This window comes from Trichomycterus rosablanca, chromosome 8 (assembly GCF_030014385.1).
Source record: "Trichomycterus rosablanca isolate fTriRos1 chromosome 8, fTriRos1.hap1, whole genome shotgun sequence".
Lineage (NCBI taxonomy): Eukaryota > Metazoa > Chordata > Actinopteri > Siluriformes > Trichomycteridae > Trichomycterus > Trichomycterus rosablanca.
Window position 1 is genome coordinate 17085094 of NC_085995.1, and position 144179 is coordinate 17229272.

Below are 144179 nucleotides of genomic sequence, written 5' to 3' on the forward strand. Positions count from 1 at the left end.
TGAAAATTTTAGCTGTGGCAGCAATTATCAATGATATACCAACTCAATTTACTCTTAAACACAACAAGGCAAATACCACTTAACTGTCCCAAAACAAGGTCAAGAGTTACGGTTAGGACGATAGCAAATTCTAATTAAAGCTCGTGCAAATGTCATCGTAAAGAAAATTGCATCAACTGAAAATGGCGTACCTTTTTCACCAGTGCGCGCACACCACAGTGTGGCGAAATGATTCTTGAGGCTGTTTTAGTCACGTTTAACATTGTACTTTATTTGTAAGCACAGGTATGATGAAGCTATCTAAGAAAAACGTAACTGCTATCAACACCACCAATCTCCAAGACTCTGTTTCTAGAACGATCCTATACACCACATGGCTTGATGACACCACTATGCGCCACAAGTCGGACCCCATAATAGAAGAGAATATAAATCGCCTGGGTAAAATAACGTTAAAATAACTCTTAAAATCGATAAACAATGACATTTATTTTCAAATAAGAAAACAAATATTTTTAAACGGATAAATAGATTAATCTTTTAGCAAAGATATGATGTTTTTGTAATAAAGAACAATTAAGTTGAACGGCAAATCAACAGATCTCAAGTACTGTAAACAAGTCAAGGTCGACTAAGAAAGGTCCCCTAAAAAGGGTCAGTGAAAGATCTTAAAAGAATGGTAAAGCCTAATTACGTAATAGTAACAAATAAAATGTCAAGTTGATGTTGAAAACTACATTGATCACACTGATTGTGAGTTTAATGCATTTAATGCAACTAATATATAGCATTGCTTTAGTAATGTCAAAATACAATTTAGAAGAAGAGTTGATTAACATTACATTTATTATCCTTATATCACTAAAATATGCAATGAGGTCACTTAAAACAAACCAGTGACAAATAGTCTTAAGGCTTTGGGCAAAAATTAAATGGATGTAATCAAAAAAATGGATAAAGGATTCATCTAATGTTTTACCTTGCTAACTATACTTTCATGACAGGACAGGTAATCACTGGTTACACAAGATTCATCATTTCAAGTTTTTTAATCTTACAGACAATTTTGTATCTCCAATTCACCTCACTTGCATGTCTTTGGACTGTGGGGTAGCTCCCGGAGGAAACACGCAGACACAGGGAGAACATGCAAACCCCACACAGAAAGGATCTGGCCTGTTCCACTTGGGAATCCAACCCAGGACCTTTTTGATGTGAGGCGACAGTGCTACTCACCAAGCCACCATGTCGCCCCCAATGGTGAATGTGTTGCCATGTGGAGACATCTATTTTATTTTTGTATGTGCAGTCTCACTGCATAAAACTTGCGTAAGCCACATAAAACAATATAGAGCAGGCCTTAAGAGGATGAATGGGACAAACATTTTTATGACCTTCTCAAGAAAAAGATTAGGCCTTTACACAGAAAAGAGACATGCATCAGAGTATAAGAAAGATATTCCACTTAACGTTACTAAGCATGAATATAATAAAGGATTTCTAAATTATCAATCCATCAGTACCCAAGCACCATTGTTTTACCATATGAAACATTAAGAAAAAAGGCTTAAAATCAAGTGTGTAGGAAGATGTGGGGGCCTGCCAATTAATTGTAAAAGTCTGAAGCAGTGCAATTAAAATTATGTTACCAATAAAACTGTTTTTAGTGTTATATTCTACCTGACATTTTGGCATTCTGCTGTGTTGCTTATCTGATATGAAGCAGAATATACAGTTAGTTTAATACAGCACTGGATCTAGGCTCCACTGTAAATATGCAAGTGAACTCAACAAATTAGTCTAAATCAAATTATTTAAAAAAAGATTTTTACAAGGTCCTTAAAATAGCCGAAATATGCTGTATTAGGGTGTACATGGAGTACAGAGGACTCTGCTTTAGCAGGCAAGCCGGAGGGGTGTGTTTCAAATTGCACACAATATTTTATACACTGTGCTCAAAATAGTAGTCTCGCCATTGGTTGAAATCTTATTCGGTATACAGGATAGAATTTTTGCCCTGTTTTAACCCTAAAAAAGATGATTTGAAATGTGGCAAAGAAACCATGTACAACATTTGAACTACTTCAGGCTTAACTTGAGACAGCTGAAGTTTCAACCTGTACCATGCACCACACACTGAACAAACAGGGCTCTATGGCAGAAGACCAAGGATTACGTCAGTGCTTAAAGAAAGGCATAAAAAAGAGATCTTTGCCAAAACATAGAGGACACAAACCACAGTCTCTTTGAGAAAATGTTCTATGGACAGATGTAACCAAACTAAGTTTTTTGACAATGCAAACCAGCATTATGTTTATAGACAATAAAATTTGGCCTATAAAGAAAAGTTGATCCTACTAACAGTCAAATATGGTGGAGTATCCATAATCATGTGGGGCTGCTTTGCTGCCTCTGGGGCTGAGGGCCTTTAACAGTAATAATGAAATCAGAGGATTATCAGAACATTTTAGAGCAAAACATGATTCCAAGTACAACCCCAAATCAGAAAAAAGTTGGGACAGTATGGAAAATGCAAATAGAATAAAAAAAATAAAAATGCAGTGACAGTTTGAACCTAAGATATAACATGTTTTGTCTGCTCAACTTCATTTCATTTAATAATAAAAATCCATTCTTCCATTTCAGGCCTGCAACACATTCCAAAAAAAGTTGAGACAGGGGCAATTTAGGGCTAGTAATGAGGTGAAAAAACCAAATAATTATGTGATTCCAAACTGGTGAACCATGTCCAGAAGTGGCGTCGACTTTTCTGGGCTCGGAGGCATCTAGGATGGACCATCACACAATGGAAACATGTATTGTGGTCAGATAAATCAGCATTTCAGGTTCTTTTTTAGAAAAAAAAAAGCACGCCTTGTGCTCTGGGCCAAAGATGAAAAGGACCATCCAGACAACAAGTCCAAAAGCCTGGGTCTGTCATGGTATGGGGCTGTGCCAGTGCCCTTGGCAAAGGTAATTTACACTTCTGTGATGGCAGCATTAATGCAGAAAAGGGCATTACTCACCTCAGGAAAGCGGGATAATCTGATGTTGTTTTCCGTCCTCCCAAGACAGGCAACAAGCGAGGCCCATATCACCAAAATGGACAGCCAGGCTATGTCCATCACTTAACCACAAATGCAACATACAGAAGTTGAAGGGCCTGCTAGTAATGTTTTGCTACCCAGATACCACAGAACTCCTTCAGAATTGGGTGTTAATAATGTTTTGGTTCATCATTTAGTGTATAGTGTCTACTGTACTTGCACAGTGTGAAGCTGACCTTAAGCACATGTTGGAAAGAATGAATACTTTCAGAACCCATTGTAAATGTAGGAGCCTTTTACTATTATTTTCATTTTTTATTATTAACAATAATATGGATAATAATATCATCTTTATTAATGGGGCACCAGTCCTAAAATCTTTCCAGATAAAGATCAAATAGATATGAAATAGTAAAAATTGCCCAAATATTTAAAGGACATTTGATTGCTCAAATATATTAAATCCTTTGTTAGTTTGTAAAAGTATTTTGTGACTAGGGAAAAATACACACAAGCAAAAACACAGTTTAATAATACAACCCCAAATCAGAAAAAGTAATAAAAGTTTTTAATAAAAAACACAGTTTCTCACATTTACTTTGACTTTTGTTTTATTGCAGACAGTATGAACCTGAGATATTTCATGTTTTTTCTGGTCAACTTCATTGTATTTATTAATAAACATCCATTCTTGCATTTTAGGCCTGCACTTACAATCTGTTTTGGCACTAAGGATACCAATTTACCGATTTAGTGTTTCAGGTTTTATTTTGTCCCGTTCTTCCTGCAAACATGTCTTAAGATGCACAACAGTACGGGGTTGTCATTGTCGCATTTTTTGTTTCAAAATTCTCCACACATTCTCTATTGGGGACAGGTCAGGATGGCAGACAGGCCAGTCCAGTACCTGTACCCTCTTCTTCCACAGCCATGCCTTTGTAATGTGTGCAGCATGTGGTTGTGCATTGTCTTGTTGAAAAATGCATGGACGTCTCTGGAAAAGATGAAGGCGGCATATGTTGCTCCAAGATCTCAATGTACCTTTCTGCATTGATGCTTTCATCACAGAAGTGTATATGGCCTTTGCCAAAGGCACTGACACAGCCCCATACCATGACAGACCCTGGCTTTTGGACTTGTTGCTGATAACAGTCTGGATGGTCTTTTTCGACTTTGGTCTGGAGCACACGGCATCAATTTTTTTCCAAAAAATTATCTAAATTATCTGACCACAATACATGTTTTCACTGTGTGAAGGTCCATCCTAGATGCCTCAGAGTCCAGAAAAGTCGACGCCACTTCTGGACATGGTTAACATAAGGCTTCTTTTTTGCACAGTAAAGTTTTAAGTGGCATTTGTGCATGTAGCTCCATATTGTCATGCTTGACAAAGATTTGCCAAAGTAATCCCTTGCCCATGTGGTTATATCAGCTATTGTTGAGTGGCAGTTTTTGATGCGGTGCCGTCTGAGGGATCGAAGATCACAGGCATTCAGTCTAAACTTGTGCTCTTTTACGCACTGAAATTCCTCCCGATTCCTTGAATTGTTTAATGATATTATGCACTGTAGAGGGAGAAATATGCAAATCCCTCCCAATCTTTCTTTGAGGTACATTGTTTTTAAACATTTCAATAATTTTCTCACATATTTCTTGACAAACTGGAGATTCTCTGGTCATCTTTGCTAATCAAAGACTCAGCCTTTTCTGTATGCTGCTTTTGTACCAAACCATTATTACAATGACCTGTTGACATCACCTGTTTGGAATCACATAATTATTTAGTTTTTTCATCTCATTACTAGCCCTGAATTGCCCCTCTCCCAACTTTTTTTGGAATGTGTTGAAATGCAGGAATGGAGGTATATTAACAAATAAAATTAAGTTGAGCAGACAAAACATGAAATATTTTGGGGTTAAACTGTCTGTAATCAAATAAAAGTCGAAGTAAATGTAAGGAACACTGCATTTTTATTTTATTTGCATTTTCCATACTGTCCCAACTTTTTCTCATTTTGGGTTGTAATAAAAAGACAAGCAGGATAAAATTTCATTTTACTTTCATGTTTTACCACTGCTTTATCCTGGAATCATTGTACACAATGCAACAACACACCATGGAAAAGACAACAATCTATCAAAAGCCTTGGCCTTGCCCTATCTCAGACATAGCCAATCATGCCTGTATGTATGCCCGAGCACCCGCAGGGTAAAATACATACCGAATACATAAGCATAGAAACCAAATAATGATATACTTAATTTACTGTATACACTGTTCAGCCATAAGATTGACTCGTAAAGTGAAACACATTGATTACCAGAGCAATAATCTAACCTTGAAGTAATAAACAGATGGATACATTATTAACAAAGTATATTTCTTATTTAAGCAATACTACGAAAATGAAAAAAAGAGAAGAATTAATCAACTGTGACTCCAAAGTGTTTCATATTTTGTTATACCAAGCCTGGTTTATTTCTAATTTTATGATCCTGCCAGGTATGACATGTACCTGTTTTTGATTTTTGTCTATCTAGAATATCCTTGTGTCTCTTTGATGTCATGTATTTTGACCATTGCTATTGACTTAAATGTTCATCATTGGACAAACCCAAACAAAGCACTCACTAAGACATTGTACTTATGTCTTGCCTTATCTCATTCTGCATTACAAAACACTTTTCAAAATAAGAACACTAATTTGAATGAATCAGTAATCTAGGATCCACATATGTTTGATTACTGCCAGCCTTGTTGAATTAAACTGTTACTAATAACAAGCTTTTCCAGCATTGCAATCAGGTAGGTCTAAGGGAAGAAAGGGTCCCATATTTGCAGTGAGGGGATGTGAGGAAAGTATGCTTAAAATGTAATTTTAAAAAATCCACAAATACAAACCAAGCAAACATCTTGCTGACCTCTAATTAATTCCATAATTAGAAAAAGACCTGGCAAATCCTGAGGAAAAATGTTTGGTTGTTAGTCTGTAATATGCATATTGTTTAAGACATCTATCCAACACACAAGTGCAAGTCTACCTCCAAATAGTTTAAAATAACCAAAACTAGGATTTTGGAATGGCCTTATAAAAGTCCTTAAACTTTGTTGAGATGTTGTGGCTGCACATAAAGCAGGCTTTTATGCACAAAAGCCCTGTAATGTGGCTAAATTAAAACAAATCTGCAATGAGTTGGCCAAAATGTATCCACAAAGATGGAACAGTCTGATCCATGTGTTTGATGGCTGGTTATGATGCTTATGGTGGCATAACCATCTTTTTTGTGTGTGTGGCTTTTCACACAAGGCTAATTGGTATTTAATTGATTTAAAAAAACTGTACAGTTTTTAAAATTTGGCTTAAAAGTGTAACATTCAAAGACAGAGGAAATCAGAAAGTATGTTTTTACTTTTTATGGCCATGCTTGTATATAGCTACTTTTGTAAATACGTATATCGTAGAATACAGTCATAACATGTTTTCCATACATGTGTCAATTTTGGAGATCATTTTATAGTGTTTTCCACTTTTTTCACAGTTTAAATGAAATCTTTCACAATAAAATATGTTCATTTTGTGTTTTTGCACTTTATATTGTAATACAATTTAACATAATTAAATAAAGTATTAATGAATGTAGTGTTTGATGTTTGACAATTATTTATTTATTTTATATAATTTATTTTATATTGTATAAAAATATATGGGCTATAATGATACGGGTCATTTCAACTTGTATACTTTTCACTTCTAAATAATGTTCCAAACAGTGATTAGAGCAACAGTTAAAGCCTCTGAAATTTTATATCTGTCTACTGACTAAATCAGCTTTTTCTTAGCACCTTTTCAACCATGGTTAATTCTTTGTGGCACCACTGGTAGTAGTGTCATCAAGTACCAGCTAACAGTTTATGTTAGCCCACACGTGTACACATTTATAAAATAAAAAATGAATGAAAACTACTTTCATTAAAAAAAACATTTTTTTTGTGAGAAAAGTTGTAATGCAATGAAAGCTGGCATTGCCTTTACAGGTGAGGAAGCACACCAGAATATAGTTCAGAATAAGGCATCTCGGAACACAGCATTTTAAGGCATCTAAGAGTTTAGACAGCCTTTTTCTCAGGGGTCTCTTGTAGGATGACAAAATGCTGTCTATGTAGAGAGCTTACTAGGTGATTTTTTTTTTTTTTTTTTTTTACTAGGTGATCCCGTGTCAACAGATCCCGTGTCAACACCTTGTACAACAGCTGCCTGCTTTTATTGTCTACCAACACCCCTTTTTTCTTAAGTATTTATTCTTGCTAATTCCCAAATAAAGTTAGAAGATATTTGGTACTGGCCATGTCTGTCTCTGTGCCATCGTCTTCTCCTGAGCTCAACAACAGAACCAAGCTCAGTAAAGACACCAATAGGAATAGATTCCATCAAAAGCTAAAATCTATCAACTGGTGGAGAATGCTACGGCTCCTTTAACAGGTGAGTAAGTTTTTAAATAAATTTACTTGTCTGTAAAGGTTGATCTGTGTTATAACAAAATTGTAAAATTTTGGCATTGGCTGAACCTGCTGAGAGTAAGGAAAATTGTTGTTTTATAGCAATATTTGTCCTAAGCTCTAGGGAATAAGGAGATTGTTGTTATTTAACAACTTTCTGCCCTGTGTTCAGTTTTAGAGAATTTTGAGTCAGTTTGTGAATTTTATGTATTCCTGATTCAATTAGTCTCTGTTATCTGTTTTAGAGAATTTTGAGTCAGTTTGTGAATTGTATGTATTCCTGATTCAACTTGTCTCTGTTATCTGTTTTTGGAAATTTTGAGTTAGTTTGTGAATTTTTTGTTTTCCTGATTCAATTTGTCTCTGTTTTACGTTTGTCTAGTTTGTTTTAAGCAGGAACCAAGCCCATAATCTGATTTTACTGTGAAGTATTGTTTTCACTTTTGGCTATTTGGAATATACTCCTCTTGGTTTCTTGCATTTTGGAGTTGGTTTATTTTAGATATTTTGTCTTAATTCAGTATGGGTGCCAAAAATTCAAAAACCAAAGACACATGTCCTAAACCTGGTGACACACCAGTTTCATGGCTAGAGAGTTTAGGTTTCAGCACATATACAGGAATGTGGGTGGACAATCTACATGTGGCCATTATGTGTATTGTGGATGGTGCCGGCGGTCCTAATTGGAACTATGATTATTTGAAAAAGTAGTTTGGGATAAGTTTCTGTCTAAATGTAAAAATAGGAAGGTTCAGCACAGTTTTAAAACAAAGCGCTATAACATTAATTCTGTGATGGTTTCCTGTACTGCTTCAGGCAGTAACTTTGTTTTTTCTAATAATGTGATTGTGTCTAAGGCTGGCTGTGATACTGTTTTAGAGCCCAAAAGCGTAAAATCTTCCGCTATGACCAACAAATTTTACCCGTCACTGTCCGAGCCCGACTCTGACTTGTATGCTAAAACCATAAAAAAGCTCTGAGCTAACGCAGCCTTTCTGTTTCACGCAAAGACTGACGCTAGAGAGGATTGTAGTTATAAAATGGTTCCACTTTTCATTAATGACTTAAAATCTGTAATTGAGTTTCTACCTTCACCAAAGAAACCCTTACAGTTGGTGGACTCTTTAAAATCCATAACTGCACATATGCAACTATGTGGCATTGATTACCACACAATACTTCTAAACGTATTGAAAAATACCATAACAGAGGATAACCTAGTTCGCGAGGTTCCATCATTGGACCCCAAGAAGGATACTCCAAAGAAAATTACGAAAACGGTTAAAATCCAACCGCCTCAGTCAGAGGACGGGGGATTCCAAAACCAAATCCAATACTCATACTTACGACGTATCCTACTTTTTGTGGGCTGACCCAAAATTTGTTAAAGGATTTTTTGAGCAACTTTTGAGGTTTTTGAAAACTCAAAACAGCAAATTCACGGACCTGTCTATAGCCATTAACTGTAAAGGGCAAGACAGGCTTAAATAATATAAATAAAGCCGATGCACAAATCTTGCGAATGCAGCCAGACATTTTCGATATGGATAATAATGATTTTTGTAAACGCATTCGTGAACTCGAAGCGGTTGGCGTTCTGCCAGTAAAAAGGACAAATTCCACCACTGTCAGTGTCTTGTGCACAACATTTTAATTCTCGTTCCAATACTAGAAAAGGAAAATGTGGCTATTGTGGTAAGCAAGGCCACTGGGTTCGTGATTGCGACAAAAAGCAGCGTGACGAGGGCAATGGCAGTGAACAAGAGCAGAAACGTCCAAGTCCAAAGACATTTAAGAATGGAGGGAAGAAAGGTTCCACAAACCAGCGGAACCAAACTCTTCCCCAAGCTCCTCCCCCTACAAACCCACATTGGACAGCCATGCCTGCGATGGTTTTCCAAGAACCGCCCTCAGCTCCTGTGCTCAACCCTGATACACAAGCTCAACCCAATAACCAATAGGGCTACATGCAGACTGATGGCCCAAAGGCTTCACGCTGTACAACTACCTTGTCTAACAAATTTTCTAGCTATGATATCTCTACAGGTTAACGGTCACACTTATGATTTTCTTGTAGACACAGGAGCGACCTGCTCTTCTCTAAGTGGTCTACAATAAGATGGTCCAGTCTCAAACAGCTCTGTGCGGTCGGTAGGAATTGAAGGGATTTTGACAGATTGTCCTTTGACTCAACCTCTCAGTGTGATCAGGGTTTTAGAACCTGTTATGTCCTTTGTTCATCATTTTGTGGTTATACCATAAAGCCCTTTTTTGCCTTCTTGGGAGAGATTTAATGTTCAAGTTAGGCATTTATATTTCTTTCAATTATGACTGTTGTGTGTTTTCTGTTACAGACAATCACAGAGCCTTACATGAGGTGGGCAACATCACTGACTGTCACTCTTTTCCTTTCTGTACTATCCCTGACCGCCTGTCCTCAGTTCCAATTTCATTGTGGGCATCCCACAAAAACGAAGTAGGCCTTATTCCTTGCAATCCTTATCAAGCTCATTTGAAGACAAGGGAGCCAGTGTTTGTAAAACAATACCTATTGTCTGCTGATAAGGAATGGGGAATACAACCTGTAATTTCATCTCTATTAGATCAGGGAGTCATAAAGCCAACAGTTTCACCATATAACACACCGGTGAATCCAGTAGTCAAGCCTGATGGCTCTTATCGTTTCACATAGGATCTTAGAAAAATTAAAGAGCATATTATTCCTATTGCACCTGTAGTCCCTGATGTAGTGACTATTCTCCCAGCCATTCCTGCTAACTACTCGTGGTACACTGTAGTTGACATTTGTTCTGCTTTCTTTTCTATCCCTGTGCTTCCAGACACCCAGCCCATTTTTGCCTTTACCTACAAAGGCAAAAATCTGCAGTTTACTTGGGAGAGATTGCCACAAGGGTTCATTGATTCACCTGCTGTATTTTCAGCCATGGTTAGACATACTGTGAAGGGTCTGATCTTACCAGAGCGCTCTACGCTCATCACATACGTGGACGACCTGTTAATGGCTGCCCAGGATGAAGCCACATGCAAGGAGGCCTCTCTGGAGTTGCTACATCATCTAGCAGTTAGTGGTTTCAAGTTATCACTACCCAAGTTGCAGTATTGCAAGCCGACAGTACAGTATCTAGGTTTTATCCTATCCAGGGGTCAGCGAAGCCGGTCTGCTGCCAGAAAGACTGTTATCAGCAACATGCCTAAACCAAAGACTGTCAAAGCCATGCTGAGTTTACTTGGAGTGGTAAACTACTGTTGCCAATGGATTCCCGATGTTTCTTACTATGACATACAACAGCAAACGCTAAACATGATGCTCTTCCTGTTCCAGACCAGCCTTTCACACACCTACAGGTAGATTTCACACACATGCCCCCGTGCGGTAAGCTGAAATACATGCTAGTGGTAGTAGATCGATTCTCCAAGTGGGTAGAGGCATTCCCTACAGCCAATGAGAAGGCTGGACGCGGTAAAGATTTACCACAATGCTAGCAAAACTAACCACTTACACTTCTCTGGTGATTTGGAGATGCTAACATCTGATTATACGGTGAAACTTGTTGATAAGGTTGTTAAAATACAATCTACAGTGTCTCTGTCTCTTCCATACCTGCAGAGCTCCCTACACATCTGTTTGAGCCCGGTGAGACAGTTCTGGTGAAATCTCTAAAACCCAGGAAGGTTAGCGTATGGACCCCCGACTACTGTCCTGGCTGTCACCCACACGGGCATCCTCACGGATTCCCAGCCACACTGGATTCATGCCTCACGAGTCAAGAAGTGCCCAAAACAACAGTAACCAGTGGTGTTCCAACTCCCCTTCTGGTTTAGAGAGAAGCATGAGGGGAACCAAAAAAAAAATAGAGAAAACCTGTGTGATTGTACAGCCCCAAATCAGAAAAAGTTGGGACGGCAATGAAAATGCAAATAATTTTAAAAAAAACGCACATTTACTTGGACTTTTATTTGATTGCAGACAGTATTGTTGAGTATGTCTGCTCAACTCCTTCCTGCAACACATTCCAAAAAAAGTTGGGACAGTAAAGCATTTACCACTTTGTAATGTTGCCATTCCTTTTCACCACACTTAAAAGACGTTATGGCATCGACGATACCAAGCGATTTAGTATTTCAGCTTTGTAATGTGTGCAGCAAGTGGTTTTACATTGTCTTGCTGAAAAATGCATGGACGTCCCTGGAAAAGACGACGTCTTGAAGGCAGCATATGTTGCTCTAAGACAGGGGTGTCAAACTCATTTTCACCGAGGGCCACATCAGCATTATGGTGGCCCTCAAAGGGCCGATTGTAACGTATCCTGCTGTGATTGCAGTCACATTGCTGTTTTTCTTGGAGGCTGAATTCTGCATTTATATTGTTCTACTTTACCACAGACACAGCCTCATAACACAAGAGACGCACCGGTTTCTCTTCCTGAAGCACAAACTTGTTTTCACTTTCATTAAATTTCCTCCTTATGCTTAATTTTCTTAATTATCTTTTTGTACATTTTAGGATCATGTGTAAATATGTGTAACATCATCTACTGGCAGGCTGTGTCACTTTGCAGGTCACAAAATCAGCATGCATTTTGAAAGATGCAGTTTATTTAGGATTTTACAGTGTATTTTTAAGACAATCATTCTGCCCTCACTAATAGTTTATCCCCCTTTCTCAGCTAGACAGACAGACAGACAGACAGACAGACAGACAGCTCCCTTCAGAATACAGTCGGTTTATTTGCTCCCCAGCTGTGTGCATCAAAATGAAGTAAAAATACAAACAATAAAAACAATAAAGAACCTAATACAGTAAAAGCACACAGCTGTAGTCAAGTGTTACATCTGGTACAATATGAGATTTAACCAAACGTAAAATAACGAGTTAAAATTGTGTGTAAAGATACTAATTGCTATAGTAACGTAACAACAGTATTTAATTACGGTAAATTTGTAACTAAAACGCTGTGATATACTCACTAAACATTTACTAACAACTGAGAATATAAACGCCACTACTTACAGACGATGCTTGGGTATTATATTGCAATATAATTATTTGTATTTATTTATTATTGTTTACATTACTGACAACGCTACCCCGCGTTCTTTTGCCGTAAAAGTCACATGGCTTCTTAGCGAAGGTTAAAGTTAGTTGCCATGACTACGATGTCACGTTGTCTCTTAAAGGCGCAGGAGCGCATTAAATTATAAGCGCGTCTCTGTAACGACTCGAACCATCACAAAGTCGTATAAGCTCTCGCGGGCCGGATCAAATGACGCGGCGGCCGGATCTGGCCCGCGGGCCGTGAGTTTGACACCCCTGCTCTAAGATGTACTTTTCTGCATTAATGCTGCCATCACAGAAGTTTAAATTACCTTTGCCAAGGGCACTGACACAGCCCCATACCATGACAGACCCTGGCTTTTGGACTTGTTGCTAATAACAGTCTGGATGGTCCTTTTTGTCTTTGGTTCGGAGCACTTGGTGTCCATTTTTTCCAAAAATGATAATATATGCAAATCCCTTCCAATCTTTCTTTGAGGTTCATTGTTTTTAAACATTTCAATTATTTTCTCACACATTTGTTGACAAACTGGAGATCCTTTGGCCATCCTTGCTCATCAAAGACTCAGCCTTTCCTGGATGCTGCTTTTGTACCAAACCATGATTACAATCACATGTTGACATCACCTGTTTGGAATCACATCATTATTTAATTTTTTCACCTCATTACTAGCCCTAAATTGCCCCTGTCCCAACTTTTTTGGAATGTGTTGCAGACCTGAAATACTGGAATGAAAGTTTTCAAAACATGAAATATCTTGGGTTCAAACTGTCTGCAATCAAATAAAAGTCAAAATAAAAGGAAGGGAACACTGTATTTTTATTTTATTTGTATTTTCCATGCTGCCACAACTTTTTCTGATTTGGGGCTGTATTTAATGAAATCATTCTTGGTTTTTTTTGTTTTTTTTTATATACTTATTTCACCTTCGTAATTTTGATCATTTTCCATTGTAGTGCATATGTCTTATTAGACATATGAGAGGGATCTGTTAGAATATATTTCTTTTTTTGTATCTTTAGTTAACTTTATAGCCATGAGTTATATTACAACCATATGTATGTGTACACACCCTGGAACTTACTACTGTCCCTTTGATCATTCTGTTACTTCCACATCCTGAAAGAATTCACACCTTGTACAACAGCTGCCTGCTTTTATTGTCTACCAACACAGCCACACACTTTAACATCAGCATTTACAAAACTAGCCAACAAAATTGTCTCTTGTATGCCAAATTTTTTTTGTATTTAAAGTACTGACTTTCTCAAAAAGACCTGTATTGACCTGGTTTATGTTCTGGTATAAATTCTCTAGTGCCCGAATGATTGAAACATGAACACATTTTATGTAATTCTATGTGTATATTTAGTTGGCTTAATTACAGAAAAGTGTTCCATAAGATAAAGATTCCTCCTGTGATCAGAGAAGAGTATGCCAGATTCCTCCTGTGATCAGTGGAGAGTGCACCTTTTTATTCAGTAGTTAAAATGATTGGATTTTGCAATTTTATGTTTAAGCATCTCTGCAGCTAACAGTCTTCACTTCCAATGTGACTTGAACCACTGTGTTATATCTCTGTCTTAACAAAGTTATCCATTGGCTGGTCATTGTCTCAATAGCACTGGTTTCATTTTCAGAATGCCTTGTCAAACAATTTCTTTAAATGATTGTCCTCTTTACTTTCTAGTTTACTTTAGGGGTTGTAACAACGTTGTTTTTAGCTACATTGAAAATAAATAGATGTTTATGTAATGTTGTCACTAACGAGATTTGCCATATTTTGGCATCATTTAAAAAATATGATATGAAGGACAGAATACAGTAGGCGGCAGTATGCACCTCTTTTTAGTTAGTTCACGATCCCAAGACGTCTAAAGAAGAAAGTGGAGTGGGCTGCTTATGTCCTTAATTTGATGTCAATCGTTTTATATGTGTCTTCATAAGAACGACCTGCCATCGTGAGTTGTTATCGTCTTATTTGACAAAGTAAGGCACTGTAGATTCATTTATGTCATAACCTACAGCATAGTGTTGCTTATTTACATTTAAGAGCCTAAAGTTGTAGTTAAACAAGACTGTTACCGTACTCGTGTCATAAAAACAGGTTTATTGTTCCTGGGTTCATATAAATGTAGCTATCATATAAAGAAAAATATACGATTAAGATACGGAAAATATTTCTAGCTGTATTGTCAGTCCAAGGTTCTATAATTAACGCGACATCTTGTCGGACTAGCTCTAGCTCTTAGCAAGCAAAACCAAACGTTTAATGTGTCGGTTTTTCATGTTTTGTATTTCCCGATAAAGAATCCAGCTTTTAAGACATTGTCAGTAAAGAAATTGGTTGTGTTCCTTTGTTTAACATTGTAATCTTTTTTGTCTAGTAAGCTATCTTTAAGCTAATGTTAGTTCACAAAGCAGATGAGGTGAACCACACGGATGCTGTTTCGCTGGCGATAGCAATAACAGACTATTGTCTTGATTTCTGTTGCTACGTAAATATATTTACAGTCGTGGCCAAAAGTTTTGAGAGGTGGTGCTCCGGTGTTTTTTGATTTTCTGTCAGATGTATCTATGGTATACCAAAGTACAATTATAAGCATTTAGTATTTTATTTACTTCTGACAAATACATCAGGTTTATGCAAAGACTCAATATTTACCAGTGTTGACCCTTCTTTTAAGACTTTTGCTATTTGCCCTGGCATGCTAGCCAGCTATCAGCTTCTGGGCCAAATCGTGGCTGTGGATCTCTGTCAGGAGATACGGTTCTAGCTTGTACTCACTTTTTATTTCACATAAGCATTCAAGTTTATTTTATGCCTGAATTTTTTTTCTTCCACTGTTAAAGATATCTGTTTTGGCGATAAGCTAGTTTGTGTTTAGACTGGTCCATTGGACAATGATGTAATGTGCGTGAGGACCTGTTTGAGGTTTGGAGAGTCTCAGAACCAATGGAGTGAGGGGACTTTTCTTAGGGATTTGTTCTTGGCTCTGTAGTGCTTTAAACTGCAGGGCGTCTTTGGGACTTAACTTCTTGTCTAATTCTGCCCTTCAGCCATTGGTGGTGTTTTTTGGACTTTAAGAATAAGTCTACAAATCTGCAGGGCTGTATGATGCTTTGTCCATTTAGTGTACCCATTCTTACTGAGTGGACCCCATACCCTACTCTTATGGGAATAATGATATTGTGAAATATTTTCCCAGTTGCAGACCTTTTTTTTCTTCTTTGCATTCGCAGCTATGCTGTAACCGCCTGATGCAGTAATTGTAAGAAAGACCATAATATTTGTCTTCTTTAGGTTTACTGCCAGGGTCCAGTTCTGGCAGTACTTCTCCAGCAAGTCAAGGTGCTGTTCCAGCCCCTGTGCACTCAGGCACAGCAGCATCAGGTTGTCTACGTAGGAATTTTTTACTTCCCCAGAGTCTGTGGGGTCTGTTCCAGCTGCACAGTTTTGGCCTTGTTTTGCTCCTTGTTTTATTAAGAAGAACTTGCCAATTCTTACATGTTTTTTTGTGTGAAATATATTAATTTGATGATGTTACACTTTACCTCCAACTCCACTCTATAGGAGGGTGTAAAATAAACCATCAGGCCAAGGACAGTGTGTTTGTTAAGGTAATAGATAATTATGTTGTTTAAAATGCTGTTAAAGGCTTTTCCCAGATTACTGCTTACACAGATGCCTCTTAAACCAAAGAAACCAACCAGTGATCTAAAATCAATGACTTTTTACCCCAATCCACAAGAGTACACCCTAACAAACCAGACCCTAACAATTCCAGCTAGGGTCTAGTTTGTCTCCATTCCTATGGATTGGTGTGAAAAGCTTGTTTCAGATGTCCTGAAAACAGCCTGAACTCAGGACAAGTTTGAGAAATGCCCTTTGCAGCTCAGGAGTGCTGCTTTTAAGCATTTTATTTCTTTTTATTTTGGAATTTAAAGATTTGAGAAATTGAGCCTGTTTGTCCTGCATTATAGGGTAATCGATTAAAATATTTTGATTTTCTTTTGAGGAGCATTCTAGCAAATGTAATTTATGTTTGATTAGGTCATAATTGGGGTTGAGGTCTTTTTGAGGGATTTCTTTGTTAAGATGTTCAAAATGTGTTTTCCAAAGTTTGTGCCCAAACTATAAGGAGGATGGGGTCCCTGCTAAGTCTGGTTCCTCTCAAAGTTTCTTCATGTAATTTAAGGGATTCTGTAAAGTTATTCTTGCGACAATGTTCTTTGTAAAAAGCGCTATACAAATAAATTTCACTTGACTTAACTGTTAGGTTTGACAATTTTCTTAGTCCCTTTCGGAGCAATCTGCATTTATGATCAAACATTTGACTTTTTTTCTAATGTATTTGTCTCTAAAGGTCAGCCATATTAGCTGCTTTTTTAGAAATTTCGTTGACAGCACTGTGAACACCGCTGTTGTTTTTTTTTTTTTTTTCTTTTTTTTTTTTTTTTTTTTCTCAAAATTGGTATTATTAAAATGAATGACGGCACAGTGGCTTAGTGGGTAGCACTGTCACCTCATAGCAGGAAGATCCTTGGTTTGATCCCAAGGTGGTCCTTTCTGTGCGGAGTTTGCATGTTCTCCCTGTGCCGCGTGGGTTTCCTCCGGGTGCTCTGGTTTCCTCCCACAGTCCAAAGACATGCCACCAGGCTATTTGGAAACACTGAATTGTCCTATAGATACCTAGCCGCTAGATGCACAAACCAGTGCATTGTAGTGTCGGTCCCAAGCCCGGATGAATATGGAGGGTTGTGTCAAGAAGGGCATCCGGCGTAAAAACTGTGCCAAATCCTGCCGGCGACCCCTAACAGGAAGAAGCCAGAAATGCCGACCCCGTAATCGAAAAAACGGGGCAAAGGCTGAGGAACAAGATGATGGTATTATTGAAATGAATGAATGAATGAATGAATGAATAATCAAATGAATTTAGTGCATGGGTAAATTTTTTATGGCTGTCCATCTGTACATCCTTTGACAGGAGTGCAGTTTACTGCTTTGGTTTGCTTTAATGGTTTGAGATTAGGGCTGGGTATCGCCACTAATTTCCTGGATCGATTCGATTCGATTCAATTCCGATTCACAAGGTCCCGATTCGATTCGATCTTCGATTTTAGATCATTTTAGGTGGTGCTGTTACTATTTTTGCACTTCTGCAGTCTTTTAAATTAAAATGCAAAAAAAAAAGAAATTTGTGTCTTTTTAATGGCATTATACAAAAACTAACAAAAATCGCTGTTGTAATCGAGAATCGTTAATAAATAATTGAGATTACATTTTGCAATATCGCCCAACCCTAGCTCCTGGTGCATAGTTTTTGTGCTGATCCTAATGCCCAAGTAGGTTTGGAATTCTGCAGTTGTTAAGTCATTAGAGTGTAGGTGACTTACACATTTTGCACCTCAAGGTAAGTTCAGACTGGCGGTAAAGCGGTGCGACAAATCAACTTGTTGTTATTCATTTTCAATTAGTGTTGACGATTTCCGGTGACAAAATTGAGCACAAAACACTGAGCAAATCGGTACATGTGCTATCTTCGCCTCTGTGAAACATTACTTTCTGTTTTTTGGTCCTGCTAGGGATGGAAGAGAAACACATTGTTGTGGTGTTAAACTTCCACAAATAGACATAGATGTGAAAGCAAAGAACAAATGCAGATTTCTTGGCAGCCCTGTGCAGGGATAAAATTTATAGATGAGTGATTTCCCTCCTGGATTTTTATTTTTAGCATGAACATGTTTGATTTTTGGTAACACTGTGTGTAAAGGAATCTGATTTGTGATCAAATTGTTATTTCTGTAAATACTGAATATAATCTGTAAATACAAAAAATCTGTAAATACGCTCTGTAAATACTAGTTAGCTTTCGACTCTGGCATTAAAGCCCTCACAGCAGGTTGACAGGGTGAAGTCTCTGTGATGTAACTTTTCAGCATCAAACCTTTCAGGTCTACGTGTCTCTTAGCAAAGCACCTGCTGAGAAACCAATTAGTGAAAGAGCTTTGGTTATAGGAGAATCTAAGCTTTGACAAGCTACCCCCACAGACATACCAGCAACCATAGTCACCTGTATTCCGGGGCCAGGGTGCCTGACATCAGAGCAAAGCTTAGTCTCAGTCTGAGTCAATGATGCTTAGAACACAACATTGCTTTTGTAGATAACTGGCTACTTTTGAGGTAAGGCCTGGTCTTTTGAAGTGAGTTGGTGTCCACCCCTTGTGGGAGGGTGCTGCTCTCATTTCTTGCAGCATATCTGACTGGCTTTATGGTGTCAGTGTAGCAGCAGATAGTGGTAATTGACTATCCAGAGTGAGACCAGGCAGCAGACAAACAGGCTAAACCAACAGCCTGCAAATCTCCATTGGACATCACCTACAACCCATAACTATTTCAACCGTATCTGTTTACTATGTCATTTGTAAATGAAAACATTCGTCTTCATAACCTAATTAATAATAATCTAAATAAACCTCGTGACTCACAAAATGACTTGATCTCATATTACCCGCTCCTAATATAATGTATAAAGTGTCCTTTTTTAATGATATGCAGCTACCATACTGCTTTCAATCTAAGCACACTGTTACGTCTGCAACTGCAGCAGCATTCGTAAATGGCATACTGGAATTAAGAATTGTCACCATCTGAGCCAAAAGAGGTAAAACAGGCAACTCAACATTTAGAGTCCACACAACCTTAGATAGTGTAGTGACAAGTTAAAAATAAATTGATTAGGGAGAAAAATTTTGCTTCATGGTATAATGACTACACACATGCTCTAAAACAAGCACAATAAAACCATACCTTACACTTATGACCAACTCATGCTATTGACATACAACCCCAAATCAGAAAAAGTTGGGACAGCATGGAAAACACATGTTTTGGTCAGTTTAATTTCATTTAAGCAATAGAACACGAGAGGGAGTGTGTTATCGTGTGTTATCGCGAATAACACAGTCACCTTCGGTTCGTGCCTGCGACCAAATCACAGCCGTGATGTTATTCGCGATAACACACGACCTCGAGTGTTCTATTGCTTTTATACAACAGTTTTTACAAAATAAAGAAAGAAAATAAATCAAAGAAGCCCTGAATTTCATATTAAATATGCTTTAATATTGACAATACCTTCCGCCAAAAAGTAGTTCCACAACGAATATAAAGTTTAACACTGCAAAGCAGACATCCCAAGTTGCAAAAACTCATTTCAGGGAGGTAAGAACAAGAAGAAGAAGAAAGCAAGAACCTCCGAAGGGAAAAAAATAAATAAAAAAAACCTCTCGCACACACCAAAGGCTATGGATGAAAACAGAACTACTAGGAGCTGCTAACTGGCTTAACTAACTGTTCGCGTTACAAACACATTAATTTTCCCTAAATAGTGCACTAGATTGTGTATCAGATCATGGATATACAGTGTATCACAAAAGTGAGTACACCCCTCACATTTCTGCAAATATTTTATTATATCTTTTCATGGGACAACACTATAGAAATAAAACTTGGATATAACTTAGAGTAGTCAGTGTACAACTTGTATAGCAGTATAGATTTACTGTCTTCTGAAAATAACTCAACACACAGCCATTAATGTCTAAATAGCTGGCAACATAAGTGAGTACACCCCACAGTGAACATGTCCAAATTGTGCCCAAAGTGTCAATATTTTGTGTGACCACCATTATTATCCAGCACTGCCTTAACCCTCCTGGGCATGGAATTCACCAGAGCTGCACAGGTTGCTACTGGAATCCTCTTCCACTCCTCCATGATGACATCACGGAGCTGATTGATGTTAGACACCTTGAACTCCTCCACCTTCCACTTGAGGATGCGCCACAGGTGCTCAATTGGGTTTAGTCCATCACCTTTACCTTCAGCTTCCTCAGCAAGGCAGTTGTCATCTTGTAGGTTGTGTTTGGGGTCGTTATCCTGTTGGAAAACTGCCATGAGGCCCAGTTTTCGAAGGGAGGGGATCATGCTCTGTTTCAGAATGTCACAGTACATGTTGGAATTCATGTTTCCCTCAATGAACTGCAGCTCCCCAGTGCCAGCAACACTCATGCAGCCCAAGACCATGATGCTACCACCACCATGCTTGACTGTAGGCAAGATACAGTTGTCTTGGTACTTCTCACCAGGGCGCCGCCACACATGCTGGACACCATCTGAGCCAAACAAGTTTATCTTGGTCTCGTCAGACCACAGGGCATTCCAGTAATCCATGTTCTTGGACTGCTTCTCTTCAGCAAACTGTTTGCGGGCTTTCTTGTGCGTCAGCTTCCTTCTGGGATGACGACCATGCAGACCGAGTTGATGCAGTGTGCGGCGTATGGTCTGAGCACTGACAGGCTGACCTCCCACATCTTCAACCTCTGCAGCAATGCTGGCAGCACTCATGTGTCTATTTTTTAAAGCCAACCTCTGGATATGACGCCGAACACGTGGACTCAACTTCTTTGGTCGACCCTGGCGAAGCCTGTTCCGAGTGGAACCTGTCCTGGAAAACCGCTGTATGACCTTGGCCACCATGCTGTAGCTCAGTTTCAGGGTGTTAGCAATCTTCTTATAGCCCAGGCCATCTTTGTGGAGAGCAACAATTCTATTTCTCACATCCTCAGAGAGTTCTTTGCCATGAGGTGCCATGTTGAACATCCAGTGGCCAGTATAAGAGAATTGTACCCAAAACACCAAATTTAACAGCCCTGCTCCCCAATTACACCTGGGACCTTGACACATGACACCAGGGAGGGACAACGACACATTTGGGCACAATTTGGACATGTTCACTGTGGGGTGTACTCACTTATGTTGCCAGCTATTTAGACATTAATGGCTGTGTGTTGAGTTATTTTCAGAAGACAGTAAATCTACACTGCTATACAAGCTGTACACTGACTACTCTAAGTTATATCCAAGTTTCATGTCTATAGTGTTGTCCCATGAAAAGATATAATGAAATATTTGCAGAAATGTGAGGGGTGTACTCACTTTTGTGATACACTGTATGTTCCCTACATAGTGCACTAGATAGTGAATTAGACAATTGGTTATGTTCCCTACACAGTATACTAGATTGTATATCAGATAACGGATTTAACGCTAGCTTGACTGAAAATCTGAGATCCTGAGGACAAACCCCTCCTTCTACATAACCATTAGAGCACTATCAGTCCTCTTTTGTCATGCATATGCTTGCAGATAACACACTATTCAACCCACCCCCAACTAATCTATGATTCTGTCTCTTGCTAGCCAGCATGGTCAAACATGGTGAAACATAGTTTCATATATAGTAGTTTTCAAACAGTATTCATATATACATGTATGTATGTATGTATGTATGTATGTATGTATGTATGTATGTATGTATGTACAGTGTATCACAAAAGTGAGTACACCCCTCACATTTCTGCAAATATTTTATTATATCTTTTCATGGGACAACACTATAGAAATGAAACTTGGATATAACTTAGAGTAGTCAGTGTACAACTTGTATAGCAGTGTAGATTTACTGTCTTCTGAAAATAACTCAACACACAGCCATTAATGTCTAAATGGCTGGCAACATAAGTGAGTACACCCCACAGTGAACATGTCCAAATTGTGCCCAAAGTGTCAATATTTTGTGTGACCACCATTATTATCCAGCACTGCCTTTACCCTCCTGGGCATGGAATTCACCAGAGCTGCACAGGTTGCTACTGGAATCCTCTTCCACTCCTCCATGATGACATCACGGAGCTGGTGGATGTTAGACACCTTGAACTCCTCCACCTTCCACTTGAGGATGCGCCACAGGTGCTCAATTGGGTTTAGTCCATCACCTTTACCTTCAGCTTCCTCAGCAAGGCAGTTGTCATCTTGGAGGTTGTGTTTGGGGTCGTTATCCTGTTGGAAAACTGCCATGAGGCCCAGTTTTCGAAGGGAGGGGATCATGCTCTGTTTCAGAATGTCACAGTACATGTTGGAATTCATGTTTCCCTCAATGAACTGCAGCTCCCCAGTGCCAGCAACACTCATGCATCCCAAGACCATGATGCTACCACCACCATGCTTGACTGTAGGCAAGATACAGTTGTCTTGGTACTTCTCACCAGGGCGCCGCCACACATGCTGGACACCATCTGAGCCAAACAAGTTTATCTTGGTCTCGTCAGACCACAGGGCATTTCAGTAATCCATGTTCTTGGACTGCTTGTCTTCAGCAAACTGTTTGCGGGCTTTCTTGTGCGTCAGCTTCCTTCTGGGATGACGACCATGCAGACCGAGTTGATGCAGTGTGCGGCGTATGGTCTAAGCACTGACAGGCTGACCTCCCACGTCTTCAACCTCTGCAGCAATGCTGGCAGCACTCATGTGTCTATTTTTTAAAGCCAACCTCTGGATATGACGCCGAACACGTGGACTCGACTTCTTTGGTCGACCCTGGCGAAGCCTGTTCCGAGTGGAACCTGTCCTGGAAAACCGCTGTATGACCTTGGCCACCATGCTGTGGCTCAGTTTCAGGGTGTTAGCAATCTTCTTATAGCCCAGGCCATCTTTGTGGAGAGCAACAATTCTATTTCTCACATCCTCAGAGAGTTCTTTGCCATGAGGTGCCATGTTGAATATCCAGTGGCCAGTATGAGAGAATTGTACCCAAAACACCAAATTTAACAGCCCTGCTCCCCATTTACACCTGGGACCTATGAATAATTTCGGGCTTCACTGTATATATATGTTTCACCATACATATGAATATACATATATGAATTTTAAATATACATATATGAATTTTAAATATATATATATATATATATATATATATATATACAGTGTATCACAAAAGTGAGTACACCCCTCACATTTCTGCAAATATTTTATTATATCTTTTCATGGGACAACACTATAGAGATAAAACTTGGATATAAGTTAGAGTAGTCAGTGTACAACTTGTATAGCAGTGTAGATTTACTGTCTTCTGAAAATAACTGAACACACAGCCATTAATGTCTAAATGGCTGGCAACATAAGTGAGTACACCCCACAGTGAACATGTCCAAATTGTGCCCAAAGTGTCAATATTTTGTGTGACCACCATTATTATCCAGCACTGCCTTAACCCTCCTGGGCATGGAATTCACCAGAGCTGCACAGGTTGCTACTGGAATCCTCTTCCACTCCTCCATGATGACATCACGGAGCTGGTGGATGTTAGACACCTTGAACTCCTCCACCTTCCACTTGAGGATGCGCCACAGGTGCTCAATTGGGTTTAGTCCATCACCTTTACCTTCAGCTTCCTCAGCAAGGCAGTTGTCATCTTGGAGGTTGTGTTTGGGGTCGTTATCCTGTTGGAAAACTGCCATGAGGCCCAGTTTTCGAAGGGAGGGGATCATGCTCTGTTTCAGAATGTCACAGTACATGTTGGAATTCATGTTTCCCTCAATGAACCACAGCTCCCCAGTGCCAGCAACACTCATGCAGCCCAAGACCATGATGCTACCACCACCATGCTTGACTGTAGGCAAGATACAGTTGTCTTGGTACTTCTCACCAGGGCGCCGCCACACATGCTGGACACCATCTGAGCCAAACAAGTTTATCTTGGTCTCGTCAGACCACAGGGCATTCCCGTAATCCATGTTCTTGGACTGCTTGTCTTCAGCAAACTGTTTGTGGGCTTTCTTGTGCATCAGCTTCCTTCTGGGATGACGACCATGCAGACCGAGTTGATGCAGTGTGCGGCGTATGGTCTGAGCACTGACAGGCTGACCTCCCACGTCTTCAACCTCTGCAGCAATGCTGGCAGCACTCATGTGTCTATTTTTTAAAGCCAACCTCTGGATATGACGCCGAACACGTGGACTCAACTTCTTTGGTCGACCCTGGCAAAGCCTGTTCCGAGTGGAACCTGTCCTGGAAAACCGCTGTATGACCTTGGCCACCATGCTGTAGCTCAGTTTCAGGGTGTTAGCAATCTTCTTATAGCCCAGGCCATCTTTGTGGAGAGCAACAATTCTATTTCTCACATCCTCAGAGAGTTCTTTGCCATGAGGTGCCATGTTGAATATCCAGTGGTCAGTATGAGAGAATTGTACCCAAAACACCAAATTTAACAGCCCTGCTCCCCATTTACACCTGGGACCTTGACACATGACACCAGGGAGGGACAACGACACATTTGGGCATAATTTGGACATGTTCACTGTGGGGTGTACTCACTTATGTTGCCAGCTATTTAGACATTAATGGCTGTGTGTTGAGTTATTTTCAGAAGACAGTAAATCTACACTGCTATACAAGCTGTACACTGACTACTCTAAGTTATATCCAAGTTTCATGTCTATAGTGTTGTCCCATGAAAAGATATAATGAAATATTTGCAGAAATGTGAGGGGTGTACTCACTTTTGTGATACACTGTATATATATATATATATATATACACACACATATATATATACATACATAATACATACATACATACATATATATATATGTATATATCTATACACATATATATATATATATATATATATATATATATATATATATATATATACACACACACATATATATATATATATATATATATATATATATATATATATATATATATATACACACACATATATATATATATATATATATATATATATATATACAGTGTATCACAAAAGTGAGTACACCCCTCACATTTCTGCAAATATTTCATTATATCTTTTCATGGGACAACACTATAGACATGAAACTTGGATATAACTTAGAGTAGTCAGTGTACAACTTGTATAGCAGTGTAGATTTACTGTCTTCTGAAAATAACTCAACACACAGCCATTAATGTCTAAATGGCTGGCAACATAAGTGAGTACACCCCACAGTGAACATGTCCAAATTGTGCCCAAAGTGTCAATATTTTGTGTGACCACCATTATTATCCAGCACTGCCTTAACCCTCCTGGGCATGGAATTCACCAGAGCTGCACAGGTTGCTACTGGAATCCTCTTCCACTCCTCCATGATGACATCACGGAGCTGGTGGATGTTAGACACCTTGAACTCCTCCACCTTCCACTTGAGGATGCGCCACAGGTGCTCAATTGGGTTTAGTCCATCACCTTTACCTTCAGCTTTCTCAGCAAGGCAGTTGTCATCTTGGAGGTTGTGTTTGGGGTCGTTATCCTGTTGGAAAACTGCCATGAGGCCCAGTTTTCGAAGGGAGGGGATCATGCTCTGTTTCAGAATGTCACAGTACATGTTGGAATTCATGTTTCCCTCAATGAACTGCAGCTCCCCAGTGCCAGCAACACTCATGCAGCCCAAGACCATGATGCTACCACCACCATGCTTGACTGTAGGCAAGATACAGTTGTCTTGGTACTTCTCACCAGGGCGCCGCCACACATGCTGGACACCATCTAAGCCAAACAAGTTTATCTTGGTCTCGTCAGACCACAGGGCATTCCAGTAATCCATGTTCTTGGACTGCTTGTTTTCAGCAAACTGTTTGCGGGCTTTCTTGTGCGTCAGCTTCCTTCTGGGATGACGACCATGCAGACCGAGTTGATGCAGTGTGCGGCGTATGGTCTGAGCACTGACAGGCTGACCTCCCACGTCTTCAACCTCTGCAGCAATGCTGGCAGCACTCATGTGTCTATTTTTTAAAGCCAACCTCTGGATATGACGCCGAACACGTGGACTCAACTTCTTTGGTCGACCCTGGCGAAGCCTGTTCCGAGTGGAACCTGTCCTGGAAAACCGCTGTATGACCTTGGCCACCATGCTGTAGCTCAGTTTCAGGGTGTTAGCAATCTTCTTATAGCTCAGGCCATCTTTGTGGAGAGCAACAATTCTATTTCTCACATCCTCAGAGAGTTCTTTGCCATGAGGTGCCATGTTGAATATCCAGTGGCCAGTATGAGAGAATTGTACCCAAAACACCAAATTTAACAGCCCTGCTCCCCATTTACACCTGGGACCTTGACACATGACACCAGGGAGGGACAACGACACATTTGGGCACAATTTGGACATGTTCACTGTGGGGTGTACTCACTTATGTTGCCAGCTATTTAGACATTAATGGCTGTGTGTTGAGTTATTTTCAGAAGACAGTAAATCTACACTTCTATACAAGCTGTACACTGACTACTCTAAGTTATATCCAAGTTTCATGTCTATAGTGTTGTCCCATGAAAAGATATAATGAAATATTTGCAGAAATGTGAGGGGTGTACTCACTTTTGTGATACACTGTATATATATATATATATATATATATATATTTAAAATTCATATATGTATATTCATATGTATGGTGAAACATAGTTTCATATAGTAGTTTTCAAATAGTATTCATATATACACACATATATGTATGTACACACACACACACACACACACACACACACACACACACACACACACACATATATATTTACTGTATATATATATATATATATATATATATATATATATACACACACAAATATGAATATACATATATGAATTATTTATATATGGGTGAAAGACGAATGGGGTGTTCCAAGTACCAAAAAAAATAAAATGGTTAAATTGTATAATTTTTTCATTTAATCTTGTCATAGCATGAAAAAATGGTTGCTGTTAAAGCATTTCAATATATTCATAAAGCATTTTAATATTAAAACATAGCTAATGAAGCCATCATAACAACTTGTAAGGCACCAGAACAGTGTGGAACTGTGGAATTTGTGTCATAACACGTGAAAAAGTTGCTGCAGTAAATCTAAATTCATTCAGCAGTGAAAACCATTTGAAGTGACATTTTATCTTTTGTTGTTAACCTTGAGGTTCTTGCTGTACATGGCTTTGGTTCTGCGATTATGATTTTGACATCAGACTTAAGGTAGTAAATTTCATCAGGTGGATTTGGCCACACAAAGGAATTTCTGTTTTAATTTTGCTTTAAAAAATAATTTGTAAACATTTTTAAACACAAAAATCATAAATTTTCTGTAAAAATTTCCTTTAAGTTTCAGTAAACATGTACAAATGGAGTAGATTGAAGGTATATCCACTTATATATACTGTATATATATTAATATAATTGTATATTATTTATCAAGTGGAGACTAAAAAGTTACGTCTCGTCTTTGACCCATATATATATATATATACAGTATATACAGTGTATCACAAAAGTGAGTACACCCCTCACATTTCTGCAGATATTTAAGTATATCTTTTCATGGGACAACACTGACAAAATGACACTTTGACACAATGAAAAGTAGTCTGTGTGCAGCTTATATAACAGTGTAAATTTATTCTTCCCTCAAAATAACTCAATATACAGCCATTAATGTCTAAACCACCGGCAACAAAAGTGAGTACACCCCTAAGAGACTACACCCCTAAATGTCCAAATTGAGCACTGCTTGTCATTTTCCCTCCAAAATGTCATGTGATTTGTTAGTGTTACTAGGTCTCAGGTGTGCATAGGGAGCAGTTGTGTTCAATTTAGTAGTACAGCTCTCACACTCTCTCATACTGGTCACTGAAAGTTCCAACATGGCACCTCATGGCAAAGAACTCTCTGAGGATCTTAAAAGACGAATTGTTGCGCTACATGAAGATGGCCAAGGCTACAAGAAGATTGCCAACACCCTGAAACTGAGCTGCAGCACAGTGGCCAAGATCATCCAGCGTTTTAAAAGAGCAGGGTCCACTCAGAACAGACCTCGCATTGGTCGTCCAAAGAAGCTGAGTGCACGTGCTCAGCGTCACATCCAACTGCTGTCTTTGAAAGATAGGCGCAGGAGTGCTGTCAGCATTGCTGCAGAGATTGAAAAGGTGGGGGGTCAGCCTGTCAGTGCTCAGACCATACGCCGCACACTACATCAAATTGGTCTGCATGGCTGTCACCCCAGAATGAAGCCTCTTCTGAAGTCTCTACACAAGAAAGCCCGCAAACAGTTTGCTGAAGACATGTCAACAAAGGACATGGATTACTGGAACCATGTCCTATGGTCTGATGAGACCAAGATTAATTTGTTTGGTTCAGATGGTCTCAAGCATGTGTGGCGGCAATCAAGTGAGAAGTACAAAGATAAGTGTGTCATGCCTACAGTCAAGCATGGTGGTGGGAATGCCATGGTCTGGGGCTGCATGAGTGCAGCAGGTGTTGGGGAGTTACATTTCATTGAGGGACACATGAACTCCAATATGTACTGTGAAATACTGAAGCAGAGCATGATCCCCTCCCTCCGGAAACTGGGTCGCAGGGCAGTGTTCCAGCATGATAATGACCCCAAACACACCTCTAAGACGACCACTGCTTTATTGAAGAGGCTGAGGGTAAAGGTGATGGACTGGCCAAGCATGTCTCCAGACCTAAACCCAATAGAACATCTTTGGGGCATCCTCAAGCGGAAGGTGGAGGAGCGCAAAGTCTCGAATATCCGCCAGCTCCGTGATGTCGTCATGGAGGAGTGGAAAAGCATTCCAGTGGCAACCTGTGAAGCTCTGGTAAACTCCATGCCCAGGAGAGTTAAGGCAGTTCTGGGAAATAATGGTGGCCACACAAAATATTGACACTTCAAGAACTTTCACTAAGGGGTGTACTCACTTTTGTTGCCGGTGGTTTAGACATTAATGGCTGTATATTGAGTTATTTTGAGGGAAGAATAAATTTACACTGTTATATAAGCTGCACACAGACTACTTTTCATTGTGTCAAAGTGTCATTTTGTCAGTGTTGTCCCATGAAAAGATATACTTAAATATCTGCAGAAATGTGAGGGGTGTACTCACTTTTGTGATACACTGTATATATATATATATATACAGTGTATCACAAAAGTGAGTACACCCCTCACATTTCTGCAAATATTTCATTATATCTTTTCATGGGACAACACTATAGACATGAAACTTGGATATAACTTAGAGTAGTCAGTGTACAGCTTGTATAGCAGTGTAGATTTACTGTCTTCTGAAAATAACTCAACACACAGCCATTAATGTCTAAATAGCTGGCAACATAAGTGAGTACACCCCACAGTGAACATGTCCAAATTGTGCCCAAATGTGTCGTTGTCCCTCCCTGGTGTCATGTGTCAAGGTCCCAGGTGTAAATGGGGAGCAGGGCTGTTAAATTTGGTTTTTTGGGTACAATTCTCTCATACTGGCCACTGGATATTCAACATGGCACCTCATGGCAAATAACTCTCTTAGGATGTGAGAAATAGAATTGTTGCTCTCCACAAAGATGGCCTGGGCTATAAGAAGATTGCTAACACCCTGAAGCTGAGCTACAGCATGGTGGCCAAGGTCATACAGCGGTTTTCCAGGACAGGTTCCACTCGGAACAGACTTCGCCAGGGTCGACCAAAGAAGTTGAGTCCACGTGTTCGGCGTCATATCCAGAGGTTGGCTTTAAAAAATAGACACATGAGTGCTGCCAGCATTGCTGCAGAGGTTGAAGACGTGGGAGGTCAGCCTGTCAGTGCTCAGACCATACGCCGCACACTGCATCAACTCGGTCTGCATGGTCGTCATCCCAGAAGGAAGCTGACGCACAAGAAAGCCCGCAAACAGTTTGCTGAAGAGAAGCAGTCCAAGAACATGGATTACTGGAATGCCCTGTGGTCTGACGAGACCAAGATAAACTTGTTTGGCTCAGATGGTGTCCAGCATGTGTGGCGGCGCCCTGGTGAGAAGTACCAAGACAACTGTATCTTGCCTACAGTCAAGCATGGTGGTGGTAGCATCATGGTCTTGGGCTGCATGAGTGTTGCTGGCACTGGGGAGCTGCAGTTCATTGAGGGAAACATGAATTCCAACATGTACTGTGACATTCTGAAACAGAGCATGATCCCCTCCCTTCGAAAACTGGGCCTCATGGCAGTTTTCCAACAGGATAACGACCCCAAACACAACCTCCAAGATGACAACTGCCTTGCTGAGGAAGCTGAAGGTAAAGGTGATAGACTAAACCCAATTGAGCACCTGTGGCGCATCCTCAAGTGGAAGGTGGAGGAGTTCAAGGTGTCTAACATCCACCAGCTCCGTGATGTCATCATGGAGGAGTGGAAGAGGATTCTAGTCGCAACCTGTGCAGCTCTGGTGAATTCCATGCCCAGGAGGGTTAAGGCAGTGCTGGATAATAATGGTGGTCACACAAAATATTGACACTTTGGGCACAATTTGGACATGTTCACTGTGGGGTGTACTCACTTATGTTGCCAGCCATTTAGACATTAATGGCTGTGTGTTGAGTTATTTTCAGAAGACAGTAAATCTACACTGCTATACAAGTTGTACACTGACTACTCGAAGTTATATCCAAGTTTCATGTCTATAGTGTTGTCCCATGAAAAGATATAATGAAATATTTGCAGAAATGTGAGGGGTGTACTCACTTTTGTGATACACTGTATATATATATATACAGTGCCTTGCAAAAGTATTCAGCCCCCTTGAACTTTTCAACCTTTTGCCACATTTCAGGCTTCAAACATAACGATATGAAATTGTAATTTTTTGTGAAGAATCAACAACAAGTGGGACACAATCGTGAAGTGGAACGAAATTTATTGGATATTTTAAACTTTTTTTAAAAATAAAAAACTAAAAAGTGGGGCGTGCAATATTATTCAGCCCCTTTACTTTCAGTGCAGCAAACTCACTCCAGAAGTTCAGTGAGGATCTCTGAATGATCCAATGTTGACCTAAATGACTGATGGTGATAAATAGAATCCACCTGTGTGTAATCAAGTCTCCGTATAAATGCACCTGCTCTGTGACAGTCTCAGAGTTCTGTTTAAAGCGCAGAGAGCATCATGAAGACCAAGGAACACACCAGGCAGGTCCGAGATACTGTTGTGGAGAAGTTTAAAGCCGGATTTGGATACAAAAAGATTTCCCAAGCTTTAAACATCTCAAGGAGCACTGTGCAAGCGATCATATTGAAATGGAAGGAGTATCAGACCACTGCAAATCTACCAAGACCCGGCCGTCCCTCTAAACTTTCAGCTCAAACAAGGAGAAGACTGATCAGAGATGCAGCCAAGAGGCCCATGATCACTCTGAATGAACTGCAGAGATCTACAGCTGAGGTGGGAGACTCTGTCCATAGGACAACAATCAGTCGTACACTGCACAAATCTGGCCTTTATGGAAGAGTGGCAAGAAGAAAGCCATTTCTCAAAGATATCTATAAAAAGTCACCTGGGAGACACAACAAACATGTGGAAGAAGGTGCTCTGGTCAGATGAAACCAAAATCGAACTTTTTGGCCACAATGCAAAACGTTATGTTTGGCGTAAAAGCAACACAGCTCATCACCCTGAACACACCATCCCCACTGTCAAACATGGTGGTGGCAGCATCATGGTTTGGGCCTGCTTTTCTTCAGCAGGGACAGGGAAGATGGTTAAAATTGATGGGAAGATGGATGGAGCCAAATACAGGACCATTCTGGAAGAAAACCTGTTGCAGTCTGCAAAAGACCTGAGACTGGGACGGAGATTTATCTTCCAACAAGACAATGATCCAAAACATAAAGCAAAATCTACAATGGAATGGTTCACAAATAAACGTATCCAGGTGTTAGAATGGCCAAGTCAAAGTCCAGACCTGAATCCCATCGAGAATCTGTGGAAAGAGCTGAAAACTGCTGTTCACAAACGCTCTCCATCCAACCTCACTGAGCTCGAGCTGTTTTGCAAGGAAGAATGGGCAAAAATTTCTGTCTCTCGATGTGCAAAACTGATAGAGACATACCCCAAGCGACTTGCAGCTGTAATCGCAGCAAAAGGTGGCGCTACAAAGTATTAACGCAAGGGGGCTGAATAATATTGCACGCCCCACTTTTCAGTTTTTTATTTCTAAAAAAAGTTAAAAATATCCAATAAATTTCGTTCCACTTCAAGATTGTGTCCCACTTGTTGTTGATTCTTCACAAAAAATTACAATTTCATATCTTTATGTTTGAAGCCTGAAATGTGGCAAAAGGTTGAAAAGTTTAAGGGGGCTGAATACTTTTGCAAGGCACTGTATATAAGCATAGTCATTCTAGTGTTAAAACGCAACTGGGGAAAAAAGGCTGTGTTGCCTGCGTGCGCGTTTGTGTGCATGAAGCTTGTCGTTAATGGCAACGCGTCAGCGGAGTAATACCATTGTGGTGTGAAAAGACTGTGCTGTTATCACGAATATCAGCACGTTTAGAACGCTTCTCAACCAATCAGATTGTAAGGTCGGAACTACCTGTTGTATAATTATTAATAAACATCCATATCTGCATTTCAGGCCTGTAACACATTCCAAAAAAAGTTGAGACAGTAAAGCATTTAACTCTTTGTAATGTTGCCATTCCTTTTCACCACACTTAAAAGACGTTTTGGCACCGACGATACCAATCGATTTAGTGTTTTAGGTCTTATTTTGTTCCGTTCTTCCTGCAAACACGTCTTAAGATGTGCAACAGTACGGGGTTGTCATTGTCGCATTTTTTGTTTTGTACTGGGAACAAGTCAGGACTGCAGGAAGGCCAGTCCAGTAACTGTACCCTCTTCTTCTGCAGCCATGCCTTTGTAAGTGTGCAGCATGTGGTTTGCATTGTCTTGTTAAAATATGCATAGATGTCCCTGGAAAAGATGATGTCATGAAGGCAGCATATGTTGCTCTAAGATCCCAATGTGCTTTTCTGCATTAATGCTGCCATCACAGAAGTTTAAATTACCTTTGCCAAGTTCACTGACACAGCCACATACTATGACGGACCCTGGCTTTTGGACTTGTTGCTGATAACAGTCTGGATGGTCCTTTTTCGTCTTTGGTCTGGAGCACATGGCGTCTATTTTTTCCAAAAAAGACCTGGAATGCTTATTAATCTGACCACAATACAGGTTTCCACTGTGTAATGGTCCATCCTAGATGCCTCTGAGCCCAGAGAAGTCGACGCCACCTCTGGACATGGTTAACATAAGGCTTCTTTTTTGCACAGTAAAGTTTTAAGTGGCATTTGTTTATGTAACTCTGTATTGTAGTGCTTGACAAAGGTTTGCCAAAGTAATTCCTTGCCCATGTGGTTATATCAGCTTTTGTTGAGTGGTGGTTCTTGATGCAGTGCCTTCTGCGGGATCGAAGATCATGGGTGTTCAGCTTAAGCTTGCGTCTTTGGCCTATACGCACTGAATTTCCTCCCGATTCCTTGAATTGTTTAATGATACTATGCACTGTAGAGAGAGATATGCAAATCCCTTCCAATCTTTCTTTGAGGTACATTGTGTTTAAACATTTCAATAATGTTCTCACTCATTTGTTGACAAACTGGAGATCCTCTGGCCATCTTTGCTCATCAAAGTCTCAGCGTTTCCTGGATGCTGCTTTTTGTACCAACCATAATTACAATTACCTGTTGACATCACCTGTTTAGAATCACATAATTATTTAGTTTTTTCACCTTATTACTAGCTCTAAATTGCCCCGTCCCAATTTTTTTTGGAATGTGTTGCAGGCCTGAAATGCTGGAATGGAGGTATATTAACAAATGAAATGAAGTTGAGCAGACAAAACATGAAATATCTTGGTTTTAAACTTTCTGCAATCAAATAAAAGTCAAAGTAAATGTAAGAAACACTGCATTTTTATTTTATTTGCATTTTCCATACTCTCCTAACTTTTTCTGATTTGGGGTTGTAGACAAACTGGTTGTTTTACCACAAAATTACTTGATCTCATATCACCCACAACTAAGGATATACAACTACCACGCTTTTCATTTTAACTTACAAAAGTTTAATTTTTATGTTTTTCCTGCTTAATAACTAATAAGAATAAGTAATAAGAAATGTCACAGATGCTGATAAGAAGTTCTTTAATGACAAGATAGATAAATACAACTTCAAATTCAGAGTGCACGACCTTGCAATATTATGCATCAATTTACTTGGAGCAGTGACTTATCCATCTTGGATAGCCAACTAAATTCCATTAATTCAATCTCCCAAACTGAGCTTACTGCATTGGTTAAAACATTAAAGTCATTGTCATGTATACTTCACCCTATTCCACGTTGTTTATTTAAAGAAAAAATATTCATAAACATATCAATTTTTACTGCTATGTATATATTAACCCCAAACCCAATTCCGTTAACACAGTCAGTAATATTGAGAATTGTGTAAACGACATAAAAGACTGGATGTGGTTTCTTCTACTTAATTCAGATAAAACAATGGTATTACTTGTTGAATCTAATGCCACGAGGGAAAAGTTGTAAGTAAGTAAGTAAAGTAAAATTTATTTATATAGCACTTTTCACTAGAGATGGACCGATCGGGTTTTTTGGCATCGATTGCGATCTCCGATCTCCTTTCAGGGCAATTGGCCGATAGTCGATTTCGATCGGGGGGAATGACATGCAATTTTTTGCGCAAAATCAGCAGTAAATAATAAAGTATCCAAACAATTATTTTTTTCACCCACAGGAGACATATCTTATTAGTCTAACTGACCACACACACACACACACACACACACAGGTTTAATGTTATCCAGTTTAGTCTGAAAAAAACTTAAAAGATAAACCGAAAGCAACAGCGTGTGTGTTTCTTAAAAAAAAACGCTTTGTTTAGAGTGTCGCTTTAAATGATTCTGATTCAGGAGTCGAATGTGACGCGTAAGTTTCTCTCTCCGTTTTTACTGTTATTAATAAATGCTGTGGTTTTAAATAAACACCAGCTACTACAGAACATTTTGTGTGACTTTCTTACATTAAAAAGCTTAATTAAAAAGCTTAATTAAACCGCTATTACCACAGAGCGGTCACCGAGTCAGACTCGTTCCGTCTGTGGAGCTAAAAGTTCTGATTACCCTAAAAGTTTAGCAGATGATCCTGAACTAACGAATTTGGTAATGAATAAACTTTTGCCTCTGATTGGCTCTGTAACGTTTCTGTTCTCATTTACATCAAAAGCAAGAACCACTTACGAGTTACCAAACTGAACACGAGTTTGAATAATGTGCTGATAGAATCGGCTCAGATGTGACCGGGTTGTATTATCTTTTTAAAGTAAATATTTCAGTCAGCAAAATTACATCGTATGTATGATGCACAACGTTAATTCTGTTATTTTAGGTCGTGAAGAGCTTTCATGATGGTTTCTGTATGATGGTTGATGAATGGTGATGTGATGGTTCGTGTTTTGTAGCGCAAAGTCTGGATCAATTCACTGAGCTGTTAACTTAACGTGATCTTTATATATCAAGTGATCGGATCGGCTACATTTGGGAAATATCGTCCGATCGTCGATAGCATATTTTGATTGAAAATCGGCCGATATCGATTGAAAGTCGATCGATCGTCCCATCTCTACTTTTCACAGATAAGAATCACAAAGTGCTTTACAAAAACATCTACATAATAAAACACAACATAAAATAAATTAAACAATAATAATAATAAATAAAAAACAAATAAATGAATAAATAAATAAAAATGAATAAATCATTCAACATTATACAAATGCCTGCTTGAAAAGATAAGTCTTTAGTTGTTTTTTAAAAGAATCTACAGAATCTGCAGATCTTAAAAAGTTGGGTAGTGCATTCCATAATTTTGGAGCGTTGACCTCAAACGTGCGATCCCCACGAGTCTTTAAGCGGGAGCGTGGGACAGACTGCAAGTTCAGCTTGTTAGACCTAAGAGAGCGCCCCGATACATATGGGTGAAGTAGCTCTGATATATAGATGGGAGCCTGACCATGCAATACTCTATAGGTAAAAGTCAAAATTTTAAACTGCATCCTATACTGCACAGGAAGCCAGTGTAGAGATGTTAACAGTGGGGTTGTGTGACACCGCCTATTTGAGCTAGTAAGTAATCTAGCAGCGGTATTCTGTATTGTCTGCAACCGATCACAAGCAGACATACTATAAGCAGAAAACAGGTCATTGCAGTAGTCAATACGAGATGAAATAAAAGCATGTATAATCATCTCTAGGTCAGCATTTGAAACTATAGATCTCAATTTGCTTATATTTCTTAAATGAAAAAAAAAAAACAAGATCTAGTCAGCTGTTTAACATGTGTGTCAAATAACAAAGACTGAATAAAAACAACACCCAGATTTCTTAAATCTGAATGGACAGCAGAGGAGAGAGATCCAAGACCATTTTCAATCAAGAGGGTCACCTTATCAGGGGCAATAATCATGACCTCAGTCTTTTCTGCATTGAGCTGTAGAAAATTATTTGCTGTCCAGTCCCTAATAGCACCTACACAGTCCATGAGTCTCCTTATATTATGCAACTCATTAGGTTTGAATGAAAAATATAATTGGATATCATCAGCAAATAAGTGATAAGCAATATTAAAACTATTAATAATCTGTCCCAGAGGCAACATATACAAAGAAAATAACAGTGGCCCCAAAACTGATCCTTGTGGAACACCACAATATAGTGGAACAGAAACTGACCCAACATCTCCAATAGATACAGCAAAACTTTTCTGTCAGATATGATTTAAACCAGTCTAGCGCTATGCCCGATAAACCCACCCAGTCACGTAACCTATCTAGCAAAATTTGATGATCTACAGTATCAAACGCAGAGCTGAGGTCAAGCAAAACCAAAACAGAACATTCACCTGCATCAGAAGACGTTAACAAATCATTGGAAACCCTCAAAAGAGCGGTCTCCGTTGAGTGTCCCTTTCGAAATCCTGACTGATACTTATCAAAAATATTATATTTCTCCAGAAAAGCAGTGAGCTGGTTAGCTACCACTTTCTCTAAAATTTTAGATAAAAATGGGAGTTTAGATATAGGTCTAAAATTTTTAAGCTCTGCAGGATCTAAATTGGGTTTCTTCATTAATGGCTGAACAATAGCATGTTTAAAATAAGAGGGTACACACCCTGTCGCCAGTGAAGAATTTATTATATTTAGCAATGCGGGCCTATACTTGGTAAAACTCTTAAAAATAATGAAAAAGGCATCACATCTAAGGTGCTTGTTGATGGCTTTAATTTTCCAGCAACAACCAACAACTCATCTAAATCGATAGGTTGGAAAGAATCCAAAACAGTAAAAAGACCTGGAGGACCAATATTAGACAGATACAACCCCGTCTGAATATTAGATCTAATAGCCATTACCCTATCAACAAAAAAAGAAAGAAATCTGTTGCAGTCCTCAACAGAAACACATGACAATGGTGTAACTGGTGGCGAAACAATGGTATTAATTGTATCAAACAAAATGTTAGGATTTCTCTTGGATGATAAAATTAGATTTGCAAAATAAGCAGATTGAGCATCTTTTACTAAATCATTAAAAGAAAGATGAAGATCTTTTAAGTAAAGGCGGTGTACTTCCAACCCAGTAGACTTCTATAATCGTTCATAACTTCGGCACTTCCGTCTTAAGGAGCGGACCTCATCAGTCATCCACGGGACACTGTTATGGATGGCTCTAGACATGGCCTTTACCGGAGCTACTTTAACCAGTATTGAAGAACAATGTTCATTAAAAGACTGCATTAAAAACTCAGCATTACTGCAATCTATCTCGAAATCACAACCATAATGAGTTAAAAATTGATCAATCGAGTTATAATGCGAGAATGTGTCATTTTTTTAGGACAAAAATGTTCAACATTTCCAGACAGGTTAAAAAAAGACACATTTATGATCACTAATCAAAAGATCTTCACACCAGATATGATCAATATCTAACCCCAGAGAGAAAACAAGGTCTAAAGTATGACCACCTAAATGAGTGGGACCCGAAACAAATTGTTTAAAATGAAGCGACTCTGTAATATTAATAAATTCTGTAGCTACGCAATCTGAGGCATCATCAATATGCAGATTAAAATCTCCAACCAGTAGAACATTGTTCAGCTTAATAACAGAGGTTAAAAAATCAGTAAACTCAGATAAAATCTCACCAGTTGGACCAGGAGGTCGATATATTAAAGCACAGTAAAATGGCTTTAGCCTTCCAACTTTTATGAACTGCAGTTCAAAAGTAGTAAAGTGTTCAATACTTACTGACAATTATATTGATTTTTCCAAAACACCGCGAGACCTCCACCATGACCAGACAATCGTGGGGTCCCAATAAAAGAACAGTCCAGCGGGCAAAGTTCATTTAGGAGAACAAAATCCATATTTCGTTGCCTGGTTTCAGTTACAAACAAAAAGGCCAAATTGGTCCTAATAAATAAGTCATTTAACACGTGAGCCTTATTCCCCACTGAGCGTGCATTAATTAAGCACATTTTGACTGGGGGAGCCAACAAGATTTCATTAGCTGAGGGAATTGGTCGAAGAGTATTGAAGTTTACTCCACGTTTTCTATCCCGCTCCGCATGTAGTGATGCGACGGAGCACACAGCTGACCAGATAGATGGAATCGCGCTGGGACTGGAATCGGACTGGGAGTAAACAAACTTTCCCCGGGAGCTCCTATGAATGTAGCGGCACCGGCGAAAAAGTCCAAGTTGTTTTATTACTGATAAACACGATGGAGTAGTGTAGTTGTTGAGTTTCCTCAGTTGATTGTCAGAATACCTTAACATCGTGCGCGTGTGGAGACCAGCTATAGCTGCTACTCGTGAAAGCGGTGCACAGGACCAGACCACAAGGCAGGGCACACCAGAAAATTTAAGTCCAGGTAAAAAGTTCCTATTGTGAAACGCTGACAGCAGATAGGTAGAAAACGATAGTCACTGTAAAGTCCTCAAAAAAACAAAAAAAAATAAAGTCCTCAAATGGACTTGATATGGAAGTCAATGGAAGTGATATTAGAAAAAAATTCCAGAAATGCTTCTCAGATATGGGAGAAACGTATTTCCTAAATTCCTTGAAAATTTTATTCCAAATCACAGATGGGGATATATCAGGAGTGATATAATCTATCTTACTCAAAAGTGCCTGAGTAAAATCACTGTTTGGGAGTTAACTAACCATGTCTTGAAAACAGCAGGCCATCTTCTTCTATTTACGAATAATAGTGGCCACTGTGCTCTTTGGGACCTGTAAAGCTGCAGCAATTTTTCTGAACCCTCCTCCAGATCTATGCCTTGACACAATCCTATTTCTGAGGTCTGCAGATAATTCCTTTGACCCCATGGCTTGGAGTTTGCTCTGATATGCACTGTCAACTGTGGGACCTTTTATTGGCAGGTGTTGGCAATCCCCAATCATGTATAATCAATTGAATTTACCACAGGTGGACTCCAATTACAACCCCAAATCAGAAAACTTTGGGACAGTATGAAAAATGCAAATAAAAAAAAATGCAGTGCTTCTTACATTTACTTTGACTTTTATTAGATTTCAGACAGTTTGAACACAAGACATTTCATGTTTTGTCTGGTCAACTTAATTTCATTTAATAATATACCTCCATTTGTGCATTTCAAGCACATTCCAAAAAAAGTTGGGACGGGGGCAATTTAGGGCTAGTAATGATGGTATAAACTCAATAAGGTGATGTCAAAAGGCAATTGTAATCATGGTTTGGTACAAAAGCAGCATCCAAGAAAAGCTGAGTCTTTAATTTTTATTTATTGTATTTAACCTTTATTTAACCAGGCAAGTCATTAAGAACTGCTTCTTATTTACAATGGCGGCCTGGCAAAAGGCAAAGCCTTTTGAGGAACAATCATACAAACAAATTTACATAAGACATTGAAAACGAACAACAATGATCACAATACAATACACAACACATAGTCGAATCACCCAGCAACAATATAAAAGAAGAATCAATTTGTCATACAGCTGCATGTATCTCTTAAGATATCTGTAGTTTGTTTTTTAAAAGATGTCTTAGAAATAAATGTATCCAGCCTTAGAGTTTCTTGCAGTTTGTTCCAGTCTATGGCTGCAGCCACTTGAAATGATGACTGACCAAAAATGGTGTTGGTTTTAGGAACCTTCAGTGAAATACGATGAGCAGCGCAAGTATTATAAACTGAAGATGAGGTTTGCAATAAATGACACAAATAGGGAGGAGACAAACCAAGCAGGGTTTTGTATATGAGCATAAACCAATGAATAGCAAGACGAGTGTGTAAAGATGGCCAGTTCACAGTAGAATGAGCAAAGATGGCCAGAGGATCTTCATTTTGTCAACACATGCGTGAGAAAATTATTGAAATGTTTGAAAACAATGTACCTCAAAGAAAGATTGCAAGGAATTTGCATATTTCTCCCTTCACAGTACATAATATCATTAAACGATTCAAGAAATTGAGAGGAATTTCAGTGCATGAAGGGCAAGGGAGCAAGCTTAAGCTGAACGCCTGTGATCTTCGATCCCTCAGGTGGCACTGCATCAAGAACTGTCACTCAACCATAGCTGATATTACCACATGGGCAAGGGATTATTTTGGCAGACCTTTGTCAAGCACTACAATACGGAGTTACATGCACAAATGCCACTTAAAATTTTACTGTGGAAAATAGCCTTATGTTAACCATGTGCAGAAGCGGCGTCGACTTCTCTGTGCTCTGAGGCATCTAGGATGGACCATCACACAGTGGAAACGTGTATTGTGGTCAGATGAATCAGCATTCCAGGTCTTTTTTTTGTAAAAATGTACGCTGTGTGCTCCGGACCAAAAACGAAAATGACCATCCAGACTGTTATCAGCAACAAGTCCAAAAGCCAGGGTCTGTCATAGTATGGGGCTTTGTCAGTGCCCTTGGCAAAGGTCATTTACACTTTTGTGATGGCAGCATTAATGCAGAAAAGTATGTTGAGATCTTAGAGCAACATATTCTGCCTTCAAGATGTCATCTTTTCCAGGGATGTCCATTAATTTTTCAACAAGACAAATCAAAACCACATGCTGCACACATTACAAAGGCATGGCTGTGGAAGAAGAGGGTACGGGTACTGGACTTGCCTGCCTGCAGTCCTGACCTGTCCCCAATAAAGAATGTGTAAAGAATTTTGAAACAAAAAATGTGAAACGGCGATCCCGTACTGGTGCACATCTTAAGATGTGTTTGCAGGAAGAATGGGACAAAATAAAAGCTGAGACACTAAATTGCTTGGTATCCTTGGTAAAAATGTTTTTTACGTGTCGTGAAAAGGAATGGCAACATTACAAAGTGGTAAATGCTTTACTGTCCCAACTTTTTTTGGAATGTGTTGAAGGCCTGAAATGCAGGAATGGATGTTTATTAATAAATGAAATTAAGTTGAGCAGACATGAAATATCTCTGGTTAATACTGTCTGCATAAAATAAAAGTTTAAGTAAATGTAAGATGTTTTTATTGTTTGCATTTTCCATGCTGTCCCAACTTTTTTCTGATTTGGGGTTGTAAATTTTAGAAACATCTCAAGCAGTATCAGTGAAAAAACGCACCTCAGCTCACTTTTGGGTGTCAAATTAAAAGGTGTGCACACTTGTGTAAATATGATATTATACAATTAGATTTTTAATAAATTAGCAAAAATGTCTAAAAACTCGCTTTTATTTTTTGTGGGATATTTTGTGTAGAATTTTTCATTTCCCTCAGAATAAATAAAGTACCTCAAGCTTAGGTTGAAGATGTCCTGCTGATTGTTATTGAAAAAACACTATTATTTTGGATGGTCCAGTGTTCTCCACACAGAAGTTTATGTAGTCTGTGATGTAGTTTGTCAGGCTGTCGACATCTTCGCCTTTTAGTCTGTTAGGTCAAAGCAGTCTTTTAGAGCTTCATAAGCCTCCTCAGACCTGCTTTTCACATTTTATATATTGACTGTGTTGTCCATTATGCTGAGCAGCTTGTGCAAAATTCTTTGCTTTAGGGGCTCCAAAGCAAACCCCAGCACAGAGCCAGCCTTTCTTATTAGCTTTTTCAGCTTTTTGAAGTCTTTAGCTCTGATGCTGCTTCCCCAGCAGATAGCTGTATAGAAAATTGGCCCTTCTTGTTGACAACCTCAAAGTTACACCTTCAGTCCAGTCTGTCATCAAGGTGAACACCCAGGTATCTGTACAGCCTTCATTTCTTTTCCCAGGATAAAAAGAGGTTTCAAAACAGTTCTGGTCCTTCTAAAGTCCAAAACCAATTTCTTCATTGTTGCTACATTTAACAGGAGGTGGTTGTTTCTAGAACATGATACATGATCCCTGTTCTCAGTCTCATCTCAATCCTTGATGAGGTGTTAAGGCAAGCGGTCTATAGTCATTGATGGCAAATGGAGGAGACTTCTTTGTAACTGGAACAAGGCAGGGTGTCTTCCACAGCACTGTAAACTTCTTGAGACTCAAACTTAGGTTAAAATGTGCTGTAGAGTCCTGCATAGTTGGTCCACGAAGGTTTTCGGTACTCTGAGGCTTATAGCATCCGGACCAGGGGCTTTGTTCCGACACAGTCTCTTCACCTGGCTGCTGAAAACAGACAGGCAGGAGGGGGATGTATTAGAAGACTCAGTTATTTGTGACATGGGTGAAGGTAATGATGAAGTTATGGTTGGGCTTGCCCAGTAAGGGGAGGAGTGATGTGTTACGTGCTTCCTTGGTGTTGGCATAAAACAAGTCTAGTGTTTTATTGTCTATTATTTAGCATGTTACATATTGCTTAAAATTCTGGACCATGGAGGACAGAGAAGCATAATTAAAATCTCTAGAGATCAGAATGAGAGCCTGAGGATGCTGTGTCTGCAGTTTACTTGTGACTGAGTGGATTACATCACAGGCTGTGTTCTAGGCAGCAGAGGTGGGAATTTAGGCTGTTATCACAGTTATAAAATGCGAGAATTTTCTTGATAAATAATACAGCCTATCCGCACACAGAATCTGTAAACATTTTGTCCTGTCTGTAAGCCGTTCAGTGCAATGTTAGCATTTAGTTTTCTATGTCAGCTTAGTTGTCTATGTCTCTGTAAACAGCATTGGGCTACACTCATGATATTCTGCTGTGCCAAGTCAATGCTGCCAACTTGTCCATTTTGTTGGGTAAAGATCTCACATTCCCCATGATGACCGCTGGAAGAACAGGTTTATAGTGTTGCTTCCTAGATCGACGCTTAGCACCGGCACGTTTCCCCCTTCTCATTTGTCAAATGAGGTAACATTTTTTCAGTTGGTAATTTGTATGCTCAGACTTGTCTTGTTCTGACAGTAGTGGAACCCAATGTAGTCTTCTGTTCATTAGTTACTATTGCTCTCCTTTTAACCCAAACCAGTCGAATCACCCTTCCTTAATACAACCTCTCTGTAATTTAGTTCGGTTGAGGTGTGTGATTAATTATTGCATAACCAAGGCTTTTGTTTGTGCCTGCAGATCTACTGCTTACTGATTGAGAGGACAGTACCAAGGGCCTTAAACCAGACATCGAGCCACAAATATTGTACCAATTTTATTTGTTGCATATGACGGTCAGAACCATTTTTCCTCTGTCAATCCTGCTTAACAGACGAGCAAAACCTTGTCCGTGAGTGGCAGAGATGAGATTTAAACTTGCATATTTTAAAGTGTCAGCTCTGGTGTGCTTTACCGCTGCGCCACCCTGAGCGCCCATATGGAATGCCACTGGAGTCTTAAGAATTATTCAACCACTTCAATAGAATCCCTCATAATAGCACAATTTTAAATTCAGGTGTCTCAAGCACACCTGGTGTAACTAATCAAGGGCTTTATTAGTTGTTTCAGGTGTGCTTGAGATAAACACATCAAATACCTAGGACTGGCTAGGGGTTTGTTGACCGTGACATTTTATTGCATGTTAGAAATATGGCTGAATCAAAAAAAGTTAATAGATAATTGTCTTGCTAAAACACGGAAAAGAATACAAAAAACATCCAAGGCACTCCATGTTCCAAAAGATACAGTTGGAAGCGCAGTATGTCTGGAGGAGAAAGAATGAAACATATGCTGAAGAAGATTCTGGAGTGGCCATTGCAGTCATCTGACTTGAACCCATAGGAAATCTGGTGGGATTTAAAGAAGGCTGTTACAACATACACACCCAAAAAAAATTTAAACGAAAGGCCATTGGCCATAATGAATGGGCTAAGATTTCTCAGGAACACTGCCAGAAGCTGGTGCATGGCTGTGCATCATGTTTGTAGCTTGTAATAAGAGCAAAAGGGTGACGCTTGCCCCGTAGTCATTTAAAGTGCCATTTTGTGTTGAATTTGAAGAAACCATCTACATATACAGGTAAGCGAACCTTTAGGAACAGTTACAAGAAAAAAAAAATATTGAGATAATAACATGAACAGGAAATATTTTTTTAAACTTTTTTTAATACCATTCAGTACAACAATGATACACTAGAGAGACTTGTGAGGCTTCACATCTGTAAAGAGACCTAAAGATTTCTGTCACGTATTGTCCAACACGACAAGGATTTGCCTTGAAGAACTGGATATGCTGTTCGAAACCAGCTGTGAAAAACAAAGAAATACATGCAGCTGTAAGTGCTGCCAAATGGGCTTCTACAAAAGAATTAAATAAATGATCCAAAGGTCTAAAATAAAAAACTAGTACTGATTCATATGTTAGAGGCCACTAAAGCATGTTTTTACTTTTTTGAGTATGGAAGCAGATGGAAATGGTCAGTTCTAAAAGCTGCAGCTGTGTTGTAATGTTGAAATCAACACAGTTTCTTACATTTACTTTGACTTTTATTTCATTGACAGTATGAGATATTTCATGTTTTGTCTAGTCAACTTCATTTTATTCATTAGTAAACATTCATTCCTGCATTTCAGGCCTGCAACACATTCCAAAAAAAATTGGGACAGTAAAGCATTTACCACTTGTGTAATGTTGCCATTCCTTTTCACCACACTTAAAAGTCGTTTTGGCACAGAGGATACCAAGTAATTTAGTGTTTCAGCTTTTATTTTGTACCATTCTACTTGCAACAGTATGGGGTCATCATTGTTGTGTTTTTCGTTTCAAAATACTCCACACATTCTTTATTGGGGACAGGTCAGGACTGCAGGCCGGCCAGTCCAGTACCAGTACTCTCTTCTTCCGCAACCATGCCTTTGTAATGTGTCTTGTTGAAAAATGCATGGACGTCCGTGGAAAAGATGACGTCTTAAAGGCAGAATATGTTGCTCTAAGATCTCAATGTACTTTTCTTTATTATTGCTGCCATCACAGAAGTGTAAATGTTCTTGCCAAGGGCACTGAAACAGCCCCATACCATGACAGACCCTGGCTTTTGGACTTGTTGCTAGTAACAGTCTGGATGGTCGTCTTTGGTCCAGAGCACACAGCATTCATTTTTTCTAAAAAAGACCTGGAATGCTGATTCATCTGATCACAATACACGTTTCCACTGTGTGATGGTCCATCCTAGATGCCATCCTCGAAGATCACAGGCGTTCAGCTTAAGCTTACGCCCTTGGTCTTTACGCACTGAAATCTCTCCCAATTTCTTGAATCGTTTAATGATATTATGCACTGTGAAAGGAGAATTATGCAAATTCCTTGCAATCTGGGCTGGCCATTTCAATATTTTATTGTTTTCAGTTTTAAGGAACTGTTTTACCAGTTTTGCTGTTTGACGGGGCATTGTCCTGCATGAAAATTGCTGGCTGATTGGGTGATGAACGCAGGGTAGGAAGCACAGAAAAAGGTTCTGATAAACATTTGGATTCACTCTGACATGTAGCTGTATAAGAGGCCCAACTCCTGCTGCTGAAAACATTCGCCAAACCATAACACTTACTCCTCCACCTTTCACTGACTTCTTTACACACTTTGGGTTCAGTCTTTCCCCAGTTTGACGACGAACATAATGTTCCCATCGGACCCAAATAAATTAAACTTGCTTTCATCACTGAAGTGAACTTTGGACCACTTCTCTTCTGTTCACACAACATACTCCTCAGTAACGGCTAGTCTTGCATTTTGATTCTTTCTGCTGATATGATGCTGAATGATAGGTTTGGTCACTGCACAGTTGGCTTTCAGTCCAAATGCTCTTAAACGTTGAGACACTGTATGACGAGGCAGATCCTTTCCATGTTCATTGCTGAACTGGCAAGCAATTCCATCTGCATTGTTGAACTGATTGCCCATTGAAATTATTTACATTATCTTGTCCTTGCTTGCATTTGTCTTTCGTGGATGACCATCCCTCTTGGGGGACTTGAATGAGTTTGTGACATTGTAAAGATGCAATATTCTAAAAATCACAGATTTAGAACGACCAACTTCTCTTACTATGGCTGGTAGCAGTGTTAATTTTGACAGCAAATTTTGATTTAGTTTTAGTCATAGTCTTTTGACTAAAATGTAATTTAGTTTTAGTCATAATTTAGTCATCTGAATTGTTTTAGTTTTAGTCTAGTTTTAGTCGACTAATTATCATAAGAATATAGTCGACTAAATCTACAGTCGATTCAGTCGACTAAAATACATATTTGTTTGTTTATTAGGATTTTAACGTCATGTTTTTACACATTGGTTACATTCATGACAGGAACGGTAGTTATTCATTACACAAATTTATATCGAACACAGTCATGGACAAATTTAGTATCTTCAATTCACCTCACTTGCACGTCTTTGGACTGTGGGAGGAAACCGGAGCTCCCGGAGGAAACTCACGCAGACACGGGGAGAACATGCAAACTCCACACGGAAAGGACCCGGACCGCCCCACCTAGGGTTCGAACCCAGGACCCTCTTGCTGTGAGGCGACAGTGTTACCCACTTAGCCACCGTGCTGCCCTAAAATACATATAAAGGGTGTAAAATGTAAATGCTTTTTCATCAGTTCCCTTAAATTATTTAAGTCATTATATACACTTACACAAAATGAAACATTTTTAACCAGTTATGGAATATTAGTAATGTTTGAACATCTTTATTTAACTGACCTTGCTTATTGAGCATAACAATAACAAAAGATTAATGACCAGTAGGCCTGCTCTGCCTGAAAAATATATGCATTGTTCATAACAAATTGCATATTACATTCTTTATAAAACTGGGTACCATAAAAGCAGCTGACATTATGTTGCCATTATACTGCCAGCGGTGCCAGATGTTTCAGATTTGTTGTGTTTTTACCCTAGATAGCCCCACATGGTTTACACATCGTCTTGTTTTTCACGACGTCAAATGAGAAATGTGTCCATATATCGGCTCTCATCTTTCTCCCTGTTGACATTGTGGAGTCAACCTAGTTCCATGAGTAAAGAAAGTTCACAGGCTAGTCTGGTCTTCCCGGGTTTAGATCAAACTTGTGCGAGTGTGCTCTTACCGCGGTACACAGCTATCTCTATCTACGGCTCTGCCGCGGTACTGCAAAAGATTAGTACTGATTGGATGGCTACCCAGCTTGTCCCACCCCTCCACATACGCTAAAGTAGTTATGATTGGATCTCTTTCTAACTTGTCCCTACCTTCCACAAAACTAAATCAGTTCTGTTTGGATGTCGTCCCTGCCAAACATTTTCGTCTCGTTTTTATTCGTTGACGAAAGTGTCGATTCATTTCGTCATAGTTTTTATTTTTTTTTGTAGTTTTTATTTAGTCATCGTCTCGTTTTCGTCATGAAAAAATGGTTCGTTGACGAAAACTATGACGAAAATCATTCGTCAACGAAATTAACACTGGCTGGTAGGGTCGTCCCTTTGGCCTTCATCTGGACAACCTGCTGCCGGAGGGTTTCAGTCACTTTAGAATGGCTCACCAGCTTACAATGTCAGTGAAAAATGGAAAGTTACGCAGCCAGTAAGGTTTGTCAGATAATTAAGGAAATTAGCACCAGGTGCCAGATTAACACCAATAACTGGGAGGTATCTGAAAATGTTTTCTAATTTTGATCAGTGTTCTTTTTCAAATCTCATTTAAGTTTTTTATACTGTGTTTCAGAATATATGTAACTCATTAAATGCTTAAAATACTGCTCTTTTACTCCTGTTTGGATCATTTCAAATAGGATTATGCAGTGACCTCCACTGTATATTAAAGCTTTTTTAATGATTGTGTGTTTTTTGTTCTTTTACAGTGACAATAACATAAAGCAGGTGGGTGTCAACATTGTATGCAGGTTTGGATGCCCAAAGAGCTCTGGATATATGGATTGAGTAACTTGCCCTCCCGGAGTAAATATAGTGCTACTTTATACATAATGGGTCCTCGGAGAAAATCCACAAAGACTATGAGTATGGACGGAGTAGCTGATTGCACTTCATTTCAAAATGAGCTCAAAGATTACATCAATGAGCTTTCACATGAGGTTCTCTGCCACATATTCCGGTTAGTAATTTTTATATTGCAACACTTAGATTGACTTTTTGCCTTCATTAAAGTCATTCACTGTAACCAATATACTGCATATAAATTGACTCCTCAGTGCTAATTGCTTGGAAAACTGGTCTTACAGTGTGTAATTGTCTGTTTTATGTCCGGCACTGCATAAATATATACAGGTGCAAATGGAGATATTTCACCCCCCTCACTGTAAAAAGTATTATGGTGATGTTAGGATTGAATGAAAATATGCAACATGAAGTCTCAGTAAACCGAGAAAAATATCAATTGAAATTTTTGTAACATTGACAATTCAACCCTTTTTCTCAGTACTTGGTGGAACATCCTTTTGTTTTGATAACATTTAATAAGCAATTTTAGTAGGGGCTAACTAGCTTTTGACAACTTTTTTGTGGAATATTCCCCCATTCATTTCGTCAAAAGCTTTCAGCTTTCTTTAAATCCCAGCAAAGATTTTCAATTGGATATAAAACTGGAGACTGAGGTGGCCACTCCAGGATATTCCCAAACTGATTCCTTAAACAATCTTTAACCTAAAATTGTGGTTGGGATCATTGTCTTGCTGAAAAATGTATTTATCACTTAGATTCACTTTTACCACAAATGGCATAACATTCCTCCTCAAAATTCCTTGATATTTCTTTCATTCTATGATGTCAGTCACATGGTCAAGATAACTGGTTCCTGCATCAGAAAAACATCTCCACATGTCTCAGAAAGAACATTCTCTGCTGAGCCTTCTTGGTGATGCTTTACCATGAGGATAGTTTTCTTCTGGTCCTAAGCATTAGCATTAGCATTACCATTCGCGCCAGACAAACTACTAATCCATATAGCAAAACAGTTCCAGTGTTTATTTCGTCAGAACTGTGTCCCAGAACTCTGCAGGCCTGTCCAAATTCCTTCAAGCATATTCCAATCAACACAAAAGTTCCTGTGCTTCTTGGTCAAGAGTGGTCTCCCACGATTAGGCAGGTTTGCTGCAGCACTATTATTTTGGAGCGTCTGGAGAATAATCCCAGTGGTGTCTCAAGGAATGTTCAGGGTCTTGAAAATCTTATACTCATTGCCCTTTTGTGCAATGAAATGATCTCCTTTCTCAGCTTTGGTGACAGTTCTTTAGTTTGCATCATGGTTGCAACACGCGTTGAACACATCTCTGGGTGGTGTTTATAAAGTCTAAATGGTTTAATCATGTTGTAACCAGTAGCAAACCGTGACTTCTAAATCTTTGCCCTCCCCCCACTGTATCATAAAAGCTTAGAATGCCTACTTTTCAGCAGTATAAATAATTTAAGCTAATTTTATGTTACCTTAAAAACAAAAAAGTACATGCTTATATATCAAACACATTTTAATGACATCAAGAAATCATAATCACATTTATACTTGTCATTTTGCTTTACATAAATAAATGATCATCAAAAATTGATGATTTAATTTAATTGCAGAACTAAAGCATGCAGTAAATCGCAGCACCAAAATACTAAAGCTTACCCTAGCTTGTGTTCTTTAAATTAAAAAAATGTATCCATGTGTTGTATCATTATGAATATTAAGAAACAAAAATTAAGATGAAAGTTCAGCCTTAGAAATGCAATGAGCAAACACCACACGAGTTACGGTTAGGGCTGGAGTTCATACGGGTATGCTAATGTGACTCTGCTCATAGATATTATTGCAGCTGTCTCAGTGGGCGAAACTTGTTTTGAAGTAAGCGAAAACAAAGCTCACCCATATGGAGAGACACTATGATTGGTCAGTTTTACTGTCACTTCAAATTGCATTTCATTACATTTTTATTGCTTGGCCCTCTGGACCACCAATCACGGCGCAACATTTATTTAAACCTTAACATTCCAACACAAACAACAAGTTGGTATAAAGGATTTATTTGCTTAGATTTGTATTTGTTTACATGTTGATACTCAAATTAAGTAGATAAAATTAGAACTGAACACTTATTATATATGATATTATTTTTAGAATGTTGTGTGCCCTCTTTAAGGGCTCTGACCTTTGGTTGTAACCAGATCAGACAGGTAGGCTGTAGGTTTTAAAATTGGCAACATTGTATAAGGTTTGCATAATTGTGACGTAACGGTATTACCAAAATGTCATTCGCTAAAATATTACATCATTCAATTTCTTTGTTCATTTGGTGCTGCGAATGCCAGCCTCTGCACAACACTTTTTACTTTTTTCTTTGTTTTTGAATATTTTATGTGTTTTGCTTTGCAAACACAATCACATACACTAGGGAAGAGCTGCTTAAACATTAGGCAGCACACTGCAAATAGTTTTTTTTCCTTTTTTTTTTTTTTTTTTTTTTTTTTTTTTTTTTTTTACAAATCCAGAAAGTTGTTTTGTTTGTGGACCTGCGGCTCTCTGTGCTACATGGAGGAGACGCAGACAGGGGAAGCGTGCACTAGTGAAACCTTGTATCAGAATTTTGATCTGTGCTCACATTGATTCCCATTGACTGTTGTATGATAACAACATAAACAGTCTTTATGCATTCTGCTGCCCTTTGCTTTACTGAAACTTGGCTCAGTAAACCTGTTTCTGATAGTGGATTACTTTTGCTGGGCTTCCGTCAATACTGAGTGGCTCATGTAACAGAGCTTTCAGGTGAAATGAAAGGTGGTGGAATTTGTTTTAATCAGTGAACACTGAAAAGCTGAAAAACAGCCAAGATCTTTAACAAGTCACTGGAGCAGTGTGAAGTCCCATTTTTATTTAAACGTTCCACCATTCCCACCATCGTCCAAATCCCCAAGAAATTCTCCATTACAGGATGTAATGACTACGGACCTGTTGTTGTATTGTCTGTGGTCATTAAGTCCTTTGAAGTCCTCTACTGGTTTTGACACATCTGAGGAACATTACAGGACATAACTGGACCCTCTGCAATTTGCCTACCCGGAAAACAGGTCAGTGGATGATGCAGTCAACATGGGACTGCACTACATACTAGAACATCTAGACAATAATTTAAAAACTTGAAAGAATCTGGTTTGTGGATTTCACCTTGGCGTTTAACACAATAACTCCAAAAATCCTCCACTTCAAACTGTCACAACTCAGTGTGTCCCCCGCCGTCTGTCAGTTTATCACTAGCTTCCTAACAGGCAGGACACCACAGGTAAGGCTGGGGGATGTCTCGTCTGCCATACTAACAGTCGGCACTGGTGGTCCACTGGTGAGTTGTGTTCTCTCTACATTGCTATTCTTTCTCTACTCCAACGATGATAGTGGACTTTAAGAGGAAACCCTCATTGCTGCTTTACTATCACAATATCTAACAGCACTGTGTCTACTGTGGAGAACTTCAGGTTCTTGGGAACTACAACTTCCAAAGACCTGTAGTGCAAGTTCCAACACCAACTCCATCCTGAAAAGGGCCTAGCAAAGAATGTGCTTTCTGCGGCAACTAAGGAAACCACAGTAGCTGTTGAAGCAATTATACACTGCAGTCTTTAAATCTGTCCTATGCACATTCATTTTATGTTTACATTTTCAGCATTTAGCAGACACTCTTATCCAGAGCGACTTATAGAAGTGCTTCCATAGTAAACATTTCATTACTCTAGTTTAGGTAGACAACAGTCCAGGAACACACATCTGCTGAAACCGTGTTAGAACCAAAGTTCTTTTTTTTTTTTTTTTTAAAGAAATGAATGAGTGTTAGTAAGTTAGTACAAGTCAGCTTAAGTGCTTAGCAAGAGACTCAGATGTTCGGACAGACAGAGGAAGTTTGTTCCACCACTTGGGTGCTAGTACAGAGAAGAGCCTTGATGCTCGTCTTCCTCAAGTCCTAGGTGGAGGATCAAGTCGAGCGAGACTAGTGGCTCGGAGGTTGCGTGGTAAAGAGCGGGGTTTGATTATGCCACAAAGGTAGCTTGGGGCTGGTCCATTTTTGGCTTTGTAGGCGAGCATCAGTGTTTTAAACTGAATGCGTGCAGCTACAGGAAGCCAGTGAAAAGAACGCAGCAGTGGGGTGATGTGGCAGTGTTTAGGTTGGTTAAAAACCAGGCGAGCAGCTGCATTTTGAATGAGCTGCAAGGGTTTAATAGTGGACATGGGAGCACCTGCCAGGAGGGAGTTGCAGTAGTCCAACCGTGAGATTACAAGTGACTGCACAAGAATCTGAATATCTTCCATGGAGAGAAATGGCCGAATCTTCCTAATGTTGTAGAGGAGGAACCGGCACGATCTTGTCATGTTGGCTACATGAGAAGAGAAGGTCAGCTGGTTATCCAGGACAACACCAAGATGGTCTGATCTGGGATCAAGAGAGATGACTAGGTCCTGGGTTGGAGATTGATCTCCAGGAATAAGTAACAGCTCTGTCTTGCTGGGATTGAGTTTTAGATGATGAACCGACATCCATTGTGAGATATCTTGCAGACATGCGAGCTGAGACTTGTGTGTCTGAAGGAGGAAATGACAGAATGAACTGAGTATCATTGCATAGGAGTGGTAAGAGAAGCCATGGGAGGCTATGACCTTACCCAGAGAGCGGGTTGATCATCTCGATCAGCCATGAAACAGAACAGATGCAGACTGCAAAGAGATGTGGAAACAGCAGAAAATAGCATTGGCGCTCCCCTGCCCACCCTCCAGGACAAGAATCAGTAACTGGCAAAAAAAAAAAAAAAAAGAAAGGTTTTCTTACACCTTGGACTTAAACGTTTTAATCCCCAAATTACATTATTCTCATTATTATTGCAGAGAGCTACCAACAGCCAAAAACAAATTCCTTGTGTGTGCAAACATATCTGGCAAATAAAGCTAATTTTGATTCTGATTTTAATTGTTTGGAAACCAAGGGAACAATTTAAACATGGACTTATCTGACCACTGCACACAACTACGATGAGCTCAGACCCAGAAAACTATGCATTTCTGCATAGAATTAATGTATAGCCTTCTCTTGGTCATTGTTAGGGTTTACTTAGTCACTCAAAGTCCTGTCCCTGGAGCTAATATAAAAAAAAATAACCAAGAGAAAAATCCTTCACTGAATCTCATGCACAAGGGAAGCACCCAGACAAGACATCAAGTCAAAGTATGAATGCCCTAGTTCAATGAAAGAAAACAGGAAAACAGGGTTTTTAATAAACACAAGAAAAGTTTGAGTGTGTTTGTGTGTGTGTGTGTGTGAGAAACGGCTAAACTACATGAGAAAGTTTCAGAGCGAAAAAGATTTTTGATAAACAAGAACAAAACTAGCCAAAACAATGTGCAGAACTGTGCGAAGTGGGGAAATACTAGGCCCAATAACAGTTTTCCTCTTTCAGGTTAAAAAAGCCTGACCTAAATCAAAAAATTATCACGAGATCTGGGGCCGAGATTAATCACAGAATTCTGTACACAACATAAAATGTACAGTCCAAAAAAGCAGACAAGACAACAAACAAAAAGTGGTTAATGAATACAAAAATCCATGGTCTTTAGCCCTCAAGCAGATCTACAAACCACCGGTATTATGAGTTGGCACAGAAATAGTGCCCCTCATATGTTGGATTATGTCAGAAGTATTCTGATGGTAATCAGGGACCAGAAAGCAACAGGAGGAATTAAGGACCTTACATGCATTTCCTTTTCAGCTAAAAGCAGATCCAAGGCCAATCTTTTTTGCAAGACTGCTTATCTGAAAGAGGACATTTCCTCATTTATAAGACTCAGAACTTGTTCTGTATGATTTGCCAAAGCCAATATTTGCTATGCAAGTGTGTTGATTTTCCGAACTGACAAAGTGACACCTATATTACAAATAGCTGACAAGCCTATACCTTTACCAGGAGATATCCATGGATTGGTGAGGCGGTAGCCGTTGAAGTAATTTGGCAGAGCATTGCCTACGGCCCGCTTGACCTTATTAGGGATGTGAGGGATAACTTGATATACTAAGACACCAGGCATATGCCACCACCTATGCCTGCAGCACCCAAGTGCTGAACAGTACCATTTTTTGGTTTTAGTGGGAAGCTGCAGATAGGCAATGTTTCCACAGACCCACATGGCTGTGGAGATCCTGAATGCTGGGGCAACCTCCACATGTGGCATTCCAGTGAATTTACCTTAGGCATCACATAGCATCCTGTGCCTGAGATTGTAACATTTACTACACATGAGGTGTGACCCAAAAACGTTGTACATAGTTTTTTTTTTTTTTTTTTTTTTTTTTTTTTTGTCAAGGTTGATTCTGCCTGGCGGAGCACACAAACATAGACTCTTGGACAGGCTTCACATGGAAGAGTCCAGTAAACGTGTTCGGACTAGGCGGGTCTAAACAGTTTCTTCGGGTATGGATAAAGGTATCGAAATCAGTGGTACTAGAAACATTATCTAGAGTCAACAGGAACACAACAAAAGTAAAAATTGTCACAACAGTAGCATCCATGGCTAATAAAGGATAATTTGGTTTACTTTTTATTTACACTAAATAAATTCACTTATTAAAACCTTCAGCTAAATGTACTACATGTATGCACTAAAATATTAGAAAAGCAATTAATTACTCAAAAAATGAAGCAATAGTGTTCTTGTCTTGTTTCTCAATAGCAAGCGCAGCTCGTTGGGCACCGAGGTGCCATAGACGAGTCTGAAAGGACTTTTTTAGGCTGGATGCTTGAATCCACTGTGGCTGAAAGTCATTCAGAACTCCACTTCTCGTTACAGCCAGTACTGATGTGTGTTTTCCCTAGGCAGCATCACCAACCTTCCCAGACTTCACCGAAACAAGATCACCAGGCTGAAATTGGTGTGTGAGATTAACAACAGAGGGAGAGAAACAGAGACTTAAGCACAAACTTTACTCAATTAACGCCACCACATAGTCTGAAATTGCCATATCCAGGTCACCTGAGGAAAGAAATTGGTTAGTAGTCCTTACCCATGTACAGGGAAATGGTTTCCCAAAAAATCACATAAAAAGGAGAGAGTTTTGTAGTTGCACTGGGGGCTTTCTTAACTCTGCCAACACAGCTGGCAGCAGATCAACTCACTTCTTTCCAGAATATCATTAGTGGAGAGAACTTATGAGCAGTAATTACAAGGTGTAATAGAAATAGTAGGTTGCAATACTGTCTCAACAGGTAAGGGATGTGTGAATGGACAATCGGTTGAGACCCCTTCCACATACTGCATTGTGTTATTCGAGACTGGTCCAATGTGCAGCAGGAAATCATAAACCTCATTTCCCACCTGTAAAAACCATATAGGCAAGGTAGAGAACTTTAGATAAAGTCAGATAAAGTACTAGTCAAACAGGACCAATTCATTTTCATCTCAGGATCTCTGGTTTGTGGGCAGCCCCATTGTGCATCAGAAACAGGAGGAGGCACAGTGGGTGTAGCTTGATACATTGGAAGTGGTGCCAACTGGGCAGAGCCAGGAGTCCTCTGTGGGTTGGCATGAGGTGAAGACTGGTGTTTCTGAGAGTCAGAGCCTTTTGCCGTTCCATTTTTGTTCTTACCGTTAGGCTTACCTTTATTCTGATTCAAGCCTGTGCCTTGTTCCCATTGCTGTTTATGTTTGGTTGTAAACACATAACTTGAGCATCATCAGCATGCATATTATTGGCAAGTCGCCTATTCGAATCCCAAAGAAGTGATAGACCTGCTCCATCTTCTCAAATTTTAAAGAAACGAATAACGAAAGTGATTGGTGTTTTATTTTTCTCCGGTTTACAATTAGAGGTAATGGATAAATCAGCAGCCTTAACATTCCGGATTTTAAGGAAGTCTGTAAGTTTACTAAAAAAAAGCATTAACATGGCCTGGCAGATGCCATGCGAAAATGAATCGGGATTGTGTTCGAAGTGTGCGTAATTGGTTCAAGACCTGTTCCAATTGCTGTGTTACACTGGACGTGTCAGTTGCGACATGAGGAGAATCTGAGCGTGGACTAATAACGGTCGTCCTTCCATATGCAATGGATGGCATCACAGAGTGTGTAGAATAATTATTAGGTGTGTCATATGCATGACTCGGCATAGGAATTTCAGTTACCGAACTGTTGAACTATTTCAATAACATGGTCCTATAATCAGCTCCACTCAAGTTAAAGGATCTCAGAGTTTCCACAAAAGCCGTTGATTTCTTGTGAGATCGTTAAAGATCAAGTACATTTTTAAGATTGGAACACATAGGAGTTATTTTATACTGTGTAACAACAAGATCACGGTCAGAGGACATTTACTATGGGCCACAACTTTTTTGTATGGGTGCATTTGTACTAATACTTTTTTTCGATAACCTTTTGGTCCCTTTTGTCACTCTTACTATGGCATTGATTCCAGATTGGTTTCATAATCATCCGAAAGTCAAGCCTATTTTTCATGAAATCATAACTCCAATCAGCATCTCCATACATGTAGAAAGGTAAGCTAAGGCTATAGGATTCTACCAGTTTAACTGTTTGTTTTGGTGCCACTGTGGCTGCCTGACTGGGTGTGGCACCAAGGAGTGTGAGGTGCCAGGAGAATTAAGAGAGAAGGATTTATTTACAGAAGATGAGTGCACAGAAGACAAGTGATTGTTGGATGCATTTTATGCAGTAAATCGCAAGATGTCAGTGCAAATAACTCAAGTGACTCAAGTGAACCGGATCACATTACAGATTGACTCAGACTAACCCGAGTCCATAAAATGAACCGAATTTACCACCACTATGTGACATGTAAGATTAGTTATGCCTGTATTACAAAATTTGAGTCCTATAAGGTAAAATAATAATAATAATAATAATGGAAAAAATTTAGGCAGCGTTGTTTTTCTTAGAATAGCCCCTTTTTTTTTTGGGAAAAATAGTTCTTGTGAGAATTACAAGGGCATGGAAAAAGTACGGCAGACACAAAAGTCAGAACAGGGGACACGTTATTACTACTTTTTGCTCCGTCTTCTCAACACTTGCTTAATTTACACTGATGCAAATATGAAGCAAATAATATACACGTCAGCGCATGCACGTGTGTTTATTTCCGGTTGAACTAATAAAAAAAATTTTGATTTCGGAAAATTAAAATACGATCCGTTTTTCAATTTCTGCTTGTTTGTTATTTCATTTTTGATGTTAAAACAAAAAACGAATAACACTCTGTTTTCCCGTTCTTCAATATTGTTATTTGAAATGAAAAACGACCCGTTTTTTTTTTTTTTTTCAACTTTGGGTTTTGAAGTGATAAACTATTGACCAAAGTACCTTTGTACCACTGACCCAAATCCCATGCATTTAAAGATACAAAATAATGTCACAAAAAACAAAATTGGCAAGAAAAAATATGTTCACAAAAAGACAGTTTTACATTTTTACATTTTTACTGTCATAAAAATGACTAGATGGTTGTGAGTGAATGGCTAATTGTGTGATGCCTTATAATTGATGGTTGCTCTGTTTAGGGTGCATTTCTGCTTTGCACCCAGTGTTTTTATGACACAACAGTACCCTGATCAATTGAAGTGGTTACTAAAAATGAATGCATTTTTTACTGTTCGTTATTAGTTCTTAGTTTAAACACAATAAATTAGTAAATTCTCACACAGTTAAGTTTTTTCTCTTTACAGCTATCTGCCCATGCGGGATATTATGTGCATGGAATGTCTCTCACGAAAGTTACAGGAAGCAATTGCTCTGTACTTGCGGGTGGTAAAAGTGGTGGATCTGTGTGCCAGTAGGTGGTGGGAGTACATGCCTTCAGGTTAGTGGATAGTTTGCTAGCCAGGTTGGTTTGTAAGCAGATTTTTGTGGTTTAATACTCAAGGAGTACTTGCTTAACAACATATTAAGTGTTCTGTGTAGGTACACCAGAGCCAGGTATGATGTTACAGAAAGATTTTACACCTTAAAATTTATATTAATTCATAATTATATGCCCTAATCTAGGATTCACAGACTCAACATTTCTTACCCTTCTGAAAAAAATGCCTGACTTGGAACAATTGTATGGTTTGCATCCGCGTTACTTAGAGCGTAGACGGGTCAGAGGATACGAGGCTTTTAGTATTCCTGGCATTCTTGAGGCTCTTCAGGCATGCCCCAGTCTTTTGGTAAGTAAATGCTGTAGTTTTTTTTACTGTGGTTGTAAGTAATGTACACACAAATTTATTGTATTGTAGCTACTTTCTAATAATATTCCAAATTCAATTAATTCATTTGAATTCATTATTAAAGGGTGTGGAGACCTCTCATTTGGAGCTGGTGGAGGCAATATGGAATTACTTGCCTCAGGTTCACATTCTTGGAAAGTTCAGGAACCGAAATGGAGCATTTCCTATTCCTCCAGAGAACAAACTTACAATTCCAGCTGCAGCTAAAATTCAGACTCTTCATCTTGTTGGTAGTATTAAAGCAAATTCTTACATTCGATTTCCATCTTTAATTTTACAGACTTTGATTCTACAAATAATAGTTTAAATGTATTAATTTCTCAGGGGTCAATGTACCAGAAATTCCTTGTGTCTCCATGCTCAGACACTTGTACATGAAGTGGGTGCGATTTACAAAACCTCAGCCATTTAAGGATTTTTTATGTGTAAGCCTGCGCACCTTTGTCATGAGGAACTGTGCTGGTCCCACCAACTCCTTGAAATATGTACCACTGGTGACAGGCTTGGCCTCTGCACGCAACCTAGAGCAGCTTGAGTTGGTGAGAGTTCCCTTCTTAGGTGGACTGATACAACATGTGGTGGAGGACAGCTGGCGGTCAGGTGAGGACACCTGGTTATTCTGTTTTGTCTGTGGTTTTATTCTTGAGTTTTTACAATGAATGCCAAGTCCTTAAATTATGCCTTTAATTATGCCTTAAATCAGGGGTCTCAAACTCGCGGCCCGCAGGCCGATATTTTGTGGCCCCCGGCTTAACGTTAAAGTTCATTGTTAGTGCGGCCCGCGCGGTTTTCTCACACGCACCTATTTTGCCGAGTCGTTGCGCAACTCATTATTTTTTCACTTAGCAACGTATTAGCAACGTCACTTGGCTATATCCTGTCAGCCAGTGCAAGAGATAGAGGACAGAAAGGTGTGATCGCAAAAGAAAACAAATTTACCAAGAACAATTTAATCAAAAAGAGCAAGAATTTAAAATGTATAAAACAGACAATGCACTTGATATTAAGAATTAAGAGAGGTGAAGTAACATGGACACCAGAGTTAGCTCAGTGGCAGAGAGATTTGGTAGAGCAGAAGGATGTGCAGGATGTAAACAAAAAGAATAAAATCTAGATCACTTTATTTATGAATGTGAAATGTATAAACACCTGAGAGATAAATTTAATAATGATAAGAAAAACGAATTGCTCAAAAAAGCTATGAACAATGATAAAATTTTCAAATTCCTCTCAGAATATATAGAAAGTTATTTCTCAATAATATCCCAAACACTCAGGTATTGGGCAGAGGTGGAAAGAGTACTAAAATATTGTACTCAAGTAAAAGTACTACTACTTTAAATTATTTTTACTGAAATACGAGTAAAATTACTAGTCTAAAAACCTACTCAAGTAAAAAAGTAACTAATTTAAAATGTACTCAGAGTAAACGTTACTTCGTTACTTGTGTTAGTAAAAAAAAATTCTTAACAGCAGGGGGGGTCTCTCCTGTGTAATGCAAACAGGACAAGTGGATATAAATCTCACAATAGTTGTTTTTAATTGAAATATAATAGAAAAAACATGTTGATAGAACATTTAAAACATTTAAAGCATTTAGGAATGTAATGTGTTATTTTAGTACAGACCATCCCATAAAACATTTTCAAACTGTATGACCACAGAAGTTGGCATTAATTGTGGATTCTATAGAGCAGCCTTCTTTTTATCACCAACAAATACCAAACAACATCCTACTGCAGATCTCATAACTCAAAACAAGTCACGGTTACAGGTGTTGTGACTTTCACTAAATGACCCAAAGAAAACCTTCAAGATGTAAGACAATTCTGGGAATAATGGATCTTTGAAGGTAGCTGGATCTTTAGGTTTCTGGCAGCAAAGAGTAGGTAAAAGAAGCCTATGTTCTGAAGAATTGTTCATGTTCTGAACTGTTATTAATAAAGATTGAGAAGTTTGGATCAGTTGTACTTTTGTTTGGAATACCTGAAACCCTTTTTTTGTGGAATACTTGATGCGGCCCAGCCGCTCCTGGACTCTACCTCCAGCGGCCCCCAGATAAATTGAGTTTGAGACCCCTGCCTTAAATGATGCATAAAGTTTTTAAATTATACCTTAAATTATGCCAGTGCATAGAATGTTCCTGTGTATTATAGTTTAGAGTAAAAAAGTATGTGTGCAATGTGGATTATTTTGAGCATAAAAGCATACTTGGTGTCTAGGTTTTCAACATGATTTTAGGAAGATTTCTTATTGATATTTTTATGGGCAAAAGATCATTTCTTGCAACCTTTTGATATTTGGTTTTACCCTTGAATAACTAAACGATAATTCCTGATGAACAGTTTTTAGAGTGATCATATGCAGAACATGTTTTGGTTATTTTGTGCTTTTTTTCACATGTAAACTGAACTCAAAACAATTTTGACTGAGAAGCCCATTTCTTGAAAAGTTTAAACACCTTTTTTAAAAAATGCAAAAAACCTTAAAACTATATATTTTTTAAATTGCTTTAACTTTTACTTGACAAAGTTTTCACTGACAAATCTAACTGTATTTTGTAAATTGTAAACAATAGAATGTGATTCCTGCACCACACAATTTGGATCAAATAAAAGTAACAATTCTGACGGGTTCCACAATTAACATGCGCCCCCTTTCGTGTGCCGACCTTGAACTTGCACCCCACCCTCAAACCAACACTTGCACAGAAACCATTGCAAAAGCTCCTGACTACCTAAAATAATATGAATAATGTCGTGTACCTCAAACATACAATGCAATTTTGCTAATTTAAATATTTACTTCTGTTTCTGAGAGCACATCATAGATATTCTGTGTTCAATATCAGTTACATGTAGTCGTAAATCGTAAGCGGTACTTGCATGTGATGTAGATGAGAGCAAAAAACGTTGCTTCACAAAGCCAACGAGAGGCAAAAGTACATCAATTGCTTTGTTTGCTAGTTCGGGATACTTTGCCTTGACTGACGGCCAAAAAAAGTAGATTGCTCATTGGCATCGGTGGTATCGGAATAGATGGCCTCGCTAGTGGATTCCTTGGCTGAAACAATGCAGTGTTACCTTTACTGATTCTCGATTTCTGTTCATAGTCAGAAAACTTGGGGGAGCTAACTTTTAGCTCCACAGGCAGAACAAGCCTGACACTTGCCTTGGCTACCGCTCTGTGGTAATACCCAGTTTGATTAAGCCTACAACCTGTAAGGAAAGCAAGTCACACAAAGTGTTCCATAGTGGCTGGTGTTTATTTGAAACCGCAGCATTCATTAATAACAGTAACAACAGAGAGCTGACTGAGGAGAGAAACTCAGAACGTGCACACGTAGGGCTGGACGATATGGCTAAAATTTATATCACGATATAACTCCTAATTTCGGTCGATACGATATAATTCCGATATCGATATGAATAATACAAATGTCAGAAAAACTGCCACCAAAATTGGATGGCTGTACCTGCAAACCTCTTTTCTGGTTTCTGGCAAGAAATACAAGCTGAATACACCACTGAATCAGTCCTTCCTCTCTCATCAGCTATTTCATCTGCTTCTTTTTCAACTGTGGACAGTGGCGGAGCCAGACAATTTTCATAGGTGTGGCCAGACTGAGACCACTGCTCACACAGGGGTGGCACAGAAACTGTGATAGTGTGTAGTAGTGTTTTGGTCACTCACTCATTTACCTATACAGGCAGTGAGTGCCATGTAGAATTACTTCAAGCCTAGCATAATAAGCTTTTTATTTTTTCTCATTTTTCCTGACAAGTAAAAAACTAAAATATAGCATATAACCGTAACATTATGAGGAAGAATTTCAAAGATATTCGTTTGCAGTACTTGATCATTTGATTGCAAACTTGTGTGTACTGATGACTCATTTGAACCCCAGAACATGCTAGCGTGAATGCATGGAAAACAAATTTTAATTTTCTTACAATATAATACAGACTGACCAACACTATTAAGCCAAATCAGCATTGACTTCACTTTTAACAGCCTTCCACAATGCTGGAGCTTCTTAAAACTGAATATTTTCTTTTAAATGGAAGTGAAAAAAACCCACAAAAAAAACCCGCCCAATTTAGAGGAAAACCGCCCAATCTGGCAACACTCAGGGCTCTAGACTAACTTTTTGCACTGGTTGCACTGGTGTGCCTAACTGTTTTTCTTTGGTGCACCAGCACAAAAGTTAGGTGCACCCAAATCAGGTTCACTTTTTTTTTTATTGACTTTGATTGATATTGATTAACTAACAATCTGGTCAACATAAAGTTCTTTATTTGAAGCACAATTCTACAAGAAAGGTAACTTACTGAAAAAGTGTTGGTGTTTAAAGTGCTTCACTGAGCTAAAATTTTAACTCAAGATAAATAAAATGAAAAGAAAATCTAAATTAAAAGTGCAAGTGTTTTAAGGGCTTCAAACTGAACATCTCATTTAATTATAAGAATATTACATATGGTTAATGCAGTAACGAGACGCATATTATTGACATAGGCTACATGACATTATTACATTTTGAGTCAGTTTGTCGCTGATATTTTTAAAGTGCCTTAAAAAAAAGATGAACTGTGTGATATGAGGTGGTAAAAGTGACCCGGACAGAACAAACAACGTTTAACATGAAATACAAACACCACACGTGAAGTAAATCCAGCTAAACACAGATACATGTGGAGCTGTTAGACTGGGTTTGATGGTTATTTCACACAGATGTTTGTTTGTATAATGGAACTTTAATGATGTTTTATCTCTCGAGTCGAGCGCTGAGCAAATCGGTTATTTATGTCGAGAGTCGCGGTGAAAGCGAAGCGCAAAACTCTTCTCACGTCAATGAACTAAAGAAAACAACAACTAAGACAAACACGTCACGTCTTCTAATCACCGATATTTGATTGATGTTTTTACATAAAAACGAACATCTGTAACAGCAGCACAGATGCTCACACATAATCTACACACTCCGTCATGATATTTCGCTGTGTAACGCCCACCGTTGATGACGCTGGTCCCGCCCTTCACTATCTCTGATTGGTTTAGACATAGATATTAGATATGGGCCTAATGTGTGTCTGTTGGTGCACCGGAGACTTTCAGAGTCACAGAGACTTTTTTTCCCCTTGAACGGCTGGTCGCAGATTGACTGTGGATGCTCGTTCACTCACAGCTGTTGAACTCATTTAGCCGCTAATATCCACCGTGTTGTAGGTAGTGTAATCAGAGCGGTAACTGTGGAGTACGTCATCATGCACTTACATAAGCATATTGATCGAATTTGTTTAAAAATCATATCACCGTTATTGAAACATTTTCTATCACGATATACAGTATATCGATATTGAATTATTGTCCAGCACTATGCACACGCTTCACTTCATATGAATTGACTCCTGACTCACCTAAAGTGATATTATGAACAGAGCACATCTTCCACTATACACCTCTCTTAAAGACACACACACACACACACACACACACTCATGTCCTATAACAGCAGTCATTGTTTTTGTCACCGATTTATCTTCTTTATTATTTCGATTTATCCTTATTTTTTTAAGTTTTGCTAGCCAATGGTCCTTTTTTCAGACTGAGCTGGATAACATTAAACGTGCGTGTGTTCATAGTCAGCAAGACTAATCAAGTTTGTCTCCTGTGGGTGAAAAATGAATTGCTTTAGTTTTAGAAGTACAAAAATCTCATAATTTCACGCCCCCCTGGGCAGGTACTCCCACAGGTTGAAAACCTCTGTACTAGAGGACTTAGTCTTTGCAAAGGATGTGTCAGGGTTCACCGCTTTGTTTTGAACAAACTGTATCAAACTTTGTGAGAAAATTATTAACGTAAGGGTATCAGTAAAGTCTTATTTATCTCTTTCACATCTACAGTTCATAATACCATAAAACAATTTAGGAAATCTCGGTGTGTAAAGGCCAATGGCAGAAATTGCAAATGCGTGTGACAATCCAGCCTTCAGTAATTTACTACTGAAGCCTTCAGTAATTTAACTTTACTAATTGTTTGAGAAACTTTTATGCTACCGTGAAGGACATAGCCAGGAGTACTTTGAAAAAATCATTGTCACTTAACATAGTCCACCGCTGCTTGAAGAAATGCAACCTGAAATTGTGTTATGCAAAGAAAAAGCCATATATATTTTGCGTAGAAATGTCAGCAAGTTCTCTGTGGCCAAAGTCATCTGAGATGGACCAAAAAACAGTGGAAACATGTTCTGTGATCAGCTCATTTTGGTAAAAAAAAGACGTCTGATTCCACATGCCAAAAATAAAACAAAAAAACCACCCAGAATGTTACCAACAAAAAGTTCAAAAAACATCATCTGTGTAAGGGTGTGCATCCGTGCCCATGGCATGGGTAATCTGAATATACTGTATAAGATAGTACCATTGATGTGGAGGCTAATTGGCAACATCTTTTCCCATGTACTACATGTCTTTTAGCATGATTTGATCTGCACAAGTTACAACAGTGTGGGGCATCATTAAGAAGAGAATCAGGCAGGGGCAATCTCTAGTGTACAGCAAGAATGGGCAAAAACTCCACTTGCAAAACTACAGCACACTAAAAAAGTATTAACAGATTACAGATTTTAGTTTTTATTGCATCCTTAGATTGTGTCCCCACTCTTCTGGAAATGGTGTTTGTAACTCAGGAACTCTGTATGTTTCTGTACATTTATTTCTATTTTATTGTGGTATGAATAGATAGATATATATCTAAAAAAAATCACACAGCATTATGAGCAAGTAACTATGAAACCTAATTCTGCTAATGAGTCACTTAATACTCACACATTCACATCAAGTTAAAGGTGAATGTGTAATGCCCATTGATTGATTGAGGCACTGTGCAGGCTCCATGAAGGTTAGGCAGCAGATCCACTACCACTCTTATTTATTTAAAACAATAATAATAATTGTAATCATTTACATTGTTCTTGTTTTTATTTTATTTGCATAAACGTTTATACAACCCCAAATCAGAAAAAAATGGGACAGTATGGAAAATGCTAATAAAATAAAAAAAGTGTTCCTTACATTTACTTTAACTTTTATTTGATTGCAGACAGTTTGAACCCAAGATATTTCATGTTTTGTCTGCTCAACTTCATTTATTTGTTAATATAGGTATATTCCATTCCTGCATTTCAGGCCTGCAACACATTCCAAAAAAAAATTGGAACGGGGGCAATTTAGGGCTAGTAAAAAGGTGAAAAAACTAAATAATGATGTGATTCCAAACAGGTGATGTCAACAGGTTATTGCAATCACGGTTTGGTACAAAAGCAGCATCCAGGAAAGGCTGCATCTTTGATGACCAGAGAATCTCCAGTTTGTCAACAAATGTGTGAGAAAATTATTGAAATGTTTAAAAACAGTGTACCCCAAAGAACCCTCTACAGTGCATAATATCATTAAATGATTTAAGGAATCAGGAGGAATTTCAGCGCGTAAAGACCAGGGGTGCAAGCTTAAGCTGAATGCCTGTGATCTTCGATCCCTCAGACGGCACTGCATCAAGAACCACCGCTCAACAATTGCTGATATAACCACATGGACAAGGGATTGCTTTGGCAAACCTTTGTCAAGTGCTACAATATGGACTTACATGCACAAATGCCACTTAAAACTTTACTGTGCAAAAAAGAAGCCTCATGTTAACCATGTCCAGAAACTGTGTCGACTTCTCTGGGCTCTGAGGCATCTACGATGGACCATCACACAGTGGAAACGTGTATTGTTGTCAGATGAATCAGCATTTCAGGTATTTTTTGGAAAAACTGGATGCCATGTGCTCTGGACCAAAGATGAAAAGTACCATCCAGACTGTTATCAGCAACCAGTCCAAAAGCCAGGGTCTGTCATGGTATGGGGCTGTGTCAGTGCCCTTGGCAAAGGTAATTTACACTTCTGTGATGGCAGCATTAGTACATTGAGATCTTAGAGCAACATATGCTGCCTTCAAGACGTCGTCTTTTCCAGGGACGTCCATGCATTTTTCAACAAGACAATGCAAAACCACATGCTGCACACATTACAAAGGCATGGCTGCGGAATAAAAGGGTATGGGTACTGAACTGGCCTGCCTGCAGTCCTGACCTGTCCCCAATAGGCAATGTGTGGAGACTATTGAAACGAAAAATGTGACAATGACGACCTCGTACTGTTGCACATCTTAAGTAGCTCCAGGGGTGCCGTGCTTTACTGTCCCAACTTTTTTTGGAATGTGTTGCAGGTGTGAAATTGGTGGTCTTTCTGGGTGTCAGTTGTTGAAGTCTGCGGCTATGATACGGCAGCTGCGTTCCCCGGACATCAGAATCACCTAAATCCTCTCTTCTTTCGTCAATTCCATCTTCAGTTACCTGTAACAAACAACAAAAGTTTTGAAATTTATGTGTTGATAACTTTTGAACCACAAGAGATATTGCAAATCTGATTGCGGCAATCGATTTCTGAGAAAATTCTGGTCTTCTTTTTGATATGCTACATGACCACCTTCCAATTGGAAAACCTTGCCCTTGATCCAATATGGCAGCTTTCAAGATGGTGGCCATGTTCTGGACATAGCCTAAAAGATAGGCCCCCTCACCCATTACTTGCTGGGGTATTCAGATATGTCATTTTCCCTTTCGTTTCTGAAATAAAAGAGTGTCCTACAACTTTTGACTCACCCTGTATTTAAAAAGATGCTGGTGATGACTTAAAGAACTTATGTCTTTATGTCTTATTACGTCTAGTTGCATATATGAATCTAAAATGGATCTGCATTGTGTGGTCAGAGCAGCAGAACGGATCATTGAGACTAAACTCCCCAACTTGGACAGCGTCAATGCCTGTCGATTAGGAAAGAGGCCAGCAGCATTAGCAAAGATGCAGCACTACCTGTTTGCCTTGTTGCCATCCGGCAGGCAGTACAAGGCTATCCTCGCACACAAACAGACTGAGAAACAGTCTGATTTGTGGCCAACATCACACCTCACTGACTGGTTACCCAACTCTTCTTTTGCCCACTCTGCATATTTTGCACATCTCCGCACAGCCACTTCACTCAGGCATGCAACTGTATTGCAAATTAGACTGGCATCTTTCATAAACTGTTACCTGGTACATGCTCTTTTTGCATTTTGCACATCTGCACACAGTCATTTTACATACACACAATCATTTTTTGCAATTTGTACTGTATCTTTACAAACTTTTCTCAGAGTGTATGGTTTCTACCCATGTCTGCACACAATCACTTCATATACATACCCTTAATTTATTTTATTTTGCAACAGTACTTTAACTATAATGGTTCTTTCTTTGTAAATATCCAAAAGCAATGTAAAATACTTTTCGTTTATCTCTTTTTGAGAATGTCACACTAAATTTTGTTTAAATGCAAGTACATATGACATAAGGTCCTACTAAAGTATTTTAATGTGTCCCATTAATCAGGGCTTTGTTGTGTTTTAAAGAAGGTTTTAGTAATGTGCTTGCACTTTGTATATTTTTCATAGTGATAGCATAATGACTATGATTTAATGTCTTCTTACAACAAAGTGTATTTATTTCTTAGGGGGATTTCGTAATTTGCACACTGTCATATTTGGTGCCTGTAAGAATGCACTTGAAGTAGACTTGGGCTACCTCATTATTACTGCGGCATGCAGGTAAGAGGGCATTTTGTCCTAATTTTTTTTTTTTATTTCCAATATTTCAAGTAATTATAATTTTTATTGTAATTACAGATTGCATGAAGTTAGAATCCAGCCATCATTAACCAAAGATGGTGTATTTTCAGCACTTAAGATGGCCGAACTTGAATTTCCCCATTTTGAGACTTTGCACCTTGGATATGTTGATGAGTTTTTATTGCAGTGTAAGTATGAAGTCTGATACCCTCCAAAATGGTTGGTGCAGAGCAGGAATACAGCCTGCCAATCATGGCAGGGTAACACATGCTCATTTACACTCTTACTCATACCCAGGGGCAATTTAGAGTGGCTAGTCAACCTACTGCACATTTTGAGAGGTGTAAATAAAGTTTCTAAAGGTAGTCTACACACATTTTTTTAAATCATTATTGTGTTATGAATTAAAATTTGCATTTTTACTCATCAGTATACATTTAATCACCTATGATGGTTTTTAGATTTTTTCGGAAAATTTATGAAAAATTGATTTTTTAAATTTTTATTTCATTCACGACAGTATTCAAGACCCATTATCCAATACTTGGCAAAAGCCTGTTTGGCAATGGTAGCAACTGGCGAGTCTTTTTTGATACACCTGTAACACATTGCTCTCTTGTATTTGGGCAGTATATCCTATTTTTTGGCAGTTTTTTCAAGCTTTGCCAGATTGATTAACTAGCATTTGAGAACTTAATCTTCAGGTTTCTCCACAGATGTTCAACTGAGTTTAAGGGATTTGGTTGGACAACTCAAAGATGTTTAAAGACTTATTTTAAAACAACTCCAGTTTTGTTTGTGGCTGTATGTTTCAGTTCATTGTCATGTGGAAATGTAGACTGTTGTCCCAGTCTTAGTTTGTCTCTGCGCTGCAGGTTTTCCCCCATAGCCCCATAGCACAATGCTGCCACCCTTATGTTCCACCTTATGGATGTTATTAGCCAGGTAAAGTGCAGTGCCTTTTTTGTCTTGTCAGACATAATGTTTTTTTCCCCAAAGAGTTATATTTTTGTCTCATTAAAACAGAAAATATTTTCTTTCATATTGACTTCTTTACATGTCTTTGTATACCTGTCATGTAACAAAGGCTTTTGTCCTGCCATTCTGCTGTAAAAACCTGATTTAGTGCTGCAGAGATGGTTGTCTCCAATGGATCCTCTTATCCCTGCTCAGGACTTCTGAAGCTTTTTAGACTGACAAGTGGATTCTTTTAAACCGCTCTGACAGTGGGTCATTATGCCCAGATGCCCAATTTGATTGGACAGCCTTCTCTACAAAGATAGTGCCCAGCTTTTTCTATTTTAAGATTTTTGATCTGCTGTGCACAGCCAATCCACAGCCAAATCTTTTATGGATAGGTTTTTGTCCTGTCAGTGCAGTGTAATCATGTCTAATCAATTTAATTAACAACAAGAAAAGACTCTACACCTTTTGTACCACAGCAAAGAGTCTAAATGATTCGGTGAATTTATGCTTTTACTGTGCAAAGGTTTTAGGCATGTGTGGAAAAAGCTTGCTTTCAAAATTAATGTTAATAGTTTATAATGTTAATAGTTTTGTCAGTTAACAAAATGCAAAGTGAATGAACAAAAGAAAAACTGCATTTACGGTCCTCAACGTTGCCCGTTTCTTTGAGCTTCTTCAAGAGAAGCTTTAAACTTCAGTCTGCTCTGAAATCCCTGACTTTGTCTTTAAAACAGCATCAATTTTTTTGGTAAACTATTAACATTAGCTTTCTTACTTGGTAGCATTTTTCCACTTTTGCCTAAAATGATTTTGCACACTACTGTAATTTTTAATTAATCTAAAAAAAAACTAAACTTTTTTTGTGTTTAAGGATTATAAGTATAGAGTCATGAGTAGAAATAGATGTTATATCCATTTAAGACATTTTAAATTTACTTTAAATTCAAACTTTTACTCAGACTTGTCTAGGAGTAGGGGCCTTGTTCTTGTGTGATGTGTTCTAGCTGAATTGTTTTAGTGATCTTTGAAAGCTGTTCTAAGTACTGCAAATATGTAAAATGGCTTACTGTCCCTCCTGTCATGTTATACAGTGAGTAAAATTTAAGTATCCACAACCAAACAAATTTGCAGGAAAAAACACTGCTGAACAGCAAAAGTGAAGCAAAGCTAAACAGTTGATTCAAACAGCCCTCAAAATTCAGGATAACAAAAATAATCCCACGTATCAAGCCATATTTGGTGACTCACTTGCTCATCTCTACGATGCCAGACCCCACCTTATTAGACCCCTTGGCCTGCGAATTGGCCACATACTGACCACTTTAAATATCCCGAGCCCCCTCTTGCCTTCTCCCTGGACTCTGAGGAAACCGAACGTAATACTTAATGTAGCAAAGTCCTCGAAACAGACTGTCACCACTTGACTACCTGTCTTTATACAACACAAAAGACTTAGTTTTCCAAAACACAGCTTTATTTTTACGAACGAATCAAAAACAGAGACCCATGTGGGTGCCTCGTTTTTCACCAACGGCCACTGTAATAGTAACCGTCTCCCTCATCAATATTCACAGCAGAGGCTCATGCACTCCTCTTGGCCATCAGACTCCCTATACAACGTCCCTCTATAAATCCTACATGCAAGCTCTTGAGTCCATGAGAACAGATCACCCAATAATCTTTTTGTTAGATTTATAAAACAGCATTTTAACAATTTATCAAAAACTATTTATACAGGATCATATACAGTATGTCTTACATTTGTAGCACTAGCTTTTATCTCATACACCAGCTTACCTTGCCAACCGACAAATTTGCTCTTTTTACTTACCGTTTTGTATGCTCTAAAAATATGGTTAAGCCTGTCCACAAAACAAATTAAAGACAGAGGCACATGAACTCATATGAAGATTATTAAAATAAAGCACATCTAAAGAACTACAGGCCTTACTTGCCTCACTAAGGATTAATGTACATGATTCCACAATAAAAGGGACACTGAGCAAAAAAGGCAGGAAAGCGCAAACCACTGCTGACTGAAATTAACAAAAGTTTGTCTTGCAATTGGCAAAAACTTCTACATAACCTTCAAGGCTTTTTGGATAATATTCTGTGGACTGATGAGTCAAAGGTTACACTTTTTGGAAGGCATGTGTCCTGCTACATCTGGTGTAATGCCAACACCGCATTCATCCATAAAAACATCATACAGCATGGTGATGGTCAGGGGCTGATTTGCTTTTATAGTTTCTTAATAAGTTATCATATTTGATGGACCATAAATTCTTCTCTTTTAAAAAATTCTGAAGGTGAGTGTCCACCCATCCATTTATGACATACAGCTCAAGTGCAGTGGGTGACGAGCAAATACCTTTAGACAGACAGACTGACTGACCCACCTTTTCCTTTAGTTGTGTCTAGAATTTGGTTGGTGTTTACAAACTCTGTCTAGTAAATTAAATTTGGTAAACACATCTGCGTCTATAAGAGCCTAAAATTTACACTGCATTTTCAGGACATAAGGCAAGGTCCCACGATCCAGATTGTGGCAAGGCATTGCCATAATTTAAAATAATGACAGGGACAGACAAGAATTGAGGGGAAATTGATGCAGCCAAATTTAGGAACTGTAAAATTTACTCCAGCGCACACATAAACTAATACTTACTTAGCAATTGATTGCAATTTAGTTTTTCTTTTTTTTAATATTTGGAAAAGCTTGTATTTTCAGATTATGAATACAGGTGATTAAGTGTGCATTTATGGGTTAAATGTTTAAAGTGAAATCCATAACAAAGGGGGCATAAAACCAAGGGGGGCGAAACTCTTTTTAAATCCACTTCATAGCGTCCCTGATACCAGTCAAAAGTAGCCTTTTCCCATTCCCATTTTTTTCTTCTCGTAGGTAAATTAAGTCATACAGAATTGGTGAGATACGGCCTTGCTGATGTAATTGAGAATCCAGGAATTATTACAGATATTGGAATAAAGGCTGTTAATGAAGTATTTCCCTCCATCAAGTATCTTTCAATTTACAACTGCCCACATCTTCACAACTCACACAGCTGGATTACAGGTATTTTTTTTGCCATTTTTAGTTTGCTTAGTTTAAAAATTAGGAATATCAGAAGATCACATTAAAATACAATAGTTGAACCATGTGATCAAAGGATATGCCTGAAGGAAAGAACCTCAGGTCCTGGCTTGTTTATATTTTGTGTATATACCTGTGCTGTTTTAACTTGTATGAATGTCTGTCACATAGTTCACATTATACTTTTTTGTTATTTGCACTTTACTTACTGTACCATTTTTGAAATAGGAGTTGTAAAGAACATTAAATGTATTCATAATTATTTTCAAATTTCTATTATTAAACATACGTTTCTAATATATAAAATATTGCTCTTTTTAGATTAGAAGAGCTAGCTAGAGTCTGCAGCTTCACTCAAGTTTTTTTGTGTGCCCACGTACATGTGTATGCATGCTTGTGTGTGTTAACTAAATCAACTGATAAAACTGCCCCCCAAACTTTGTTTAATAATCTAAATGTAACCATGCTCATTGTATTAGCTAGCTCAGTCTCTAACCTTTAATTAAACTGCTTTTTTTTCCAAAACTGTCCTCTTTATCTCATCTTCAATGGGGTTTAGGTTAGAAAACTGAGATGGCTGTGGCAAAACCCTGATGCTTACATTGGTGATTAGATAGAAGAATATGCTTTTTCCCCTGATTTGCATTTTAACTACTTTCCTGACATGAAAGTGGAGTCTAAATGTACAATTTCAAACAAGCCATGTGACTATATTTTTCTCAGTGACGTGATGGTTTTTTATGTAGTGCCATCTGAGTAGTGCCATCTAAACCACATTCAACAGTGGTTTTCATCTTTGCCCTACACAGACTGAGCTCTCTCCAGATTCTCTGAATCTTTTCATTTTATTATAAAGAGTAGATGGTGAAAAACTAAATTATTTGCAATATTTCTTCAAGAAATATTCTTTTTGAACTGATTGTGCCAAACCTTAGGAGAGAGTTGCCAAAGTGGTGAACCATAACCTATCATTGATCGTAAAGACTGATCCCTTGGTGGATCCTCCTTTTATACTTAATCAGAATTTTTTCCAATTTACCTGCCTATAGTGGAATAATGTAACTTGAATATTCTATACATTTTTCACTCTTATTTTGCCTTTGTCCTAACTTTTTTTAACTTTGTTGCAGGCATTAAATTCTGAATGTGTTTCTGTTTACCAAATACAGTGAAGCTGATCTGTGAAAACACTGGAAATCTTTTGTTTCTATTTTTCTTACGTAAAAATTGAAGAGAATTAACAAATCACAGATTCTTCTTTTTATTGCATTTTACAAAACTTCCCAAATTTTTAGAAAATGTGATTTGAATAATGGAATTGCAGCGGAATTAGAGCGAACATTGCAGATTTACAACTCTTGGTATCAGAACTAGTGCCAGTAGCCTTCTGTAAAATTATTTCTTAAACGTTATTGAGCTAAAAATATTGATACCATCAGTACAAGCAACACTTGTTACACCGAATACCTCTGTCACAAAAGCATATGTAATATAAAACCATAGAGCAAATATACAGCACCCTTCTGAAAGTACAGCCCTACTAATCGGACAAGATATCATCTATACATGAATAAAAATGATTAAAAAACATTATAAAAAATATTATATATGAATAAAAAACCCTCTTTGCTGGATGCAACCCTCCATGGCAAAGCAGCCACATAAACAAAAGAGGTAGAGTAATACAGGAATTTATTATAAAAAGGAGACCATGTCTTGTAAACAATAACTCGCATACATACAGTATTGTGCAAACGTTTTAGGCAGTTGTGGAGAAAAAAGCTGCTAAGTAAGAATACTTTCAAAAAAAGAAATAAAATAAAATAGAATCGAAAAGAGAATAATAGAAAAATGGAATAGAAAAAAATAGTTTATTTTTGTCAATTAACATGCAAAGTGAATGAACAAAGGAGAAATCTAAATCAATATTTGTTGTGACCACACAAATCAGAATCAGACTTTATTGGCCAAGTATGCCCACACATACAAGGAATTTGACTTTGGTTATAGAGATGATAGCAGTGCACGATAAATACAATAAGGTCTTACATACACACATACTCTCTCTCTAACACACACTTCACACAATCATACCTGTAAACAATTAGCATGTGTAATTCACATTATGGGTTAAAGGTGCAGAGTTCTGTGCAGTATAAAAACTATAGATATATACTATATATAAATAAGAAATGAAATGAATGTGAAAGACTAGTGTAAGCAGGGTTGCGAGTCATTATATAAGTTAAATAGGTAATTTGTAGATGAGCAAGTGTCCCAAAGATTAACAGTTCTGTAGTGTTCAATTGTTCATGAGCACAATGGAGTTCTTTGTAGCCTGGTTGTTCTGGTCTTTATGTGGCTGAAGCGTCAGCCTGATGGAAGGCGCCGAAGCAGGTTATGGCCAGGGTGAGACGGGTCAATGATGATTTTCCCTGTGCGCTTCCTGCAGGTCCAGCAGTGTGGGCAGCTTTACACCAATGGTCCTCTCTGCAGACCTGATGATGCGCTGGTGTCATGTTTGGTGGCTGGGCTGCCCCACACTGTGATGGATGTGGTGATGACAGACTCTATGATGGCTGTGTAGAACTGCACCATCAGCTTTTGGGGTAGGTTGAACTTCCTCAGTTGGTACAGAAAGTACATCCTCTGCTCTTGATGATGGAGTTGATGTTGCTGTCCCACTTCAGGTCCTTGGAGATAGTTGTCACTGTCACTGATGAGACCAATGACTGTAGTGTCATCTGCAAACTTCAGGATTTTAACAGAGGAGCCCGTAGAGGTACAGTCATTTGTGTACAGCGAGAAGAGCAGTGGGGCGAGTACACAACCCTGTGGGGCACCCGTGCTGATTGTTCGGGTCCCTGAAGTAAACTTTCCCAGCCTCACCTGCTGTTTTCTGCCAGTAAGGAAGTCAGTTATCCACTGGCAGGTGGAGGCTGGTACACTGAGTTCAGTCAGTTTGCTGTGTAATTGTCCTGGAATAATTGTGTTGAAGGCTGAGCTGAAGTCCAGAAACAGAATTCTTGCATAAGTTCCTGGATGATCAAAGTGTTGGAGGATAAAGTGGAGACCCATGTTCACTGCATCATACACCGACCTTTTGGCCCGATATGCAAATTGCAGGGGGTCCATGATTTCCTTGAGATGGTTGAAAACCAGTCTTTCAAAGGATTTCATGACCACAGAGGTCAAAGCAACAGGTCTGTAGTCATTCAGTCCTGTGGTGGTTGCCTTTTTGGGAATGGGTATTATTGGAGAGCGTTTCAAGCAGGAACAACACACAGCTACAGTGATCTGTTGAAGATCTTTGTGAAGACAGATGCAAGCTGGTCTGCACAGGTCCTCAGGCAGGAGGGAGAGATTCCATCAGGGCCCAGGGCCCAGGGCCTTCTTGACTTTTTTTTAAAAGGTCTAAGCACGTCTTCCTCGCAGATCTTCAGGGCAGGCTGGATGAGTGGCTGATAGTCAGGGTGTGAAGTGGTGTTGGATGGGTCCTCGTTGCTGGGCTTTTTAAACCTGCAGTAGAAGCTGTTAAGGTCGTCGACCAGCTGATGATCTCCCATTGTCTGTGTAGATGGCCTTTTGTAGCTGGTGATGTTCTGCAGACACTTCCAGGCGTTTGAAGGCGCATTTGTGGACATCATGCTGCTTAACTTGTTGGAGTAGTTCTTCATTGCAGCCTTGATTTCTTTGGTTAGGGTGTTCCTTGCCTGGTTGTACAGTGTCCGATCCCCACTTCTATACGCTACCTCCCTGGACCGGCGCAGCTGTTTCAATTTGGCATTAAACCAGGGCTTGTCATTACTATATTTAATGCGAGTCCTGGTGGGAACACAGATGTCTTCACAAAAGCTGATGTAAGAGGTCACCGTATCTGTGTATTCATCCAGGCTGCTTGTGGCATCAACGAACACACACCAGTCTGTTAATTCCATGCAGCCCTGAAGCCTTTCTTTAGCCTCATTAGTCCATTTCTTCACCGTGCTGACTACAGGTTTGGCACACTTGAGCTTCTGTCTGTAGGTTGGGAGAAGATGAACTAAACAGTGGTCAGATAGTCCCAGTCATGTACGGGGGACAGAGCGATAATCACCTTTAAATACAGTGTAGCAGTGATCTGAAATGTTGCTCTCCCTGGTGGGGCATGTAACATGCTGTCTGTATTTAGGTAGTTTGTTGTTAAGTTTTGCTCTGGTAAAGTCCCCTGAAATGATGACAACAGAGTCTGTGTGTTTGTGCTCCGCGCTGAGGATCTGATTAGCAAGAGCGCTCAGTGCCTCGCGCGCGCATGCTTGAGGTGGAATGTAAACACCAAAAAGCACAACAGAAAATTCCCGTGGACAATAAAATGGTCTACAGTTCAAGAAAAGTGATTCCAGATTAGGGCTGCATGTTTTCATTAACACTGTGACATCTGTACACCAGCCTTGGTTGATATATAAGCAAATTCCACCGCCTTTTTTCTTGCCGGAAAGCGCCATGTCGCATGTTGGCTCGGTGGAGATGAAAGCCGTGCAGGTGGAGCACGATGTCCGGGACGGAATCAGTGAGCCAAGTCTCAGTGAAGCACAGTACAGCAGAGAGTACCTTGTTGGTACAGTTTAACAGTGAAAGTTCGTCCATTTTATTTACTAAAGAGCGAAGGTTTGTCATGTGGATGCTGGGTAGCGGTGTGCGAAGTCCGCGCTGTCAGAGTTTGACGCTTTCCACTTCTGCGCGTCCGCCTGCGTGTCCGCCTGCGTTCAAACTGCCTTCTGTTACAGCCCAATATTTCAAATATTGATTATTCCAGAGCAGGGCGGCTCAGTGGGTAGCACTGCTTCCTCACACCAAGAAGGGGTCCTGTGTTCGATTCTGAGGTGGAGTAGTCCGGGTCCTTTCTGTGTGGAGTTGGCATGTACTCCTCGCGTTTGCGTGGGTTTTTCTCCGGGAGCTCGGAGGAAACCGGTTCCTTCCATTGTCCAAAGACATGCCAGTGAGGTGAATTGGAGATAAAAAATTGTCCATGACTGTGTTTGACATTAAAGACTTGAACTGAATCTTGTGTAACCAGTGGTTACCTGTCCTGTCATGAATGTAGCCAAGGTGTGAAAACATATAAATCCTAATAAATAAAATAAATATTCCGGAGCTCCTGCTGCCCTTTTTCTGCATCACAGTTCTTATGTTTTCATGCATAGTTAAGCCACTTAGCCTTGTTTCCACATTGAAGGTATGGCCTTTTTGCTGCAGTTCTTCCATGAAGACCACTTCAAACAGACTTCTTCAAACAGTAGATAGGTATACCTAGATTCCACTGGTTTTTGTTAGTTCTGAGGTGATGGCAGTACTGTACATCATCTGATTTGCTGCGCTAAATTTCCTTGGCCAATCACTGCATCTATGTTCTTTAAAGTTGCCCCTTAAAGGCAAAGGGTGGTCACACCAGATATTGATTTTAGATTTTTACATTTTGTTAACTGACAAAAACAATTATAAACAACTATTAACAATTATAAACAACTATTAACACAGGTATTTTTAAAAAGCATTTTTACTGTGCATAATTTATTCTACACCTGCCTAAAGCTTTTGCACAGTACTGTATCTCGGCTCATATTCTGCCCTAGATCTAACATTGTGCAAGCCAGAACTACTAATAGACCTCCAGTAAAAAGTATGGAATGATCAGCATGGGAGTGATTGCTTACCTATAGTCATATAGGGAAACTGCAATCACCAAACTGCAATCTTAACCCAAAACACAAAACCTGAATTAAAAAAAGCAAACTGGAGCCAATTTCAGGCATTATGCATTAAAAACCTAAACACAGAGCCTCAGCTTTGCTGGAACAGAATAGAATTGTTCACATAAAATATATTTGCAAATGCAGAAGACTATATACTGTATATATAGTCTTTATAGACTATATATACAGGGGTTGGACAAAATAACTGAAACACCTGTCATTTTAGTGTGGGAGGTTTCATGGCTAAATTGGACCAGTCTGGTGGCCAATCTTCATTAATTGCACATTGCACCAGTGAGAGCAGAGTGTGAAGGTTCAATTAGCAGGGTAAGAGCACAGTTTTGCTCAAAATATTGCAATGCACACAACATTATGGGTCACATACCAGAGTTCAAAAGAGGACAAATTGTTGGTGCACGTCTTGCTGGCGCATCTGTGACCAAGACAGCAAGTCTTTGTGATGTATCAAGAGCCACGGTATCCAGGGTAATGTCAGCATACCACCAAGAAGGACAAACCACATCCAACAGGATTAACTGTGGACGCAAGAGGAAGCTGTCTGAAAGGGATGTTCGGGTGCTAACCCGGATTGTATCCAAAAAACATAAAACCACGGCTGCCCAAATCACGGCAGAATTAAATGTGCACCTCAACTCTCCTGTTTCCACCAGAACTGTCCGTCGGGAGCTCCACAGGGTCAATATACACGGCCGGGCTGCTATAGCCAAACCTTTGGTCACTCGTGCCAATGCCAAACGTCGGTTTCAATGGTGCAAGGAGCGCAAATCTTGGGCTGTGGACAATGTGAAACATGTATTGTTCTCTGATGAGTCCACCTTTACTGTTTTCCCCACATCCGGGAGAGTTACGGTGTGGAGAAGCCCCAAAGAAGCGTACCACCCAGACTGTTGCATGCCCAGAGTGAAGCATGGGGGTGGATCAGTGATGGTTTGGGCTGCCATATCATGGCATTCCCTTGGCCCAATACTTGTGCTAGATGGGCGCGTCACTGCCAAGGACTACCGAACCATTCTGGAGGACCATGTGCATCCAATGGCGGTGCCGTGTATCAGGATGACAATGCACCAATACACACAGCAAGACTGGTGAAAGATTGGTTTGATGAACATGAAAGTGAAATTGAACATCTCCCATGGCCTGCACAGTCACCAGATCTAAATATTATTGAGCCACTTTGGGGTGTTTTGGAGAAGCGAGTCAGGAAACGTTTTCCTCCACCAGCATCACGTAGTGACCTGGCCACTATCCTGCAAGAAGAATGGCTTAAAATCCCTCTGACCACTGTGCAGGACTTGTATATGTCATTTCCAAGACGAATTGATGCTGTATTGGCCGCAAAAGGAGGCACTACACCATACTAATAAATTATTGTGGTCTAAAACCAGGTGTTTCAGTTATTTTGTCCAACCCCTGTATATGTGTGTATATATATATATATATATATATATATACAGTGTATCACAAAAGTGAGTACACCCCTCACATTTCTGCAAATATTTTATCTAATATTTTAATCTTTTCATGGGACAACACTACAGAAATAAAACTTGGATATAACTTAGAGTAGTCAGTTTACAACTTGTATAGCAGTGTAGATTTACTGTCTTCTGAAAATAACTCAACACACAGCCATTAATGTCTAAATGGCTGGCAACATAAGTGAGTACACCCCACAGTGAACATGTCCAAATTGTGCCCAAAGTGTCAATATTTTGTGTGACCACCATTATTATCCAGCACTGCCTTAACCCTCCTGGGCATGGAATTCACCAGAGCTGCACAGGTTGCTACTGGAATCCTCTTCCACTCCTCCATGATGACATCACGGAGCTGGTGGATGTTAGACACCTTGAACTCCTCCACCTTCCACTTGAGGATGCGCCACAGGTGCTCAATTGGGTTTAGTCCATCACCTTTACCTTCAGCTTCCTCAGCAAGGCAGTTGTCATCTTGGAGGTTGTGTTTGGGGTCGTTATCCTGTTGGAAAACAGTTTTCGAAGGGAGGGGATCATGCTCTGTTTCAGAATGTCACAGTACATGTTGGAATTCATGTTTCCCTCAATGAACTGCAGCTCCCCAGTGCCAGCAACACTCATGCAGCCCAAGACCATGATGCTACCACCACCATGCTTGACTGTAGGCAAGATACAGTTGTCTTGGTACTTCTCACCAGGGCGCCGCCACACATGCTGGACACCATCTGAGCCAAACAAGTTTATCTTGGTCTCGTCAGACCACAGGGCATTCCAGTAATCCATGTTCTTGGACTGCTTGTCTTCAGCAAACTGTTTGCGGGCTTTCTTGTGCGTCAGCTTCCTTCTGGGATGACGACCATGCAGACCGAGTTGGTGCAGTGTGCGGCGTATGGTCTGAGCACTGACAGGCTGACCTCCCACGTCTTCAACCTCTGCAGCAATGCTGGCAGCACTCATGTGTCTATTTTTTAAAGCCAACCTCTGGATATGACGCCGAACACGTGGACTCAACTTCTTTGGTCGACCCTGGCGAAGCCTGTTCCGAGTTGAACCTGTCCTGGAAAACCGCTGTATGACCTTGGCCACCATGCTGTAGCTCAGTTTCAGGGTGTTAGCAATCTTCTTATAGCCCAGGCCATCTTTGTGGAGAGCAACAATTCTATTTCTCACATCCTCAGAGAGTTCTTTGCCATGAGGTGCCATGTTGAATAACTAGTGGCCAGTATGAGAGAATTGTACCCAAAACACCAAATTTAACAGCCCTGCTCCCCATTTACACCTGGGACCTTGACACATGACACCAGGGAGGGACAACGACACATTTGGACATGTTCACTGTGGGGTGTACTCACTTACAGTGTATCACAAAAGTGAGTACACCCCTCACATTTCTGCAGATATTTAAGTATATCTTTTCATGGGACAACACTGACAAAATGACACTTTGACACAATGAAAAGTAGTCTGTGTGCAGCTTATATAACAGTGTAAATTTATTCTTCCCTCAAAATAACTCAATATACAGCCATTAATGTCTAAACCACCGGCAACAAAAGTGAGTACACCCCTAAGAGACTACACCCCTAAATGTCCAAATTGAGCACTGCTTGTCATTTTCCCTCCAAAATGTCATGTGATTTGTTAGTGTTACTAGGTCTCAGGTGTGCATAGGGAGCAGGTGTGTTCAATTTAGTAGTACAGCTCTCACACTCTCTCATACTGGTCACTGAAAGTTCCAACATGGCACCTCATGGCAAAGAACTCTCTGAGGATCTTAAAAGACGAATTGTTGCGCTACATGAAGATGGCCAAGGCTACAAGAAGATTGCCAACACCCTGAAACTGAGCTGCAGCACAGTGGCCAAGATCATCCAGCATTTTAAAAGAGCAGGGTCCACTCAGAACAGACCTTGCGTTGGTCATCCAAAGAAGCTGAGTGCACGTGCTCAGCGTCACATCCAACTGCTGTCTTTGAAAGATAGACGCAGGAGTGCTGTCAGCATTGCTGCAGAGATTGAAAAGGTGGGGGGTCAGCCTGTCAGTGCTCAGACCATACGCCGCACACTACATCAAATTGGTCTGCATGGCTGTCACCCCAGAAGGAAGCCTCTTCTGAAGTCTCTACACAAGAAAGCCCGCAAACAGTTTGCTGAAGACATGTCAACAAAGGACATGGATTACTGGAACCATGTCCTATGGTCTGATGAGACCAAGATTAATTTGTTTGGTTCAGATGGTCTCAAGCATGTGTGGCGGCAATCAGTTGAGGAGTACAAAGATAAGTGTGTCATGCCTACAGTCAAGCATGGTGGTGGGAATGCCATGGTCTGGGGCTGCATGAGTGCAGCAGGTGTTGGGGAGTTACATTTCATTGAGGGACACATGAACTCCAATATGTACTGTGAAATACTGAAGCAGAGCATGATCCCCTCCCTCCGGAAACTGGGTCGCAGGGCAGTGTTCCAGCATGATAATGACCCCAAACACACCTCTAAGACGACCACTGCTTTATTGAAGAGGCTGAGGGTAAAGGTGATGGACTGGCCAAGCATGTCTCCAGACCTAAACCCAATAGAACATCTTTGGGGCATCCTCAAGCGGAAGGTGGAGGAGCGCAAAGTCTCGAATATCCACCAGCTCCGTGATATCGTCATGGAGGAGTGGAAAAGCATTCCAGTGGCAACCTGTGAAGCTCTGGTAAACTCCATGCCCAGGAGAGTTAAGGCAGTTCTGGGAAATAATGGTGGCCACACAAAATATTGACACTTCAGGAACTTTCACTAAGGGGTGTACTCACTTTTGTTGCCGGTGGTTTAGACATTAATGGCTGTATATTGAGTTATTTTGAGGGAAGAATAAATTTACACTGTTATATAAGCTGCACACAGACTACTTTTCATTGTGTCAAAGTGTCATTTTGTCAGTGTTGTCCCATGAAAAGATATACTTAAATATCTGCAGAAATGTGAGGGGTGTACTCACTTTTGTGATACACTGTATGTTGCCAGCTATTTAGACATTAATGGCTGTGTGTTGAGTTATTTTCAGAAGACAGTAAATCTACACTGCTATACAAGCTGTACACTGACTACTCTAAGTTATATCCAAGTTTCATGTCTATAGTGTTGTCCCATGAAAAGATATAATGAAATATTTGCAGAAATGTGAGGGGTGTACTCACTTTTGTGATACACTGTATATATACGTATATATACAGTATATTAGGGCTGCAATGCGATTAAAAATTTTAATCGAGATTAATCGCGATTAAAGAGCCACATTAATTGCAATTAATCACAAACTAATAATTAAGCAAAATTTTAACACTTATGCCCATTTTTATTGCAAGAACCATTTCTAGATGCAACACCAGTGGTGTAACTAGGAGCTCATGGGCCCCAGTTACAAAAAAAAAAAAGTTGGGCCCCCTCAACAAATTGCACATGCTGATGGCTGAACAGAATTAACTAAAAGTCACTCGGACGTTACACTTCAAGTTCAAATTTCTGCCTCAGGCATTTTTAATGCACAGTTTTAGTTTTTGTAGTTTTACTTAACGAAAAAATTGTAATATAATAAAAATGACTTGGCGAGTGCAGCCAGGGGGAGGTGGGGGTTTGGGGGGGCAGTGAGGTGAGTGGTTGAGTTCATGTTGTGGAGAACTACATCTAAAGAGACCCCATACAGGTAGTGAAGGAGACCAGATTTTTGGGCCTTATAATGGACAATAAACTCTTCTCTGTACCACACAATAAATCAGAGCAGACAGCGAAGCACTATTGACAGCTTACAGAACAGTAATCAAATCTTGTCTTGATTATGGGAGCATAATATATTGTGGTGCTAGGCAATCATACACTGCCTGGCCAAAAAAAAAGGTCACACACTCTAATATTTTGTTGGACCGCCTTTAGCTTTGATTACGGCACGCATTTGCTGTGGCATCATTTCCACAAGCTTCTGCAATGTCACAACATTTATTTCTGTCCAGAGTTGCATTAATTTTTCCCCAAGATCTTGTATTGATGATGGGAGATTTGGACCACTGCGCAAAGTCTTCTCCAGCACATCCCAAAAATTCTCAATGGGGTTCAGGTCTGGACTCTATGGTGGCCAATCCATGTGTGAAAATGATGTCTCATGCTCCCTGAACCACTCTTCTACAATTTGAGCCCGATGAATCCTGGCATTGTCATCTTGGAATATGCCTGTGCCATCAGGGAAGAAAAAATCCATTGATGGAATAACCTGGTCGTTCAGTATATTCAGGTAGTCAGCTGACCTCATTCTTTGGGCACATAACATTGCTGAACCTAGACCTGACCAACTGCAGCAACCCCAGATCATAGCACTGCCCCCACAGGCTTGTACGGTAGGCACTAGGCATGATGGGTGCATCACTTCAGCCACCTCTCTTCTTACCCTGATGCGCCCATCACCCTGGAACAGGGTAAATCTGGACTCTTCAGACCACATGACCACCTTCCATTGCTCCAGAGTCCAATCTTTATGCTCCCTTGCAAATTGAAGCCGTTTTTGCCGGTTAGCCTCACTGACAAGTGGTTTTCTTAAGGCTACACAGCTGTTTAGTCCCAATCCCTTGAGTTCCCTTTGCATTGTGCGTGTGGAAATGCTTTTACTTTTACTATTAAACACATCCCTGAGTTCTACTGTAGTTTTTCTACGATTTGATTTCACCAAACGTTTAAGTGATCACCGATCACGATCATTCAAGATTTTTTTCTGACTACATTCCTTTCTCGAAGATGATGCTTCACCACTGTCCTTCCACTTTTTAATAATGCGCTGGACAGTTCTTAACCCGATTTTAGTAGTTTCAGCAATCTCCTTAGATGTTTTCTCTGCCTGATGCATGCCAATAATTTGACCTTGAATTGAAAGTTGAATTAAATAGCTTTTTTATGCATCAAAACAAACAAATCTACAAAGCAAAATCCAGCATAACCCGCCCTTTCGGAATGAGAATCAGAAAATAGACCTGAAAGTGAATCCCAGCATTGTAGCACATGAATATTAGAGAACTTGATGTCTGTTTTTCCCAAAAACAAGCTAAAACATGGACATAGGGTCAACATTTGACCTAGGGCATATTTCTTGAAGGTCATCCGAGATGAGCTTAGATTTCTGCAAAGAATTGATTTGTTTTTTGTTTTGTTTCTTTACACATAATTTTCAGGTTGCATTTATTCATGCCAGCAGACTGTTTTAGATGACAATCGTTGGATGGATGGATGGATGGATGGATGGATGGATGGATGGGTTTTTGGCCCCTGTGCCACTCTATGTTCGTTGTGTTACAGGCACCAAATTCAAAATTTGTTTATACAAACCCCATTTCCAGACACATTGTAAAAACACTAAAATGAAGAATCTGTGTGATATTTACAAAATACAATCAAGTTGATAAGTCAAATAAATTCAATTCCTTTCTATGTACACTTAGTTAAATAAGGTCAGTTAAATAAATGTTCAAGAGGTGTATTGTAATTTACAAAATGTTTCAACTGCTAATTACCACAAATATGTTTAAAAGCCTTACATTTAAAAAGATTATTTGTCAGATCACACAGTGTGTTCATCATTGTTCATACAGTCAGTGCGTAATTGTAGTGCAAATACATTACACAAAACACTGTACAGTTATTACCATTTTTGTCACACTCGTATACACTTTATACCATGCTGCTGTGGTATCTGCTGTTGATGAATAAATGGAATATGGTATAAAAGGCTGTCTAAAACATGACTGCTGCTTTTGCAGTGGCCCCTTTGTGATAACATCCGGTGAGTGTGTGTGTGTGTGTGTGTGAGAGAGAGATTGTGTTCTCAAGGCTTAATTTGCTTATATCATGAAATGATTCATGCATTGGTTTTCCATTAGACAATTCTCGTTGGAACAGATTGGTGGATCTAACATTAGTCCGCTGTCATGCAATTAAGCTTGAGTCCTTTAGCCAATTCATCGAAATGCTACCCAATTTGGAGTTTATCTCTCTAGAACAGATGTTCCGCGAGCCCCCTAAGGTGAGTGTGGTATGTGTAGCACACATGTTTTCTTATTTATTTACATAATAAACCTTTCTTATAGAAGTAATTAACAGACACTATTGGAGCAATATTTGTATTAGTTTTTTTTTTTTTATTAAATGCTTGAATTTAATCTTGTAACTAAAATAAAAAAATTGTGAAATGTTATTTACTCTGTAGCTGCAGAATCACAACACTGTTTATTTGTCTTTTTCCTCAGGGTTGTGCTCGGGTTGGTCTCAGTGCAGGCACAGGTATTGGAGTATCATCTGCTCTTGTCAGTAACCAGAACCAAAATCAGACCAATAACAATCACCAGAATGACAATGTTGCCAATATTCCTCAAAATAACCATGATAATGCTGTTGACATGCCACAAGACAGAGTTGATGGTATGTTATACATGCTACTGATATAAAAGTCTTTACATACTGATTTGAGGGATCTTTTCAACCAAATAGTGTATTTTATTTAGAGATCCATGATGTTGAAGCCATGGTGGTGGAAAACATTGATGCACGTCCACGGCCTATTGCTGGCAGTGCAGATGACGGACCTCTGGAGATTATTCAGGGAGCAGATTTAGCTGTGGCTGATGAAGAACAAGCAGGTAATAAAAATGTACCTCATATTTAGGGTCCTACTAAATTCACGGGAAAATGTGCTTAATTTTACAGACCTCGTTTTTCAAAAATCTAAGATTTTACGTTTTTTTTATCAAGTGCCACATTTCATTTTGGCAGTCATTTAATAACACTTATAAATTAGATGATAGAATTAATGGGAGCTACAATACACAGAAACTGTACACAAAGAAACTATCGCAGCACAGAGATGATCACGTGTGTAGAGAAGCACACTTTTCCTTTGACTATGAAATCCCCAAAGGGACAAAATTGTCAGCACACTACACCACAGAAAAGTCTGTTACACTAACGTAATTACCATATGATTGCTAGGACTGTCTCATATTGCACCTCATATTTTGAACACTACACAAATAAAAAAATTTAATTGTTAAATTGCCAAAAACAATCCTTATATTTAGACTTTTACAGCAAGTTGCATAGCATTTTTGCATGGTCGTGAATTAGGTAGGGTCTTACTCATAGTGAACCCATTTTAGTCATAACTTTGCAAATTCTTTTTTTTTTTTTTTTTTTCAGGGCCCAGTGGAGTGCAGCCTTCCATGGCTAAAAAATTAGTAGTGATGTCTGATTCTGACAGTGATGATGAAGAGGTTTCAGCAAAGCCTCATGGTGCCTATTGCAACCATCAACAGTACCCTGTGGCATACAGACAAGAAAACAATGGTGATCTAGAAGAATCAGTCAGCAAATGTAATGCATACATCACACACACAACACTAATAATATCACATATCAACCCTCTAATAAATGATGCTTTGTTCTGTTTTGACAGATAAAGGAAAAACTCCTCTTCGCCGATTGGGTGCGCAGTGTTCTAGCTATGAGAAAGGATGCCAGGTTACAAGCGAGCAGATCAAAGCAGACATGAAAGCTGCCAATGAAACAGTAGACAGTAGTGACCGAGAGAAAACCAGTGGTTCATGTGTATGTGCTATTGACTGGAGTGAGGAGTCAGCAAGCCTGGGAGACCCAAGAGAGTTAACAGAAAGGGAAGAAGGAACGATGGGACCATGCTGCACTTGTAGAAGGGCTAATGCAGGCTCAGAGAGCAGCACTTATAGCACCTTTAGCCAGCCAAAAGATGTACAGCAAAGATCACCCTATGATGTTCCTAAGCAGGGAGCCAAAGCAGAGCAGTCTGTTGGGCACAGCACTGCTAATGTTCTGAGTTCTGTTGAGGTGCATGAAGGAGTGGTGTCCTCTCGCAAAACTTCCGGAGACATACCTCTGAGGCGACCAGTCACTCGTGCTTGCAGCAGATTGTGCTCTGCTCCATTAGATTCTGAGCTAGGTAAGACATGATTTTGGGAACACTGGTGTGAGTGACTTCTAACAACTGATGAACATTCATTAACTTTTTCTGTATTTATAATACAGTCAGTTTTAACGTCTGCCACTCTTGGTAAATGTAAAATTGGTCTTTGTTGTTAATAACTTTAATGTCACTGAAATAAGTATTTAAAAGCACTTCTTAAAACAGAATGTTTCCAAGTCCCACAAGCATCTGGGTTTTCTGGTATAAATTGTTGTTTTCCACTCACCCCACAGGTTTTTAATGAAATTTAGATCAGTTGAAGTAGAGTTGGGGCAAAAACATAATTTTTTAGCAATTTAAATAAATGTTATGGATCATTGTCCTGCTGAAAGACTTAACCATTGTCAAATTATAGCATTGATTCCGACAATGGCTGAAACAGGTTTTCTCATTGCTAGACAATTTTGATCTTTGCTGACCGGTTGAGGCACCTGTCCCGGGGAATGATCATGGATCACAGTGCGTGGCTTTCCGCATGCGATACTTTGGTCTTTGAGACACCACCCTTAGTAAGTGAAAAGAAGGGATTGGCAGCTGAGTGTGTGTCGAAGAGCCTTGGTCATAACTGGATTGTGAAAAAATGCTTGTTTAAAAATTGATCAAAGACTATAATACTTAAAAGGTAGATTATAGTCATGTTTTCTATGAAACATTTAGGCAGATAACGTGCAGACATTTTACATGATTTTTTTCTATTTACCCATCTTTACCAATGGTGACAATAATATAAATTGTGAGTTTTTCTTTTTTTTTTTCTTTTTTTAAAACTTTTGACTTATGCCACTTATTCCTTTGGCCTGCAGTAATGCAAATAAAACAGAACTTCTATAGTTTTCAATATACTGTTACTTCATTTACTAATTTCGTGGTTAGGTTCTGTAATGTCATTTAACTTTGCGGCTTGCCCTTCTTTCTATTATATTATAATATTGTATATTTCTTATTTTAATTCAAGATTTTGTAGCATTAATGTCATTTTGAATTTTTTAGATTATTAAATCTAAAAATACTTCTAAATCTTTAGGAAGTGATTTAACAGTTAATTTAACATTTTAAAAGATTGAATCAAACCTCAAAGCAAAATATAAAATGATTAACACTTTATTTTACCTTTATTCTTTTAGGACTGTCTAAAACAAAGCATTGGAGTGCAGTAAAAAGAAAACACACAGCTGACAAATCAACCAGCACAAGCGACCCAGTGACTGAGGATGACCATTTACAGGTAGGCTGACTAAACTTACAAACTTTGTTAACTTACTGACTTAACAAAAACATTAGAATTTACTTTATTAGTAAAGTATTATCTTTTTAGGGGCTAACATTAAAATCCAAAAATCTAGTTGGAATCACACTTTCAAACTGTGGCATCACAGATCTGGTGCTCAAGGATTGCCCTAAAATGATGTTTGTTCATGGTAAGTTTGTTAAGGTTGTGTAAAATTATAAAAAAGTTCTTTTGCATTGACATTTACTGCAACTCTCTTTACTGTGATTTGTCAATTTATCTGTTCAGCCACTCGCTGTAGGGTGCTAAAGTTTCTAAAGGTAGAAAATGCTCCTTTAGTAAACCGTTTTGATTATGCCCAGTGCAAGAAGCTAGACATGGAGCAGGTCTTGGATCAGGTGTTGCGTTTGCCCCCTGAAAGAAATCGCATTGTCTACATGCGTCCCATGCAACAGGTCGGAATTTTTATCATTTATACCACTGTCTAATGGTTTTAAAAAATTGCCAGTGCATAGCTTTAACAGTGATTGATTTTTGCAATAAACAACAGTTGTATATAAATATGTTTTTCAGATTGATTCATTGGACCTGGAGAGAAAGTTATTTAGTGGTCCTTATCCATACCATATAGCGGTTATTCATGAGTTTAGTAACCCCCCCAATGTCAAGAACAAAGTGCGGGTGCGGAGCTGGATGGACAATGTCGCCAACATCAGCCAGTATGTATACCTGTTCATAATCTTGTAAGCTTAGTCCTTATTGAACTATTAACTCCATCCAAATGCAGTTGTATAGTTTAGTTTGAAGACTATTAGTATTATTAGCTATTAATATTATTATTATAGAAAATTAAACCCCAATCTTTAGAACACTAATTTTAAAGCACCATTCCCTGCAGAATTCCTCTGGTTCTGCATTCTCGAACCTCGAGCCTTCAAAGCATGTTTAAATTTACCCACAGAATTTCAGCAATGCTTGGGGTACTATTTAGGGCAGGGCTAAAAACCACTGTTGAATGTGCATGACCATTAAGCCCCTTGACAGCATTGCACGAAAAACCACCATGCCTCTGTGATGAATAAAGCTATACAAGCTTAGAAGTACTTTGTAAAACTGCTATCACACAGTCCGTGGTGCATCAAGAAATGAAAACTAACAATCATTTTATTCAGAATCACCTTCTCTGGGCCCTAACTTGTCTTCAGACAGTTGAATTGAGAGTCATTTGCTTGACTAGCCTGTCTGCAGTCTAAATCTTTCTGTTTAAAATGTATGCCATTTTCTGTTTAAAATGTATGCCAAATTATCAAGAGATGAATCACACAAGTGCAACTAAGAATTGAAGTTTTACATTTAAAAAAATTGTGTTTCTTAGTTATTGGCACATTCTTAAACTAGTCAGCTAATTTCTACAAGGTCAGCTTTCCCTTAGTCATAAGTTCATCCTCAAATGACTCATCTTAAGTTAATAAATGTTCAACCTTTTTCGTCTATTAAAAATGATTTTTTATATAATTAAATTTTAAATAAAAAAAGTCCTGTTTAATAAGATTTGAGATTTATGTCTATAACTATAAAGGTTTATGTAAGAAAAAGAACTGATGAAAGGTTGATACCACAGTGTAAAACAATTTTGTAAATACTGTGCGAATATTTAGATCTGGGGTGTTTTCTGGGTTTTTGCACCTGGACAAAATCAACTATAGCCTGACATAAGAAAAGTACCACTTGTCTGTGTTTTGTGTCACTGCCCTGCTGTAGTACCATTCCTTTTCCACAAAGGCTTGAACCAAGACCTGAACCATTCCATGAAGTATACCTCTGCATTGGTTCCTTATAATCATACTGCAGCAGGATAATGACCACCTGTCCTAAACCCCATTGCGGTTACCACTGGACCAACACAGTGCTTTGGCTTCTACTTCACATAGATAGGAGGTTGGAGTTACCCGCTCTAATGAATCTGCTGATCAAGACTTGCCCTGGGTGGTATTTCTGTGGAAATTCCCAGAAAGCATTGGCTCAGGATCAGTTGAGTGACACCAACTATTGTTGGAATATAGCATTCATATAGGCCTGGTGCATATCCACTGAAGATCCGCGACTCTGTGCATCTCGTTGGTCTCTGAGGAGGGTGGGGAGTAGCAATGGTGAATTGCAAAACCTACAACTATACCAAAAACCCCAAAAGCAAAATTATAGACAATGGCTTGGATCATGACCCAATGACCAGTTTTAATGACTTTCCTTTGGTAAATGAGAGCTAACAGACATGTATTATACTGGAGTCTCTGTCAGAGCTGCTCATCAAACTTACCTATCATCAAGAAAAGCATTGCCAAAACTGCTGAATCAGTAAAAGATGCTTTAAAGTTGAGGTCTGGGCAAATATTGGTAAATTGCCCAAAAGCCAACTACCTTTTAAACCCTAAAGATTTTGCAGGCATCCGCATTAAAGCCTTCTCATATCCATCTCTCAATAGCAAAGGAGTAATTCACACCAGGGAGCCAGCAGATACGGTTACAGTGGAAATAGCTTGAGAATTGGCACCCCAAGACATAGCGGATGTTAAACGGATAAATATTAGAAAACAAAATCCGCAGGTAAAAACAAACATTATGTAAATTGTATATATATTTTTGTCACTTTTTCTGCATTTTTTTCTTTTTTCTCCCACTTTTGCGTAGTTAATTCGTCTCCGGTCATGTCCGAGGAGGGTATTTTTGCCTGCCTCATGCTCCCTCCGACGCGTGCGCAGTCCACCGACCTGACCTACCCTGCCAGCACAGTGCAGAAATTGTGGAGAATCACATAACGCTGCCTCAAAAGTATGCCCAACCTGGATTAAAGAGAAAGAAATTCAGAGAGTAAAAAACACCAAGTAAACCAAACTCCCTAACTTCAAATTAGAGACATTATTCACATCGGTAGTCAACATGCTCAACTATCAGCCAAACAGACATAATGTGGTTAGATGAGACAAACTACAGCCAAAAAACAACTTTTGAAGAGTCAAAGTCGAAGAGCACCACTACCCAGAGTCCACCTATGGTACCAAAACCAGACAAACAGAAGACAAACCCCAACCACAGTACAAGATCAACCCAACAGTAAGGCTAAAAAGAAAATTGGTATGCTTCAACCAAGAACCAAGCAAACCTCTACGGTTAAGAGACATAGAAATGCAAGACACAGCCCCTCCACACAATCTGACCTCAGTATGACTTGCACACCCTTATCATTGACATAATAGAGAGGAAACACATTATCCAATGGAATTGGGTTGAAATTAAGAATTGAGAGCTAACCGCCACTCAGGTGGCACAGCGGTAAAATTTGCTAGCACACCAGAGCTGGGATTTCGAATACATTGTATCGAATCTCAGATCTGCCATCTGGCTGGGCTATCTGATGGCTATATGAACAACATTTGGCTGTTGTTCATACAGGGTTAGGGAGCCGGAAGGGGACTTCATAACTGATGCAATCACGACCTCTGCTGGCTGGTTGATGGCGTCTGCACAGAGTAGAGGAATAATGCTGATCAGGGTGTGGCTCTCCATGCACAGGGCTGATTCGCATATAAAGTTGGCTGGTGCAGGTGAAAAAATACAGTTGGCTACTGTTCCCATGTCGGAGGGGACGTGTCAGTTCGCTGTCCTCAATCAGGGGCGGGGGTCAGCACCAGTAGAGAGGAAGCATAACGCAATTGGGTAAAAATTGGACGCGCTAAAAATCGGGAGTAAAAGAGAAAAACTGCATTAAAAAAAAATTTGTATATAAAAGCTGTATACAAGTCGCGGTGTCATCAACGTGACAGACAATTTAGAGTTGGAACAGCGTTGATTTCTTGCAGATTTTTTTAAAAATGAGTGGGGCAAAAAATATGTATAAAAACGGGCGTGGCGGGTGAACGGGTGCGCGTATCCAAACATTGTATACAAGTTGCGGTGTCGGACAGACGGTTTAGAGTTGGAACGGTGTTGATATCTCGAAATTAAAAAAAATGAATGGAAGTGAATGGGGCAAAAAAAACGTATGTAGCGGGTGAACAGCTGTGCGGATGCAAAATGTGTATACAAGCTGCGGTGTCATTAACAGGCTGGACAATTTAGAGTTGGAACGGTGTTGATATCTCGAAATTTTTAAAAATGGAAGTAAATGGGACAAAAAATCGGCCGTGGTGGGTGAGCGGGGGTGCATATCAAAAGCTGTATTCAAGTTGCAGTGTCATCAACTCTAAATGAAACGATTTAGATGATATTTCAAAATTTCAAAAAAATGAATAGAAGTGAAAAGGGCAAAAACGAGGTGTGGTGGCTGTGTGTATACAAAGTCTGTTTTGTTTAAGTCGTGGTGTCATCGACCGGACAGATGATTTAGAGTTGAAATGGCGTTGATATCTTGAAATTGAAAAAAAATTAATGGAACTGAATGGCGCAAAAACAGGCGTGGTGGGTGAGCGGGTGTGCGTATACAAAAGCTATATACAAGTCGCGGTGTCATTAACAGGCCAAGCAATTTAGAGTTGGAACGACATTGATACCTCCAAATTTAAAAATGGAGCAAAAAAGTGTGTTAAAAACGGGTGTGGCAGGTGAATGGGTGTGCGTATCCAAAAGCTGCATACAAGCCTGCGGTGTAATCAAGGGGTTGGCCAATTTAGAGTTACTATCGTGTAACAATTGTGTGATTGCCTAAAGCGATCACACTAACTAGAGATGTAAATTTTCTAAAGAAAATGCAAGTGTGATTGCAGCTCAGCAGGGCTGTAGTATGTGGGGTGTGAATACTTTTGGTCATGCAGTTGGTGGCGTTCAAATAATTTTGATCATGTACTTGGTGGGGGTGTCAATAACACAGCAGGTGATTCTGTGTGTCCAAGCTATTGTTTGAGCAGAAGTACAGTGGATATTTGGATATTTGGGAGCTGTAGCATATCTCAGGCTTTTCACCGTGTTCCTCTTTCTTGTTGTTTCTTTGCTGCTGCCCTTCTAAAAAGACCATACAGTACTTTGCAAAAGCCACCCATAGATTTTTTGTGTTAGCAATAGGACTAGCTGTATGACTAGCTTTTGACTATACCGAAAGAGTGATAAAGAAAAGTTTTAAGTGTGGAAAAGAGATTTATGTCTGGTGCCACTGGCAGTGGGTTACTGTAAACTTAAGGTTGCTTTCATCAATATTTCAAAGACAATTGTCTTAGTTGCAGACAATAAAGCTTTAAACCAGCAGAGGGTGCAAATGACTTACCACTGACCACGATAGTGGGTATCTCATTTAAATGCTACTTAAGAACTGAAGAATAACATTCGCTGTAGCTGCAATTTGCCATTTTTTTTGTAGGTCACTTAAAGTCTTGCAAAGCTATAAAAAGCCTTTAACAACAAGAAGCAAATATGAGCCAGGCTGATAATAATTGCAACAGTTGCTTAAAAGCGGAGGGGGAATATAACCTGCAAGAAAAACGCTTATAAAATTATAAATTATATGCTGTATTTGCTTATCATCAGACACTTGTTGTACAAAATATTTCATTTTAATTAACCTGTCATGAAACATTGCCCCACAAGTTTTTCAGATCATCCATCTGCTTTTTTGCGAATGTAAGATGAGTACTTTTCCCTTTGGTTAGCAGTGTTTTCCTCATTACTACCATTCTATAAATCATGTTTGCCTATTTTATTTCATATCTGTTTGTCTTACTGTGGTATGGTGAAATTGTAGAACTTTTAAAATAACTTTGTAACTCTATCCAGACTCATATATTTTATGAATTTTATTCTTGGATTTCATTAAATTAATTAATTAAAATGTAATTAATTTTATAGTGCTGGCTAAAATCACACCTGCCTGTGTTTATTTAGCTAACTTAGCTTACAAATTTGATGAACAGTTTGATTGATTAATCGTAAGAGGAATTATTACCGAATTACTACAGGTGAAATTTGCATCACTGTTACTTGGTCACAATCCTAATATTCACACATTTTATCTATCTGCATCAGTTAGTGATGGGTATGTGTACAGTATTTCCACATTTAACACATGCCTGCTTATTCCAAATTTTGGAATGTTAGTGTATATAATTGTGAGTCCACTACAGCTACACAGTTTTCCCCTGGACTTTATAATTTCCGCTGTTCCAGAAATTATACGTTTTCATGTTATTGCTTGCATTTCAGCTCATGGCAAAGTGCAGTAAAAATGTTAAATCTACTATTGTATGTAATACACGTAACACATTTATGTCTAATTTACAGAAAATGCTAAATACAAAATGTATACCATTTTAATAAACTAGAGAATTGTGGTTACTTTAACATTATAAATGGAATGGATTCAGTATTTCATACAACACTGTAGGAGTTGCACAATGACACCCAGCATAATTTGATCAGAATGAGAATAAACTTTTCATCTCTCCAACAGAGAACTAATCAAGCATGAATTCTTCCCTGAGGCATCAAGAACAGAAGAGGATGTAAAAAATTATCCTAATTACCCATGGGGCCGAGACATCTATACTATAGAGGGTGAGTAAACATGTTTGGGATCCTGCAAGATTAAGCTATGCTTGTCATGTTTATTTACATAAACCCTAAACCCAATTAAGATAGGGTGTTTTAGAGGCCTTATTTTCTGTGCAAACAATGTATTTTTACTGTACAGTTGGATTTTAGGCTTTTTGTAGTTTATTTGGTTGTATGCCTTCTAACTTATTTATTTTCTCTTCCTATGATTCTTTTTCTACTAGGAGTAGTAGATGGGGCACCCTACTCGATGGTTACTGATTTTCCTTGGCTTCGTTCTCTTCGCACAGCTGCACCCAACTGTTATGCTCGTTATGACTTTGAGGATGATGAAAACAGTAAGTTTAAGGATCACTGTGGTGTGGCTCTTGACCTTATCAATACTTTTTATGATATCCATTCCTGTCTGTAGAAAGTCGGTAGAAAGTTCACAGACAATTGTGAAGGAACATGTGTAATGTCTTAAGATTTTTTAAATGTTTTTTGCAACTGTTATGTTATTTGACATTTGACTTGCAGAATTATTCTTTCTCCATGTAATTAATAAACCTTAGGTAGGCTTTAAGGTGGTAATTTATTGCTTTTTTATGGCAGCTTATAAGCTGGTGGCAGTGTAAAGCCAACTTAACTATAACCACTGACAACTTCTAAGCCATGGCAGACCTGTGTAGGTTAATAGTTTCAGGGCTTCTTGGCAGACCTTCAGTTTCAGACCTTGTCAAAGAGATTACTGTTCTATGAATTTGGGACCTAAAGTAGGGGGAAAAAATCACATTTGTGACCTGAAGTTAATTTGTAGCTTTTTAAGATATGTTTGGTGCTTTCTAGTCAAGTCAAATATATTTATATAGCATTTTTCACAATAGACATTTCAAAGGGACAGGATCCTGAACCAAAAACCCCCTCCATAGGGCATTGCAATAATTTTAACATGAAGTTATTAAGTCTTGGATCACTTTTTCAGCATCATTAACTAAAAAGTACAGTATTTGTCAATATCTAGGATGAGCAATTTTAGTATTATTACAAAATCGGGTGTTAAATGAGAGTTATGAATTAAGAATAAAGCTTTAGCACCAGGTTAGACAATTTGTTCATCCTGACCTTGAATTCTACTATTAATACTTAAGTTAAAATAAGTAAAAGAAAGTTGCATGACATCCATTATTGTATTTCATTTAAACTATCCTCAATGTCACTAATTGTGTAGATGTTTCATTTGGCTAATGTATGCAACTATGTGTTGTCATGCCATGTTTGTTTCAATAGCATATAAAATGTAAATAATAGCGGTCCAAATACTGACCCCTGTGGAACACCATACAGCTTTAGAGCCTTTATTGTTTAGATGGACAAATTGGTAGCACCCAGTCAGAATTTAAATCAAGAGATTGGCAGTTTTTTAGTATGTACTGTATTTTTTACTTTATCCAGTAAAATATCATTCTCTGTGGTAAAAAAAACCCAACAACAACACTGTTCTAAAATCTAATTGAATAAGAAAAGAAAAACAACATTAGGTTTCTTAAGTAGGGGTTTAATATCTGCACATATATAAAAGATTTGGGTACAAATCCAATGAGTCTTATCACACTTAAGATTATTTGAAAATTGTTGCAAATATAGTAATGGTATACTAGGTTTATGTTTGTGACAAATGTAATAGGTTTGGATACTCTTTTTTTTCTCTTAAAAAAAACACAAAAAAACCCCAATAAGATTTGGCTTTAGTAGTAGAACTTTTGTAGAAACTGTGTTTCCATGCTGGCTGATAAAGTTTAGCGTTCCACAATTTACATTTCAGTCATGAGCTGTTTGTTTAAAAAACAAAAAGTTGAGTTTTCTTTAGCCACCATCACGTTTTACAGCCAGCAAAGCAAAATGACATTTCACTATTAAGTTAGGATAAGTTAGGCTAATATTAGGATTTTAGAGAGATATACAATACAAAAGTTTTGGCACACCCGTTCTAATTATTAAACTCTAATTATGTGTTTTAGCCAACTGGTGTAATAAGTCAATTATAGAAATGAAAATTTTATTCTTCCAACTTTGCAGCAACAACTTGGGGAAGACCCTTTTCTTTTCCAGCATGATTGTGCCACTGAAGAAAAGCTTACTTTAAAGAAACTCCAGTGGCCTGCATAGAGCCCTGACCTCCGCCTCACTGCACAGCTTTGGAATGATAAGGCTTTCCTGATCATTGCCTAGCTATACAAATGCTCATTGGACTGAGTCATGTGAGAAACCTTCTCGGAAGAGTGGCTGTTAATTATAGCCTAAAAATCACACAGTCATCTTATTAGAATACTTCAAAATAATTAAGTCAAACAGGATATCCCTGACCACAAATTGGAGTGCCACAGCAACAGGTTTGAATAAAAAAATGTTTTTTTTACTTAAAGGCATTTGCAAATCATTGCGTTCTGTTTTAAATACATTTTCCATACTTTCTTTTTAAATTTTGGGGGGATTTTTTAAAAATGTGACAATCCTTTTCTTTAGTTAGAATTATTGCACGTTTCTAAAATAAAATGTTGCACTTTTGTTTTGTACATTTTGTTTAATTTTGAAAAAAAATAACTCCTTAGCCACATTCACCTTAGTTTTTAAGTATTTCTGACAATTGATCCTTGTACACATTTCCTCTCCTAGGTCAGTTAGTATCACTACTATAAGAATGTGAAATGTAAGAATAATACTAGAGAATGTATAATACTGAGACAACTTTTCACAACACGATGCTGGAATTTTAGCACATTTCTTCTGACAAACCTGGTAAAACCTGGTAAAACGAGGTTTTTAGGCCTCCTTGATCGCACATGCTTTTTTAGTTTTGCCCATAAATTTTCTATATGATTAAGGTCAGGGCTTTTAGATGGCCACTCCTTTTGGAAGACTTTTTGTGGTCAAGCTTTATCTTTCTAGCTGATGTCTTAAGATGGTGCTTCAAAATCTCCACATAATTCCTTCTGTGGCAAAGCACCCCTACATCATCATGCTGCCAACCACAAGTTTCACTGTTGGGATGGTGTTCTTTGGCTTTTTTTTCCTCGAGACATAAAATAAATCTTTACGACCAAACAGTTTTATTTTTGTTTCATAAGACTAGAGGACATATTCCAAAAGTAATATCTTTGTCTCAGTGTGCAGTTGCAAACTCTAACCTATCTTTTTCATGGCAGTTATGAAGCAATTGCTTCTTTCTTGCTGAACTGCCTTTCAGGTCATGCCAATATAGGACACATTTTACTGTCTGCTGATATTTTTGTACCTGTTTCCTCAAGCATCAACACACAGTTGTTTGCTGATTTTTACTTTGATTCATTTATATCTTCTTCCTAAATGGTATGATAGCTGCATGGTCCCATTGTGTTTAAACTGGCGTATTATCATTTGAACAGATAAACATGGTACCTTTAAGCATTTGAAAATTGCCCCCAAGGATGTACCAGACATTTTTAAGGAACTCAAAATCTGTCGATTAGAAGCTCCTAAAGCCATATTGTTTTCTGTGATTGTACAAGCTATTTAAAGATCAATTTGGTTTATGGTGTTTCCAGAGGCAAACCCTAACCAGGAATAAGAAGTTATTAAATATATTAATTAATATATTTAATGATCTTAATGGTTCGTTGTAACTTAGACCTTAAATTAATGATTGATTATATTCAGTCCCATAGACTGCATAAACATATTAGTGCAAATTAGTGCATAACTGGTCAGTTTATAAGGAACAACATACTTATAAAAAAAGACCCCCTGGCTCTCAAATTAGAAATTATGTAAAATGTAAACATGTATTATCATGATTCTGTGTTGAAACATTTAAGATCCATGTTTTGGATTTGATCCAAGATTTGGGTAATGGTAATGTGTTCATCACATAATTGCTGCAGATTTGTCAAGCTGTGAATGTCACAGTTGCCTTATTGAACATATATCTGGTGATAGACAAGGCCATTGAAGTATACCAATCTTTTTGACATGTTTAGTAAACCAGATTAGGTGACTTGTGCATTTTGACATGGTGAATTACCATGAAGTACAAAAAGTAAAAAAAAAAAAAAAAAGTTGGTATGGAAAATGCAAGTTTAAAAAACATGCAGTGCTTTTTACTTTAACTTTGACTCTTAATTTAATTCCAGACAGTATGAACTCTAGATATTAAATGTTTTGTCTGGTCAACTTAATTTGTTAATATACAGCCACTCCTTCATTTCAGACCTGCAACACATTCCAAAAAAAGTTGGGATAAAGGCAATTTAGGGCTAGAAATGAGGTTAAAAAATGAATTAATGATTTGATTTCAAGCAGGTGATATCAACAGCTGGAACATCAATATTTGAAAAAAGCATTATATTTGAATTTATAGAATAAAGATGGGCAGATAGTATTCAGTTTGTCAATGAATGCATGAGAAAATTGAAATGTTAAAAATCAATGTTTATTGAATGATTGGAAAGGATTTGCACATTTCTCCATGTACAGTGCATAAGTGCATATCATTAAATTGTTTAAGGAATCTGGGGGAATTTAAATGTGTTAGGGCATGGGTGCAAGCCTAGGCTAAACACCTGTGATCTCTAATCCCTTAGAATGCACTGTATCAAGAACCGTCATTCATCAATAGCTTATATAAATATATGGTCGAGGGATTACTTTGACCAACCTTAGTCAATACAAATTTACATTCACAAATACCACTTAAAACTTTCTTTTGCAAAATGTTAATTATGTCCAGAAGCGGCATCAGATTCCTCTGGGCTCTGAGACACCTGGACCATCACACAGTGGAAACGTGTATTGTGATCAGACAAATAAGTATTCCAGAACCGTTTTTTAAAAAATGGATGCCATGTGCTCTGGACCGAAGATGAAAAGGACCATCCAGACTGTTATCAGCCACAAGTCCAAAGCCAGGGTCTGTCATGGTATGGGATTGTGTCAGTGGTAATTTCCACTACTGTGATTGCAGCATTATTGCAGAGAAGTACATTTTAGACCAGCATATGCTGCCTTCAAGACATCTTTCCCAAGGCCGCTCATGCATTTTTTTTTAAACAAGACAATGCAAAACCACTTGCTGCACACATTACAAAAGCATGGTTGCAAAAGTAGAAGGTACATGTACTGGACTGGCTGGCCTGCAGTCCTGACCTGTTCCTAAAAGAGAATGTGTGGAGAATTTTAAAACAAAGAATGGAACAATGATAACCCCATACACACCTTAAGACAGTTGTGAGAAGAAATGACAACAATAAATAGGTAAATGCTTTACCCTCTTAGCTTTTTAAAAATGTGTTGCAGGCCTGTAATGCAGGAATAAATGTATATTAACAAATGAAATGAAGTTAACCAGACAAAACATGAAATATATTGGGTTACTACTGTCTGCAATAAAATAAAAATGTTAGAAACACTACCTTTTTTTCCATACTGTCCAAACTTTTTCTGAATTGTGTTTGTGCTAAAATAAAGTTTTAAACATAAATCACATTAAACATAAGACAAGTCAATTTTGGCAAGTCTACATTTGGACTCTAACAAAATTAAATTTGTCTGTCTAAACAGTTAAAATCCCACTTTTACTTTGTTGTAATAGCTATTTTAACAAACATGCATTAATAAGTGTGTGTTTAATAAATACTAATTCCTAATTATGACTATAGGAAAGCCAAAATATTTTCATCTTGTTGTTTTTTTCCAGCTACCATATATGCCCCTCGACGCAAAGGTCAGCTTTCAGCAGATATTTGTATGGAGACAATCGGTGAAGAAATCTCAGAACGTCGTCAGATGCAGCTAGGTGTGTTTGAGCATGTGGTTGTCATTTTCATTCACTACTGTGACATGCATGGAGAGCCTGTCAATGATGACTACATTTAAAGGCCATTTATAAAAGACGGAAGCAATAAAGCACATGCCAACTCCTGCTAAACTTTGACTTTCTGATAAAGACAGAGATTAAACAAAATTTCATAGCTTTTTAATTTAGACTATGTTGACCTTATAAATCACTGCTCTGAGAATGCATGTAAGGATTTAGCGAATATGTTTGATATTTGTGTAAAACAGTTAAGTTTGTACATCAATGAATGAACAATGAATTTTGGTACAAATGTATTCATAAACTACAAGTGCATTCTTAAAATGGCTTATTTCTCTTTTTTTCTTAAACCTTTGTTTTAATTTATATTGACATTTTAGTCTTGTCATCATGGTAGCTATTAACACATTTTGGTACTTTTTTCTCCATTGTAAACATTTAACAATATAAACGTATTAAAATTTACCAGTTCTAGAAAATATAGGGCAATAAATGATAAAATGATGCAAAAACAGCTTTATGAAATCTGTGGAAGTATCTTTAATCCTTATCTCAGTCATTGTTGTAGTGAAACACATTCTGATTAAAGTAGGAACCTTTTTTTTATTAATTTCTTTATTAATAATGACTATAATATAGTTGTTCTTTTTAATGTATGTGGACCTTTGACAGCATCTCTGACGTGTTCCAATTAATGAGATTGGAACTGTAAAAAAGGCACACAAAGGTTGTTTTAAGAGAGTCTGCTGTTATAAAGTCATTTGTGATAACCTTGTTACTACACATTGTTACAAGGAGTTTTTAAATACCTGACTGTTTTTGAAGAACAGAAAATAAATTAGAAGTACAGCTAGTTTAGGTATAATGCATTTGAATTTATGACTTATTCTAATCAATTAAGATATACTGTATTGCTGCAAGAGTGATTCATGCTAAAATTTTTAGTTTAAAAATTAAAAAAGTTTTCTCTTACCTTTTATTTTGAAATGTAGTATAAAAGCTATAAAAGAACAGTAATTTGCTTTAAATATTTTTTTCTTGATCTTAAATAAATTATCATGTGGAAATGTAAAATTCATCCTGCATAATATTAGCTAGGAAATGCTATCTGCTTTTTAACTCACTGGGTTAACAGGTGAAAACCATACAGGAAAAACCATGCTTTTCAGATAGAATAGAAACTGTCATTGTGCGGTACTTCTCAACATAAATGAATCATAAAAAAGAAAAACAACAGCAACAAGAAAAACACCACACAGATGTAAAACATGCAGTCAATGATAGCAGCAAAGATTTGAGGTGCAACATAGCAAAAATGAGGTGCAAAAATGTGTGAGTTCTTAAGGGTTTAGGTGGAGGTGTACAGAGGGAGTGATGGAAGTCGCAGCTCTGGGGAAGAAGCTGTTCCTCAGCCTGCTACTCCGAGTTTTTATTGTTCTGTATCTCCGTCCTGAAGGCAGAGGGAAAAACAGTCTGTGTCCTGGTTGGGTGGGATCTGTAGTATTGTTGCTAGCTTTCTTCTGGAGGCGGCCAGCATACACTGAGTCCAGGTCGGGGAGCGGAATTCCTATGATCCTCTGTACTGTTCTTACCACCCGGAATAGGTCCTTCCTGTCTTGTGCTGTACAGCTGGCATACCATACAGTCATGCTGAGACAGAGGATGCTTTCAATTGCGCTTCTGTAGAAGTTCACCAGGAGCCGAGAGGGAAGTCTGGCCTGCTTAAGCTTCCCAAGGAAGAAAAGTCTGCTGGGCCTTCTTTATGAGGTGGGAGTTGTTCAGAGCCCTGGTGAGGTCAGCTGTAATGTGAAGTTCCAGGTACTTGATGTTGTCCACACGCTCCATTTCCTCCCTATGTATGAATAGGGGGGCGTGCATTGTCTTTCTGGTTGTCCTGTAGTCCACAATGACCTCTTTAGTCTTGGTGGTGTTCAGAACCAGGTTGTTGTCCGAGCACCACCGGGCCAGGTGAAAGATCTCCTCTCTGTAGTGTGTCCCATCGTTGTTTGATATGAGACCTATTACCATTGTGTCATCAGCGCATTTTACAAAGGTATTAGAGGCGTGGATGGGGTTGAAATGGGTAAGGGGACAAGGCTGATCACACAGCCTTGCAGCGCACCTGTGTTCAGAAAAATTGTGGATTATGTATGGTCCCCTGTTTTCACCACTTGTGGTCAGTTGTTAAGAAAGTCTCTGATCCATAAGCACAGTGAGGTGGACAGCCCAAGATTGCATAGTTTAGCTACCAGTTTATGGGGGATTATTGTGTTGAAGGCAGAGCTAAGGTCAATGAAAAGCATTCTAACACCAGAATGCCAGGATGCCCCAGGTGAAACAGGGCAGTGTGGAGCGCTATGGAGATGGCATCCTCTGTGAAATGGTTCCCCCTATAGACAAAGTGATAGCTGTCTAAATCGATTGGAATATTGTCCCTGATGTGTTTCAGGATGAGCCTCTCAAAGCATTTTGAGATGACAGGGGTCAGCGCAACTGGTCAGTAAGCATTGTGACAGCTGACTTTTTAGGCACAGGTACAATAGTAGATGATGGCAGTTGGGGACTATAGCCAGCTGCAAAGAGATATTAAAAATGTCTAGAAATACTCCTGCTAATTGGTCCACACATTACTTTAGTGTCCAACCTGACACTCTGTCTGGCCCCACAGCCTTGGTAATCTTCCTGGATGAGAGACCGAGGGGGGTGGGCCATTGCTCTGCTTTCTTGTGTAGCGAAGCGTGCAAAGAACCGGTTCAAAGTGTAGTGATCGGTCGTTGCTGATCTGCTGGTTGCTGAATTTGTAGTCTGTCATGATCTTAATGCCTCTCCACATGCTTCGAGGATTGTTGTTGTTAATTTGTACTTCTGTGTGCTGCTTGTATCTGTAATTTGCCTCATTTATGCTCTTCTTCAGGTCTCTCCTGTGCACTGCTGTACGTCAGCGTATCACCTGTCCAATAGGCTCAGGCCCTGAGCAAAGAGTGCACTGTGTTATATTGTCCAGCCATGGCTTCTGGTTTGGGAACACTTAGATGCGTTTAGTTGGTAGGACAGAGTTTGTGCAGAAATGTATATAGGCCAGGACAGAAGATGTATATTCCTCAAGATCTGCACCTTCTTTAGACACTCTCCAATCAGTGTGCTCGAAGAAGTCCTGTAATATTAAAGTAGCTTCATCACTCGAGACTTGCACAGTTAGTCTTGGCCTACAGATAATAGTTCTGTAGGCTGGGGTCAGTTCTAGTGCGACGTGATAAGACATTCCAAGGTGTGAGGAAGCTGGAGCTTTATAAGCCCCTGAGATGTTAGTGATGTTAGTATCACTGCTGCCTCTGGCTGTGCATTCAGCTGGTTGTTTATAGCTCCGAACAACTCTTTCAGCACCAACTTAGCATTAGCCTGTGGTGGAATGTACACAGCTGTGATCAGGATGAAGGAAAACTTTCTTGGCATGTTAAATGGTCTACACTTCACCATTAGATACTCTAAATCTGGTGAGCAGTGTGTTTTAATGTTTCGCTGCAGTGCACCAGTTATTCTGTACATAAACGCACACTTATTCACCTTTAGTCTCACCAAAGGCTGCTGTTCTGTCTGCTAGGTACACAGAGCGCCCCACTAGCTCAACAGCCTAGAACATTGTAGTCCAGCGAAGTCTCTGTAATGATCATCATACAGCTTTCCATACTGTGTGACATAGTCCTTAAATGTATCTCGTCTATCTTGTTAACGAGTGACCTGGAGTTTAGGAGAAATAGACTCGGAAGAGTCGGTCTATGTGGTTTAGCATGTAGCTTAGCATGTAGGCCGCCTCTCTTGCTCCGTTTTTGCTTCCTCTCCCTTCTACACCTCAGACGCTGCTGGTGTGGGATAATAACTCTGGTCGATTGGATCTGCTGAATCTCGGGTGGTATAAAATCCAGTTTTTGGGACACATGATGTTGATACCGTCTACAGATATCCAGAATTTCAGTTCTTCCGAACTTGATTAATGCCTCTAGTGTCTAAAATAACAAACAAAACACACAAAACAAAAAACTGAGAGTACCCAGTCGCTGCGTCCGCACGTGCCGCCATCTAAGTTAAATATCAACATAATATAAGGTGTCGGTGCATTTAAGCTGAAGCTTAATTTTGTCTTAGATAAGACACTTGACTGTCTTATACTTAATGTCTAGGCATACCTTCTAAAAAAGCAAATCACATGGGTGCTTGAAACTGTGACTGTTGGTCACTGTTGGAAACTGTTTTTTATCTAATGAGGAAGAATAGGCTGACAGAGTCAGGTTCCAATTTAATAACTGCTGGTGCTTGGAATCAGTGATACCCTGTATCCAAACAGTATTTGCAGATCACCAGCTGTTTTCCCTGGAAATTCTTTTGGCACTTGTTTAGTATAGACATACATTCTCTTCCTGACAGATTCTCAACATATTCAGCAGCTGAGCATTTAACTGTTTAGCTATTTTTGTAGCTATTTGTGAAGCAACGTTTGCCACATTATTCTTGTGTTTTCTGGTCTTTCTCACCTCATATTCATACAGTGAAACAGTGAATCATGGCTTACCATTTAGGAGTCAAGTGATCATTTAATTACTCAGGTAAACCTCAAAATATAAATGAGAATATACTTACATTTTACCTACAGTAATTTTTAAGGATGCCAACAGTTGTGGCACATAGATTAAGAATTTTTTTTCATGATAAGATTTATTATTTTCTGCTTTATAATTGTATTTTTGATAATGGGCATATTTTGGTAATACAGTGGTACCTTGTTACTCGACGTCCCCTAAACTCGAAATCTTTGAAACTTGACAAACTACCGTTAAACTCGATGTTTCCCTTAAATTTGACGTGTTCAGCCTTTAAAAAACAAAAACAAAAAAAAACAATAAAAAATAATGTATATATATATATATATATATACAGTATATATAGAGAGAGATAATAACGCATTAACGCGATCTCAATTTAACGCGATTTAAAAAAATAGTGCCGTTAACGCAAATTCTATTTGGCCCTGCGAGTCATCCGTAGTTCATGTTGAGACTTGACTGTGCATGGCTTCTCTCATTAAGACAGCGTATCTCAAAGTGTGGGGCGCAGAGGCATGACCGGGGGCGCATCTGACTGGTAGAACCAACGTTTTAACGTCGGACTTGCCACCGTTTGTTTCATTTGCGGTTTGTTAACATAATGTAACCGAGCGTCGTAGTAATGCACTTGCTTAATGAAGAAATAAATACACGGTATATTCACAAATTGTCGGAAGCAGAACACTTTTATTAGCTTCTTCTGTTACGGTACCGAGAGTCATCGCGTTAGCCAAGCATGCTCTTCCATGAACTATGGAAGCCCCAAAGGGTCAAAACACACTTATTCGCGTAGAAACGTCCATCAAACCATTGTCACGATACAACCACAGAAAAGTCTGTTAAAATAACTACGCCTTATCCCACCTAAAGCACCGCTGATCTACAATGTTTTCTGATGGAGAAATTTTTATTTTAAGTCAAGGGTCTCTGCTGGATAGTATTACTGCCTAGTATGTGAGTGAATAAAACTACCTTACAGTTTTCACTTGTCCCAGCAGTTTTTAACATAAGTACATTTAGCATAAAATGTGTTCACCATTTTAATGGTAACATTTCACTTAAAAATCCTTGTTTTCTATAACATTTACACAGATTTTTTTTTAAATGCGATTAATCACGATTAACTATATGAAATTCTGAGATTAATCGAGATTAAAATTTTTAATCAGCGCTCGGCTTGAGCGGTGCCGTAATACGTCATCAAAGTGCGCGTATGAGATGAATCTGCATTTGTGTGGAAAACAAGTCAAAGTTTGCTTCTCATGTGAATGTGCCTTTACTGAACGGAATATGGTATTCCAAGATCAAGTATCTCCACAAAGCGTAAGGACACAATAAAGAAGTAAAGGTAAAGTGCAAGTTTTATTGTATTTTAATATTGATTTTTAACTGTTTTTTTAATTGTATTTCAATGTTTTTATATTATACTTGTGTTATTTTCAGTGTATAACTGTCAAAAACAACCTAATTATTTTACATTAGCCTAAAATAAATGCAGTTCCATGGAACGTGTCACACTTCCGGGTTTCTCCCGTGACGTTGACACCTCAGACTACATTTCCCATAAACCATTACCGTATGATGTCAGCACCATCGAGGCACAATCAGCCAATGAGGAACCGCATTCCCGTTCCTCGTCTCCGGAATTCTAGCATGCACACCTGTTTGTAATAACTTTCATTATTTATACCACTCCGTTTGCGACGCTTCTTCGCGAGGTATTGCCAACTTCTTGACTACTGAGCGTTCGTATTGCTTTTTCTTGTGACTTATCTGGTGTTGATCATCTTGTGTTTTTCGTGTTACTCTTTTGGACTTGCCCTTTCGGATTTGGTTGCCAGTTTATCTTCTCTCTGTGTATGACCCGTGTTTGTATTTTGGTTCCGGCTTTTGTCTTTTCCCGTTTGTACTTTCGCCGTGTGTTCGCTACCGCGTTGTTTGAATTAACTCTGTTTAATAAATAGTTTGATCCCTGTTTAGTTCTGCTCGCGTCGAGGTTTGTTTGTCAGGGGTTACAGAATACCTCGCCTCCAAGTTCGATGGCAGAACTAAAAGAACTTCAACAGGCTATAAGTAATCAGGGAACACTTTTGGGTCGACATAATCAACTGTTTGACTCTATCTCCACTGCGGTAGGGAGTTTGACCCAACAACAAACAGACCAACAGTCGCAATTAGCACAGATCTCTTCAAATCTGAGAGAGATTTCTTCTAGACTTGCCCAGTTAAATGTTAGTTCAACTTCTCCCGAAGTTAACCCCGTTGTGCCTGCTGAAGTCATGAGTAGTCCCTTTCCTGTAAGCAAGCCGGACAAATATGATGGTTCGGCTGACCTATGCAGAGGTTTTCTCCTGCAATGTTCCCTCTACTTTTCTAACGCTCTTCCTAGTTCTGACAAAGCACGCATTTCATTCGTTATTTCTCGTTTAACTGGAAAGGCATTAGAATGGGCTACAGCCACCTGGTCTGTTGTAGAAAATGGTACCTATGACCGATTTATAGAGGATTTTAAGGCGTTTTTTGATCATCCCCATGAAGGGAGGTCTCGGGGTGACTTACTTGTGCGTTTGCGACAGGGTCAGCGTACTGTGTCGGACTATTCCCTCGAATTTCGTACTTTGGCAGCAGGTAGTGGCTGGAACGATGCAGCGCTGATGACCATTTTTTGCACTGGACTTAATCCTGATATCCTCACAGAACTGGCATGTAAGGATGATGGTCTCACTCTTAATGAACTCATTGCCCTGGCTATACGGTTAGATCAACTCAAACGTGGGTCTAACTTGTCTACACGTCGAGTTTCCCTGCCACAAGCTTCATCGTTTGGACGACGTCCTCCTGTTACCTATCACCGATCTCATCCAACTCCCAGACCTTCTGTGGAAGAAGTTGCTACAGAAGAACCGATGCAGCTTGTTTCAGCGCGTCTAACTCAGGAGGAGAGACTACGCCGACGACATGAAGGTCTCTGCATGTACTGTGGTGCTGAAGGTCACATTCTACGTGATTGTCGGGCTCGTCCGCAAAGACCTCAGGTTCCATCCCTAGGAGAGCGTGTGGAGTCTACTCCATACGCTAAAAGGGTAAGTAATCCCACTCCTGGTATGGTTTCAAAGTCTTTCCTCATACCTGTTACTCTGTACTGCCAGGAATTTTCGTTTGTGTCTTTAGCCTTGATCGATTCTGGAGCGGAAGGAAACTTCATCCACTTTAAACTGACTAAGCAACTTCATGTGCCTATGATCTCCTTGAACATCCCGCTAAGACTGTCTGCTGTGGATGGAGATCCAGTTGGACAGGGAGTGGTCTCTTTTGCCACTGCACCCGTCAAAATGAAAGTCAGTGCCTTGCATTCTGAGAACATAACATTTTTCGTGTTGGACTCTTCAGAGTATGACATAATTTTAGGACTACCTTGGTTGAAAACTCATGATCCGGTAATTTCTTGGTCAGAACGGGAAATACTATCATGGTCGAGTTACTGTCATCAGAACTGTTTAGCGTTACCTTGTGTTTTAAATTCTACATCTGTCGAATGTCCTGAGGTCTCAACTCCGGTGTCTGTGCCTTCTGAATACACTGATTTGCTTGAGGTGTTCAACAAGTCAAGTGCTAACAGACTTCCTCCTTATAGACTATATGACTGTTCTATTGAGCTACTTAATAACCAAACACCGCCAAAATCTCGTATCTACCCACTCACTCGGGCGGAAAACAATGTTATGGAGGAATATATACAGGAGGCTCTAGGTCAGGGCTTTATAAGGCCCTCTACTTCACCTGCAGCAGCAAGTTTTTTCTTTGTAAAGAAAAGAGATGGTAACCTTAGACCATGTATAGACTACAGAGGGTTGAATCAGATCACTAAACCATACCCTTATCCTCTACCCCTAGTTCCTGTAGCATTAGAACAACTTCGCGGTGCAACCATTTTTACTAAGTTAGATTTGCGCAGTGCTTATAACTTAATTCGCATTCAAGAGGGTGATGAGTGGAAAACCGCCTTCCACACCACTAGGGGGCATTATGAATATTTAGTGATGCCTTTTGGTTTGCGTAATGCACCGTCTGTTTTCCAAGCTTGTATCAATGACGTTTTACGAGACATGTTGGGTCATTTTGTAATAGCATATATAGATGATATTTTGATTTACTCCTCAGATCTAACCACCCACATTCAACATGTGAGACAGGTACTCACGCGTCTCCTAGAGAATAACCTCTATGTCGAGAGACAAGTGTGAGTTCCATACGTACTCTACGTCCTTTTTAGGGTACATCATCAGTGCAGAGGGGGTGGTTATGGATGATTGTAAAATTGACGCAATTATAAACTGGCCAGTGCCAAAAACAGTTAGAGAGTTACAACGTTTTCTGGGTTTTGCTAACTTTTACAGAGGCTTTATTAGAAATTATAGTTCCGTGGCAGCGCCCTTGACCTCTCTCCTTAAAGGAAGTGCCAAAAAGTTGGAATGGACGCCCCAAGCTAACTCTTCGTTTTTACACCTTAAGGAACGGTTTACTTCGGCCCCCTTGTTAAAACATCCAGATCCCTCCAAGCCTTTTATTTTAGAGGTAGATGCGTCTAATGTGGGAGTAGGAGCTGTATTATCCCAATCCAGTGGCTCTCCGAGTAAGTTATACCCAGTTGCTTACTTTTCTCACAAATTAAGTCCAGCAGAGTATAACTATGGAATTGGAGACAAGGAGTTATTAGCCATAAAATTAGCCTTGGAAGAATGGCGGCATTGGTTGGAGGGTGCGCAACATCCTTTTCTTATTCTTACTGATCATAAAAATCTAGAATATTTGCGGTTTGCCAAGCGTTTAAACTCTCGACAAGCCCGTTGGTCCTTGTTATTTTCCAGGTTCAACTTTAGAATAACCTATCGTCCTGGTTCACGAAATACTAAAGCTGACGCTCTATCACGCATGTTTGAATCAGAAAATAGCCAGCCATCTGAGTATAAACCTAGACTGTCTCCCCAGATTATTGTCGCTCCCATCAGGTGGGAGATGGATACAGAAATTGATCAAGTGAATGCTCAAACCTCACCACCTAGACAATGTCCTCCCACTAAAAGGTATGTGCCATCGGCATTCAGGGATAGATTAATTACCTGGGTGCATTCTTCGCTTACCACGGGGCACCCAGGGGAGACTAGAATGCAACAACTGTTGAGTAACAAATATTGGTGGGAAAGTATGGTGGCCGATATTCATCGTTTCGTTTCTTCATGTTCCGTCTGTTCTCAATGTAAGACTCCACGCACGCTTCCAGCCGGGAAATTAATGCCATTACCAGTCCCATCGCGTCCTTGGTCTCACATCGCGGTGGACTTTGTTACTGATCTCCCCGTCTCACAGGGTAATACAGTCATCCTTACTGTAGTAGATCGTTTTTCACGTGGAGTTCGGTTCATCCCCTTGCCGCAATTACCTACGGCTTACCAGACAGCAGAGAGTCTGTTTCAGCATGTTTTTAGAATATTTGGTGTCCCCGAGAATATAGTTTCGGATAGAGGGCCACAATTCACTTCTCAGGTTTGGTCAGTATTATGGAGAAATTAGGCATTTCAGTCAGCTTGACTTCTGGGTATCACCCTCAATGTAATGGCCAATGTGAGCGGACAAATCAAGAACTGGGTAAATTTCTTAGAATCTACTGTCACAATAATCAAAATGACTGGTCTGTGTATTTACCTTGGGCCGAAATAGCCCAAAACTCACTCATTAGTTCAGCTACAAAGCTAACCCCGTTTCAGTGCATGTTTGGGTATCAACCACCTTTGTTGCCATTGTCTTTTGAGCCCTCAACGGTACCTTCTGTTAATCACTGGATGCGGCGGAGTGAGGAGGTCTGGGAGGAGACCCATCAACAAATTGACTCAGTCCTGAGACGCCACAAACGCCAGGCTGACAAACATCGAGGTGACAACCCATCTTATGCTCCAGGTGACAGAGTTTGGCTGTCGACCCGAGACTTCAGGTGTGTAGAAGGTAGTAAAAAGCTCATGCCTAAATATATTGGTCCTTTCAAGATTCTTAGTAAGATAAATGATGTATCGTACAAATTAGAACTTCCGGCTCAATATCGTGTATGTTCTTCCTTTCATGTGTCCCTCCTGAAACCGGTTGTCCCGGGTCCGTTGGACGACGCCACACCCGAGACCATGCCTCCCCCTCCGATTGTCTGTGAAGGTGCTCCAGTATATGCTGTTCTGAGACTTTTGGATTCAAGAAGGAGAGGGGGAACCCTTCAGTATTTAGTGGATTGGCAGGGGTATGGACCAGAAGAGAGGAGCTGGGTACCAGCGGCAGATGTGTTGGACCCAACCCTGATAGAAGAGTTTCATCGTAGTCATCCGTCTCGTCCTGCTCCACGCTCCAGAGGTCGTCCCAGGAAACAAACCCCAAGCCATCCGCTTAATCAGCCACCCAGTGGTCGCAGGAGGAGGGTTCCTGCCCAGAGTTGCAACCGATCCAGGACTTCGATGCTTAAAGACTCCGGCTGTGGGGGGGCTGGTCGTCGTGGTCGTCCTCGTCTTCGGCCCGTCTCGGACGCCTTGGGGGAGGGTGATGTCACACTTCCGGGTTTCTCCCGTGACGTTGACACCTCAGACTACATTTCCCATAAACCATTACCATATGATGTCAGCACCATCGAGGCACAATCAGCCAATGAGGAACCGCATTCCCGTTCCTCGTCTCCGGAATTCTAGCATGCACACCTGTTTGTAATAACTTTCATTATTTATACCACTCCGTTTGCGACGCTTCTTCGCGAGGTATTGCCAACTTGTTGACTACTGAGCGTTCGTATTGCTTTTTCTTGTGACTTATCTGGTGTTGATCATCTTGTGTTTTTCGTGTTACTCTTTTGGACTTGCCCTTTCGGATTTGGTTGCCAGTTTATCTTCTCTCTGTGTATGACCCGTGTTTGTATTTTGGTTCCGGCTTTTGTCTTTTCCCGTTTGTACTTTCGCCGTGTGTTCGCTACCGCGTTGTTTAAATTAACTCTGTTTAATAAATAGTTTGATCCCTGTTTAGTTCTGCTCGCGTCGAGGTTTGTTTGTCAGGGGTAACAGAACGCATAAACAGGTTTCCCATACATCCTTATGGGAAAAAATACCTAAAAACTCAACGCCTTTAAAACTCGACCCCAGTCCCAGAACCAATTAACATCGAGTTTCAAGGTACCACTGTATTTTAAAAGAATTATTAAAGGAATAAGCTATATAGAATGTGTTTTACATGGGGTGACAATAATTGTGGAGGAAAATGTGTATTATGCAAATAAAAAGCAGTGATTTGTAAACTGTCTTTTACATTTTATGAATGAAAATTAGCACAAATAAAATATTTTGTATTGATTTTGATAAATATATGTTTTTTTTAATTGTATGCCTGTAAAACATTTTTAAAAAGTTGATATGTAGGCAAATTAAGACCAAGTATACTGTAAAAACAAAACAAAAACACATTTTTGGCAGTAGACATTCACACTGTTGTTATCAGTTGGTCTTATTCGTGTGATTGCAGTAGGCAGTCACACTGTTTCTTTCCGATAGGTTGCTTCTTCTTCTTGCCTACTGCAATTGCGCTATTGTTTTTTATTAGTCTTATTGTCTTATTGCAGTAGGCAATCACACTATTGTTATCCATCAGTCTTATTATTATTTATTATTTGTTATTCTTTTATCTTTGTCTGGTTTTCATCATCCGCAATTTTGAGATATCATTGCTATTCCAACCCTGCGTTGTATGGCCCGTTGATGACACCGCAGCTTGTATACAGCTTTTGGATACGCTCACCTGCCACGCTTATTTTTTTGCCCAATTCGCGTCCAGTAATTTTTCAAAAGGCAGGTTGATCCACTAAACTTCTGCAGGCATGACCAAAAGTATTTGGATGCCATGAACTGCATGACCAAAAGTATTCAACCATTTTTGTCCGGCTTTCTTTGTCTGCAATTTTTGAGATATCAATGCCGTTTTTCTGCTCAAACAATAGCTTGGACACCTGCATGATCAAAAGTATTCGGACACCACCAACTACATGACCAAAATTTTCTGACATCATCAACTGAATGACCAAAGAATTCAACCCCACCAAATGCATGCTTTTACATAAACACACACTCACATGTGTTAGCAACCGTTTTTACACCTTTACCATTTACATAATTAAACAAACACACAGTCCCCATCATGACCAAATTTACTTGGACACTATCAACAGCATCACTAAAAGTATTCGGACACCACCAACTGCATGCTTTCACACACACACACTCGTCTGTCTGAGCAAAAGTATTCACAATTCCACCAATTACTTGCTTGCACACACACACACACACACACACAGTCACCTGCATGACCTAAAGTTTTTGGACACCACCAACTGCATGAACAAAAGTATTTGGACGCCACCAACTGCATGCTTGCACACACGCACACAGTCACCAGCATGTTCAAAAGTTTTCGGATGCCAGGCTTCAACCACAAGTGGGTAAACAGGTTTACATCAGAACCACCTCGGTGACAGAAGATAAGATGTGATATATAATCAATAAGATGTTGGTTTTGCAGAAAACAGCATGAGACTCCAGCACCCCTAATTATTACAGCATAACTAAAGGCGAGAACTTAAAAGCCAAGACAGTCAAGAGGGCTTCACCAGGACATCAGCACCCACTTTCCCCACGTGAACAAATCTGAGTGATCGGACAAAGGAGACAGAATGACAGCAATCCAACATTCCAGATCACCACAAATTTCTATGACCTAGAACCCCCAAGTTGTGTGCCTTTGTCTATCGTCAGGATGGGCAGTTTTGGTCCTAGAGGTCAAAACCAGGCGTAGCCATAAGCCAACAGGTGATGTCCAGCAAAAGCGACAAAACATGAAAGCACCAGACTGCCAGAAATCAGACCCCCTGAATCAGAGCCACACAACCCTGGTTTGGAAACACTAATCATAAGCCTGAGTAAATAAATATATGTTTTTAATCTGGACTTTAAAATTGAGACTGTATATGAATCACAAACAGAGGCAGGGAGATTATTCCAAAGTTGTGAAAATGCACATAATTATTAGTATAATTATAAATAACCTTGTAAATAAAGTAAACATGCTGGAATGTAGTGCTTAATAAGTTTACTCGAATACTGTGCAGCCAAGCCATGTATGTAGGTTTTTATTGGTTAGTAAAAGTATTTTGTAATTCATGTAAAATTTAATAAGCAGCCAGTGCAGGGATGATAGAACAAGCTGGTTGTCTTACCAAAAGCTGAGTTCATTAAGCATCTTCACACTTTTCTAAAGTCTTTTCTAAAGCACAAATGCACCCTTCTAACACTGAAATCTTCTTTGTCAGACTAATTACTAATCTACACTTATCACAAGTAAAATTATCAATGATGGAGAAAGAATGATTAAACATATCACACTCAGCACAGGAAAACAGAGCTGCTGCAGGAGCCATGATAACAGTAAAAAAGATACTTAGCTTAGAATTATGAGTTAAAGTGATGTTTAAGTATGATTCTCTGATGTTTCTGCTGTTAATAACTTTAATGCCAGACAAAAAAAAGTTGAAAAGTGAGCAAAGTAAACAAAAAAATTTGCTTCATTCCGACACTCGTAGCACAAGTTTCCCAGCAAGAGATTTCAAACAAGAAATTTACGTCAATTTGAAATTTAAATTTGTAAAATTAAAAAAAATTACATCAGAGCACACAAGCTCTACTTCAAAATAACAGTGTAAAACATTATACATTCAAAAACGTTTAGTATCCGAGTGTTTCTTCTGTTTACACGAAGTTGACCTTGGCATACAGTCTGACATGCTAAATCTCTTTAGTATCTTTGCGATATCCCTTTTTGAGTCATCTTTACTTCCCCTTTACCTAAAAGTGCTCAAGTTTCCCAAGATTCTTCATCTTAGCTTTTGCTGTCCATATTTTTAAGTAAGTAATTGGCAGCAATGATGAGGGTATTAACCTGAATAATTAAAAATTACTTTCTAGCTTTAAGTTTGATGGCTGTGAACACAGTAATTAGCTGGATTCTGTATAGTCATTTTTACTTTTGTAATCATGTAACATTTTGTTCCAGTTTCTGCCAGACCATAGTGACTTATTTAATTTACAGACAGTGCTTTTCCTGTGTCTGATCTGATTTCAAATGCCTCTGGTTGTTCTACATAGACCTCACAATCTTTTGGAGCATATAGCTAGGCTGTTGTAACATCCATCTGATGAAGCTCAAGGTCGTATTGTGCAGACATTAAAGTATGTACTGATACAATGTTTAGTTAGAGAGAAAATCTCCCTAAAATATACTCTCATTATTTTACTGTATTCCTCTGAAACATATCTGGCTTTGTATGTTTCATACCTATCTGCTTTGTTTTTAATCGCATAGACCTACCTACCCTTTAGCTGCATGTGTGTCTTCTGGTAGAGGGGACAATGTGAATGTTTCATTTACAATTAGTGAATCTCATCTTTTATAGCATCAACCCATTGTGATTTTGTTGAACTATAGAACTTATTGAGGTGGTTGCCTGTCTCTTTTCAGATAGTGTGTACTATGGCTGCCATTGTTACAGCTCCAGCCATTTTCAGGTCCCAGAGCACATACTGATGCTGGTCATAAAATTAGAATATCATGAAAAAGTTTATTTATTTCAGTAATTCCATTCAAAAAGTGAAACTTGTATATTATATTCATTCATTACACACAGACTGATATATTTCAAATGTTTATTTCTTTTAATGTTGATGATTATAACTGACAACTAATGAAAACCCCAAATTCAGTATCTCAGAAAATTAGAATATTACTTAAGACCAATACAAAAAAAGGATTTTTAGAAATGTTGGCCAACTGAAAAGTATGAACATGAAAAGTATGAGAATGTACAGCACTCAATACTTAGTTGGGGCTCCTTTTGCCTGGATTACTGCAGCAATGCGGCGTGGCATGGAGTCCATCAGTCTGTGGCACTGCTCAGGTGTTATGAGAGCCCAGGTTGCTCTGATAGTGGCCTTCAGCTCTTCTGAATTGTTGTGTCTGGCGTATCGCATCTTCCTCTTCACAATACCCCATAGATTTTCTATGGGGTTAAGGTCAGGCGAGTTTGCTGTCCAATTAAGAACAGGGATACCATGGTCCTTAAACCAGGTACTGGTAGCTTTGGCACTGTGTGCAGGTGCCAAGTCCTGTTGGAAAATGAAATCTGCATTTCCATAAAGTTGGTCAGCAGCAGGAAGCATGAAGTGCTCTAAAACTTCCTGGTAGACGGCTGCGTTGACCTTGGACCTCAGAAAACACAGTGGACCAACACCAGCAGAAGACATGGCACTCCAAACCATTACTGACTGTGGAAACTTTACACTGGACCTCAAGCAACGTGGATTCTGTGCCTCTCATCTCTTCCTCCAGACTCTGGGACCTTGATTTCCAAAGGTAATGCAAAATTTACTTTCATCAGAGAACATAACTTTGGACCACTCAGCAGTCCTTTTTGTCTTTAGCTCAGGCGAGACGCTTCTGACGCTGTCTCTTGTTCAGGAGTGGCTTGACACAAGGAATGCGACAGCTGAAACCCATGTCTTGCATACGTCTGTGCGTGGTGGTTCTTGAAGCACTGACTCCAGCTGCAGTCCACTCTTTGTGACTCTCCCCCACATTTTTGAATGGGTTTTGTTTCACAATCCTCTCCAGGGTGCGGTTATCCCTATTGCTTGTACACTCTTTTCTACCACATCTTTTCCTTCCCTTCGCCTCTCTATTAATGTGCTTGGACACAGAGCTCTGTGAACAACCAGCCTCTTTAGCAATGACCTTTTGTGTCTTGCCCTCCTTGTGCAAGGTGTCAATGGTCGTCTTTTGGACAACTGTCAAGTCAGCAGTCTTCCCCATGATTGTGTAGCCTACAGAACTAGATTGAGAGACCATTTAAAGGCCTTTGCAGGTGTTTTGAGTTAATTAGCTGATTAGAGTGTGGCACCAGATGTCTTCAATATTGTACCTTGTCACAATATTCTAATTTTCTGAGATACTGAATTTGGGGTTTTCATTAGTTGTTATAATCATCAACATTAAAAGAAATAAACATTTGAAATATATCAGTCTGTGTGTAATGAATGAATATAATATACAAGTTTCACTTTTTGAATGGAATTACTGAAATAAATCAACTTTTTCATGATATTCTAATTTTATGACCAGCACCAGTAGACTTTTGTCTGTTGTTTATGTTTCACGCCTACCTTGTCTATGCCTCCGTTTTTTGAATTGCTTTTACTTTTATGATGATGATCACTTGTTCCTTGTTATATAATTATTATCATGTGTACCCATGTTCCTCCATTCAGTTTAAGGGTTGGTGGTTGGTGATAGGATTAAATTGGGCATAAGCAGAAAAGCATAGCTTAGCCCTGAACCCTCCTTGTTGTAACTTGCTTATATAACCCTGATGTTAATGTTCATGTTTTTAACCTGACATTGAGATCCACAACCCCAAATCAGAAAAAGTTTGGACAGCATGGAAAATGCAAATAATAAAAAAAAAACACAGACTTTCTTACATTTACTTTGACTTTTATTTAATTGCAGACTGGATGAACCTGAGATATTTCATGTTTTGTCTGCTTAACTTTATTTCATTAATTAATAAACATCTATTCCTGCATTTCAGGCCTGCAACACATTCCAAAAAAATTGGGACAGTAAAGCACTTACCTCTTTGTAATGTTGCCATTCCGTTTCACCACACCTAAAAGACGTTTTGGCACTGAGGATACCAAGCGATTTAGTGTTTCAGGTTTTATTTTGTCTCAATCTTCCAGTATGGGGTCGTCGTTGTCGCATTTTTCTGTATTGGGGACAGGTCAGGACTGCAGGCAGGCCAGTCCAGTCCAGTCCCCGTACCCTCTTCTTCCGCAGCCATGCCTTTGTGTGCAGCATGTGGTTTTGCATTGTCTTGTTGAAAAATGCATGGACGTCCCTGGAAAAGATGACATCTTGAAGGCAGCATATGTTGCTCTAAGATCTCTATGTACTTTTCTGCATTAATGCTGCCATCATAGAAGTGTAAATTACCTTTGCCAAGGGCACTGACACAGCCCCATACCATGACAGACCCAGGCTTTTAGACTGATAACAGTCTGGATGGTCCTTTTCGTCTGTGGTCCGGAGCACACGGCGTCCATTTTTTTTTCTCCCAAAAAAGACCTGAAATGCTGATTAATCTGACCACAATACACAATAAACACATCACCTGTTTGGAATCACATCATTATTTAGTTTTCTTCACCTCATTACTAGCCCTAAATTGCCCTGTCCCAACTTTTTTTGGAATGTGTTGCAGGCCTGAAATGCAGGATTGGAGGTATATTAACAAATGAATGAAGTTGAGCAGATAAAACATGAAATATCTTGGGTTCAAACTGTGTGCAATCAAATACAAGTCAAAGTAAATGTAAGGAACACTGAATCTTTATTTTATTTGCATTTTCCATACTGTCCCAACTTTTTCTGATTGGGGGTTGTATGTTTTTTGATATGTTCACATTAGCACTTAGCATGGCTTTAGCTCAGGATTTAGCATTTTTTGTCTAGTCAGTATTAGTTTTAGGTTTGATTTTGAATGTTTCCACGTATTCATTAGCATTTAGTGTTAGCATAGCTGTTAGCTTAGCATTAGCCTTTAACATAGCCGTCCATGTTGATAGTGTAGCTCCCCTTGTCTATACAGTGTGTATTGTTGAGTGTGTTTACCTTGTTCTGTGTCTGCTTTTTCTTTGCTTTATTTTGTATCCATGTATTCAAATGAAGTTCTAGATAGTTTTCTGCACTTGCATCCTGTTAAATAATCTGTCTCTGATGAGCAGACTAGCAGACTGCTGTGTTATCTCTACAATGCTCTCTACGGTGCTACAATGCATGCCCTCATTCTGTTAGTCAATTTTGTGTTTCTCCTACTATACTTTGTAATCAAAGTTTTTGTTGCTTATGCTTCTGTATCAACCATTAGGCTTTTTGGTTTATGTCTATGGTGTCTATTCTTGGCAGTGCTCATTTGAACACATCTGGGCTTTGTGCCCTTTTTGGCTGCGGTTAGCTTGGTATTTTTCTGTGTCTTCAAATATCTGTATCCTGGTTTTGAATTTAGTGAAAGTTATCGTTTTATCACTCTGACATGAATGATGAATGGTTTGAATGACTCAGGTAAACCTTTGCAAATCATTGCAATCAACAATCCATTACTGAGTGTTGTTCCAGCATTTTTAGTGGTGTGTCCTTGCCCAAATAATGTAATCAACCATGCTCTCATCTGGTAGTTTTTAGAGAGAAGTTAGCTCTGTGTACAGGCTAATTATAAGTGGCTTCTTCTTAAGACTCTTGTCATCTAAAAACTAAATTAGTTTGGCATATGCTTCTTCATTCTTACCAGTATCGCCATTCTTGTCACCTCTTGCATGGGTGATTTCAATATCATCTCATTTAGTCCCAGCAAATGCAAAAACTTTGCCTTCCAAAGTTTATAATTCTTTTCATCCCCATCAAAACACAACCTGCTCAATTCATTTCCTGCTTTCCTCCTTGGCCCAAAACCTGGTGTTGTTGCCATTTTGTAGAATAGGACAATCGATATTTAATACTTAATGAGGCGAGTGTTAATGAAGATAAAACAATGTGTACAGCATTGGTTGCCATGTACTGGAACTCCCACTTTATTGTTGACTCATTCAAATAAAAGAAATCCACTAGAGCATACTCTAGTAGAACGTTAACAGAAAGTCATTGTGATGTCAAACTTTTCCATTTTTTATGCAGATATATTGGGACAGCCAGTAAAGTATGCTGTATTGCCATGGCTTTTGCTTGGAATCAGTAAAACCAAGGCAATCATGTAACCAGGCTGCTCTGGTTGTCTGTGACAACATCCCGGAAAAAAATAAAGATAGGAAACCCTACATGGGCAGCAAGGGCAGCAAATCACAAGTAGTAAGCACTTACCACTAACTGCAGGGTTCCACTACATGTGAACCATTACAAAATAGGGGTTGTCATACTGCCTGTGGGGCAGCTCGCTCTTCTAGGGTGGTTCCAAGGTGACACCTCCGAACTGCCAAGTTCCCTGAAAATAGATAAAATAGATACCCACAGAAAACCAGAGGAGTCCTAACTTTGCATTATGATTTCACAGAGAAAAGCAGGTTTGCCTGAAAGAGGAGCTGGCAAATTTAAAAGGGAGAAATGGTTTTATATAAAAGAACTTCCACCTGGAGCAAATTAACGCTTACAAGTTGCTTCCTTGCCCCCTCTCTGCCAGGTATATTAACAAATGAAATGGAGTTGAGCAGTGTGATGATGCTAGCTGGACTAGCATATCACTAGCACTAAACTGGACTGTAACGATAAAAAGAGACATTTACTTACCTGTTTCCTGGAAGGAATGACGGCACGGGTCATTCTGTTCTCTTAGGGGGGGCACAGGGACAGAGGGTACAGGTCGACCTGGGGAAAAATAAAATTAGGTTAAAATCTTAACTTTGACATAATGTATGTAACATGCATGTGAATTAGGTGAAGACGGTATTAGAATTAACTATTTATTGATTTGGTGGTGACTTTGAAAGATGTTGGTTTTCCTTAAAAATACTTGCGTGTAATATTGGTTTAGTCCAGTGGGAGGGGTTATAAGTATTTAAGGTAAGCCGAAGTATTTGCTGGAGATGTCTGTTTCTCTGCAGAGTAAGAGAGAAAGACTGTTTGTTGAGTGAATTACTGCTGGTGTATGAGTTTTAAGAACTGCTGTATAAATTCATACTTTGTGTACAACAAAGAAGAAAAGGCAAGAAAAGTTACTACTTTCGACTTTCTGCTCTGTTCCTGTTAACATTCAAACACGGTAACCTCCAGGCCACTTTGCCAGGTTACCACAAACAGACAAAACATGAAATATCTCAGGTTTAAACTGTCTGCAATCAAATAAAACTCAAAGTAAATGTAAGAAACACTGCATTTGTATTTTATTTGCCTTTTCCAATTCTGTCCCAACCTTTTCTGATTTGGGGTTGTACACTTTAATCTGACAAATCCACCTTCAGATGTTTTTGAAAATAATTGATGTTGTTTGTGCCAAAGAGGTATGGGACCATTCCAATTATTAATAATACAAGTTCAAAAGCCAGCAATTGTCATGGATTTGGGATGTGTTGGTATTAGTAACATGCACATTTGTGGGAGCACAATAAATGCTGAGGGCTACATATGCATTAAAGGGCAACATATTATGCCATCTATACAGTACCAATGGCATGGGTAACTTCATAGTGTCACCTCATAGTTAAGGGTGCATATGCTAGACGGACATGCCTGTAGTCCAGACTTGTCTTATATTAAAACTGTGTGGTGCATTATAAAGTACAATATATTGCAACTAGTCTGAGCACACTGAGCAATTGTTATGAGGGAAAAATTTCACTTTCACAACTACAGCTGTTGATTTCCTAATTTCTCAAACTATTACAAATCAATGTTAAAAAGAAAGGTTTTGTAAAACAGTCATAAACAGATTTTTGGAACATGTTGCAACATGTTGCATTTAGAATGAGTGTATATGTATTATTTGTAACCGAAGTAAATGTTTTGACTTAACTTTTTTACTGTCCTAACTTGGAATTAGGTTTGTAGATCACATTGGTAGTGTGCTGAACAGCCAGGTTGTGAAGAACTGGTTGGCTGCCATCAATAAAAGATGTGCTAGATATAAATAGAAATCTTTCCCAAACATTGCCTTTTTAAGGCTTGGAGACAGCTTGGGCATAATGTTACAGTCTGCTAAAATAGCAAAGATCCCACATAATGGGGGGGGGGGGGGCTGTAGTTTTCTCTTTGCATATATGTACATTTAAACTTTCTTCATGTTTCCCAGCCCATCTCAACTTCTTTAAAAATGTGCTGTGTAAACCTTAAAAGGAGGGAGAATTGAAATGCTTACCCTTGTCATACAAATGGGCTGATATTTTACAGACATGACTCCTGCAAACACCCCCCCCCCACACACACACACACACACAATTTTTAGCCATGTTAGTTTAAAATGTTTGGCAGCGTACCAAGCAAAAGGTCAAGTCTTTCTGCTTTTTATTGTAGTTATGCTAGTCTGTTTTATTTAAAGCATTTTAAAGACAAATAAACAATTAAATAAACCATATTGCCTTCCTTTCTAAATTATTGTATTGTTTTGTAACATATAATTTATTTTAGATTATTAAACAAAAATACATGACACAAATAAACAACTAAAAACACACCATACTGTGTAAAATGTAATTTTAGTTTTTTTAAATTAGGTTACCCTAGTGAAAGTTAATTGCCCTCTTGAACTATTTAATTAAAATCATTTTAAGTAATTAACTTAGCCAGGCTTAATGAAATTTAATTTAACTTAACTTACCATTAAAGTCAAGCAACACATTCAAAACATTTCAAACAAGTTCAAACATTTTTAGAGGTTACAAAGCAATTTCTAAGCCTTTACAATGAAGCTATGGTAAGTTATCTCCGGTTGTGAATCTACTAGAGCTTAGAAATATCTTAATCATTAAGTCACAAAAGTAAAATGAACAAATGTAAAAAAAAAATAAAAGAAAAAAAGAATAGAACTAAAGACCTACCAAAGTAGTCTTTATGAGGAAAAAATTGGTGGGGTGCTTTGCAGCATCAGAAAGTAATTGACTTATGCAGTTGAAGAATACCAAAAATAATTCATATCTAAATAATTCATATCCATATCACTTTGTGCAATAATATGTAACAATCTCAAAGTCTCATAATGCTTAGTTCTTATTATCTGATCACACAAATACTTTATATCCCCTTCAAATACTTTATATGCCCAAAGCTTGTTGGACATCCCATATTTAAAACAAATGGTAATAAAATAGTGTGAACTACGGTCAGTGGCGATTTAACCTGCCCGTGGGCCCAGGGGCAACAGCTGCTTGTGGGCCTCCACGTATAGTTTTCATAAAATCAGTACACAATGCAAGACAACAGAGTTCAGTGGCAGCTCATGGGCCCCAGTACAAAAAAAAAAATATATATATATATATATATATACCGGGGTTGGACAATGAAACTGAAACACCTGCTTTTAGACCACAATAATTTATTAGTATGGTGTAGGGCCTCCTTTTGCGGCCAATACAGCGTCAATTCGTCTTGGAAATGACATATACAAGTCCTGCACAGTGGTCAGAGGGATTTTAAGCCATTCTTCTTGCAGGATAGTGGCCAGGTCACTACGTGATGCTGGTGGAGGAAAACGTTTCCTGACTCGCTTCTCCAAAACACCCCAAAGTGGCTCAATAATATTTAGATCTGGTGACTGTGCAGGCCATGGGAGATGTTCAACTTCACTTTCATGTTCATCAAACCAATCTTTCACCAGTCTTGCTGTGTGTATTGGTGCATTGTCATCCTGATACACGGCACCGCCTTCAGGATACAATGTATCCCATGATACCATTGGATGCACATGGTCCTCCAGAATGGTTCGGTAGTCCTTGGCAGTGACGCGCCCATCTAGCACAAGTATTGGGCCAAGGGAATGCCATGATATGGCAGCCCAAACCATCACTGATCCACCCCCATGCTTCACTCTGGGCATGCAACAGTCTGGGTGGTACGCTTCTTTGGGGCTTCTCCACACCGTAACTCTCCCGGATGTGGGGAAAACAGTAAAGGTGGACTCATCAGAGAACAATACATGTTTCACATTGTCCACAGCCCAAGATTTGCGCTCCTTGCACCATTGAAACCGACGTTTGGCATTGGCACGAGTGACCAAAGATTTGGCTATAGCAGCCCGGCCGTGTATATTGACCCTGTGGAGCTCCCGACGGACAGTTCTGGTGGAAACAGGAGAGTTGAGGTGCACATTTAATTCTGCCGTGATTTGGGCAGCCGTGGTTTTATGTTTTTTGGATACAATCCGGGTTAGCACCCGAACATCCCTTTCAGACAGCTTCCTCTTGCGTCCACAGTTAATCCTGTTGGATGTGGTTTGTCCTTCTTGGTGGTATGCTGACATTACCCTGGATACCGTGGCTCTTGATACATCTCAAAGACTTGCTGTCTTGGTCACAGATGCGCCAGCAAGACGTGCACCAACAATTTGTCCTCTTTTGAACTCTGGTATGTCACCCATAATGTTGTGTGCATTGCAATATTTTGAGCAAAACTGTGCTCTTACCCTGCTAATTGAACCTTCACACTCTGCTCTTACTGGTGCAATGTGCAATTAATGAAGATTGGCCACCAGACTGGTCCAATTTAGCCATGAAACCTCCCACACTAAAATGACAGGTGTTTCAGTTTTATTGTCCAACCCCTGTATATATACTGGTGCTGGTCATAAAATTAGAATATCATGAAAAAGTTGATTTATTTCAGTAATTCCATTCAAAAAGTGAAACTTGTATATTATATTCATTCATTACACACAGACTGATATATTTCAAATGTTTATTTCTTTTAATGTTGATGATTATAACTGACAACTAATGAAAACCCCAAATTCAGTATCTCAGAAAATTAGAATATTACTTAAGACCAATACAAAAAAAAGGATTTTTAGAAATGTTGGCCAACTGAAAAGTATGAACATGAAAAGTATGAGCATGTACAGCACTTAGTTGGGGCTCCTTTTGCCTGGATTACTGCAGCAATGCGGCGTGGCATGGTGTCGATCAGTCTGTGGCACTGCTCAGGTGTTATGAGAGCCCAGGTTGCTCTGATAGTGGCCTTCAGCTCTTCTGAATTGTTGTGTCTGGCGTATCACATCTTCCTCTTCACAATACCCCATAGATTTTCTATGGGGTTAAGGTCAGGCGAGTTTGCTGGCCAATTAAGAACAGGGATACAATGGTCCTTAAACCAGGTACTGGTAGCTTTGGCACTGTGTGCAGGTGCCAAGTCCTGTTGGAAAATGAAATCTGCATCTCCATAAAGTTGGTCAGCAGCAGGAAGCATGAAGTGCTCTAAAACTTCCTGGTAGACGGCTGCGTTGACCTTGGACCTCAGAAAACACAGTGGACCAACACCAGCAGAGGACATGGCACTCCAAACCATCACGGACTGTGGAAACTTTACACTGGACCTCAAGCAACATGGATTCTGTGCCTCTCCTCTCTTCCTCCAGACTCTGGGACCTTGATTTCCAAAGGTAATGCAAAATTTACTTTCATCAGAGAACATGACTTTGGACCACTCAGCAGTCCTTTTTGTCTTTAGCCCAGGCGAGATGCTTCTGACGCTGTCTCTTGTTCAGGAGTGGCTTGACACAAGGAATGCGACAGCTGAAACCCATGTCTTGCATACGTCTGTGCGTGGTGGTTCTTGAAGCACTGACTCCAGCTGCAGTCCACTCTTTGTGAATCTCCCCCACATTTTTGAATGGGTTTTGTTTCACAATCCTCTCCAGGGTGCGGTTATCCCTATTGCTTGTACACTTTTTTCTACCACATATTTTCCTTCCCTTCGCCTCTCTATTAATGTGCTTGGACACAGAGCTCTGTGAACAGCCAGCCTCTTTAGCAATGACCTTTTGTGTCTTGCCCTCCTTGTGCAAGGTGTCAATGGTCGTCTTTTGGACAACTGTCAAGTCAGCAGTCTTCCCCATGATTGTGTAGCCTACAGAACTAGACTGAGAGACCATTTAAAGGCCTTTGCAGGTGTTTTGAGTTAATTAGCTGATTAGAGTGTGGCACCAGGTGTCTTCAATATTGTACCTTGTCACAATATTCTAATTTTCTGAGATACTGAATTTGGGGTTTTCATTAGTTGTTATAATCATCAACATTAAAAGAAATAAACATTTGAAATATATCAGTCTGTGTGTAATGAATGAATATAACATACAAGTTTCACTTTTTGAATGGAATTACTGAAATAAATCAACTTTTTCATGATATTCTAATTTTATGACCAGCACCAGTATATATATAGTCTAGTAACGTTAAGCAGATTACACAGATTCCCAAAATCCCTTGCTGTGCACTCACTGTGTAGTGTGATTACATGCATTCTGATATTTTATTGTCTTTTAGTTGTTTTAATATTTTACTTAACGAAAACATTGCCGTGTTTTTTTTTTACTTTCGTTATCAACAGTCAAAATATGAATAACGCATAAATGATTTTGTAAGCTTCCCCATTCTTATTAACCAAAATAACTAACAAAATAAATAAAAAATAAAACAGCTAATCCGGGGCCCTCAATTATTCGAGGCCCCTGGGCTGAAGCCCAGGTAAGCCCGTGCATTAAATCGCCCCTGCCTACGGTGGCTGAGAAGTGCAGAACAAATGAACATTTTAGAAAACAAAACTACAAAAGTAAAAAAAAAAAATACATTTCAGAAAACAAAATTACAAAAGTAAAAACAAAAGTACAAGTGGTAAAAAACAATTTTACCAATGCGGAAACAAATTTACAAATGGCAGATAGACAGAAAGGGTAGGTACAATACACAGAAAGTGCTTGTTGCTGACCTGTTGTCAATCAAACAGGGGGGGTTTCGTGGGGGTAAAGTGAATGGAGTAAACGGTAATGCTAAGCAATAGTGATGGGCAGATGAAGCCTCATTGAAGCTTTTGAAGCTTTTTCCTGAAGCATTGAAAGTGGACATTAGAGCAGAGTGACACTTGGTTGCTTTAAGAATGCATTGCAGCCTGCATATACGCAACACTGTGAAATATACGAACCCTCGATGGTTTAATTAATCACCAAATATTTGTTTTTATCTGCAAATAATTATCTTTACTTTAATAAAGCATTGCGTTAAAATTTGTCATGTACAATTTTATAAGACTCAAAGAGTGATCAGGGGTTTGACTGTCTCTTAAATAGTCAGTGAGATAAAAGACAACACCAAAGCTTTGAATCAGTCCCGCACATTCCTGGTGGTTTAATACAAGCTCCGATACACTGAGTCGACTCAGCGAGTGTTACAAAAGTGAAACAAGCTTTGAAGCCTTGGTACCCACTTTTGTTTTTCTTTTGGGAAGTCCTTAGATTTTTAGAAGAGTAGACAGTAGATAGAGATGCACAGGTGACATCTAAACGTCTTCTTTCGTCTGCACTTTTAAAAAATCTAAGGACTTCTCACAAGAAAAACAAAAGCGGGCAACTGGATAACATGATTTGCACAAAATGGACAAAACATTGTTTAGCGTTACCGTCACAAACTCCATTCACTTCACCCCAGCAAAACAGTTTGATTGACAACATGTCAGCAACAAGCACTTCCTGTGTATTGTACGTACCCTTTCCGTCTGATTTGCCGTTTGTAAATTTGTTTCGGCATTGGTAAAAGTGTTTCACCTCTTGTAAATTTGTTTTGGCATTGGTAAAAGTGTTTCACCTCTTGTAAATATGTTTCGGCATTGGTAAAAGTGTTTCACCTCTTGTAAATTTGTTTCGGCATTGGTAAAAGTGTTTCACCTCTTGTAAATTTGTTTCGGCATTGGTAAAAGTGTTTCACCTCTTGTAAATTTGTCATTTAAATATAGTTGGGTTGCCTGTTTAAGCTTTCAGACACTGATGGTGACAGTCAGTAATTCTGGTTGGTTATTACTGAAGATGTATTAGTGCGCTTAAAATGACAGCAATGTGGTAGACAACTATTTTTAATTAACACAGTTTATTTATTAAGATATAGTGTTCTGAGTTTAAGTAAATCAACAAATGTTTTAAGAAACTCAGAACAAGGATGTGGGGACATAAGCCATAACCATTTTAAATGAATTAGCAATATTAGTTGTATTTACAGTAAGGCCTATGTCTTTGTCATAAATTGTGGCTATTCCTCCTCAACATACATAATTCATGCTTCTGGATCGCTTCTGGACATGGTTAACATAAGGCTTCTTTTTTGCACAGTAAAGTTTTAAGTGGCATTTGTGCATGTAACTCAATGCAATTGAGTAACTCAGTGCAATCCAAAATAATCTCCTGCCGGTTATATCAGCTATTGTTGAGTGGCAGTTCTTGATGCAGTGGCGTCTGAGTGGTAAAATATCAAAGGTGTTCAGCTTAAGCTTGCGCCTTTGGCCTTTATGCGCTGAAATTCCTTGAATGGTTTAATGATATTATGCACTGTAGAGGAAGAAATATGCAAATTCCTTGCCAATCTTTCTATGAGGTACATTGTTTTTAAACATTTCAATAAATTCTTTTACGCATTTGTTGACAAACTGGAGATCCTCTGGCCATCTTTGCTCATCAAAGACTCAGCCTTTCCTGGATGCTGCTTTTGTACCAAACCATGATTACAATCACCTGTTGACATCACCTGTTCAAAATCACATCATTATTTGATTTTTTCACCTTATTACTAGCCCTAAATTGCCCGTCCCAACTTTTTTTGGAATGTGTTGCAGGCCTGAAATGCAGGAATGGAGGTATATTAACAAATATTGTTGGGTTCAAACTGTCTGCAATCAAATAAAAGTCAAAGTAAGGAACACTGCATTTTTATTTCATTAGCATTTTCCATACTGTCCCAACTTTTTCTGATTTGGGGTTGTACTTTGATAGAAGTTAGTCACCTCTTAAAAAATTACTTGAGTAAATGGCGTACTGTTGTACATCTTAAGACGTGTTTGCAGGAAGAATGGGACAAAATAAAACCTGAAACACTTAATCAATTGGTATCATCAGTGCCAAAACATATTTTAAGTATGGTGAAAAGGAATGGCAACATTACAAAGTGGTAAATGCTTTATTGTCCCAACTTTTTTTGGAATGTGTTGCAGACCTGAAATGCAGGAATGGATGTTTATTAATAAATGAAATGAAGTTGACCAGACAAAACATGAAATATCTCAGGTTCATCCTGTCTGAATGAAATAAAAATCAAATTAAATGTAGGAAACTCTGTGTTTTTTTATTATTTGCATTTTCCATGCTGTCCCAACTTTTTCTGATTTGGGGTTGTATTTTCATGTTTTACTATTACTTTATTCTGGTCAGGGTTGTGGTTGGTCATAAAAAAAAACAGTAAGTCAAATGCTGCACCGCATTAGGGTCCTGGAGACCTGGGTTTAAATCTCACTTTTGGTCACTATCTGTGAGAGGTTTGGCATCCCAGTGTCTGAACAGGTTTTTTTTCCAGATACTCAGTTTTCCTCTTATCTTTAAACATGTCCAAATTGTGCCCAAAGTGTCAATATTTTGTGTGACCACCATTATTATCCAGCACTGCCTTAACCCTCCTGGGCATGGAATTCACCAGAGCTGCACAGGTTGCTACTGGAATCCTCTTCCACTCCTCCATGATGACATCACGGAGCTGGTGGATGTTAGACACCTTGAACTCCTCCACCTTCCACTTGAGGATGCGCCACAGGTGCTCAATTGGGTTTAGTCCATCACCTTTACCTTCAGCTTCCTCAGCAAGGCAGTTGTCATCTTGGAGGTTATGTTTGGGGTCGTTATCCTGTTGGAAAACTGCCATGAGGCCCAGTTTTCGAAGGGAGGGGATCATGCTCTGTTTCAGAATGTCACAGTACATGTTGGAATTCATGTTTCCCTCAATGAACTGCAGCTCCCCAGTGCCAGCAACACTCATGCAGCCCAAGACCATGATGCTACCACCACCATGCTTGACTGTAGGCAAGATACAGTTGTCTTGGTACTTCTCACCAGGGCGCCGCCACACATGCTGGACACCATCTGAGCCAAACAAGTTTATCTTGGTCTCGTCAGACCACAGGGCATTCCAGTAATCCATGTTCTTGGACTGCTTGTCTTCAGCAAACTGTTTGCGGGCTTTCTTGTGCGTCAGCTTCCTTCTGGGATGACGACCATGCAGACCGAGTTGATGCAGTGTGCGGCGTATGGTCTGAGCACTGACAGGCTGACCTCCCACGTCTTCAACCTCTGCAGCAATGCTGGCAGCACTCATGTGTCTATTTTTTAAAGCCAACCTCTGGATATGACGCCGAACACGTGAACTCAACTTCTTTGGTCGACCCTGGCGAAGCCTGTTCCGAGTGGAACCTGTCCTGGAAAACCGCTGTATGACCTTGGCCACCATGCTGTAGCTCAGTTTCAGGGTGTTAGCAATCTTCTTATAGCCCAGGCCATCTTTGTGGAGAGCAACAATTCTATTTCTCACATCCTCAGAGAGTTCTTTGCCATGAGGTGCCATGTTGAATATCCAGTGGCCAGTATGAGAGAATTGTACCCAAAACACCAAATTTAACAGCCCTGCTCCCCATTTACACCTGGGACCTTGACACATGACACCAGGGAGGGACAACGACACATTTGGGCACAATTTGGACATGTTCACTGTGGGGTGTACTCACTTATGTTGCCAGCTATTTAGACATTAATGGCTGTGTGTTGAGTTATTTTCAGAAGACAGTAAATCTACACTGCTATACAAGTTGTACACTGACTACTCTAAGTTATATCCAAGTTTCATGCTATAGTGTTGTCCCATGAAAAGATATAATGAAATATTTGCAGAAATGTGAGGGGTGTACTCACTTTTGTGATACACTGTAAGTGAGACAGATATTACATGCAAAAATAGACGAAAAAAAAGGCAAATTTTTTTACAGGACTGTAACTGTTGGAGAATGGAACTGAAAAGGTTTGGTCTTCTGTACAGAGATTAAGAACTTGGTTCATGTTTTCGATACATTACAAACATTATAGCACAAATAAGGCATATGTTGTTAGGGAGGATTTCACATAAATTTGAGTTTTGACTAATCAAAAACATGCTTTGGCCCAATTAATTAATTTTGAGAAATATGTACAAATCATTTAAGCAGAAATACATGAATGGGTTTTTTTTAGTTGCAATTTATGGTGCTTTTGATGCCTAATGTAAAAAAATGTTGTCACTTTTGTAGTATTTTACATACAGAATTTTACACGTTGTACACACATTTAGTTTGTACACATTCTCTATTTGCAGATTAATATGACATAATGGTTCACATATATATATATATATATATATATATATATACAGTGTATCACAAAAGTGAGTACACCCCTCACATTTCTGCAGATATTTAAGTATATCTTTTCATGGGACAACACTGACAAAATGACACTTTGACACAATGAAAAGTAGTCTGTGTGCAGCTTATATAACAGTGTAAATTTATTCTTCCCTCAAAAAAACTCAATATACAGCCATTAATGTCTAAACCACCGGCAACAAAAGTGAGTACACCCCTAAGAGACTACACCCCTAAATGTCCAAATTGAGCACTGCTTGTCATTTTCCCTCCAAAATGTCATGTGATTTGTTAGTGTTACTAGGTCTCAGGTGTGCATAGGGAGCAGGTGTGTTCAATTTAGTAGTACAGCTCTCACACTCTCTCATACTGGTCACTGAAAGTTCCAACATGGCACCTCATGGCAAAGAACTCTCTGAGGATCTTAAAAGACGAATTGTTGCGCTACATGAAGATGGCCAAGGCTACAAGAAGATTGCCAACACCCTGAAACTGAGCTGCAGCACAGTGGCCAAGATCATCCAGCGTTTTAAAAGAGCAGGGTCCACTCAGAAAAGACCTCACGTTGGTCGTCCAAAGAAGCTGAGTGCACGTGCTCAGCGTCACATCCAACTGCTGTCTTTGAAAGATAGGCGCAGGAGTGCTGTCAGCATTGGTGCAGAGATTGAAAAGGTGGGGGGTCAGCCTGTCAGTGCTCAGACCATACGCCGCACACTACATCAAATTGGTCTGCATGGCTGTCACCCCAGAAGGAAGCCTCTTCTGAAGTCTCTACACAAGAAAGCCCGCAAACAGTTTGCTGAAGACATGTCAACAAAGGACATGGATTACTGGAACCATGTCCTATGGTCTGATGAGACCAAGATTAATTTGTTTGGTTCAGATGGTCTCAAGCATGTGTGGCGGCAATCAGGTGAGGAGTACAAAGATAAGTGTGTCATGCCTACAGTCAAGCATGGTGGTGGGAATGCCATGGTCTGGGGCTGCATGAGTGCAGCAGGTGTTGGGGAGTTACATTTCATTGAGGGACACATGAACTCCAATATGTACTGTGAAATACTGAAGCAGAGCATGATCCCCTCCCTCCGGAAACTGGGTCGCAGGGCAGTGTTCCAGCATGATAATGACCCCAAACACACCTGTAAGACGACCACTGCTTTATTGAAGAGGCTGAGGGTAAAGGTGATGGACTGGCCAAGCATGTCTCCAGACCTAAACCCAATAGAACATCTTTGGGGCATCCTCAAGCGGAAGGTGGAGGAGCGCAAAGTCTCGAATATCCGCCAGCTCCGTGATGTCGTCATGGAGGAGTGGAAAAGCATTCCAGTGGCAACCTGTGAAGCTCTGGTAAACTCCATGCCCAGGAGAGTTAAGGCAGTTCTGGGAAATAATGGTGGCCACACAAAATATTGACACTTCAGGAACTTTCACTAAGGGGTGTACTCACTTTTGTTGCCGGTGGTTTAGACATTAATGGCTGTATATTGAGTTATTTTGAGGGAAGAATAAATTTACACTGTTATATAAGCTGCACACAGACTACTTTTCATTGTGTCAAAGTGTCATTTTGTCAGTGTTGTCCCATGAAAAGATATACTTAAATATCTGCAGAAATGTGAGGGGTGTACTCACTTTTGTGATACACTGTATATATATATATATATATTAAACATATTAAGTACCCTTGTAAAAGTTTAAAGATGTTAATTACTCTAAATATTTTTCTCTGCTCAATACGCACGTGTTTCCTGGTTGAAATAACACAGACAACTCTGCTGCTGTTAATGGTTTCCATATGGACTTACATTTACTGCTGCCAAGACACTAGCTTGGTCAAAAAATCTCCAAATTTAGAAGAAATATGAAAACTGTCAAATGTGCCTTCCAGAATTGGAAGGATAGGCCCACCCTCAGACAAACCTCTCCTCCCAACATGAGCCTTCCCCAAGCCCTCTCCTCCTCACACACTGTGGGTCATCGCCTGGGCTCACAGAAGCTTACACAACAGCCAATCACATAGCTTTGGAGGATTTCCCTCACATGCTAATTATATAAGCCAACCTCTTCCTTTATATAAGGTAAAAAATATATTTTTGCTTCTCAAGCAATGCAAAGAGAATGTTTTCTCTAAGAACTCCTTTATAGACAGTAATATACACAGTCTATAGTAAGTGCTCTGGCACTGCAATCTATCCTTCACGTTACTTCAGGCAGCAGCATCCTCCCACCTTGGTGTTGAAGAGAGACAGTCAAAAATGTCATGGAACAGTCTAAGGTAAGTTTTTGCCCTCTTACACATCACCATACTATTATTTTATGGCAAACTAGTATTAAAAGTATTAAATGTTACCAAATATTTTAATATTCTTTAGTAATGTAAGTAATTACAAATACAAAAGCACACTTAACAGTAAGTAATCTTTAAATAACATTTGTGTTCCTGATTTAGCCATGTGTGTGTAAAAATTTGTATTATCAAAATAATATTGTAATAAAAAACTATTAATGTTGGTCAGTGTATTGCATCTAGTTTTGACATCTAAATACATCTTTTAATAATGTATAAATAAATTATTACAAATTAATGCAAACTAGGTAAAGATTCAAATAAATATGTAAGATAGTAGAGGGGAAGACAGCTCTTCTGCATGTCAGTTTAAAAAAAAAAAAAGACAGAGGAAAGCCAAAAACAGCTGTTTTTGAGATGTAGGTTTTTCAAAGTGCTAGCTCAAATCTAAAGCTTTTTTAAAATGATAGATTTTATAACTTATATATGGATAAGTAAACATATGTTCATAAGGAAGTTCATCAACTGATGACTATAGAGGAGGGGAAGTACATTATTTTTTAGAAGTCTGGGATCCATCAGAGGCCAAGTGCCCAGAAGCCTCAGGTTTTTGCACTATCCTCCCTTACCAAGTAGCTTGAGATTCCTAAGCTCAGGGTCACTTTCACATGAACAGCAAATGGGGTTGCTGACTCAGAAGGGATTGCCCAAAGCCCTTTATGCAAGCCCCTAAAGTACACAAACAGCTTAGGGGTGTTCACGCACTCTAGCTAGATCTCAAGCTAGACCCCCCTACATTTCCTTGTTTCATCCATCTTCTCCACATTCTGATTACTTACATTAAAGAACTGTACTTTGTAACAATATACAATTATTTATTAATCAAAATAAACCCTTTGATTAATTCAAATGACTTATGACTAAAGTCTAATAATTTGAAGTATTTTAAACTTAAGTATTTTAAATTTAAAGTTTTTTTAAAACAAAATTGGATTAATAATTGTCTTAATATTTACTAATATTTAATATATACTACCGCTGCTATAGTTTACCTGTTAATTTCTGAAAGGGCATTCTAGAAAATGATTGTTTATTTACCAAATTCAATATCACTAGTGTCTTTTGAGATATTAGTTTATTCTTTTTTCATTAAAAATAGGAACCGGATTATATTAAAGACATATTATCTTCTTGAGTTTATTAAAACTAGGGTGGGTGTAGCAAAAATTAGCACGCTACCCAACATTCCCCATGTTTCCTGTGAAGATTATTTGAGGAGACCTTAAAAGGCAATGTTTGGGTGTGCTTGAGTGTTTGCTCTTCATTATCAGCAGAGTGCCTGTGTCTCTATAAACACTTGATTTGTCATGTTGATGAAGGTGAGCACTTTTCCAGGTTTGCACGATTTAACAGCAAAAATGTATTTATCTAAAAATACAGCATTTTGATTTTTAGATTTAAATCTAGCCAACTTTTAGCAGAGTATAATACAACCTGTGTGTTTTCATTTAGAATTTTTTTAATCGTTAAACCTAAACTTGAAGGGTTGCACTCATAAGTAACAAAACTGATATAGTTAACAATGAAGAACCCGCTGTCAAAAAAGCATTTTTGCTGTTTTAATGACAAGTGGTACAAAAGTATTTGGGAATTGGATTACATTTTATTTGCACCCTATCATGGACATAAAAAATTTTTCTAGGCTACTTTTTGCCTTTTATGTCAGGCAGGAGCAGACTGTGACCGGAAAAGGGAATGTATGCAGGCAGCATGAGAAAAAAAAAGAATGGGGAGGAGCAGAAACAAATCACCAGCTTCCACAATCACTAGCTCTAAGACTCTAAAAGTCAAAACTTTTGCTACATTACTCCAAAAAAAAAAACCCTCAAAGTTCCTTATGTTGATGCAGGGTTATTTCAGATAAATTATATGGGTGAATAATTTTCTGTTGCTTCTCAGAAAAAATTCAGATGGTAACCTTTACATGGGAAATGTTTAGCATAATGTGGACAGATGTGTCTCTCAAATAGTCCATTCATAAGCCCATTTAAAATAAGTTTGTACATAAAAATACAGTAAATAACCATATTTAAAACCACATATTTAACCACATATTTAAATTCATTACAACATCCTTTATTTCTTTTTTTCAGACCAGATATCTCTTTACATGAATCAGGATCATACTGATGTCAAATCTCTTTTTGTATTTGCATTTGAGGATTTGAGATGCTTCTGAGGAGGATTCAGACAAGTGGAAAAGAAAATGGAAGTAAACATAGCATGCACAGAAAAGCTCTAAGGCTTGTCCAAGTCCTTTGGCCCAAGGTGCAGTGCTGCATCTCTGGTCAATTGGGAGTCTGAGATGAAGCACTGTAGCTCGGGAAAAAGGGCACTGCTATTGTAAATAAATAATTTTTGAGTTTAACTGCATGCAAAGTTACTACTTTACTACTTTTAAGATGCACTATATTCCCTCTCCCCAGGGTCCAGTTTTCCCAGGAATCCCTTAGAAAATCACAGGGGGATTCCTGGAAATACTGTTCTTGGGGGTAGGGTTAGACAACGTAATTTTTAGTTTAATGTGTAAAATAATAATATGTTTATTCAAATATTGATGTTATAGTAACTGGGATAAATATTTAAATAAAATATCTACAATTTGAAGTCTGAATTTTTTTTTAATATGTTGTCCTAATTACAGTGAGGAGAAAAATAATTTGACCAGTTGTTTTACTTCTTATAGCAAAGTACATACAGTACATTCATTTTAAATTCAATGTCCTTAGATTCTGAAATAACTATATATATATATATATATATATATATATATATATATATATATATATAAATAAAATATTAAATGGTATTGAAGTCATAGATAAAATCAGTTTTTTATTAGGTATTGAAGGGATAAAGTTTAAAAATAAAAATTGTAGTGTGTAATGTGGTTACACTTGATAAAATAAAACTTGTTTTAGAGAAATTTGATAAATATTTTAAAAGCTATTGAAGTTTTTAAATAGCTAAATACTTGCAATGCTATTGAGGTTTTTTCTATGCTGAATATTAAATGGTATAAATGTCATGGATAAAATCAGTTTTTTTATTAGGTATTGAAGGGTAAAAGTATAAAAATAAAAATTGTAGTGTGTAATGTGGGTTACACTTGATAAAATAAAACTTGTTTCAGAGAAATTTGATAAATATTTTAAATGCTATTAATGTAATGGATTGTGGGCTAGGACAGACAAGGGGGGCGGACACACTCGCAGAGATGTAAAGAACTATTTAATAATAACAAAGACCAGACAGAACACAGAAAACAAGATAAATGAACACAAGACCTAATCTAAGCTAAATGCTACCTACTACATAACCAAAGCTAAATGCTAACACAAATGCTAATAAATGCTAAATCTAAATATACATAAACTAGGGTGACCATATTTTCATTTGGGAAAACCAGGACACCTTGGAGCCGGAGGGGGGTGCACATATACTGTGGCATGCACTCACTTAACATAGGCCCACGTAATCCTACAATAACATGATATTTACAGTTGGTTTATTAAAAATGCTTTTCAGTAAAAGTCAACAACAAAAACTCCAATAACAAATGATAATTTTATTCAAAATGCATTTATTCAAAATGCTTAAGTTAACATTTCCTGTAATGAATGAATAGCACAATGAAAGAAATAATGTCTCATCTAAACATCCCTCACTTAACAACAAAAGTTAACAATAACTCTCAACTCCAAATAACACATGATACTCAGTTACCCTCAGTAATGAACGAAATATTGTCTGTTCTGTAGGCTATTGGAAAAAATAAATTAACAAATTAGCCAATTAACAAAAAAATACCTCTTGTGTATTAGCAAAAATACAAAAATACCAACAAAAATATCAATAGACCATCTTTACTTTCCTGCTTAATCCTCATCTTCCTCTTCGTCTGGTTTTTCCTCCTCTTCATCTGGTTTTTCTTCCTCGTCCTTCTTTGCCCATTTATATTTTGCTGTAGAGCTGATCTTTCTCAGCAGTTTCTTGTGGCTCAACACATACGTATGAAAGTCCTTGCAAGACATATTTTTGAAATTGTATTGCACAAATAGGATCCCTTTCAATGATTCAACTGAGAGCTGGTTCCTCTCCTTTGTCCACTGGCTCTGCATCAGTGAAAAAACTCTCTCCACATTTGCATTGTGAGGAGGAAGTGCAAAAACAAACTGTGCAATCTTCAGCAGTTCTGAGTAGCATCCAATGCTTTCGGCCTTCTCAAAGTATTTGGTCCACTTCTGGTGCACCTGCAGGCCCAAGAATGCGTTATCATCACTGCAGCTTTTTATGAATTTCTTCAGATTAGCAACTTGGTCAAAGCATTTAACATCATCAATTGGCACCCCCTTTTCTCCAAGGTACTTGATGCAGGCCTCCACATCATTCCACTTTGGTGGCTCACTCATGTCCATCCACATGAATGGTGAGAACTCTTCCATAGGTGTCATCCACTTCTCCAGATACTCCAAACATGAACTGTACATGCCGAGCACATCAGCTATGAACTTGTCACAGCCCTCTTCAAGTCCTTCTCTGCGATTTTCGGCCAGCAGTCCCTTAACTTTGAGGGACATTAAATTGTTGTTCTTCCGTTCAATAAGAATGTTGTGGATGATGCTCAATATTTTCTTAACCTCCATGATGGAGTTGTTCTCCCTTTCCATTTCTTGAATGTGATTGTGGAAGACGGACATAAGTGAGTGCATGTGCCACAAGTATATCTCACTAAATGGGTTTTCAAAAAATCCCTTGATCATCATGGGTGGCTTTTCCTGAGACGAAAATAATGCTTTTAAAGCAGGGAACATCTGCAGCATCCTCTCTATGCCTGGGAACAGAGAGAGCCACCTGGTCTTGCTGTGTGACAGCATCCTCCTGTATTCAACATCCACAAAATCGCAGTACTCTTTGAGTGACTCTGTGCACACAGTGTAAATGTGGAAGTACTGGTAGATTTTAAAAATTATATTCTCAATGTCCACATCAAGTCTGTCTGCCCCGTGATGGACACAGTTGTTAAGAATATGCGCTGGGCAACCTACGCCAATCAATGTTTTGTTTTGTAGCATTCTCTTCAAATTTGCAAATACATTATTTCCCCCTTCGTCACGCCGGGTTCCACCAAAATTAGTGTTGCAATTGTCGCCGGTAAATGCGACGCATTTGGAAGCCAAATTGTTTTTTGCCAATGTTTCCATTAGGTAATTGGCGATGGTGGTTGCAGTCTCGTTTGGTGTACAGTGTATCACAAAAGTGAGTACACCCCTCACATTTCTGCAGATATTTAAGTATATCTTTTCATGGGACAACACTGACAAAATGACACTTTGACACAATGAAAAGTAGTCTGTGTGCAGCTTATATAACAGTGTAAATTTATTCTTCCCTCAAAATAACTCAATATACAGCCATTAATGTCTAAACCACCGGCAACAAAAGTGAGTACACCCCTTAGTGAAAGTTCCTGAAGTGTCAATATTTTGTGTGGCCACCATTATTTCCCAGAACTGCCTTAACTCTCCTGGGCATGGAGTTTACCAGAGCTTCACAGGTTGCCACTGGAATGCTTTTCCACTCCTCCATGACGACATCACGGAGCTGGCGGATATTCGAGACTTTGCGCTCCTCCACCTTCCGCTTGAGGATGCCCCAAAGATGTTCTATTGGGTTTAGGTCTGGAGACATGCTTGGCCAGTCCATCACCTTTACCCTCAGCCTCTTCAATAAAGCAGTGGTCGTCTTAGAGGTGTGTTTGGGGTCATTATCATGCTGGAACACTGCCCTGCGACCCAGTTTCCGGAGGGAGGGGATCATGCTCTGCTTCAGTATTTCACAGTACATATTGGAGTTAATGTGTCCCTCAATGAAATGTAACTCCCCAACACCTGCTGCACTCATGCAGCCCCAGACCATGGCATTCCCACCACCATGCTTGACTGTAGGCATGACACACTTATCTTTGTACTCCTCACCTGATTGCCGCCACACATGCTTCAGACCATCTGAACCAAACAAATTAATCTTGGTCTCATCAGACCATAGGACATGGTTCCAGTAATCCATGTCCTTTGTTGACATGTCTTCAGCAAACTGTTTGCGGGCTTTCTTGTGTAGAGACTTCAGAAGAGGCTTCCTTATGGGGTGACAGCCATGCAGACCAATTTGATGTAGTGTGCGGCGTATGGTCTGAGCACTGACAGGCTGACCCCCCACCTTTTCAATCTCTGCAGCAATGCTGACAGCACTCCTGCGCCTATCTTTCAAAGACAGCAGTTGGATGTGACGCTGAGCACGTGCACTCAGCTTCTTTGGACGACCAACGCGAGGTCTGCTCTGAGTGGACCCTGCTCTTTTAAAACGCTGGATGATCTTGGCCACTGTGCTGCAGCTCAGTTTCAGGGTGTTGGCAATCTTCTTGTAGCCATGGCCATCTTCATGTAGCGCAACAATTCGTCTTTTAAGATCCTCAGAGAGTTCTTTGCCATGAGGTGCCATGTTGGAACTTTCAGTGACCAGTATGAGAGAGTGTGAGAGCTGTACTACTAAATTAAACACACCTGCTCCCTATGCACACCTGAGACCTAGTAACACTAACAAATCACATGACATTTTGGAGGGAAAATGACAAGCAGTGCTCAATTTGGACATTTAGGGGTGTAGTCTCTTAGGGGTGTACTCACTTTTGTTGCCGGTGGTTTAGACATTAATGGCTGTATATTGAGTTATTTTGAGGGAAGAATAAATTTACACTGTTATATAAGCTGCACACAGACTACTTTTCATTGTGTCAAAGTGTCATTTTGTCAGTGTTGTCCCATGAAAAGATATACTTAAATAACTGCAGAAATGTGAGGGGTGTACTCACTTTTGTGATACACTGTATCTTGCACTTGAATTAGTTTACTCTGCACACCACCCTCCTTCCAATCAAAGTACTGAATAATTATGGGGAAGATTTTCACCGCACCGTGATTACTCCCATCAGTGCTTACACCACAAAATGGGATGTTTTTGAGCGCTTCGTGCGCCACTTCTACAGAATGAGGTGCCAGAACACCGTCAACAATAGCCTCGGCCTTAGTTCGGGCACAACTAAACTTTTTGGCTGTGTCTGAATCGGGGAGGGTCTTTTTCAACAATGAACTTGTGCAGTCCATAGATCGATAACTGTTGTGATGTTTCACTGTGTGAAATGACCATGCAGCCTCCGCTGCATTCACTGCATCCTCGTTCCCTGGTTTGACAAAGTACTGTGTGATCGAGCTAGCACTACTCTCGCCTCGGACAGCTGTTTTATGCTTCTCGGTGTCCAGGTGGCTTTTCAGATCCCTTGCACCTTCATTGGACACCGAGACATACTGTATGTGCCTGCTTTGCACACTGTGCACAAGGCTTCCCATTTTTCTCGACCCGGTCTGAAAGCGGGGAAACTCTTTTGTAAATCGTCGGTAAACATACACTTGCGCTTCGGCATGTTGCTTGCGTACTGACAGTCACGCTGTCTACATTCTGATTAAGAACAGGGCTGCCCTCACTGACGCGGCTCAGGGATTACGTCACACGCAGCGCCGTGCGCAGTGCCCTAGTGCCTGTAAATGTAATGGTCCAATGAAGGTAATTTAAAAACCAGGACATTTCCTCACTTTTAAAAAAAAAACCCGGGACGCCCGGGACAGGACGTAAAATACGGACATGTCCCGGGAAATACGGACGTTTGGTCACCCTACATAAACTAAGCTAAACTAGAAACATGAACTAAGCTAAACTAGAACTAGACAGGACTTTAACAGAGCTATACAAGCTGAACAGAACTACAAAGACTAAACAAAGATAAACAGAACTAAAGCTAGTAACACAGAGCTAACACACACAAGCTAACAAACAAGGACAATGCTAATAGACAGGGCTAGGCTAACAGACACAGACTAGGTTAACGAACAATGACTAGGAAGGCAAAGGCAAAGGCAAAGGCAAAGGCAAAGGCAAAGGCAAAGCGATACCAAGTGCAAACAGAGTTACAAGGAGCAGAGTTACCAAAAACGAACAGTTACAAAGAATAGTCTCCAACCAGCCTTTCCCTGATCCTCTCCTAAATACAGGAAGCTGGGGTTAATTAGCCCCAGCTAACCAATCAGAAGAGGGAGGCGTGGCAGGAGACTGAATGTGCACATAGAAAGAAGGGCGTGGCACACAGGAGCTCCAGAGCACAGAGGGGCTGAAAACGTGACAATTAAAGTTTTTAAATAGCTAAATACTTGCAATGCTATTGAGGTTTTTGCTATGCTGAATATTAAATGGTATTGAAGTCATGGATAAAATCAGTTTTTTATTAGGTATTAAAGGGACAAAGTTTAAAAAATAAAAATTTTATTGTGTAATCTGGGTTACACCTGATAAAATAAAACTTGTTTTAGAGAAATTTGATAAATATTTTAAAAGCTATTGAAGTTTTTAAATAGCTAAATACTTGCAATGCTATTGAGGTTTTTCCTATGCTGAATATTAAATGGTATAAATGTCATAGATAAAATCAGTTTTTTAATAGGTATTGAAAGGTAAAAGTTTTTAAAAAAAAATTTGTATTGTGTAATCTGGGTTACACCCAGCCCCGGTTCTGGACTGCTTTGCTTGGGGGGGCAGTAAAACCTAATGAGGGGGCATGTTGATAGTCATGTTTTTGAAGCCAGAAATATATTCAAGGCTTGATTTGTGCATGAATGATGACAGCCAAACTATTGATACTGGCTTAAAGTGATGTATGAGGTAAAGAAATAAAAATGCATGTTTTCGAACTTAAACTTAAAACCCAATGATTAAAAAATACATGTTGATTATGTAAATGGAGAAAAAAGATTATCTAATTGTATTTCATTTTAATACGCCCCCTTAATTAAATTGCCATTAGTTCATTAGCCTAACCGCTAACGGCTAATAAAATAATTTAAGCAACACCTATGTAAGAGGTAAGTAACATTAAAGCAACGAAAAACCACAGTTAAGCAAATATTACCATGTGGAAGTCAGTTTAAACTCAGAAGAGTGTTTACCAGTATACCTGCCTCTCGCTCACACTAACAGAACATATACTGCCGAACTGAACTGTTTGGGGCAGTCTGCCGATTTTTATATGACTCAAAGAGCCAATCAGGAATAAGCAAGGAAATATCTTCACACTGTAAAACAAAATGCATTTTTGTGATTGGTTCAGAGATAATTTAAAAAATAGCCGTTGCTTGCATTGTGCTTGGGGGGGCAAAGACACAATTTGGGGGGGCAAAGACACAATTTGGGGGGGCAAAGACACAATTTGGGGGGGCAATACCCCCCTCAGCCCCCCCCTAGCGCCGGCCCTGGTTACACCTGATAAAATAAAACTTGTTTTAGAGAAATTTGATAAATATTTTAAAAGCTATTGAAGTTTTTAAATAGCTAAATACTTGCAATGCTATTGAGGTTTTTGCTATGCTGAATTATGCTGAGTCATGGATAAAATCAGTTTTTTATTAGGTATTGAAGTGACAAAGTTTAAAAATAAGAATTGTAGTGTGTAATGTGGGTTACATTTGATAAAATAAA

General features: G+C 39.0%; 2 protein-coding genes across 6 annotated transcripts in view; one reads left to right on the forward strand and one right to left on the reverse strand.

Moving 5' to 3' along the window:
• Positions 1-379, reverse strand: part of LOC134319687 (stress-70 protein, mitochondrial-like) — a 62504-nt gene extending 62125 nt beyond the window's left edge. Inside the window, exon 1 of the mRNA XM_063000979.1 lies at positions 192-379. Coding sequence (XP_062857049.1) covers positions 192-263 — 72 coding nt within the window. The 5' untranslated portion in view covers positions 264-379. The remainder of the gene's footprint in view (positions 1-191) is intronic.
• Positions 380-14492: 14113 nt separating this feature from the next.
• Positions 14493-102049, forward strand: fbxo38 (F-box protein 38). 5 transcript variants are annotated; one of them, XR_010013497.1, is made up of 22 exons: positions 14493-14612; positions 48600-48850; positions 58438-58571; positions 58757-58920; positions 59045-59210; positions 59305-59580; positions 68578-68671; positions 68750-68880; positions 72564-72734; positions 85883-86025; positions 86249-86420; positions 86504-86638; positions 87195-87368; positions 87451-87969; positions 89118-89218; positions 89309-89411; positions 89510-89676; positions 89795-89940; positions 95655-95758; positions 95980-96093; positions 97814-98127; positions 101466-101553. XR_010013497.1 is itself a non-coding variant. In XM_063000535.1 (21 exons), the coding sequence occupies exons 2-21, from the start codon at positions 48636-48638 to the stop codon at positions 101642-101644; spliced, it is 3408 nt and encodes a 1135-aa protein (XP_062856605.1). In that variant the 5' UTR covers positions 14493-14612; positions 48600-48635; the 3' UTR covers positions 101645-102049. The 5 variants fall into 5 exon arrangements, 3 of the variants coding, with proteins under 3 accessions (XP_062856605.1, XP_062856606.1, XP_062856607.1); XM_063000535.1 differs by lacking the exon at positions 97814-98127 and having other exon boundaries at positions 101466-102049; XM_063000536.1 differs by lacking the exon at positions 97814-98127 and having other exon boundaries at positions 14493-14584; positions 101466-102049.
• Positions 102050-144179: the final 42130 nt, after the last annotated feature.

What these genes read in the sequence shown, in the direction of transcription:
- fbxo38 (XM_063000535.1), top strand. Translation starts at nt 48,636, where the DNA reads ATGCAGGTTTGGATGCCCAAAGAGCTCTGGATATATGGATTGAGTAAC. An exon ending in TGTTCCGCGAGCCCCCTAAG is followed by an intron (nt 86,026 to 86,248) that starts GTGAGTGTGGTA and finishes CTTTTTCCTCAG; the next exon opens with GGTTGTGCTCGGGTTGGTCT. An exon ending in GCCACAAGACAGAGTTGATG is followed by an intron (nt 86,421 to 86,503) that starts GTATGTTATACA and finishes TATTTTATTTAG; the next exon opens with AGATCCATGATGTTGAAGCC.